At 39.3% G+C, this 144179-nt stretch overlaps 1 protein-coding gene across 1 annotated transcript; it reads left to right on the top strand.

The window, feature by feature from the left end:
- Positions 1-1602: 1602 nt before the first annotated feature.
- On the top strand, positions 1603-78989 carry SENP1 (SUMO specific peptidase 1). The gene is made up of 18 exons (XM_036760435.1): positions 1603-1787; positions 17135-17182; positions 20808-20935; positions 21675-21759; positions 28558-28711; positions 38940-39111; positions 46588-46691; positions 46777-47069; positions 50881-50935; positions 52086-52124; positions 54045-54129; positions 54390-54545; positions 56597-56728; positions 69454-69657; positions 70766-70845; positions 73544-73628; positions 74140-74235; positions 77298-78989. The coding sequence occupies exons 2-18, from the start codon at positions 17179-17181 to the stop codon at positions 77358-77360; spliced, it is 1935 nt and encodes a 644-aa protein (XP_036616330.1). The 5' UTR covers positions 1603-1787; positions 17135-17178; the 3' UTR covers positions 77361-78989.
- The last annotated feature ends 65190 nt before the right edge of the window (positions 78990-144179 follow it).

Raw genomic sequence — 144179 nt, forward strand, 5'->3', positions numbered from 1 at the left:
TAATCTTGTAAGAATTCTGAAGGGCAAAATAAAGTGTGTTATGAATAGAAACTTGAAATAATAAGGCCAATAAAAGGATTTTTTTTAACTTGTTAGGAAAAAGAGGAAGATCAAGGAAGGGGCAGGACCCTTACTTGGGATGATGATAGATGATGGACAGAAGGTAGAACTACTTCCTTTGTTATGCCTATTTTCTCTCAAGAAAAAAGTTCTACAGACTTGTAAGGATGGGTCAAAGATAATAACAAATTCCTTCAAAGCTTACCTCAAGATAATTAGGGTGAGGGGACAGAGGGAAGATAATGCTGGGATTACATATGAATGTGGAAAGCTCTCCTGACTGCCTTCATCAGCTCCATCTAGCACACCAATCCATCCCTCTCGCCTTTCAGTTTCCCTTTTGTGCATTGTCTTCCCCTGCTAGAATGTAGGCTGCTTGAGCTCATAGATTGTCTTTTTGCTTGTATTTGTATATAAGAAAGCCAGGTACAGTGCCCAGCACGTAGTAAGGCTTAATGAATGCTTGCTTGCTTCCTTCCTGTATTTGAGTTTATCTCTGCTCCAGACCACTTGCAAGGCCTTTTCTGGTATGTTCAACGGGTGTTTCTCTTATCACCATGATGAACAATGCTGCAAAATGGTACAAAAACCCTATCTGAAAACTCCTTGGCTTACCCCTATCTCTCCTTGTATGGAATATTGTTTTCATATACTTAAAAACAACTTGTAATCCATCCTAATTGCCATCTGTTCATCTTCATTTTATGCTATATATAAATATGAAATGGCGCCGAAGAAAGCCTATTTAACTCAGAGACTTTTCTGTGAACCAAGTGGTCCTTCTCTGCCATGACTTGTATGACAATGTAGCCTAAAAATACTACCTAATTGTATTATCTCGTTCATATTTCTCTATTATGTCCACAGGATACTTTTGAGAGATTTTGTCTATTTCTTCGCTGGAATCTGGGGATATCATATCTACAGTGTTTCTCTCTGGCCTATCAATTTCAAAAAAAGGGAAACGAATATAATGAAAAAAGAGGGAAGAAAACTACCTGACTTGTTCTTGCCGGGTTAACCTCAAAAAAATCATGATGGCTTAAGGCAGGCCGGTAAGACAGAGCGACTGACAAGTCAAGAAATTTTCATGTAAGTGGGGGGTGGGGGTATGTGTGGAATAAGTCTTTTTTTTTTTTAAGTTGGGAAAATCTTGCTCTACAACTGGGAAGTTTTTATTTGACCCCACTCTTCCTCGACCTCCACCCTCGGCCGTGCGCCCCTGGGCAAGGCAGATCATAGGAAAGAGACCTCGGAGGCCATCGAGGCCAACTCCTCATTTTACAAAAGTGGAAACTGAGGCGCAGGGAGGGAAAGTGAGGTCCTTTGACTCCAGCTTCGGAGACCTCTCGGGCTGAGGGGAGGGAGCACCAATGGAAAAACTCGGTTTCGGAGGCTCCCCAAAAGAAACTAGGAGATCCTAATTCCATTTTTTCTTCAAGCGGCTGCTGCGTCTTTCTGGAGCGGATTTCAATCTAGCCTCCTCTCCCCACGCACGCGCAGACGCTCAGTGCGGCCCCCACCCCGGCTCTTCCCGCTCCGGGATCTGTGTACTCCTCCGCGGCTGCTACCCCGCCGCCGCCACCGCCTCTGCCGCCGCCGCCGCCGCTGCACCGCCAAGGAAAGCTTCCGGTGCGACGGAGGTGGTTCCGGTTCGCAGCGGTTCCCGGGTTCTGTGTTCGGCTCCCGGCCGGAAACCCCCTCGCGTGGCGCCCGGTTCCGGTTCGGTGAGTGGCGGCGGGAAGCGGGAGGGGGAGCCAAGGGAAGCCGGGGCCCAGAGGCCGAGCCAGGCTTGGTCCAGACAAACCTGACCGAGGTGGGGCTGGGCGGAGAAGGCAGCGGCTCGGCACCCTCCTCCCTAGGGACCTGCCTCTTTCTCACCGTCCCCCCTCCCATTCTCAACCCCGCTTCTCCCCCCGGCAGCCGTTAATTCCTAAGGCCTGGGGTGGGGGGAGGCGCATCTCTACCCGCCGCCCTCCCGAGGGAGCACATCCTGCGCCCCGCGGCAGAGGCCGCCCTTTGGACCCGCGCAGCCAGGGGCACACCTCGGGGGGGCTCCGCGGGTCTAGGCCAGCTCAGAGAGGAGAGCTCTGTCTTCCCGGGTGGCGGGAGCGGGGCGGGGGGGGCTAGAATCGAGGTGGGGAGGGGCATCCTCCTTGGAGCCTGGCTGGAGGCCGCTCTGGAGCATCTCCGTGACACCCCCCCCACCCCAGTCCATTGATCCGGCCTCTGCACCCAGATCTCCCTCCTCGTGAGCAGCCCCCGCTGTCACCGGTGTCACCACCTCCAAGGCCACCACTTGTGAAGAAGTCCAGGCTGTTGAAGTCGGGTTTCCTTTAACTCCCCCCTCCCTTTTGTTTGCTCACCTGGTTCATTCCTCCTGGTGATTTTTCCTGGAGCTGTCACACTCACTCCCTTGAAGTCCCCGAACGTGCGCGATACTGGAGAGATGCCCAATTTCCTCTGACTTGAGCAGGAGGATGCCTATTTATCAGTGGCTGTGCAGTGTATTCAGTATCTTCCTTTGCAATAACTTACACCCCCTTTATCACTTCCAAACCAGCCTTATTGAAGACTTTGCATCATATTTAGTGCCGTTTACAAGGACATCAGCTCTGGTGGTCATTTTAAAAGTTAGATACAGAGCCTGGAATTCTGTCCTTTCTCATCTACATCTCCTGGCCTCCTTCCCTTCCTTCAAATTCCAGTTTAAAATCTTGCGTTCTACAAGAAGACCTTACTGATCCCCCTTATTGCTAATGTCTTCCTTCTGTTAATTATCTCCAATTTATCCTGTCTTTATCGTTGGAATATAGTTATTTGTATGTTGTCTTCCCATTAGACTGAGCTTGAGAAGAGGGACTTTTGTCTTTCTTGTATCCCCAGCTTATCACATTGCTTGGCTCATAGCAGGCATTTAATGCTTGTTAACTAACTGGTGAGCCTTTCAAGGCTGTAAACTAGTTAGTTGGTTGAAGGAGCATGATCACTGGTTGAATGGATTCTAGAACTTTTCATCCCTTAAATATTTGTATCACATAAGAACTTTGAAATATAAATTATATCGAATTGAGAAATTTTATTTATAGTGAAAGGTGAAGCATATCTTGAAGCATGCCCTGGGCCTTCTTTTTTTTTTTTTCCTCCTTAATACTTCTTGCTATTCTAACTCTTTGAGATAGGGAGGAATGATGGCAAATTCTATTCTGAAATCCTGAGGCCATCCCTTTCATTGCCTTCAACTAATTGCAAAACAGGTCTTGGTACCACCCATTTGATGAGAGCCAAATCTGGTGGGTGGCAATGGAAATTAAAACATGTTCTACTTCTTCCTATTTTAGGTGATACAACTGCTGGATATAGCTTTAAAGCTTAAAGTCTTCATCTCTTTTCTGCCCTTCCTTCTTTCTCCTGTTCTTTACTTGGAAGTAGCAGTAATGTTGTTATTCTTTTGTTACATGTCTTTTTCTTATACTTTAGGAATCTAAAGACAGTGATAACATCTTTGAAACAGTTTTCCTCCCTTCATCACCTTGATCCCCAATGGAGAGATAAAATGTCATCCCAGATTCCATAGGCAACTTACATTCAACATGTACAAAGCTGAGTATTAGAATTAATTATTTGTGATATGTTTGGTAAAAGTTGCATGTAAATCTATCTGGTCCTGAGATTTTTTTCTCATTTATGGCTTATTCAATTTCTTTTTCTAAGATAGGGTTATTTAAGTATTGTATCTCCTGAACATGCACAAAATGGAACTCATTGCTTTTCTCCTTCAATCTGACCTTTCTCCAGACTATTTCTATTGAGAACTTTATTAACGTTACAATCACACAGATTCATAACTTCAGAAACATCTTTGATTCTTCTCTGTCCCTCATATCCTATATCTAATCAGTTGCCAGATCTTCTTAATTCTTCCTATACAACATCTTTCATTTATTTCTTTCTCTTCACTCATGTAACCACCAGTCTAGTTTAGGCCCTTGTTGTTCAGTCATGTGTGATTCTTCCTGACGGTATGGTCCATAGGGTTTTCCTTGGCAAGGATAATGAAGTGGTTTGTTGTTTCCTTCTCCTGGTTAAATGACATGCACAGGAGTCATAAAACTAGTCATACAACATTCACTGAGCCACTTAGCTGCTTCCTAGACAAACAGAGTTTAAGTGACTTGCCCAGGGTCACACAGCTAGTAACTGTCTTCCTGACTCCCAGCCCCATGTTCTAACCAGGGAGCCATCCAATTGCCCCTAGTTTAGGGCCCTACCCATCACTGATCTGGAGGATTTCAGTAGCCTTCTAATTGATTTCCTTGCTTCCAGATTCTCTTTTATTCAATCCACGTTCTACACAGCTGCTAAAATGTTTTTCCTAAAGTGTAGATGTGACCATGTCATTCCCCTGTGCAAGAAGCTTTGTTGGCCATCTATTGCCTCCATAATAATGTAAAAATATTTTGTCCTGGCATTTAAAGCCCTTCACAGTCTTGCTTCAGCTGATCTTTCCAAACTTACTTCACTTTATCTCAGATTTACTCACCCTACGTTTCAGTCAGGCTGGCTTACTTGTTATTCCCTGAACTTGGCATTCCAACCACTACCCTCTGTCTTTAATTTTGTCCTCTTTGGAGTTCCCTCTTTCTTAGAATTCTTAGTTTCCTTCAAAGTTCCATTTAAGTTTACTTTTTGTGTGAAGCCTTTGTGGGTCTCCTACTTATTAGAACTCTCACCTTCTGCATGTAATATCTCCTAGTAGCATATGAGCTTCTTGAGTGATATTTTTTGTTTTGACTTTTCTAATTTAGAGTGAGTACTTCTGAGTCTTATAGAGCAGGAATATTCACCCCTATCTTTACCATACTCAGCCATTTTAGTTTGTACCTGGTTTAGTCCTGGGGAACCCTGTCCTCTAGTTGGGAGTGTTAGGTTCTTTGTTCTCACATTCTTTGGCTCTGTGATAAACTCCCACCCAGGGGTTGGTTTCCCAGGGACAGTTTTATTTCTGGTTTAGTTTGTAGTTTCCCTAAATTGATGAATAAAGATGTACTCAATATATGGTATGAATCTAATTTGGGACAGGTAGTTTATTCCTATACACAGAGAAAGGCTAAATATGGAACCACAGAAAGCACTGTAAAACAATTTAAACAGAATTCAGTGACATAACTATGGGTTACAGTCTGCCAGGATGCTGATAGTTAATCCTTATTAAAACATGAAAAAGTTTGAAATGCTACTAATCAGCTATTTTACATTTTACCTTGGCTGAGTCCAGTTAACTTTACTGGTAAAACAGGTCAGGTGCTGCCCCATTTCTAGTAGTGGCTGTTCTAAGAACACTAGAGTAATTACTAAGAACTCCTCCCCTGATACCAGCCTGATCCTGCTACAACCACAACCAACCATTCCAGGATATCCAGTTTGAAATGTCCAATAGGCAGTTGGTGATTCAGTTTGAAGTTCAGGGGAGGGTCTGGGGCTGGATATATAAATCATGAGTCATAAGTATAAAGATAATAATGAAATCCATGGGAGCTGATGAGGTCACCAAACGAAAATATAGAGTAGGAACTATGACGGAGCCTTGGGTGCAGTTAAGGTGCATAGTATGATGATAAATCTACAAAGGAGGCTGTTAAAGAGTAGTTAAGCAGGAAGAGAACCAGGAGAGAGCAGAGTCATGAAAGCCCTTCACCGTGAACAGAGGGTCGTCAGCCATGTTAAATGCAACAAATAGGTCAAGAAGCATGAGGATTGAAACAAGGTCATATAATTTGGCAATTGAGAGATTGTTGGTAACTTTAGACAGTAGTTTCAATTGAGTGGTAAAGTCAGAAGTCAGATTGCAGTTGGTTGAGAAGTGAAGGGGTAGAGATAGCTTTTTCTGGAAGTATGGCTGAGAAAGGGAGAGATGTAATTATGAACTCTTGAGAGGATTGTAGGGTATAGTTTTTTGAAAGACTAAGGACACAGACATATGAAGGCAGTATGGAAGGAACTAGCAATTAGATCAAAGATTAGAAAAGGAAGAGATAACTGAGGTTGAGATCTGGAGAACATGAGAAGGGATATAGGATCAAGGGCACATGTAGAAGGGTTGGCCTCACCAAAGAGAACAGCCACCTCAAAGTCAGATACTGGGAGAAAGGAGAGAGTGGGAATAGCTGTCTTATTATTAATACGTTTCCTCATAACTTTCCAGTGTCACCCTCTTGATAACTAACTACTAAATAGCATTCTCCACAACCACCCTTCTTAATATGTGTGTGTGTATATATTGTGCTCCCCCTCCTTTCTGGTTACTTTATATGTATGTGACATACTATTATATGTATGCAGCTTACTGCTTTTTTCCTCTTTCTCTTTATTACAGCAGCATAAACATACAAGAATACTTGTCATACATATTCAAGAAGAAAGTTAAAGGGTTACTTTATATGAGTGAGTTATCAGTCATTCTTCTAACGGGAAAATGCCTCATATTTGTAAAATAAGGAGGAAGAATCACAGAATTAGACTGTCTGAACTAAAAAGGACTTTAGGTGCTACTTTGTTCAATTTCTACATTATATAGATAAGAAAATTGGATTTAGAAGAGGCTAAATGACTTTCTCCAAGTTGCATAGTAGTATGTGGTTGATGTGGCATTTGAATTTAGGTCAATTTAATATGATACATCACTCTTATTTTTGAGGAGACATAGCTTAGTGAATTGGGGGTGGCCTTTCAGGAAAATCCGAGTTAAAGTCCTGCTTCTGACACATACTAGCTATGTCACTGTGAGCAAGTCAGTGTCCAAGGTAATTCCCAGCTAACTCTAAGACTCTTTAAGTTATAGATATATTGCCCATCTGCTTCAATGAAGGGAGTTGTGACACCAGGAATTCCTTATACCAGTGAAATCACAGGTATAACTCCACTGTCTCTTACTCTACAAAATCAAACCAAACCTATTATCTTTGATTATTTTTGTCATTCTCACTGATCCAGTTACTTGCCAGGTTTTGTTTTTCTACTAAGTATCTGGAGTGTGTCCTCTCCATTCATGATGCTATCACCTATCAGACCTTTATCACTTCTTGCATAGATTATCATAATAGGCTTCTAAATGTTCTAGTGTACCTAGTCTCTCTCCTCTCTATGCTTTATGTGACTTCCAGAATAAAGGTTAAAATACAGACATCTTAGTTTGGTATGTAAAGCCCATAACAAACAGGGAAAAGCCAAACTTTCCAGTCTTAGTCCAAGTTATTTTCCTTCTTGCACTCTGTATTTTAGCCAAATTGGCCTCTGTGATGTTCCCTAACCTTGGCCCTCCATCTCCTGCTTTCTTATGCCTTTGAACAGGTGGTTTTCATATACTCTTTCTTCACCTCTTACACCTTAGTTTTTTTTTTATATGTAGCCTCTCCTGATCCTACTTAATCTGTTTATACCTTGTGTAATCTCCTTGAATATGGGAACAGGTCTTTTTTTGGCTTTGTTTTCTCAGAACCTAGCACAGAACTTCGTATGTAGTAGGCATTTAATAAATCCGCTTTCTTTTTTTTACTCATTTTTATTTATTTCATTAAATATTTCCCAATTATATGTACAACTTTTTTTAACAATCCTTTTTAAAAATTTTGAGTTCCAAATTCTCCCTCCTCCCCCTCGTTGAGAAGGTAAGGAATTTGATATTGATTGAAGTCATTCAAAATATTTTTCCATATCAGCCATGTCACTTAAGAAAGCACAAAATAAAACAATAAAAATAAAAGTAAAAAAAGTATGCTTCAATCTGCATTCAGAGTTCATCCGTTTTCTCTCTGGAGGTAGATAGCATTTTTCATCTTGGGTCTTTGGGATTGTCCTGGATCATTGTCTTGATTAGAGTAGCTAAGTCTTTCATAGTTTGTCATCCCTATAATACTGCTTTTAGTATATACAGTACTCTTCTGGTTCTGCTCGTTTCACTTGGCATGAGTTCATATAAATCTTCCCAGGCTTTTCTGAAACCATCTTGTCTTATAGCATGATAGTATTTCATCACAATCATATACCACAATTTGTTTGGCCATTCCCCAATTGATGGGTATCCCCTCAATTTCTAATTCTTTGCCACCACAGACAGACCTCCTGCAAATATTTTTGTAGAAATAATTTCTTTTCCCTTTTCTTTGATATTTTTGGGATACAGATCTAGTAGTGGTGTTGCTGGGTCAAAAGGTATGCACAGTTTTATAGCCCTTTGAACATCGTTCCAAATTGTTCTTCTCCAAAGTGGTTGGACCAGATCATGACTCCACCAGCAGTTCATTAGTGTCCCAATTTTTCCTCCAGCATTTGTCATTTTTCTTTTTCTGTCATGTCAGCCAATCTGATAGATGTGAGGTGGTACCTCAGAGTTGTTTCAGTTTGCATTTCTCTAATCAGTAGTGATTTAGAGCATTTTTTCATATGACTGTAGATAGTTTTTATTTCTTCTTAATAAATGCTTCTTGATGTGAATGCCTTGGACTATTCCTTAATGTTACCATGTCCTGTCTTGCCTCTGCAGTGATTTAGGTCATCATACTCCATGCCTGAGACTCTTCCTTCACACATCTTCTTATCAGCTTTGGCTTCTAAGTCCAGCTGAGGTGTTATCAACCCCTGGAGTTTTTCTCTGCCCTCTCCTACTTTCCAAGTAAAAGTAAGATCTTTCCCTTCAAATTGTCTTATGTTTTTGACTAGATCTCTTCTTTGCGATTTTCATATTCTGCCCTGTAGCATACATGCCTGTTTGATTGTAAACTCCTTGAGGTTGGAGACTATGTTAGGAACTTAGTCTTAGCACATGGAAAATCATAAAATGCTTGCTGAATTAAATCCACCTATCACCTCAGATGAAGTATGTGTAAAACTGAAGTCACCATCATGTCCCATAAGCCTCTCTTTCTCTCTCACTGTCTCTCTCTCCCTCTCATATCTACATTTCCCTTTTCTTCACCTGTACATCCAGTCAATTGCCAACTCCTGTTGATTCTATTTTACATGTATTTTACATTCACTTTCTCCTCTCCATTCCCACTGCAGCTGCCTTAGCTCATGTCCTCATCTCTTCTCACTTAGATTGCAATAGCCTTCTAGCTGTTTTCTTCTGTCTCTAGTTTATTCCTTCTCCAATGCATCCTCTACCCTATTGCTGAAGTAATTTAATGAGTTCTGGTAATCAAGTCATTACTCTCCCCTCCATTGACTCCCCATGCCTACTCAATGAACTATAAACTGATTCTAGAATTTAAGGCTCTGTACAGTGAGACTCGAACCTATTTTTCCAACCTTCTTATTATTGCTTTTTCTAACCAAACTGGACTTCTTCCTACTGTTCAGTTTGCCACTTCTCTCTTTCCTCTCTTCTACACGTCTGCCACATCCATCTTCTTTCATTGAAGCCCTAACTTCAAAGCCACATCTTCTATATGAAGCCTTCATTGACTGCCTGTCCTTGCCACTAATCTTTCCCTATTTCCTTCTTCCCCCCAAATGAAAATGATCTATTCCTTTTTTTTTTCATTTCCAGTCTTTTTTATGGTATTTTATTTTTTTCCCCCAATTACATGTAAAGGTAGTTTTCAGCATTTGTAAAATTCTGAGGTCCTGATTTTTCTCTCTTCCCACCCTTCTCCCCAAGACAGCAAGCAATCTGATATAGGTTATACATGTACAATTATGTTAAACGTATTTCCACATTAGTCATGTTATGAAAGAAGAATCAGAACAAAAGGGGAAAGCATGGGAAAGAAAAAACAAAAGTGAAAATAGTGTGCTTCAATCTGCATTCAGACTCTACAGTTCTTTTTCTGGATAGGGTTAGCATTTTCCATCACAAGTCTTTTAGAATTGTCTTGGATCAGAAAATGATCTCTTCCTAGAGGCATCATGGTATAGTAGAAGGAGACCAGAGTCGGGAGAGACTTAGATTCAAATCCTATTTCTGATACTTACTAGCTTTGTGACCCTGGATGAATAATTGAGGCTATTTGATTTGGTTTCCACAATCCATTAACCTTTCTCCTCTTACTGAGTTTTTCATTTTATACTTTTCCTTTTCTTCACTGTCTTGCCTCTTAATACTCTATGCTAGATGCTTCCAAATAAACCTGACCGTTCTAAGCCTGTTGTAATCTGTCTTCCTTTCCCAATTCTCCATGGAAATCATTCTCATTTCTTTCGTTTGTTTTTTTTTGGGAGCGGGGAGGAGAGAAGGGAAGGTAATTGTGGTTAAGTGACTTGCCCAAGATCACACAGCTAGTAAGCATGTCAAGTGTTTGAGGCTGGATTTGAATTCAGGTCCTCCTGACTCCAGGGCCAGTGTTCTACTTACTGTGCCACTGAGCTGCCCCTGAAATAATTCTCATTTTGCTAATTAAGGGTCCAATGACTCTTCTTCATTTTTCATCCTCTTTCACCTCTTTACAGCATTTGACACTTGTTGACCACTTTAGCATCTTTAAAAGTCTGGTTTTTCTCTCTGACTTCTCTTTTCTCTCTCACTGGTTTCTCCTAACCTGTTAAGTTGGACATTTTCTAAGATTCTTTGGCTTTCCTTCCTCTGATCTTATTTATTCACTCCCATAGCTCCTCTCTGCAAGTGTCTCCCATGTCTATATGTTCAGCTCCAGGTCCTCCCCAGAAACATTTCTACACCAGTGTTCTTGAGATATCTGCATTCACCATATACAGAAAAGATTATATTACTCTACAAAACCATTCGGGCAGTCAGGTGGCCTAGAATCAGTAAGACCTAAGTTTAAATTTGGCCTCAGATGCTTACTGGCTGTGTGACTCTGGGCAAGTCATTTAACCTGTTTGCCTCTGTTTCTTCGTCTATAAAATGAGCTGGAGAAGGAAGTGGCAAATCACTCCAGTATCTCTGCCAAGAAAACCCCAAATGGGGTCATGAAGAATTCGACACAACTCAACAACACCATTCCCTGTTATACTATTTCTGTCAGTTGTACTACGGTTAATCAGTTATCACTTTCACTTATTGTCACTTTCATTTATTGTCACTTTCAATTATTGTCACTTTAGTTTTATTATGTTTTGTTTTTATATTACATGAATTTATTCATAGTTTACTCCAACTTTGTGAGAAGTTTCTTTAACAGAATAAAACAGTTAAGCAATATTAATAATACAGAGACTTCATCTGAGAGTGCATGTAACATTCACATCTGTAGCACCTCCCATCTCTATTTTAAAAAAAAATAGCAGAAATCTATTTTCTCTCCTAACCCCACCCCATTGGAAAAAAAAAGAAAAAAGACAAATTTCTTTTAACATATATGCATAGCCATATGTCTTATTCTGCACTCCAAATCTATCACTTCTCTGTCATGGATAGTATGTTTCAGAAATCCTTTGGAATCATGAATGGTCAATGTAGTGATCATAATTCTTAAGCCTTTCAAAATTTTTCTTTTTACAGTATCATTGTCATTGCATAAATTGTTTTGGTTTTGCTTATTTTAATCAGTTTATAAAAAACCTCAAAACTGATCATTTTAAAAATATTGATATATATTGTTCTGGTTTTTCTCCCTTTACTCTACATCAGTTCATTAGAAGTCTTTCCATGTCCTTTTGAAATCATCTATTTCCTCATTTTTTACAGCACAGTAGGACTCCATCACATTCATATACCACAACATATTCAACCATGCTTCAGTTGTTGAAATTGGTGGGGGAAATGGCATTTGAGCTAGACCTTGGCTAATGAATAGAATATCTTAAGTGATAAGGGGCAAACAGTATTCCATGGTTAAGGAATATATTCTGTGCTCCAGACAGGTGTAACAGAATGATTTAGGAGTAGTGTGAGATAAAACTTGAAAAACAAGGTAATGTAAAATTGTGGAGGACCTTAAATATTAGACAAAATAATCTGAACTTTATTTCATCGTCAATAAGGATCCACTTACTGAAGATTTTTGAACAAAAGAATAACATGACCAAATGTATCTTTGAGGAAGGATGTCCAGCAGCTTTTTGAAGGGAGGCAAGCTAGCCAAGACAGAAGACCTTAGGAGTCTTTTAGATCACCTCCCTGCTTTCACAAATGAGGAAGCTGAGAACCAGAGAGGGTCAGGGACTTGCCCAAGGTCACGTAGGTAGTGTCAGGCCAATACCAGGTCTTCTGACCCCAAATCCAATGCTCTTTCCCTTGCACCACACTATTTCCTTAATTCCCTTCAGTTTGGTTCTACTTTCCTCACCTTAATGAAAGCTGCTCAAAGATAACTAATGACTTCATCCAGCCAAAACTAATGGTCTTCTCTCAGTCCTCATATGCCATCTCTTTTTGGCACTTGTCACTACTGCTCTAACTTAGGTAGTATGTTTTTTAGAGTGTTCTGGGAGATTTTTGCCCCCTGTTAGGTAAGTAGAACTGTTAAGGTGTTATTTCTAATGTTTTAGGACTCCCAGGTTTCTTAAAGTGACTTAAAATTATGACAGAATTGTTAGCCGTTTCAGAATGCAATAATTCACTTGGTAGGACTTGGTCAGTTGAATGCACACAACCATGGGGCCTGGGTATTACCTACCCTGTATGCTATATTCATTATTTCAGTGACAGCAAGAAAAATTGAGATTGTTGCTATTCCAGAGTTCTTTCTAGACAAATTTTTCCCCATTAGAGTTTTCCTTCTCTTTTGATTAACATGATATAGTCAAACATTCAAGAGATGGTTTTAACGTATGTTTTTAGCCAATTAATTATATTGGAATTTCAGAGAATCTCCCATACTATTTAGGTTAGAGCAGCACCAGAGGTCATCATTATTGCTATCAAGGCATTTGCGGACCCTGAGCAAACATTGAAATTTCCATGTTCTACTTTTTCTCCTTTGAAAACTATGTTTGTTCCTTTGGGTCATTCTACCCTGAAGTAAACTTATTTTCAGTTTCTCCCTGCTTTTGGTTTATTTCCCATTGCATACAAACATGCCCACGTCTTCCCTACTATTGTCATGTCTCTTCTGCCCTTTGTAGCTTAACTCCTTGAAAAGGCCATATTACAATAGTTTCTTCATTTTTTCTGCTCTCACTTTTTCCTTAACTCCTTAAGATCCAGCTTCTGACAGAAATTGCTCTCTCCAAAGTTATTAGTGATCTCTTAGTTGTCAGATCCAATGGCCTTTTCTCAGTTCTCATTCTCCTTGACCTCTTTGCAGCCTTTGACACTGTTGATCCCTCTATCTTTGATAACTTTCTTCTTTCTGGATTTTTGGGACACCATTATCTCTTGGTTCTCCTTCCACCTGTCTGATCTCTCTTTCTCAGTCTTCTTTGCTGGATCCTCATCCAGATCACATTCTCCAACCATAGGTGGCCCTCAGAGTTCTGTCCTGGGTCCACTTCGTTAATCTCCTTCTATACTACTTCATTTACTGGTTTTATCAGCTCTCATGCATTTAATCCCCATCTTTATGCTGATGATTCTTAAATCTGCCTATCCTTCACCAGCTTCTCTGCTGACCTCCAATCTTGCATCTCCAGCTGCCTTTCAGACATCTCAAACTGGGTGTCCAGTAGACATCTTAATATGTCCAGACCTGAACTCACCATCTTTCCCCTTAACGCCCCCCCCCCAACCTTCCATATTCTTATAGAGGATAACACCATCCTCCCATCCCTCAGGCTTGCAACATAGCAGTCATCCTTGACTCCTCACTATCTCTCATGCCCCTTTACCCAATCTGTTGTCAGGGCCTGTCGATTTCACCTCTACACTATCTCTTGAATACACATCCTTCTCTCCCCTGATACTACCACTCTAGTGGTACTACTCACATCACATCTGGACTATTACAATAGCCTGTTGATAGCTCTGCCTGCCACTACAGTCCATTTTCCATTCAGTCACTAAACTAATTTTCCTTAACTCACAGGTCTGACTATGTCACCACCTCTTTGCCTCCAGGATCAGATACAAAATGCTCTGTTTGGCATTCAGAGCCCTTTTTATAACCTAGCCCCCACCTATTTATCCAGTCTTCTTATACCTTTCTACCATGTACTCTTTAAACCAGTGACAATGGCCCCCTGACTATTCCTCTAACAAAACACTTCATCTCTTGGCTCTGGGAGTCTTCTCTGTCTGTCCTCCATGCCTAAAACACTCTCCCTCCTTAACTCTGACTACTGACCTCCCTTGCTTCCTTTAAGTCCCAACTGAAATCACACCTACTGGAGGCCTTCCTTAGTTTCAGTGCCTTCCCTCTGCTAATTATTTTCTATTTATCCTATATTTGGCTTGTTTGGTGTATATTTATTTATATGTTGTCTCTCCCTTTAGATTGTAAGCTCCTTGAGAGCCAGTGTCTTTTGCCTCTTTTGTATCCCCAGCATTTAGCATGGTGGTGCCTGGCACATATTAGGTGCTTAATAAATGTTTATTGATTGAAGTCTTTGAACCTAAATTTGTACATGCGACTTATCACAAAGTAAATACACATATTCTGTAGAGGGGGACAAACTCTATCCATTTGTTTTTTGAAAAATGTGTCCGTAATCATCCTTCCCCAAAATCCCCAACCAACCTGCACATTATATTCTAGTGGCTGTGGTTGGGGGAAGGGTTGAGTGTGGGACATGGGTGCTAGAATTTCAAAGAAAGGCTGTTTTCCTTTTTACCGTCATCTCACTAAAATATAAAAAGCCATAGGATGGGGAATTTGAGGTGAAACCCTTCTGTTCTTGAAAAAAGAGCATTCCCTTTTTTCTTTTTTTTTCTTTTTTGGCAGTGAGAGGATGAATGCTTAAACAAACAAATTATGTGCATATGGTCTCTAGGAACAGGCGCTTTGGACCATAAAGTTAGAAAGCTGGTGGTGAATGGGTGCAACTGGGAGTAGGTTGACACATCTTATATAGGAACAATGGGCAGAATTGACTTGGTCATTGTTCCAGAAAGGTGAGTGGTGTTTAAGGAATGAGTACCAGCTCTGTGGAAAAGTGGACTACATAGTGAAGCTAAAGATTGTTATTGTTATCCTGAAAATGGTCCTGAAGAGGCATCCTCTGAGCAGGTTGGGGAAGGGTTAGAGGGCTACTGAAGAAGTTTTTTTTTAATAGGGCTGTTGTTTTTAAGGTGAGTAGAGTAGTGAATAGTGAAAGCTGTTTATTTAATGATTTGTCTGATGGAGTGTACTGAGAAAAAGCTGTGTTAATTCTATGACAGATCTTATTTTCTCCTCTTAACCAAGTGTGTTGGTAAGCAAAATGGCCTTTGTTTTCTTTGAGTAATCCTTACTAGGTGCTAAGCCCCAGGCCCAAACCCCTATTAGGTGTAAAACCTTAGTGGATGTGGATTGGCAGCTAAGGTGAGGCCCAAGGTGGGGCTAACTCCAGGGAGGGCCTAGTTTACATGTCTGGGACAGCAGAGGCTCTTAGACCACGTGGGTTTAAGTCGCCTCTTTGTGACGATTTTAGGTCATGTGGGTGAGTCGCATGTGTGACTCACCCCTGACGCCGAAAAAGATATAAAAACCAGGGGTTGGCTGTCTGTTCCTTGGAGCTCATTCCTGCAGCAGTGGTGGCGCGTGACTCTGGGCCAGCCCTTGTTCTGAGCTCCTGGGCTGAACCTAGATGTTGGTAACTATGAATTGTATTGGGTCTGTCTGTTGATGTTTGTACATTGTTTGTAATTTGCTCTGAAGTTCAGGGTGCTGGCTTTTTCCCCTGAACTAAGTGAATGATATTTGTATGCTGAATTAAAGTAAGCTTGTCAACCCCTTCCCCTTGCTTTCCTTAGTTAAGCAGATCAAAAAAACCTGTGCTGTTGGCAGCTTTCTGGGTGCTGGCTGTGGGTGGATCTTATACCCCCATAGAAGCTGCTAGCCGGATTGTTGAAACACCAAGATATGAAGACATTTTTAAAAGAAAATGTGGTGGCAGGGTGGTTGGGAACAATGTCTTTTGTCTTTTAAGGGGGAAAATCTGGCTCATTAAGCAACTTTAAAACTTAAATTCTAGCTGGGGAAACCTTTTTAACAGATCTAAATGATCAGACACTTTGATCTTTAGCAGTTCTACGAAGAAGTTGTGCAGTATAACATGTAATCTTTCTACTGCATATTATGTATTATTTCATCTTTTGGGAGTGTCTATTAATGTCATCCAGATAAAGGCAGAGAATTGCATACTGCCTGGAACACTGCCAAGGCTTTTATCTGTCTATCAATCTTTCTATCTATGTATAATTTATGATTAGACATATAAGAAAGTCCCTTAGGGTCAATTTTAGATAAATCTGCCTGAATTGCATGGTAGACTTAGTCTGATGTATTGGAGAGAGCACTAGACCATCATAAGTATGAAAGCTTGAGTTCTAATTTTGACCTCTTAGCTTTATGCAGGTTGTGTGACTGCAGATATATTATTTAACTTACTCTCTGGTTCTCAGTTTCCTCATTTGTAAAATGAGGAGGTTGGACTAGTGATCTCTAATGTCCCTTCTAGATTTCACATTTGTAGCATAAAAGATTTTTCACTTTACTTCAGCTTAGTTTTATTACTTTCTAATCATTCGTTTTCCTGTCGTAGAATCGTAGAATTATAGATTTAAAGTTGGAAGGGACTGAAAAGACCATCTACTCCAGGGGTTCTTAACCTGACATCTTTGACCTTTTTTAAAAAATATTTTGATAACTATTTCAATATAATTAGTTTCTTTGTAATTCTATGTATTTTATTTTATTTTATTTTATTTTATAAATTTAGAAACATTTTTCTGAGAAGAGGTCCATAAGCTTCATCAGATTCCCAGAGGGGTTCATGGCACAAAAAATATTAAGAAGTCCTGATCTAGCCCAACACTTCATTTTGCATTTGAGGGAAATGGGGCCCCCTAGTCTTATGATTATTTTGCTTTTTAACTGTTTACAAAGAACACAAAGACTAACTTGTCCTCTCATGGCTTCTTGTGTTACTATTATAAACCATGTGTGTATATATACATATATGTATACACACATGTACATACATATATATGCATACTATATTCAGCATGTAATATTCCTTTGTGTACTGTCTTTTCTAGGACCCTGTATCTTCTCTGAATTATGTGATGTGAGAAGACTTGACATGGGTAAGGACCACCATATGAAGGTAGAAAGTGTTAAAACTGCTGTTTCCAGAGCTACTTCTATTCTCAGGTGGTATGATGCACCACAAACCTCTGCCACACCAGCGCTCCTCCTCCCCCAAGAATCGTCAGCCAGGACCACGACCCAGATCCAAGGAGGGCAAAACAACAGAACAGCACCAGCAAAGTGCTCCATGCACTGCTGCCCTGATCAGCCACTTGATTCCTCCCACTGTGTGTGCTGCTGCTGCTGCTGCCGTGGGGCTGCAGCTGGACTGTACACTTCCCTCACCCAGATCCAGCAGTTTGCCCACTGATCTGCTCAGTTGTCTTTGGCCTTTGTGGGTTGAGAAGTCTGGTAACTGCCACAGTTCAGTGATTCAGGGCCCTAAGGCCTGCTCCACTGGGTCTACTCCGCACCTGGTCTGTCCTGTCACAGTCCATGTTGGACTGCATTCTGCTCCCAGCACGGTGTGATAGACCCTTTCCAGTGACCATCCAGGCAGTCTTGGGCTGGAGACTTGTTTCCCTCTGTTATTTTGTGGGTTCTGTAGCTCTAGAATTTGTTTAGAATCATTTTTTACAGGTGTTTGGAGGGATTTGGAGGAGAGCTTAAGTGAGTCCCTGTTTTTACACAGGCACCTTGGCTCAGCCTCCCACAAACCTCATTTTGATAAAGAGTTTTTAAATAGAGCATTTAAGAGGCATCTTCTAATTTCTCTTACAGAAGAAAGCAAAGTACAGTAAATCATCTGCTTTATGTGAATTTTTGGTTCTGTTTATATGGTCTGGGGAACTGTTGTGGCTATAACATTTCCTGCTATTTAGTTCATAGCATTCTATTTTTTTTTTCTGTAGAAGAGATCAATATAAGAATCCACTGGTAGCCAATTTGAAAGAAATTTAAGATTGGCCATTAAAAGCTATAAGATTATAGCTTACTGTATCCTCTGTGATGTTTATATTCTGTTAGTTCCCTCCTTACTTCTTTTCTTTTTGTTGTTTTGCCCGTTGTCTCCTTTTCCACCTCCTCTTTCCAACATTCCCTCCGTCCTATTTCCCTTCCCTTCCTCTCCACCACATTGTTTATTGTTATTCTCATTGAATTTCCATGGTTCTTACCAATTTAGGCTACATCTATCTGGTTAGTAACAAATAGCACTGAGTCCCAGAACTAATCTCAGAGTTGGAAGGTACCTCCCAGGTTATCTAGGAGAGTAGTTCCTGAATAGGGATTCCTTCCACAATATCCTCAAGAAGTAGGCATTTAGCCTTCACATGCAAGTCTCCAGTGATGGGGGAATCCACTACCTCTAGATAAACAGCTCAGTCCAGTTTGGTCCCTCCTCTAGGGCCAAGCAGACAATCCCTTTTCTGTATAACTGCCCGGAGGTACTTGAAGGCAGCTTGTGTCACTTCTGTGCCTTTTCTTCTCGAGACTACACATTCCCAGTTCTTTCAGTTGAACCTAGTAAGTGTGCTGTTCAGTCTCCTCACCGTTATAGTGACTCTGCTCTTCATGCATTCAGGTTGTCATTTTCCTTCGTAAAATGTGGCCAGAACTGAACAAAGCCCTCAAAACATTTTAAGTAGGACAGAGGACAAGAGGGATCACCCTCTCCCTTACTTTAGGCTTTTATGTCACAGTGATAACCAGTTCAGCTTACAGTTCACTCAAACTCCCAGAACTCTTTTACATGCAGTTTTTGGACCATGCTTCCCTTGTTCTGTCATTGTACAATTTACTTTTGAGTCTAAGGGCAAGATTTGATATTTATCCTTAACCAGTTTTTTCTTCTTTGATTCAGCCCGCCATTCTATTCTGTTACCTTTTTAGAACCCCTGTCTGTTTCCTAACGTGTTAACTTTCCTTCCCAGTTTTCTGTCATCTCCTAGTTGGACAAGTATCCTATTTGTGCTTCCATCCAGTACAATGATAAAAAATACTGGACAGCTCCCAGGACAGGTTCCGGGACGGTCTGCTGTGAACTTCTTTTCAGATTGTTGTAGACTCTTAGTATTTGGATCCAGCTATTCGGACAATTCAGAACCTACATCAGAACCCACATCCCTCTGTTTTGTCCGGTAGGATATTGTAAGAAACTTGAGCAAATGCCTGGGAGGAATCCCAGCATTCACTATCAGTGCTACTCCCCTGACTGAGTAACTAGTAACTCTATCAAAGCAGGGAATGAGATTCATCTTCCATGCCTTATTGATGAAGCAGTGCTAAGTCTTAGAGAGCACCACTTCTCTTTCTAAAATCATGCATTCTAGAATTTTGCCAGGAATTGGTCAGGCCCACCTGCCTATCATATGAAGACTACTATCTATTTTTTTTTAATTTCAAAATCAGTATTGTATTTTCTTGCCTTCAGGTTTGTGGCATCTTTTCCCATCTCTATGATTTTTGAAGGATCACTGCTTGTACCTCCCTAGTCACATGTGCATAAGTTCTTTCATTGCCTTGGGATGTATTTTGTCAGGACCTAAGAACTTGAACTACTTGAGGAGAGCTAGGTGCTTTTTGATCATCTCACCTATTGTGAACCTCATGTGCATTTCCCGTTCCTGCTGATCATTTTGATTCTGTCTTTCATAGTCCACATTTTTTTTTCTTGGTAGAGAAGTTGAAGGCAAAATAAAGGTTGGATACTTATGCCTTTTCTATCATTCTTTGTCATTCCATCCACACTGAACAGTGATCTTGTCCCTTTTTTGATCGTTTCTGTCCCATTATAGCTAGAAAACTTCTTTTTGTTGTCTTTAGTATTTACCACCAACCTCTTAGCTTTAGGATTCTTGATGCCATTTTTACTCTTTTGTATTTGCCCTTAGTTACCTGTCCTTGCTTCTATCTCCTGTATGTGTCTGACTGAATTTATTATTTTGTAGCAGAAATAATGGCCTTACTCTGTACTGGTGATTAGCTGATGTAATTTCTTCTGTTAAGCCCCAGTTATACCCTGTGGGTATACCTATTGTAAAGAAAGTCTTAAAGAAAATCAAAGAAACAGATGGAAGTTATAAAAGAAAACAACAAAAAAAGATCCATCCCATACTTTAAAAAAATTTAATAGCATAGAGTTTAAAAATGTATAAATAACAATTATTTATTTTTTATTTAAATGCAAAAGTGTGGGAGTTTTTGGGGGGTGAAAGTGTGGTTTTTAATAATATATTTAGTTTTTAAGGCTTGAATAAAGCATTTTGTGTTCTTCTGAGGGCTCTATCTGCCACTTTGCCTATGGGATACCCTACTTGTAAATAGGCCAGTTTCTGCACTTAATCCTTTTTCTTGCCCAAATTAAGATGGCTTGCTAGTTAGTGGTTAGAGTAGCTACAGAGAGAAACTCCACTTAATTGTAGAGTTGTTTCATAACATCATCTTTGGAAATCACTCAAATTACGTTGTATGCAAAAATTAGTTTGTTTTTTTTTAAAACTTAGTATGTGTTTGTTTGTTTTGGGGGACAAGGGTATGGGGAGAGGTTCCTGGGTTATGATTGTGAAATAAAAAAACACATCAGTAAAAAAATTTAAAAGTAAATTATAATGGAAGGTTTGATTCAGCAGGAGAGAATTGAACCATACTGTAAAATGGACTAATTTGTATTCTTTTCATCAGATGAGATTTCTGATACTATGAGGATGGAGTCTATAGAAACAACTTTAGTGAACCACAACACCATATTCAAAACACATCTGCCAGAGATAGGTTTTCAAGAGAACCAGCTTTCACATTCTGACCACCAGGTTTGGAATCAATTTTTAATTTATTTTAAATGTTTTCTCTTTTAAATTTTTTTCGAATATATTTATATTTCTCTGTCCAGATGACCATTATACTAATTTTTATGGATAAAGAACATTAATGTGTGAATTTTAGTGTCTGATATTTTGCAGATGAAACATGTATCAAATTACTTATGAGCTCTTTGGGGCAACAACTTTGAGGAAACATGCTTCATTCTGAATAGATACTTAGTGAACATCATAGCATAAACATAAGTGCCCCAATAAATTAGTAAAGTTGCTGAGCAATGATAAAGAAAATGTAGCTGCTCTGAGAACTTCTAATTGAGTTGAAACTGTTGCTAATAGTCTCTTCCCAAAAGCCTCTGTGAAGCTAGTAGTATCCACTAGTGAGCCACATTTGGCTATAGCTTTCTCAGCAAAGGATGTAGAATAGATTTATTATTCAGATAACTGGATGCATTTCATATCATGAGATTGTGTACCTTGCTAATGAGCATGTTTTGAATTAAAATAAAATCTTAAAACAACTTTTGAATTATTCCATTATTCTTCATTTTTTTTTATCCTTAATCACTTTGTCAAACTGCCATTTTTTCCTCAGATTTTTGCTTAATTTCTTGCTTTCTAACATGTTTTAGCCTCACTTGATGAATAAAATTTCTTTTAATGTATGTGTCTTCCTTCACATCTTATTATCTGAAATCTGATTTTAAAAAACATTCTTTGTTTTGTGTAGGGTTTGCCTTCTAGGCCTGAAAATTTGGATCCGCCTTTTACTTGTTCCACAAGGAGTACAGTATATAACTCAAATTATTATTCAGGTATGATGCATTTCTTGGAGTCATAAAATGCACTTGTAATATGCTGTATATTTCTTTCTAGTAGGGTGTTTGTAGTTGCTATCTCTTAAAGTTTAGCACTTGTCAAGAATGATGTGTCATTTCTCTCTTAAAGCATTACTTTAAAGCTCTTCTTTTGGCTGCTGTTTTTCAATTCAAGTCACAACTAAATTCAGGTTTTTATTTAGATGTTTGGTCAATCAGTTGTGACCCCATTGGTAGTTTTCTTGAAAAGATACTGGAATGGTTTTCCATTTCCTTCTCTGGCTCATTTTACAGATGATAAAGCTGAGGCAAACAGGGTTAAGTGATTTGCCCAAGGTTACACAGCTAGTAAGTGTATGAGGCCACAGTGTCTGAAGTCTTATTTGAACTCAGGTCATCCTGATTGCAGGCCCAGCACTCTATCCACTGTGCTACCAAATTATTTGGATACTTTTCTTCTAATCTGTCCTCCTATTTTGCAGTTACATTTTTATGTGGGGAGAACAGCAGTGGCAGTTGAAAAAAAAATTATAGTTGGTTTGTTTTTGGTGATGTACAGAGAACGTGGCATTGTTCTAAAACTCAGTGTTTGGCCTGTTGGAATCTATATAATGCTCTTTGAGAAACTGTAGTTGTGCTTTAAAAGGTTCAACTTTGCAATGGGAATCTCCAAAAAATCCTTTAAAACTCCGGTGAAAGAGGACTGCAAATAAATGGGGATAATTAAACATAAACATTGATACTTTACTTGGATCCAAGCTTGTTCGTTGACACATTAGCCATAAATTCCTTCTAGCACCTGTCATAGCTATTCCTTTTTGTTCATTATACATTCCATGGTTGGCAAGTGCCTACATTCTTCTGAGCTGTCCTTATTTCCTGACCTGTCAGCTTATGTTCTGCCTTCCATCTAACTGCTATAGAGGAGAGGTATACTAAGAATATTGAGAAGTAGCATGATCGAGTGGAGAGTCATTGACCTGTAAATTGGGCTCTATAGAGGTTAGAGCACTGAACTAGAAATCAGGAGCTTCATATTCTAGTTCTGAGCCTGCCATTAATCTGAAATGTGACATTGGGCAAATCATGTAACCTATTTGGTTAATTTAGGCAAAAAGACGAGGTTAAATCAGATGATCTCTAAGGTCTCTTCCAACTCTGAAATTCTAATTTTTCCCTGTCCTACTGACTCCCCAATCAGTAAAGGATTTGTGTGATTGATGTTTCCATTTGAATCCAAGATCTATTTCTTCATAACTTTCTCATACCCACTTGCTTTTTTGTATAATCTTGCTTGTTGACTGTGTATACATTTTAAATTTTCTCCTTCAATCTACCCACGTCCAGTCCATTGTATGTTTTGCTGGATTTTTTGTTTGTTTGTTTTTACAGGTTCTTATTTAAACAATTACTACCCTAGTCACCTTGGCCTTGCATCTTGCCAGTTGATTGGACCAAATGGAGATTCTTGGTTTCTCTGTCCTGTTGTCATGACTACATACTGATACTTGCTTCTTCTCTGATTCTGAGATTCTTTCCTTGCTTTTCATCACATGAAACATTCCATCTCCCAGTTCTCAGCATTTTCACTGGCTCTCTCCCATGTTTAGAATGCTCTCCCTACTCATCTCTGGCTTTTCTCCATCTTCTGGCTTTCCTGGCTTCTTTCAAGTCCAAATTACAATCCCACCTTCTGCTGGAAGCCTTTCCCAATCCCTCTTAATGCTAGTGCTTTTACTCTGCTAATTATCTCCAGTTTATCCTGCAAATATCTTGTTTGTACATGCAGCCGTTTACACGTTACCCTGTTGGACTGTGAACTTCTTGTGAAGAGGCACTGGGTGGTTTTTTTTGTTTATTTATTTTTTCTTGTTTGTTTTTGTTTTTTGTCTTTCTTTGTATCTCCTGCATTTAATATAATGCCTGGCACATAGTAGGTGCTTAATAAATGTTTGTTGACTGGCTGAAATATAAATATAGTTGGGTAAGCTGGGAACCCTGGAGTCATAAGTCTCTTTAGTAAGTCATAGAGAATTTATGCTTGTCTTCTTGAATCAAGTTTTTAAAAATCTTATTCTCTATCAATTTGAGACTAATATTTTAAAAAGAGAAACAATATGGTGCAATGGATAGATAATTGGCCTTGGAGCCAAGAAGACCTAGATTCAAGTTCTTTCTCTGACACGTACTGGCTATCTGACCCTGGGTAATCTCAGTTCTCTAGGTCTCTTCAGACCATAAATGGCAGAAGAAGGTGCCAGACACCTGCTTTGGTAGAGGGGGGAACCTCACTCAGGAATTCCCTATACCAGTGAACTCACAGGTCTAGTCCCTCTTCTATCCTGTTTACCTGCTTCTGAGCTCTTGATGAACAAAACAAAAGGATATTCTTTTATTTATTTATTTATTTTTAGTTTCCCACACACGGTTCTACATAATTTTGAGTTCCAGATTTTCTCCCCTCCCTCCCCCCTCCCTTCCCAAGACGGCACGGAATCTCTCATAACTACCATGTATAACTTCGCATTGAATTAATTTATACACTAGTCAAGTTGCGGAGAAGAATCACGATCAATGGAATGAATCATGAGAAAGAAGAAACAGAACCAAAAAAAAAAAAACAAAGCCAAAAACAAAAACAAAAGAGAAGCAAAAAAGGCGAGCATGTAGTGCGCCTCAACCTGTATTCAAACTTCACAGTTCTTTCTCTGGATGAAGATAGCATTCTCCATCATGAGTCCCCTGGAGTTGTCCTTGCACCTTAGGTTGCTGAGAAGAGTGAAGTATGTCAGGGTTGGTCCTCACGGAATTCATATATCTGTGGCTGTGCACAACGTTCTAATGGCTCTGCTCCGCTCACTCAGCATTATGTCGTGTAGGTTTTTCCAGGTTGTTACAAAGTCTGCATCATCCCCATTTCTTGTGGCACAATAGTATTCCATCACCTTCATATACCACAGCTTGTTCAGCCATTCCCCAATTGATGGGCATCCCTTTGATTTCCAATTCTTGGCTACCACAAAAAGAGCTGCTATAAATATCCTTGTACATATGGGTCCTTTTCCCGCTTGTGTGATTTCTTTGGGATACAACCCTAGAAGTGGTATTGCTGGGTCAAAGGGTATGAACATATCTATAGCCCTTTGGGCATAGTTCCAAACTGCTCTCCAAAATGGCTGGATCAGCTCACAACTCCACCAGCAATGCAACAATGTTCCAATTTCCCCACATCCTTTCCAGCATTTATCATTTTCCTGTTTTGTTATTTTAGCCAATCTGACAGGAGAGATGTGGTATCTAAGAGTTGTTTTGATTTGCATTTCTCTAATCAGTAGTGATCCAGAGCATTTTTTCATATGCCTATAGATAGCTTTAATTTCTTCCTCTGAAAACTGCCTGTTCATATCAAAAGGATATTCTTGATAGCAGGAAAATAATAACATTGTTTCAGTCTTAGGGTCGGCTATGGATGTCTAATTTGGACTCATAAATCACTTTAAGTTTGGTTAAGACCACAAATGAGAAGGAAGACAAAATTTTTTTGTTCTAAACAAAGAAAGATAACTTAGAATGAAAATGATTTAATTTGCACATATGCCTTAGAGCTACAGGATTTTGCTCTGAAGGTATATTAACCTTTTAGGCTCTCAAGGTAACATTTACTAAGATGAGATCATTTGCTTTTAAAGAATAATTCTGAACTTAAATAAAATTAGCATTTCCATAGGTGTGAAACAGAACATAAATTTCATGAAACTATGAATTTCTATTACATGTAGCTTGATTTTCTTTTTTAGGTATATAATAAATTTGACATGTATCTTTCAGCGCTCTCCCCCTTGTCTGTAATTCCTTCTGTTTCTTCTGTTTAAAAAAATGCTTCAATGACCTTTTCTTTATTATTCTTAAGTCTTGCAAAGATTTTGTATAAATTGTTCTCCTGGTTCTGCTCACTTCACTTTGCACTTGTTCATACAAGCCTTCCTGGTTTCTCTGAAAACCATCCCCTTTGTCATTTTCTTGTGATGCAGTATACTACATTCCATTACATTCATATGTCAAAATGTGTTCAGCCATTTTCCCATTTGAAAGGCACCCATTTTGTTATCATTTTTTTTTCCTAGCAAAAAGAACTGCTATATTTTTTCATGTATGGTTCCTTTACCTCTTGTTTTGATCTCTTCGTAGTATATGCCTAGTGGTAGAGTCCCTGGGTCAAAGAGTACACATAGATTAGTGACTACTTGGATACTATTTTGTTGCAGTAGTTTTTAAGTGGCTACTAAACTTAGTGCACCTCCAAAAAAGGGAGCCATTGATGCTCACCTCTTTGGCAAGTTATTGCTTAATGTGTAACCTTAATTATGACATTTACGACTCTTGACTTCTCAGTAATGCCAGAATCCCAGATCAAACCCTTCTAGGCCGAATGTCTGTGATGCTCCCTGGTGGACCTTGTCTGACTTTGCTTGATCGCTTCAACAGCTGAAGAGAATTCTATGATTTCACTGAGACCCTGATAAAACCAGCTAATTCTGGATGTGATGACTCCCTGGTATCATGTTCTTTGAGGCTGAATCTTCTATCACATACCATTGTGAAGGTCACTGTGCATCAGCCCTGGTCTCAAATTTCATGCCTGTCAGGATAATTTGGATTTCTTGACAGACTTATTCCTCAAATAGACATCAGTACTTAGAGACTATTTTTTGGTTAGATTTAAACAGAAGAGTGTCAGGGATGAAGGTCCTTACTTGTACTATGCACTTTAGGATTTGATTTTTACGGCATTGTTTATGAGACTTCTCTTATTTTGGCTTTGTACGAAGATAACACCAACAGATGAATGTAGTTGTTAGGAAAATATATTGGAGATTTCTTTAACACAGAGAGCAAAAATATTATAATCAGATTTTGAAGTCATGTTACAGCAAATTTCTTGTCAAGATTGATTGATAAAATATTTTGTGCTAATCTAAATAGTTTTTAAAAAAGGTTCTGTGAAAGAAAATTTTGGATTTGTGAATAGGTTTAGAAAATGAGTCAATAATAATCATTTTGATATTTCCCTTCTATAAGATCATATAATTTAGAGCTAGTATGGGCCTTAAAGATTATCTCATCTACCGTCCCTGATTTGCAGATGAGGAAACTGAGACCCAGGGCACTTAAATGCCTGACCTAAAGTCACACAGATACTAAATACCCGAGCTGGGATCTGAGTCTAGGTCTTCTGACTCCAAATCCATGCCTCTTTCATAACCAACACAGTGGAGGCCACCATAGTTGAATAGAAGGGAAAATTTTCTATCAGCTAATTTTGTTGGATGAGGATCATAGGTTTATTTAGTCTTATCTCAAAGGACCAAGTGTCAATTGGTACACATTTTAAAAACACTTTTACTATAATTTTTCTTTTCTGTGTAAAGATAAATACAGATAATTTTAAACAGATGTTATAATTTTACTTTGAAAGAATTTTCCATTCCACTATCTCTATTTTCTTTACCTTATGAATAAAAAAATGTGCTCCTCAATTGATGCAGTTTTGTCCTTAGACAATAATAGCTAATAATGTCGTTAAAGTCGTTTTTCAGTCACATCCAACTCTTCATGACCCCATTTGGTATTTTCTTGGCAAGGATACTGGAGTGGTTTGCCATTACCTTCTCCAGCTCATTTTCCAGATGAGGAAACTGAGGCAAACAGGGTGAAGTGACTTGGCCAGGGTCACAGAGCTAGTAAGTGTCTGAGGCCAGATTTGAACTCAGTAAGAGGCATCTTCCTGACTCCAGGCCAAGCACTCTATCCACTGTGCCACCTAGCTGCCCCTATGGCTAACATTAATAGAGTGCTTACTTTGTGCCAAGTACTGTGCTAAATGATTTACAATTGTTATCTCATTTGATCCTCACAACAACCCCAGGAGATAGGTGCTATTATCATCTTGATTTTACAGATGAGGAAACTGAAGCAAACAGATTAAGTGAGGTTAAGTGACTTGCCCATAGTCACATAGCTAGTAAATGTCTGAGGCTGGACTTGAACTTGAGTCTTCCCTATTTCAGGACTGATATTCTCTCTACTGCTTCATCTTGTTGCTCCTAATTCTACTCCTTCTAGGACTAGAGTGGGAAGGGACCGCAGAGGTCATCTAGTCTCAGCCCTTCATTTTGCAGAGAAAAAAAGTGACTTACTTAGTAAATGACTGCAGAGGTGGGATTTCAGAGCCGTTGCTCTTTTCGATTCACAAGTCAGAGAAATTGGTGTCAATGATTAGCAGTCTTCAGAGTGATACAGCTATTAGTCGTGTGCCTCAGCAGGTTGTAGAGGAGCAGTAGTAGGTCTCCAATGCAAGTGATAGGTCATTTCTGTTGTACAATAGCCAGAGTTTAGCTTTGCTTTAGAGAGTGTTTAGCAGACCATCTCTTTATAGAAGGTCCTTGGTTGGAGAAGACAGTGCCTGACAAAAACGGAAATGGCACCAGCTGCTCATTAAGTACCTCATGTTTTTCGTTTTACTTAAAATTCTCCTTAGATCTTTACCTACTTGCAAGGTGTAGTTGGGGTAAATTATTGACTTTGTTTGGACATCCCAGGATTAATCTTTATCAAGTTTTAGGTTAGCAAGACTAAGAATCAGCTGTAGTTTACAGAAGTAAACATTGCTAGCATTTGAGACTCGATTTCTTGAGATACGTGATTTGCCGCATTGCTTGGAACGTTGACATGATTGCAGTTTATACAGAATACCAGGTATGGTTTTTTATGATATACATACTTTTTCTCTTTTAGATAGCCCTTCCTCAGACAGTTTTCTGGTTGGGCCAAGAACATTTGGTCAGAGTGTGAATGGCCACTGGAGAAATTCCACCCCTGTACCAAGTTCAGCTTTACAGAAACCCAGAATCAGCCGAAGTCTTTACCATGACACCCGAAAGGCCTCCAGGTCGGTATGCTATTCACTAAGACTCTACTTTCAGTCCTACCTCAGATTCGGAAGAATGTTCATACAAAGTAGCTATTGTGACTTTTTAGAAGGACAGAATTTTTGGAGTCTAGAGTTGAAACAAATCTATTCTTAAATTTCATATAATTAGAATTACTTTTTATTAAGTTTGGTGAAGGCTAAACCTTATCAGCCTTAGGTATGAAAGGGTTAGGGGAAACCTTATTGATGGCACATAAGTGTATGAGAGTTCTTTTAGGATTAATGTGATTACTTCGGATACTGACCAAAGTTGGTCTCTGTGGTTCTTGTAGTAGAGAAATGTAACAGCAGTGCTACTTGCTGCTACTGTGGCTATGTAAGACCAGTAACACCAGCACACAGGAGGCGGCTAGCGCAGGTTCTTTGGTCTACTTTTCTAAGGAAAGCGACTTTAAGGGGTTTACAATCTCACTTCAATTAAACGTATTTATATCATTCACTTAGTTCAGGGGAAAAAGTCAGCACCTTGAACTTTGGAGAAAACACAAACAGGAATTACAAGCAGAAATTACGTAAACAGCAAAATAACACAAATCAGCAGACAGGCTTCTAGCCATCTGTCCAAGACACTGCATGCATAGTTACTTGAGAGAGAAGCACCAACATCTGGGTTTTTCAAAGCCAGGGGCCTGCAAAGGTTATCCAGAATCTAGTCTAGTCAGATCACATGACACTCTCCCAGTGAGTGAACCCCAAGCAAAATGCTAACCTCAGAGTATATATATACTTCTTTAGGGTCAGAGGGCATTACAACCATGAGGCTCAAACCCATGTGACCTAGGCCGTCCCATGACTTAAGCAGATCATCAAAGACTTTTGTTCCAGTTGAAGACTTTTGATTGAAAAAAGGCAAGACTCAAAGGCACTTGATTCCCTTAGTGCTGAGAAGCACTCCAAAACAAAAGACAATGAAAAGTCCCATTTGCCATTACAAGAAATCAGTACTTTTTGCAAGTTCCTTTCTCGTATGTGTCCAGTTGGTACTTTACTTGATTTAAACAACTTGACCTTGTTTAGAACAGAGGTTCTGATGCTCACCTGATAGTTTATAGGAAGATATCTTTGACAGCTATAGAGAATAGCTTTATCCTAGTTAGCAATTATATTGAAAGTTACCAAAATTTTTTTTAATAATATTTTTTCTCAATTACATGTCAAGACAATTTTTAGCATTCATCTTTACAAGACTTTAAGTTTCAAATTTTTCTCCCTCCCTCCTTCCTTCCCCTCCCCCCTCTTCCAAAAATGGTAAGCAATTTGACATAGGTTATACATGTGCTATCATGTAAAACATTTCCATATTAGTCATAGTTGTGAAAGAAGAAAAACATGAAAAGGGAAAAAACACAAAAAAGAATAAAGTAAGTGAAAAAATATGCTTTGATCTGCATTCAGAGTCCGTCTGTTCTTTATCCGGATGTGGATAGCATTTTCCTTTGTGAGTTCTTTGTATTTTTCTTGGATCATTGTGTTACTCAGACAAGCTGAGTCATTCATAATTTATCATCACACAGTGTTGCTGTTACTGTGTACAGTATTTTCCTGATTCTCCTCATTTCACTTTGCATCAGTTCATACAAGCTTTTCCAAATTTTTCTGAAATCTGCTTACTCATCATTTCTTATTGCACAATAATGTTCTATTACATTCATATACCACAGCCTGTTCAGCCATTCTCCAATTGATGGGCATCTCCTCAATTTCCAATATTTTGCCACCACAAAAAGGGCTGCTGTAAATATTTTTGTACATGTAGGTCCTTTTCCCTTTTTTATGATCTCTTTGGGATACAGACCTAGTAGTGGTGTTATTGGTTCAAACGGTATGCACTGTTTGGTTGCCCTTTGGGCATAGCTCCAAATTTCTCTCCAGAATGGTTGGATCAGTTCACAGCTCCACCAGCAGTGCATCAGTTTCCCAATTTTCCAACATCCTCTCCAACATTTATCATTTTCCTTTTTTGTCATATTAGCCAATCTGATAGGTCTGAGCTGGTAACTCGGAGTTGTTTTAATTTGCTTTTCTCTAATCAATAGCGATTTAGAGCACTTCTTCATGTGCCTATAGATAGCTTTGATTTCTATATCCGGAAACTTCCTGTTCATATCCTTTGACCATTTATCAATTGGAGAATGGCTTGTATTCTTATAAATTTGTCTTAGTTCTCTATACGTTTGAGAAATGAGGGCTTTATTAGGGACACTTGCTGTAAAGGTTGTTTCCCAACTTTCTGCTTTCCTTGTACTCTTGGTTGCACTGGTTTTGTTTAAAAACTTTTAATTTTAATTAATCAAAATTATCTATTTTGTAATGCTCCCTATCTCTTGTTTGGTCAAGAATTCTTCCTTTCCCCATGGATCTGACAGGTAGACTATTCCTTGCTTCTCTCATTTGCTTATGGTATCCCCCTTTGTGTCTGAATCAGGCACCCATTTTGACCTTATCTTGGTATATATTGTGAGACGTTGGTCTATATCTAGTTTGCATCCTATTGTTTTCCCGTTTTTCCAGAAGTTTTTATCAAATAGTAAGTTCTTATCCCAAAGACTGGGGTCTTTGGGTTTATCAAACACTAGGTTACTGTGGTCATTTCCTGCTGTGTCTTGTGTACATAATCTATTCCACTGATCCACCACTCTATTTTTTAGCCAGATAGTTTTGATGATTACTGCTTTATAATATAGTTTGAGATCTGGTATTGCTAGACCACCTTCCTTTGTATTTTTTTTTCATTAATTTCCTTGATATTCTTGATGAATTTTGTTGTTATTTTTTCTAATTCTATCAAATTTTTTTTGATAGTTTGATTAGTATGGCACTGAATAAGTAAACTAGTTTAGGCAGAATTGTCATTTTTATTATATTGACTCAACCTACCCACGAGCAATTGATATTTTTCCAGTTGTTTAGATCTGACTTCATTTGTGGGAAAAGTGTTCTGTAATTGTGTTCATATAGTTTCTGGGTTTATCTTGTCAGGTAGACCCCTGAGTATTTTATATTGTTCACAGTTATTTTAAATAGAATTTCTCTTTCTATCTCTTGTTGCTGGGCTTTGTTGGTCACATAAAGAAATGCTGATGATTTCTGTGGGTTTATCTTATATATTACAACTTTGCTAAAGTTGTTAATTATTTCATTTAGTTTCTTAGTTGACTCTCTAGGGTTCTCCAAGTATACCATTATATCATCTGCAAAGGGTGATTGTTTTGTTTACATTGCCTACTCTGATTCCTTTGATTTCTTTTTCTTATTGCTGTAGCTAACATTTTTAGTACTGTATTGAATAATAGTGGTGATAATGGGCATCCTTGCTTTACTCATCATCTCATTGGAAAGGCTTCTAGCTTATTCCCATTACAGATAATGCTTGCTGATGATTTTGGATAGATACTGCTTAATATTTTAAGAAATGCTCCCTTTTCATATGCTCTCTATTGTTTTTAATAAGGATAAACTTTTTCAGCATCTATTGAGATAAAATCATGATTTCTTTTGGTTTTGTCATTGATATGGTCAGTTATGTTGATAGTTTTCCTAATATTGAACCAACCCTGCATTCCTGGTATAAATCCCACCTGGTCATAATGTATATTCCTTGAGATATATTACTGTAATCACCTTGATGGTATTTTGTTCAAATTTTTTGCATCAATATTCATTGATCTATAATCTTCTTTCTCCCTTGGTTTGGGTATCAGCACCATATTTGTGTCATAAAGGGAGTTTGGTAGTACTCTTTAGCTTGTTTTTCCAAATATTTTATATAATATTGGAATTAATTATTCTTTGGATATTTAGTGGGATTCACTTGTGAACCCATCTGGCCCTAAGGATTTTTTCTTAGGGAGTTCATCAATGGTTTGTTCAATTTCTTTTTCTAAGATGGGGTTATTTAGGCATTCTATTTCCCAATCTGTTAGTCTGAGTAATTTATATTTTCATAAATATTCATTGATTTCACTCACATTGTCAGATTTATTGGCATATAATTGAGCAAGAGATTTTCCAGTGATTGCTTTCATTTCTTCTTCATTGGTGGTGATTTCACCTTATTCAATTTTTTACTTTCAGTATTATTAATCTCACCTTTGAGTTTCACAATTTCCAATTTGGTGCTTAATTGGGGATTTTTAATTTGTTCCTTTTTTGTTTGTTTTTCAGTTGTATGCCCAATTCACTGATCTGTTCTTTTTCTATTTTGTTGATGTAAGAATTTAGAGAAATAAATTTTCCCCTAAGTACTACTTTGACTGCATCCCATAAATTTTGGTATGTTGTCTCATTGTTGTCATTCTCTTTAATGAAATTATTGATTATTTCTATGATGTATTCTTTAACCCACTTATTCTTTAGGATTAGATGATTTAGTTTCCAATTACTTTTTAATCTACCTTTCCACTACCCTTTGTTGAATGTAATTTTCATTGCAGTATGATCCAAAAAGAATATTTAATATTTATACCTTTCTACATTGGATTTTGAGGTCTTTATGCCCTGATACATGGTCAGTTTTTGTGTAGGTGCCATGTGCTGCTGAGAAAAAGGTATATTTCATTCTCTTCCCATTTAGTTTTCTCCAAAGGCCTGTCATATCTAACTTTTCTGATATTCTATTTACTTTCTTAGTTTCTTTCTTGTTGATTTTTAAAAATTTTTTTTTCTTGTTGATTTTTTTGGTTGGATTTATCAAGTTCTGAGAGGGGACAGTTGAGGTCTCTGACTAGTATAGTTTTGCTGTCTATTTCTTCCTATAACTCACTTAATTTCTCCTTTAAGAATTTGGATGGTATATGTTTGGTGCTTGTATGTTTGGTATTGATATTGCTTCGTTGTCTGTGGTACCTTTTAGCAAGATGTAATTTCGTTCCTTATCTTTTTGAAATTAGGTCTATTTTTGCTTTTACTTTTTCTGAGATCAGGATTGCTACCCCTGCTTTTTTTTTTTTTACTTAAGCCAAAGCATAAGAGATTCTGCTCCAACCCTTTACCTTTACTCTTTGTGTGTCTCTCTGCTCCAGGTGTGTTTCTTGTAAACATCGTATTGTAAGATTCTGGTTTTTGATTCGCTCTGCTATCTGCTTCTGTTTTATGGGAGAGTTCATCACATTCACAGTTATGATTACTAACTGTGTATTTCCCTCTATCCTATTTTTCCTCCTAATTGTCCTCTCTTTGCTTTCACACTTTCCCTCCTCACCAGTGTTTTACTTCTACCACCATCAGGGGATGAACTGCTCTCCCTTCTGTCAAACCCCTCCCTCCCCTTCTCCCCTCCCAAATACCTTCCCTCTCCACCCCACCCTTTACTTGCTTTCCTCCCCTCCTACTTCCCTGTTGGGCAAGATAGATTTCTGTATTCTACTGATTGTGTATATGATTCCCTCTTTGAGCCAGTACTGATGAGAGTAAGGTTCAAGCAATGGCCATAGCTCACCTTCCCATCTTCCCTTCCACTGTAATAGGTCTTTTAAGCCTCTTCATGTGAAATAATTTACCCCATTCTACCTCTCCCTTCCTTCTGCACTCAATATACTCCTCTTTTTTATCCCTTAATTATTATTTTATATCATTCTCTCAAATTTACCTTATATCTGTACCCTCTGTCTATATATATTACATTACAAGTATCATCTTCCCATGTAGGCATGTAAACAGTTTTTAGCTCTATTAAATCCCTTATGCTTCCTTTACTCTTTTTACCTTTTATGCTTCTCTTGGGTCTTGATATTGGAGATCAGATTTTTGGTTTCATTCTGATCTTCTCCTTATAAAAGCTTGAAATCCTTCTATTTCATTGAATGACCGTTTTTTCCCTTGATGTATTATGCTTAATTTTGTGGGATAAATGATTCTTGGTTGTAGTCCTAGCTTCTTTGCCTTCCAGAATATCATATTCTATGATCTTTTAATGTTGCAGCTGCTAAGTCCTATATAATCCTGATTGTGGCTTCCGGATATTTGAATTGTTTCTTTCTGGCCACTTGCAGTATTTTTTCCTTGACCTGATGGTTCTGAATTTTGGCCATAATATTCCTTGAAGTTTTTATTTTGAGATCTCTTTCCTGAGGTGATTGGTGAATTCTTTCAGTGCCTGTTCTCCCTCTGGTTTTAGTATATCAGGGCAGTTTTGCTTGATAATTTCTTGAAAGATGCTGTCCAGGTCCTCCTTTTGATTATGGCTTTCAGGTGATCCAATGATTCTGAGATTTTCTCTCCTGGGTCTGTTTTCTAGGTCAAGGGTTTTTCCCATGCGGTATTTTACATTTTCTTCTGTTTTTTCATTCTTTTTAATTTTGTTTGATTGTTCTTGATGTCTCATAGAGTCATTAGCTTCCACTTCCCCAATGCTACTTTCTTTTCTATTTGGCCACTTGTACTTTTTAAGGAGTTGTTTTCTTCAGTGGATTTTGTATCTCCTTTTCCATTTAGCCAATTCTACTTTTTAAGAAGTTGCTTTCTTTTTTCAAGCTGTTGACTCTTTTGTCATAATTCCTTTGCATCCTTCTCGTTTCTTTTCCCAATTTTTCTTCTGCCTCTCTTATATGATTTTTAAGCTCCTTTTTGAGCTCTTCCCTGAGTTCTTTTTAGGCTTGAGACCACTTCCTGCTTTTTTGGGGGATTTTGCCTAAAGGTGTTTTGACATCGTTGTCTTCTGAATTTGTGTCTTGATCTTCCTTGTCACCATAATAGCTTTCTATAGTCAGATTCTTTTTTTGTTCTTTTTTGCTCATCAGTTTTGGCCTTTTTCTTTCTTTAAAGTTTGAGTTCTGCTTCCAGGGTGGAAGGGGCACTGTTTTAGGCTTCTTGTGGCTGCAGGCTCTGGCTATTTACCTGGTGCTGTGCTGATGTTGCCTGGAGGCCCGTGGGGGACTCTTCTGCTATGGTGGGGTGGGGGTGGCTGGTGCTGTTGGAGGCTGTAGGGATCTGGCAGCTTACCTGGTGCTAAGCTGGGATTCCAGTGTTGATATCTGGTGTGTGCTGAGTCTGGTGGGGGTGTTTCTGCATTTCCCCGGGGACACACTAAAGCATATGGTAGTTCTCATAGCTGGTGTCTGCCTGTTCCCTTAGCTGTGCTGAGGTACATGTGGGGTCCTGTTGACCTGCTCTACCATAGTGGGGCTCAGGATCTCTCAGTGGTTTGCTGAGGTGGGGCTTGCTGCTGGCTTGCTGGGACACTTCCTGTCCTGGACTGTGTTCCCCCTTTACCTGATTGAGACCTTTCCTGCCCATTTTCCCAAGTTTCTTGGGCTTAAAGATTGTTTCACCCCATCTTTTTGCTGGTTCTCCTCTTCCAGGATTTGTTTGGGTGAGCTATTTTATGGTTGTTTCGAGGTGAATATGGGAGAGTTACAGCAGTTTACTGCCTAATCTTCCATCTTGCCTCCCAAAAGTCTGTATATCAAAAAAAATTTTTAATAGAAAAATTCATGGACCCCCAATTTAGAACCCTTGCTCTAAAGCTATTAATAAATTTTTGATCTTCTTTATTTTTAATAATTTATTTTTAATTTTTAACATTCATTTTCATGTGAGTTTTGAATTCTCTCCACCCTCTCCTTCCTATCTTTTCAAAAAAAATCATCTCATTTCCCAATGTATCCCTCCCTCACCCAGAGAGCCATCCCTTATAACAGAATAAAAAAGAGGAAAAATTGACAGTGCAGCAAAACTAATCAATACATCAATCAGGTCTGATGGAATGTGTGTGTGTGTGTGTGTGTGTGTGTGTGTGTGTGTGTGTGTGTGTGTGTGTTTTACATAGTTCTCTACCTCTGAAAAGAAGGGAGAAAGGTACATTCTCATACTTCTTCTTCAAGTCATGCTTGATCATTATTAATATACAGTGTTCAGTTTCAAATAGTGTTGTTGTTTCCATTTATATTTCTGTAGTCATTATGTGAATTATTTTCCTGGTTCTGTTTATTTCACTTAATATCAATTCATATGTCTTCCAATGATTCCCTATAGTCTCTCTATAGTTATTGTTTTTTATGGTATGGTAATATGCCGTGACGTTCATGTACCATGTGTAGCAATTCCTCAGTTCATCAGGATGGACTTTGTTTCAAGTTCTTTACAATCATTAGAAATGGCACTATAAATATCTTGGTGTTTATCGAAGTTTTCTTTTTAATCTTTGACCTTCTTTGGAGATAAAGCACTGAGATCTCTGGGTCAAAGGGTATGGACATTTTCATGACATTATTAACATACTTCTACATTCTTTCTAGAATGGTAGGACCAATGCATAGCTCCACCAATAGTTGCTTTAGTGTATGCCTTTTCTTTCCACAATATCTTCAGTGTTAATTCTTCCCATGTTTTCTCATCTTTGCCAGTTTGCTTTGTGTGAGCTAAAATCTCAAAGTTATTTTGTTGTGTTTCTTTTATTTGTGTTTTGGAGCAGTCTTTCATATGATTGTTAGTAGTTTGCAATTCACCTTTTTAGAACTGTCTTCTCAACTTTGACAGTTTATTCAATGGAGAATTGCTTAATTAAAACGATTTTTCCCCCAGGTGTAGTGTGGCATCTTCTGAAATTTTGCTTTGATGATGGACCTTTGTGTGATGACAAAATAATTCTGCCTTCTTGTTGTGCAGGGTTGTACTTGATTAGCCTTGGTGGCCATTCATCTATAAACTACTTTTTCTGTGAAATATTCTTTAACTTTAGAGCAAATAATAAATAACAAATAGAAAAATCTTACAAATTGATATAATTTGAAGACCCTCATATATTCACTAGGGTACACATTTTACCCTAACTTTGCTACCTGTTCCCATTCTGTTCTGGCTTAACAATATCCATATCTCTCTGTGTGGAAATGTTAGTATTTTTCTGAAGCAGCAATACTGGAGTTCTTCTAAGTTCACCTATCCCTTCCCTCCCCTACCTCCCCTCGTTACTCTTCCATACCCTCAACATTGATTACCATGAGGAGTTGACAAAGAAATGAGATAGTGTATTTCAAATTTCTTTACTCTTGTTTCCTGATTTTTTCAGATCCAGCCTGATTTCCCTTAGACCAGGGGAATCAGTGTACTGATTTAAAGAATAAGTTTCATGTTAACTCTGATGCTATGCTAATTGTGATTTAGTCAGATGTGTAGCCTTTTTCTGAGCTCTTAGCTAATGGGCAGGCATCTTACATTTATAGGATGAAAACAGATGAGAAAGAGCACGTAGAAACATTGACTCAGTCTTGTAAATAAGGCTTGATTGATTGTGCCCACAAAGATGTTTTATTTAGTTCAGCTCTCTCTGGGCAGGACAAAGAATATAAACTATTCTTTCTTACTTGACCTTCTTTGGGATTGACAAGTGCTGAATTCTAGTTTGACAAGGATTTTCTTTAGATGGGAGATGGTTGAAAGCATTAAATCTGTGACTTGAGGAACATTGGCTGTATCAGAATAGTTACTTAAATGGAGTGAATAATGAGATGAGAGAGAATGACAGTGATACTAGGAAATACAGCTGTTTGTTTTTGAGGAAGGCTTGGGTGCCCTCTGGTGTTACTTCTCAGGAAATTTTTGCAGTTCTGTTCTCCATCCAAGTTGTAATGCTGGATCAGAAGATTATAAATCTACAGCTGGAAGGGACTCAGAGATCATCTAGACTAATTCCCTCATTGTACAGATGAAAAACCTGAGACCCACGGCAGTTAAATGAATTGCCCAAGATCATGCAGATTGTAAGATCCAGAGATGAGATTTGAAGTCAGGTCATCCTGACTTTATAGTCGGTGCTCCTCAGCCATCTTGTCCAACCTCCTCGTTTTCCAGATGAAGAAACTAAACCTCTGGCACTTATGTTAAACACACAAGGTTTTTGAACAATTTGAACAAGACCACACAAGTAGTAATTGGAAGAGCTGGGATTAGAATCTAGGTCTTTAGATTTTTCCATTTTGTTGCCTTCATCCTTCATTTATCCAAAAAATTTAGGTATAGAGTGGGGTGGTCATGAAGAAATATGTGTATGTACATGTGTGTACGTGTATATGCTTAAGTGCGATCTATCTAGCCACTTCCCAAGCATATGATGGATATGGTTCATTTCTTTCAGGTAGAGAAATCAATACCATTCCATTTAGTTGAAATATGTTCTTTCCAAGAGAAGCCATTAATGTTACTTTTTGTAATTGTCAACTAATTTTTTTGTCACAATTTCTTTTCACAGTGGAATGTCAAACACTTTTGTTGGAAAGTCAAACCATCACTGTCATATGACTGCATATGAAAAAACCTTTCCTATTAAGCCTGTTACAAGTCCATCATGGAGTGGTTCATGTCGTCGTAATCTTTTAAGCCCAAAGAAAACCCAGAGGCGATATATTAGTACAGCAGAAGAGGTAAGAAAAGCTTTTGGTATTCAAAGCTATGATCTCTTCCCTCTCTCAGCTCTCTGATAGCCCATTCTGTCTTTGTTTCTCATCATTTGTGTTTTTCTAATTTTATTCTTATTTTTCATGTCTTTTGTTTTGAAATGACATTCATTTCTGAATCTTCCCTCCCCTCCCTTTCATAGTGAATCCTTTCTTATAGTAAAAATGATGGGAAAATATCAGTTCAGTAAAACCAGCTAATAAATCATCTGTGTCTGACAGTATATATAATATTCTACACCTAGCCCCCCACCTCTTGACCCCCACTGGGTTCAAACTTGGTCATTATAACTACCCTTGTTCAGTTTAGTTTTCTTTTGTTCTTTCCATTTACATCGTTGTTCTCTTATGTATTGTTTTTCTGGTTCTGCTTACTTCATTCTGTATCAGTTCATATAAGTCTTTGTCTTTCTCTGAATTCTTCATATTCGTCATTTCTTACAACGTGGTCATTGTATTATATTCATTTATCTCAATTTATTTGACCAGTCTCCAGTTAAAGGGCATTGACTTTGTTTCCACAAAAGTGCTGCAAGAATAATTTGGCTCATCTGAGACTGTTGTTTCTGTAAGAATATATGCCTAGCAGTAAAATTTCTGGGCCAAAGATTATGGACATTTTAGTGACTTTCTTAGCATCATTCCATTATTTCTTTTCAGAATGGTTAGAACAATTCACAACTCCACCAACAGTGTATCAGTGTGTTTGTGTTCTGCAGCCCTTCCAGTATTGGCCATTTCTCTCTCTTTTTCATCTTTGCCAGTTTGCTGGGTGTAGGTTTTGTTTTATATTTCTCTTACTAGTGATTTAGGTCAATATGATTGTCAGTAGTTTGAAATTCTTCTTTTGAAAACTTTTTGCTTCAGTCTTGGGGAAGTTCAGATAAGTTTATTGTCATTTCCCAAGTCAGTAGTTCTTTTGTAAAGCACTTTGCATACCTAGGTTTTTAATAAACTTGTCTTGAAGAAAGAAAATTTTTTTTCCAGTCATAGTTATGAAAGGTACTTAATCTCATTCCACCTTTCTAGCCTTCCTGTGTTTCTCCTATCTAGTCACCACCTCAGCTGCCATTCACACTTTCTGAAGAAATCAAGGAGGAATTTTGGATGGGTCCTTATCTTCTCTGTTGCCCCCATTTCTTTTGTGTTCTTGGATGACGGATGACTGAATTTTCTCTTATCACTTGAGCAGTGTTCCGTCACTTCCCTTCCCTCATTTAGGATCTTACTTTAACCTTGCTTCCTTTGAAACCTAATAGACTAAGTGAGTTAGATGTCATCTCTGTTAAATGACTTTCACTCTCCATCCATCTCTAAAAAACTCAACATAAAGAATAAGAAAAGTGAAATCCAGTAGTCGTGCTCCCTCAGCCCCTTCTTCCCCGCAAAAGGGGAAGGGATATGTATGTGTTATGTTTGTGTGTCATCATACTTGAGAGTTAGAACCTTTTGTGACCATGGACTGTTAGGCTTCTTTGGATGTTGTAAGTATCCTGTTCAGCATTCAATTCTTTATGAACATTCAGCAAATGTTAAATACCAAAAGCCTGTGATAATGATTTGGTTATCAAATGCATAAAAGGAGTTGACAGATACTTATTGAATACTTACTGTGTGCAAAGCTATGTGTTAGACCTTTATAAAGATATATAAGGTATGAAGATATGTAAAGTATGTTTGTATGTTTTCACATACATTATCTTGTATAATCCTCATGACAACTTCTTGAGGTAGACAGGATAGGTATTATCCTAATTTTTCAGATGAAGAATTGAAATTGAGACCAGTTAAGGGATTTACTCCAGGTCACACAGCGTGGTTTAGTGGAAAGAGTTCTTGACTGTCTTTCTCAAGACCTGAGTTCGAATCTTGCGTCCTGTACTTATTTGGGTAGTAACTTGGTGTATTGGTAATTAAGGTGGGCTTTTAACACTTATTTAATCAAGTGCCCTTGAAGAGTTTGGCTTTGTTTCTTTGATCAAATTAGGAGTCTTCAATGACCTCCTTGCCTCAAAGGAAAGCCTAGTTTACTTGGGTTTGAGTCACATATTTGTGAGATCAGAAGCTTTTAGGTCACGTGGGTGAGTTGCATGTGTGACTCACCGTTGACCCTGAACAAGGTTTATACCCAGAGGTTGGCGATCTCCTTTGGAGCTTTCATCTGCTGGAAGAGTGGCATGTGACTCTGGGCCAGCCGTTGTTTAAGAGCTCTCCAGCTCGTGAACCCAGATGTTGATGCTTTCCTGGTAACTATGAATTGTGATTTGGTCTGTTTATATTGTCTCTGTTTGTAATTTGTTTGTATTTGCTCTGAAGTTCAGGTTGCTGGCTTTTCCTCCTGAACTAAGTGAATGGTATTTGTATGTTGGATTAAGCTAATATTGTTAACCCCTTAACGTTACTTTCCTTAGTGAAGCAGATCAAAAGAACCTGTGTTAGCAGCATTCTTGTTGGGTTTCTGTTGGTCTTTTAGCCCCCACAATAGCTGCTAGCCAAATTGTTGCTACACTTTGAACAAGTCATTTAATAGTAGTTATGTGAGAAAACCACTAGTCTTTTGACTCCTTTCGCTTTGCTACATTGCCTTACATTCTCTGGAGCACGGACCCTGCCCTCAAAGATCTAACTGGAAAGATAAGTCAAAAATAAGGGAAAAGTTAGTGACAAAAGATGTCACAAAACAAAACATGATTAATTTGCCAAATCATTGGTTATAAATGGTGTGATTTCTGTTGGTTCCTCTCTAAAAACAGGAGGAAATCAGGAGAGACAGTATAGAAGGAGTAGAGTGTCAGAACAGTCAATCAATCAGTAAACATTTATTAAGTACCTACTATGTTCTGGGCACTGTGCTAAGCTCTGGGGATATAAAAAATGGAGAAGGTAATATCTGCCCTCAGGGAGATCACAGTCTAATGAGGGGAGGGGTGTGTGATAAATAAATATATACAAAGAAGCTATATACAGGATAAATAGGAAATAATTAGCAGAGGGAAAACACTAGAATTAAGAGAGGTTTGGAAAGGCTTCCTATAGAAGATGGGATTTTGTTCAGTTGTTTCCAGTCACATCTGACTCTTCGTGACCCCATTTGGGGTTTCCTTGGCAAAGATACTGGAATGGTTTGCCATTTCCTTGTCCTATTCATTTTATAGATGAGGAAAACAAGACAAACAGGGTTAGTTAAGTGACTTGCCCAGGGTCATACAGCTATTAAGTGTCTGAGGCCAGCTTTGAACTCAGGAAGATGAGTTTTCCTGACTTCAGGCCCAGTGCTATATCCACTGCACCACCTAGGAAGCCAGTAGGTAGAAATGAAGAGGGAGAGCATTCCAGGACATAGATGACAGTCAGAGAAAATGCCTGGAGCTGAGAAATGGAGTGTCTTGTTTGTGGAACAGTGAGGAGATCAGTATCATTGGATTGAAGAGTCGATAAATACCTGGTGGGGAGGAAAGTGTAAGAAGACTGGAAAGGTAGGGGAGGACTAGGTTATGAAGGGCTTTGAATGATAAACAGAGGAGTTTATAGTTGATGCTGCGGAGAGTAGGGAGCCACTGGAGTTTATTGAATAGTGGGTAACGTGGTTGGACTTGAGCTTTGGGAAACCCAGTTTAGTGGCTGACATGGACTTGAGTAATGAGAGACTTGAAACAGGCAGATCCACCAGCAGGCTATTGTAATAGTTCAAGTGGGAGGTGATGAGGGCCTGCACTAGAGTGGTGGCAGTATCAGAGGAGAGAAGGGACCAAATAGGAAAGATACTGCAGAGGTGAAATCAGCAGGCGTTGGCAGTAGATTGAAGTGGGATGGTTGGGATGAGGAGTCCAGGGTGACTCCTGGGTTGTGAGCCTGGGAGGAAGATGATGCCCTTTACAATAATAGGGAAGATAGGAGGAGAAAAGGTTTAGGGAAAAGATAATGAGTTCTGTTTTGGACATGTTTATTTTAAAATGTCTATTGGACATCCAGTTTGAGATGTCTGAAAGGCCGTTGGAGATGCAAGATTGAAAGTCAGCAGAGAGGTTGGGGCAGAATAAGAGGATTTGAGAATCATCAGTGTAGAGTTGGTAATTAAATCAATGGGAGCTGATAAGATCAGTAAGTGAAGTTGTATAGAGGGAGACAAGAAGAGTGCCCAGGACAAACCCTTCTGCATACTTATGGTTAGCTGGTATGCTCTGCATAATGATCCCACAAAGAAGACTGAGAAGGAGAGATCAGACAGATAGGAGAAGCAGGAGAGAATGGTGTCCTGAAAACCTAGAGAGAAGAGTGTCAAGGAGGAGAGGGTGATCAGCAGTGTTAAAAGAGCTGAGAGATCATTGGTAGCTTTGGAGACAGCAGTTTTGGTGGAATGATAAGGTCAGAAGCCAGATTGTGAGAGTAAGAGCCAGCAATACCACTGCTGGTCTGTATCTTAAGGAAAAGGAAAAGGACCTATATGTACAAAAATATTTATGGCAGCTGTTTTTTGTGGTGATAAAGAATTGAAAACTGAGGGGATGCCTATCAATTGGGGAATGATTGAGCAAGTTGTGGTATATGATTGTGATAGATTACTATTATGCTATAAGAAATGTAGAGCAACTACATCACTATTGATTAGAGAAATACAAATTAAAACAACTCTGAGATACCACCTCACACCTTTCAGATTGGCTAATATGACAAAAAAGGAAAATGACAAATGCTGGAGAAGATGTGGGAAAATTGGAACACTAATGCATCGTGGGTGGAGTTGTGAACTGATTCAACCATTCTGGAGAGCAATTTGGAACATTCCCAAAGGGCAACCAAACTGTGCATACCCTTTGATTCAGCAATACCACTGCTAGGTCTGGTATATCCCATAGAGATCATAAAAAAGAGAAAAAGACCTACATGTGCAAAAATATTTATAGCAGCTCTTTTTGTGGTGGCCAAGAATTGGAAATTGAGGGGATGCCCATCAATTGGTGAGTGGCTGAACAAGTTGTGGTATATGAATGTAATGGAATATTATTGTGCTATAAGAAATGGGGAACAGACGGACTTCATAATAACCTGAAAAGGACTGCATGATCTGATGCTGAGTGAGGGGAGCAGAACGAGGAGAACATTATACATGATTACAGATACACTGTATCTGTGATGACTAATTTTGGTGGACTTGGCTCTTCTCAGCAATACAAGGTTCAAAGACAGCTCCAAAAGACTCATGATGGAAAAAGCTGTGCACATCCAGAGAAAGAATTACGGAGTCTGAATGCAGATGGAGGCAAACTATTTGCTCTCTTTTTTTTCCTTCTTTTTTGGTTTTGTTTCTTCTTTCTCATGATTCATTCCATTGGTTAATTCTTTACAACTTGATTATTGAGTACATAAGTTTAATGCAAAGGTGTATGTAGAACCTATATCGGATTGCATGCCCTCTTGGGGGGAGGGGGAGAAAATTTGGAGCTCAAAAACTTGTGGAACTGAGTGTTGTAAACCAAAACTAAAAAAGAAATTAGGAAAAAAAAAAAGAAATGATGAACAGGCAGATTTCAGAAAAACCTGGAAAGACTTACATGAACTGATGGGAGTGAAGTGAGCAGAATCAGGAGAACATTGTACATAGCAACAGCAACATTGTGTGATGATTAACTATGATAGACTTAGCTCTTCTCAGCAATACTATGATCCAAGACAATTCCAAAAAACTTGTAATGGAAAATGCTAACCATATGCAGAGAAAGAACTATGGAGTGTGAATGCAGATCGAGGCATACTGTTTTCACTTTTTTGTTGTTTTTTCTTTCCTTTTCTGATTCTTCTTTCACAACATGACTAATGTGGAAATGTGTTTAACATGATTGTACATGTATAACCTGTATTAGATTGCTTGCTGTCTTGGGGAGGGGGGAGTGAAGAAAGGGAGGGAGAAAAAAGTTTGCAAAAATGAATGTTGAAAACTATCTTTACATATAATTGGAAAAAAATAAAATACTATTAAGGAAAAAAAAAGAAACGTAGAGCAAGATGGTTTCAGAAAAGTCAGGGAAGACCTAATGAATATGATGCAAAGTGAAGTGATCAGAACCAGGAGAACATTGTATGTGTAACAATAATATTGTACAATGATCATCTGTGAATGACTTAGCCATTCAGATTAATACAATGAGCTAAGACAGTTCTGAAGGACTTATGATGAAAAATGCTGTCTACCTCCAGAGAGAAAACTGATGGAGTCTGAGTATAGATTGAAGCATAATTTTTTAAACTTTATTTTTCTTACTTTTTTGGGTAATATAGCTAATATGAAAATGTTTTTCATGATTTCACTTGTATAATTGATACCACATTTCTTGCCTTCCCCATTGGTGGCAAAAGGGCTGGAGGGAGGGAGAGAATTTGGAACTGAAAATTGTAAAAAACAAATGTTAAAAATAAATAATGGATTTAAAGAAAAATAAGAGAGTGGGAGGAGAAAAAGTGAAGACACTTATTGTAGACAGCTTTGAGGAGTTTAGCCACGAAGAGCAAAAGAGCCCTATAGGGCAATTGTTAACTAGGATGGAAGGATCAAGTGAACGTTTTTTTCAGGATGGGGAAAACATGAACATGTTTCTAGGTAGGAGGGAATGAACAAGTAGACAGGGAGAGATTGAAGATTACTGAAAGACTAGGGATGATGGAGGGGGTCACCCTGTTGGAGGAGACCCAAAGGAATGAGATCACTTCAGCAGCTGGAAGAATTAACCTTGGTAAAGAGTAAGACCACCTCATGTGAAAGAAAGGTAAAAAGGAAGGAGATAGCGGCAGGAAGCATGTGAGTGATGAGTCATTTAATTTCTGGAAAGTGGTTGGTTGTCTTAGAAATTAAATGTAGTAGAAGAATGAACTCTATCTAGGTAAATGTCCTACTCTTTTTTATTTTAATCATTCTCAATTTAGCACGCACTCAAAAAAACCTCATTTCTATATACAAATTAGAACAGAAAAAGAGGATCATGTGTGAAACCACAAATCTCTATTATGTAGAGATTGCTTTTTTTTTTTAAAAAGAGTATAAAGTAAATTAAACGTGCTACACTTTCAAAGCTATCCTACTTGTCTGTGTTTCCTTTTGAATTTCCCTCTGTTCCTCTGTGCCTTTTTTAACCTTGTACTGGGGGAAGTCAATTTGTATACAGATAAATAAGTACCATATAATTTGAAGAGGGATTGATAATTAAAATTGGGGAAACCAGAAAAGGCTTTATGAAGAAGTGACTGTTGAGTTGAGCTTCTAAGGAAGATAGTGATCCTAAGGTGCTGAAGGGAGGAGGGCCTGTATTTTAGAGATGGAGTATACAAAGGCACCACAATTCCTGACTCTTCCCTTTCTCTTCCTTAGGAACCTGCTAGAGTTTTGGCAGAACCTACCAAACACTGCTTTCAGAAGTAAATACTTGACTTTTTTTTTTATTTTCTTCACAGACAGTTCGAGAAGGAGAGAGAGAGATCTACAGACAGTTGCTACAGATGGTTACTGGAAAACAGTTTTCCATAGCCAAACCCACCACGCATTTTCCTTTACACCTGTGAGTCACAGAAACATAAATTTAAGTCTACCTGATGCCACTGTTTAAGTTACTTGATATTGAGACTGTATTCTTCTTTTGTTAGGTCTCGATGCCTCAGTTCCAATAAGAGTGCTTTGGAAGATCCAGTGTTTAAAGAGTCAAACTCCTGTGCAGCTCAGACCATTGGCTCTGACACTCCATCAAGCAACTCAGCCAGCATTTTAAATACCCAGGAACAGCTTTCCCACCCCACTATACAATTTCCCCAGTCTCCCTACCTTCTAGGTGTTGCTACAAATGAAACCAAGAATTCTAATCTCCGCTGTCAACCTCACCAACGCACCTCTCCTCCACATCAGCCAAATCACATACCAGCTCCAAATGTACAGTCTGAAGGTAAACCTATTGTTTTACAAATAGAGTGTAACCAACTACTTGGCTTTTTTTCCCCCTAATGTCTAATTTCTACTCCCAAATCAGAAATACCCTTATGTAGTCTGACTTAACTAGATCTGGGAGACTTACTAGCTGTAGTACACCTTATGATTAAATAGACCTCAAAAAAATAGAATCCCCCAATTTTTAAATAAAACATTTATGAGAGAAAGGCAAACGGCAAGAGGCAAGCTGGTAACAATTTATCGGTGCAACTTAGACTTATAACCTACCCTTGAAGCTATCTTTTTATAATGGGACTTGTCACTCAAAAATATCCATTGACTCTGTGCTCTAGATTGACATGATTGACAGTTGTTCATGGTTATACCGCTGAAGCACTGCAGGATCCTTAGTGTTGAAAAGCAGTCCTGTGTTCTGAGCAGTTAGAAAGAAATGCAAGCGTACTTTCATAAAGCAGGGGAAGACATTGTGCTACAGATAGGGAGATGAGGCCAGTCCTGGAATCAGGAAGGGAGGCAGCAAGCTACATGAAAAAAAGGATTTTGTTGGGAATCAAAATAATCCTGGATCTGTCTTTTACTACCTATGTGACCTTGGGAAAATAACAGAACGTCTCTGGGTTTCAATTTCCCATTTTAAAATGAGGATTGGACTAAATAAACCTCCAATGTCACTTCTATCTCTAATGATCTTATGATGCCCCTATGACACTGGTTCAAGTCCTGCTTCTGACACGTACTAACTTTTTAACTGTGGGTAAGACATTTAACTTTTCAGTGCTCATTTCAACCCTCTAAGACTGTAAGTCATAGGCTGGTTGTCCATCTGCCTTTGTGGAGGATGTTTCTATGCTTGAAATTCCCAATACAAGTGAAATCACAGGTTTGAAAACTCTTCTGTTGCCCACTACCCCCTGAAAAAAAAAGCAGAAAAGCAGTTTCATAGATTATAGAAGGATTTTCAGGAAGTGTTGAAATGATGGGTTCTGTTTAACTTTTTCATTATCATTAACAAGAAGATTAAGTTAACTAGAACACCCTGTTCACTTAAACATTCCATTTTACTACTTTTTGCTGAACCCTAGGGCAATTTGTTTTCTACCCTCAATGCTTATACATTGAATACTTTTGGCAATTAAAGCACATGATTGTTCTTGCCACAGAATATAGGATTTCCCCTCCATGTTTTTATTTCTAATCATTTGTTTCTTATCCACCTAACACTTTAAAAAAATTCTTTGAGATTAAAATTTTTGTGTAGTATCATCTTGAAAGTGCTTATATGGTGTAAGGTTTAAGTTAAATGAATTAGATATTTTTACATTTCATTTATTTCCAACTATATCCCTCTCTCCTTTCCTACCTAACAAGTCATTCCTTGTAACAAAAGTTTTTTTTTTTTTTGAAAAAGAGTCATGTTTCCCACCTCAAGGTGGGCAGTGATAGTCTAGGTGTAGAATTAGATGTACATTTTCAGACAGGGCCAATATGGATTTGTCTTGCTTGATCATATTTATTGTTTACTCGGAGTGATTTTAATTTGTTGTTGTGGGAGAGTTATGAGTGGTAATGATAGTGATTTCTAAAAAAAAAGAAAGAAAGAAAAAAGTATCATTGAAAAATTTTAAAATTCACAGAAGAGAGCAGGAGGACATAAGTAAATAAGATGGTTTTGGAATCACCATTTTAAATTTGTGCTTTAAAAAAATGGAGTTCTGTGTGGTAGAGATACAGAGTTTCATATACATCCTCTTTTTCTGTTTGTATATGGAAGGGGTCATGTTTATTGATGTTTTTCAAATTCACAATACTTTTTTAAAAATTTTAAAAAGAGAAAAAAAATTCAGCAAAACTAGAGCATCAACCGTATCAGACAGTGTATGTAATATTCCACACTCAATAGTCTTCCACTTCTGCAAAGAAGAGTGAATGGGAGGGACATATTCTGGGCCAAGCTTGGTCATTACAATTATACAGCATTCAGATTTTTTTGTTCTTTCTTGTATTTTGGTATTATTGTAGTCATTGCGTAGATTCTTTTCCTGGTTCAGCTTTCTTTACTATACATTGCGTTGGCAATCAAAATGGGCTCTTAGCACTCAGTTCAACCAAGTGCCCTTGAAGAGTTTGGCCTTTGTTTCCTTGATTAGATTGGGAGTCCTTGGTGACCTCCTTGCCTCAGGGGAGGGCCTAGTTTACATGGGTTTGAGTGTCATGTTTGGGACATCAGAGGCTTTTAGACCATGTGGGTTTAAGTCACATCTTTGTGACCATTTTGGGTCATGTGGGTAAGTCGCATGTGTGACTCACCCTTGACCCTGAAAAAGATATAAAACCGGGGATTGGCTTTCTATTTTTTGGAGTTCTTACCCACAGCCGTGGTGGCGCGTATGACTCTGGGCCAGCCCTTGTTATGAGCTCCCTGGCTGAACCTAGATGTTGGTAACTATGAATTGTATTTGGTCTGTCTGTTGATGTTTGTAATTTGTCTGTATTTGCTCTGAAGTTCAGGGTGATGGCTTTTTCCCCAGAACTAAGTGAATGGTATTTTTATGCTGAATTAAAATAAACTTGTTAACCCCCTTAACATTGCTTTCCTTAGTAAAGCAGATCAAAAGAACCTGGGCTTTGGCAGCATTCTTGTTGTTGGGTTTGTGTTGGGCTTTCACCCCCACAACAGCTGCTAGCCAAATTGTTGAAACTTACAAAAATTCATATCTCTTTCTGTGCTTCTCTGAATTCTTCATTGTTTCTTATGGTACAATGATATCCCCTTATATTCCTGTAACCACAGTTTATTTATCCATTCCCCAGTCAGTGAACATGTGCTCTTTCTAGTTTTCTGCTACCACAAAGGCATTGCTTTTTTTGTTGTATGTGCGACTTTTTCTTTCTGTCTTTTTCTTGCAGTATATTCCTAAGAGTAGGATCTTTGGGTTAATGGCATGGATATTTTAGTGCCTTTCTTAGCATAATTTGAAATTGCTTTCCAAAATACTTCAGCCTGTTCACATCTTCAGCCCTTTCAACATTGACTATTTTCATTTTTTTGTCATCTTTACTGATTTACTGGGTGTGAAGTGAAATCACATAGTTGTTTTGATTTCTGACTAGAGATGCTGAGGTTTTATGTGCATTTATTCTTTATCCTGCTATTTTGCTGAACCTTCAATTGTCTCAATTTCTTTGCTAATTCTCTGCGGTTTTTAAAGTAAAACATATCTTCAGCTAGTAGGTATATTCTTGTTTCTTCTTTACCAATGTTTATACTTTTAACTTTTTTCTCTCATTGCTATCACTGTCATTTGTAGAACCATGTCAAATAACAATGGGGAAAAGGGAGCATCCCTGCTTTGCTCCTTTTGTGGGAGAGATGTTCATTTCAGGATTTGCTTCTTAATGTTTCTGTTTCTCTTACTACGTTATGCAGGCCCATGAGAGCTAAGCCTGCTCCTATGCCATATTAGTAGGAAGAGAGAAAAGAAGGGAAAAGCATGAAAGAGCAAACCGATGAACTAATGTTATCGTATTTCATCATGACAATTTATACTGCAGGATTTTTCAGCTGGAAATTTAATATTTTCTGGCACTGGATCTGGTTCTTATCACTTTGTGAACTCATTAGCCCTTCTAACTCATCACAGTTTCATCCAACTGTGTTCTCTTTGTGAAACTAGAATATAGCCAATTATGGGAACTTGCATTGTAGCTAATTAAAAAGTGTAGCAAAAAGCTACATTGATTATTACTAATAATTATACAAGTAATTATTAATTCTTGTTAATTGAGTGCTCTTTGTTTTTGTCTAGGATCAGACTCTGTCATTTTACTCAAGGTGAAAGATTTCAGAGCTCCCACTCACAGGTAAACTTTGGAAAGGTCCATGTTCTTGCTCTTATTAGCACAAGTGTGGATAGCAAGCCAATAGGAATCCCTGTCCAATGAATACTCCCTTGGTTGGAGTGAAGGCATAGGGACTGTGAGGCAGGATTTTCTGTTAACTGTTAGGCTAATAATATTTTGGAAGACTAGGAGATTCATTATTTAACACAATTAGTAAATACACACAGTTCTATACTGAGGCTTTGTTCTCTTAAAATAGCTCTTATGAAAGACGGGGTTATTGGGTTAGGGGTTGGCCTTCACTCCAATAGACATGGAGTTAAATTGCTACCCTTTTTCTGTATTTACTCTGTTATATTGCATATATGTGGAGCCTTGTGATTTTCAGTAAATAGCTGTGACTGGGTTAGGTAAATTTTAATTCAAATGAGATTTTTTTCCTTGTCCTTTTAATTTTACTTAAATTTTGTATTGTTGTATTTTGGTTTTTACATAACCTTCATTCTCAATATATTTGTTTTCCTTCAGATGGGCTTCCAAGAGAAGTGGGGGAAAACTCGTTTACTTTGAACCATGTAGGGAAGAGAGTAATTGTTGCAGTCCAATTTATTTATCTTGGACTGGGAAGCACTTCCTCATATTATGTTGGTCTCTCCTCTGGCCCTGTGGGATAGTACTAACCTTTATTTCTTTGCCAAACTTTGTCCCTTGTCTCTTGATTTTATTAATATGTGTAGTTTATATGACTATTTTCCTTTGATGCCCAATTATATCTTTTTTTTTTAAGACCTATGAATTTCATTGGTGTTGGAGGCCTTACTGTTAAGGAAATTTCTTGATCAATGCAGATTGGTACCTTCTCTGTATCATATGATTTTAGAGAATTGTCTAGAAGCATTAAGAGGTTAGATGACTCACCCAGGATCACAAAGCCAGTGTATATTAGGGCAGGACTTACTGATTCTGAGGCCAGCTCTCTAACCACTGGTCCATGCTGCCTATCACCTTTCTGCCCAATTAGAATTATTTCATTTGATCTAAATATCTTTTACTTTGCTTCCAAGTAGTCATGTTTAGTTCAGTTTTAAATTCTTGGTTACTTAGTGAAACTATTTCTACTTTCCCATAAGCCTACTGTTAATTTGTCACATTTACTTTTCCTCTTCTCTAGTCCTTCCTTCTTCCAGGCAGAGCTGTGGATTAAAGAATTGTAAGTTTTTGGGATGTTTTTCTCTTTTTTCTATCCTTTTCACCCACGTAGAAAGTCAGTCATCTGGTTAGTCAATAAGAATTATTCAATTTCACTGTCAGTTGATTTTTTAAAAATTCTACTGGAATTAAAGCATTTCAAGCACTTAGTTTTGTTAGATATAAAATAATAGTTGAAGCCAAGTTCAATTGGAAAAGTATTTCAGTGTTAGTCATTACTTAGAAATGGAAAATACATATTCTTTTGGTTTTCACATTGGTAAATATAATGTACTAACATTTCAGAGAGCCGGAGTACACTGGCTAGGGTCTTTAGGACTCAGTTTCCAAAACAGATATGCTAAATGGTTTTTTTCAGAATTCTATACCAGGACTGGTTCTTGCCCCAGAAATCCAGGCTTTGGAGACTCCATACATAGTTATTCCTCCAGCCTGCTATCAGCCTTCCCACTTTTGCTAATGTCACTTGCTGTCTTTTCCTACCCTCTTTGGTTCCTTGAGGGAAAAAACCAATATATTTTACCATAGCTTGCATGTTTAGATTTTTTTCCACAAATACAAATTGTGTTGAAAATCAATGAGATTACTAGAAAGGAAAGTATTTTAAACCATCTTCTTGGCTTCTTTTCGGCCCTGAGCACCTAGAATCATAGATGAAGAGCTGGAGAGGATCTCAGAGTTCATCTATTCCAGCCTTCTTTTTACAGTTGAGGAAACTGAGGCCCAGGAAGGGTAAGACCTAAATTGAGGCTGAGGTCACAAAAGTAGTGTTCAGAAGTGGGATTTGAGCTCTGATTGCAGAGCTGTCGTTCTTTCTATTGTACTGTATTGCCTATTGGTGATATGTGTGCAGTCCTATGGAGGAAGTATTCTCACTCTCTTCATTCTTGGACAATTTCTTTGATCTGAAAAGGATATTAGAATAGATAAGAATAAGAAAGGGAAGGGGGGCTGGTACTTTGCACTGAAGACAGTGACTTGTGATTACTGTGGAGCTTTAGATAAGACTTCCAGACCAGTTCTAGTATGCTGATGTTGAGCTCTGATTGTCCTGTTATACTTGGTGTCTTTTTGGAGAAACTGCATTGAATTGGCCATTTACAAAGCTAGTCAGTAGTGTAGGACAATCTTCTTGTAGGGTAGTGGATTTATATATCCTATATGTTCTGTAACTCCTGTGGTGCAGACAGTAAGTAGATATGCTTACAGGGGAATATAAATAGAATAGTTTGAGTATTATGAATATGCACCTTACTGGGACATTACAATGTGGTTAGGGTTTTTCATTTCTGGTGCTCCTTTAGAGTCCCTTCAGGACCAGAAGCGATTGTAGGCAGTGCTCCTGATTCTTCTCCCAGTGCAGTTTGGAGTAACCAAATCCCCCTTCATAGTTAATTTTTAAAGCCAAATTTCTCCTTTTTGTCTACTACTAAAGTAGCAGCTGGAGTCATGATGATACTTTCTTGCTATGTTTCTCTCTCTTTATGTGCTGATTCCCATTCTCATATTTGTTCCCAAATTCCCAGACTATATTTCCAAATGTTTAGTTTCCATCTCAAAATCTCAACTTCAAGGTCCCCAAAAGATTATACTGACAAGGAACTGATTTTTTTCCTCATTTATACCAATATGATTGCCCTCTATCTCCTGATTTCCAGTACTGTGAGGTTACTCTGTCCTGGAATAAGGTGAAAAGACTAATACAGTGGGAAATTAATACAGGTGCTTTGAGATCTAGGCACTTAAGATCATAGACAAGGAGCTGACGAGAATCTCACAGTCCATCTATTCTAGCCTCTTTTTACAGTTGAGAAATTGTATGCAAATTCACGTAATTCGTATTTCATTCTTAATATGCATCTGATATGTGTTCAGTGCTAAAGAGATGTCACTATCTGCATCATCTTTTTCCAATTCCTAGAACCAGCGTTTATGATTCTCGAGCACGGGAGAGATTACGTAAAATTGAAGAACAGAAAGCTCTGGCATTGCAGCTTCAAAACCAGGTAAAGGGGTTAGACAAGCCTATGAACTGCTGTCAGCCCAGCCAAGCTGAGACTTTACAAAAGGGCGTCAGGATTTGGAATGAAGTCTGTTTTAACGGCTTAGATGGTGCATTGTATGTTAAATCTATCAAAAATTCTGCAGGCTGAAAAAAACAAAGTAGAATAGTTTTTCTTTTTCTATCCGGCTTGTGCCCCTCAGAGGTAGCAGACCTAAGTATAGTTATTGCACAACCATCTGATTCTGAAGGTCTCTTTTTCAGAGACTGCAAGAACAAGAGCATTCAGTACATGACTCAGTAGATCTGCATCTTCGAGTGCCTCTTGAAAAGGAGATCCCCATCACAATCACCCAGGAAGAAGAGAAAGAGCCTGGTAAAGTGACTGATAGTGAAGATGAGTTTCCTGAAATCACAGAGGTGAGTTATATCCAAGGGATATTTATGAACAAGCAGATATGTCATGTTTTCTGCTACATTGGAAAGACAGGAGCCTATTTCAGAGAGCAAAAGAATAGAAGAATTTCTAGTATTTCATTTTCACTGCTCTTACTGTGAAACGTTACTATTGAGCTTGATTTTATATTAGAGGACATTGAAGATTAATGATAGAACCCTGATTTCTTTGAGGAACTTCACTGAAACACCCTTTATAAATGTTAGTGTCTATTTTTACTGAGTCACACTTTTGTTTTTATATCACATTAACTTCCAAATAACTTTAACTCAGAATTGACCCAGGAAATCTCTTCTTACTTTCACAGTTGATCGAAATTGACTTTGCCATGTACCTTCAAGTTAGACATTTGAATAAGACCTCAATGGATAGCACTTTGGTCTCAGAAATATGCTTCTTTAAGCAGCATGAGATGATTATTTATTTGCCCTAAGACTGTGTACCATTTGAATGTATCTCCTCCCTTTCCTTACTATATACTACCTTCCCTTCCCAGAGAGCCCTCTCCCTTAAAAAAGAATATAAAAAAAGAAAAAAGAAAGGGAAAAATCAGTTTAGCAAAACTAACCAATACATCAGCTGAGTGCAACAATGTATTTTGTGTTCTACCTTCACAGTGTGAGGAAGGTGCACTCTCTCCTCTCTCCTTCGTGGCCAAACATCATTAAAATTATGTAACATTTAGTTTCTTTTGTTGCTGTTACTTCCATTTATATTGTTGTAGGTATTGATTTCCTGGTTCTTCTTGTTTCACTTTGCATCAGGTCGTCTAATCATCATTCGGTCATCATCAGTTCATGCCTCTCTGAATTCTATTCAGTCATTGTTTCTTATAGCTCAGAAATAGTCCATTACAGTTATATACCAGATTGATGGCCATCTACTTTGTTCCCAATGCTACCAATGAGTTTTTAGTGTTTTATGTATTTAAAGACTTTGGTTTCAAAGAATAAGGTCAAAAATTCTTGCATGTTTTAATGAGCTACTAGTTAATCTATATTATTCTTTACAAATTTTTGTCAGTAGCAAGTAAATATACATCCTACATACATATGATATTTTTTACCAGAAAAAAAATAGCTCTCATAAATAAAATTTTTTTAAAAAGGATACTTTTCCCAGAGAACTTTCTAACTAGTAAGACAAATATATTGTCTTATTGAAAATATTCTGGACTAGAGCATAAAACTGGAAGACTTGATGAGCACTGAATGTTTGAAATTGGACTAGAGAATTGGAATGCTATCTCAGGCTCATATAGTAGTGTGAAACATTAGTCTGGACCTAATAAAAAAGTCTATCAATAAACATTACATGCCTACTTCGTGCCAGGCTCTGTACTAAGCACCGGGGATACAAAGAATGACAAAAGATGGCCTCTGCTCTCTTTGCTCAGAGCACACATGCAAACAATTAATGTACAATTGTACATTATGTACAATTTTTGTACATTACATTGTACATTACATTTGTACAAACATTAATGTACAAACAATTATGTACAAACAAGCTCTATGTAGGATAGATAGGGAATGATCAATAGAGGGAAGCACTAGAATTAAGGGACATCAGAAAAGGCTCCCTGTAAAAGATAGGTTTTTGCTAGGACTTGAAGGAAACCAGGGGGCAGAAATTGAGGAGGGACAGCATTCCAGGAATAGGCGACAGCCAGGGAAAATTCCTGGAGCTGGGAGATGTTGGAACTGTATAGTTTCAAGAACAGTAAAGAGGCCCCTGTCATTTGATCACCGAGTAAAAGAAAAGGATTAAGTGAAGGGAAAAAGAGGAAAAGATGTAATGGTGAACTCTTACATAGTTAGGGGGACCACTGGAAAGGAACAGGAGCCAAAACATAGGTGAGAAGGATGGGGAAATATTCGTTTGCCTCTCAGTGAAGATTATAGCCTAGTGGTAGTGGTGGTGGTGGAGGCACAAGGATCAGTGGAGATTGGCTCCTGACTGCAAAAAAAAAAAATGACATTTATTTGATTGGTAACACTCTTTGGTTCTTTAGGAAATGGAGAAAGAAATAAAGAATGTGTTCCGTACTGGCAACCAGGACGAGGTTCTCAGCGAAGCATTCCGCCTGACTATCACCCGCAAGGACATTCAAACTCTCAACAACCTCAACTGGCTCAATGATGAGGTAATTTCTCATCTGTTTCAGTGTTACAGCCTTTTGGCCAAATGGAATGTTAGTGAATGGGCAATGAACATAAGAAGTGGATTCATAGATTAGCTTTGTTTTTCCCCTATTGGTAGAAATTGGAAGGAGGAACAAACATTTACACTTTACAAATATTTTCTCATTTAGTCCTCACAACTCTGAGAGGTAGGTGCTTATTATTATCCCTATTATATAGAGAAAGAAACTGAGGCAGACAAAAGTTAAGTGACTTGCCCTGAGTCACACAGCTCATAAGTAACTGGGGCCGGATTTGAACTCATCAAGATATTCCTTTCTCCTTCCCTTTCTGCCTGTAGTTGTTCTATTTCCTGATTCTCATCAGTTTTCTAAAACCTCTTCTAGTTTCATCTGTCATCTTTTGAGCAGGCATCATGTGAGTCACTGTGTTTCTTCTATTACCATCGGGTATTTCTACCTTATAAGCAGAAATTCTACTTTACCATATAAATCAGCTTCAATTTTTTTGGTTTTTATTTCCTCCTTTTGTCCCTGAAGGGAGGTAAGTAAAGTGCTAGAAGTTAGTCACAAATCCCTAAGGAAGAGACCCAAGCTTGCCACTTTAACTCAGAATTTTGACCTAGAGAAACTCTTCTCACTTTCACACCAGGTCAGAATTGACTTTGCCATAGTTACTTTCGAATTAAACATTTGAGCATGGCCTTGATAGAAATCAGTTGTTGAGCATTCTAGGTATCAGACATGTGCTCCTTAAAATAGCATAAAAGGATTATTTGTTTGCATTCTTAAACTATGTACCATTTGAACATGCTTCCTACCCTATCCCAAGACCCACTGTGTATCAGCCTTCCTGATGTGGTTACATGACAAGAGTAAACAATTTAACAAATATAACCCAATGGATTTGTTTAGGGATTTGTGGCCAGTTACAATTAGATGTGTCCAGTGATAGGGCTCTCAAGCTGTGTCTGTTACTGCTGAAAAAGTTGATGTCTAACCTAAAGGACATTGTAGAATTCTTTTGAAATTGGTATACTGTTCTATCTCACGTTGTTAACAAGGAAGATTCACATTTCTCTGAGTCTTTTCTCACTAGAGCTCAGAGTTTCAGGTGAATTAGTGTACCTCCAGTCTCATTTTATCTTTCACCTAAGCAGCTAGGGGTTCGTCTGATTTGGAGAAGATTGTTTCAAAGCTGACGAAGAGAGCTGGGTTGGACATCTGTTTCTGATTTTCCAATTCTTAAACTTACTTGGATGATTAGTGTCAGAGAGCTCCCAAGCCTCAGGATCTGGAGTGAGACTCAGTCCCTGTGTGGTATGCCAAATCAGTTGAGTGTTTTTAGCATTTTGTACCACTGAATATTGTAGATATCCAGTTCCTGTCTTTTTAAGAACCCTCAGTAAGTATCAGAGTCTTGAATTTGAATCTTGTCTCAAGTCAGTAGAGTCCTGGGACTTTGATTGGATGGCATGGTGTCCTCTGCCCACCACTTTGAATACCATCTGGACTATATCAGTCAGACTAGTTCTATTTTCTATTTTGCCACAGGCCAGTTTGCAAAATGTGCTTATCAGTGGCACATTGCTCTCTCATTGTGGTATTTTGATTCAGATAAAGGTAAAGAAATCTGAAACTCTCCTACTCCTGGGGGTGCTAGTCTTGTTTATTAGGACTTTGGGCCAAGCAGTGTCAAAAAAAAACCAGCCCAACTTTCCCTTAATTCTTGCAGAGGGTATGGAACATCACAGATAATTTCCAATTTTTTTCTTTTTATTAGTTTTGTTTAACTGCTTTTTTCCCCACTTTTATTCTTTGTTTTAAAGTAGCCTTTCTCAAACCTTTTGGTCACAGGACCTCTTTACCCTCTTTAAAATTATAGAGGAACTGCCCCCCCATAAGACTTTTTGTTTATATAGGTTATATCTGTCAAAGTTTACTGTATTAGAAATTAAAACACATTAGTAGTAATATGAAAATAGTCTTGACTTCATGGACCCTAAAAGTGTCTTAGAGACCCCTAAGAGTCCCCAAACTATACAAACCATATATTAAAAAAGATGGCTCTCTGGGAAGGGAGACACATTGGGAAATGTAGATGATATAAAATCAAAAGATATCAATAATTTATTGTTTAAAATAAGCCTGACCATATCATTGGGAAGATGAGAACCAAAAGACAATCAGCTGCCTCATTAATCTGAAAACTTTGGCTTGAAGACACTGATTTATGATTTTATTTTTATTTTTTGCTCCCTCCTTCTTTACTAATGTTTTAGTAAGCTGGCTAAGAGGACCAAGAATTGTAGTTTTTTTGGTCATACTTAGAAAGAGCCTTCCAGGGGGCAGCAGTGAGTAGCATATGAATACAGTTCTTGCTGTTTGCTTTTTTCAGTGAAAGCCTTTACTGAAGAAGCATTTATCGGAGTTCTTTTTCATTTCCTTGTATTCTTGAGAGGTGAGGTTCTTCACACTCATGGAAAAGGGATCAGGGCAGCTCATGGCAGGGCATTATTTATTGGAAGAGAATGGAAAATTGGTAAACACTTAGAGGGAGAAGGTAAGTTCCCTTGGCTACTTCCCAACTCATCTACCTGGGACAACCCACTGTGCCCCAGAGATATGGAAGAGAGTCTGGAGCTCTTTTGCAATGGAGAGAACGCCTGTCTTCTGAATAGTTTTAAGAGCATTGTCCACTCCAAAGATAGGCACAAATGCCCCAAATGAGTACTCTCTGGCGGCTGCCAGCAGAACCACACATCTCATTCTCATGCAGCAGGCATTGTGGGAAGGAATGAACAATTATCACCTGGCGTTTCTTTACCTGCTTTGAAATACATCGCTTCACTTCTAAATTAATGGTCTCTTTATTTCCTTCTGAAATTTTCCCTTTCTCACTCCCTTAAACAGGTATTTCTATTAACAAAGAATTCATAACCTTTTTAAAAAATGCACCTTTCAGTGATTTATAGGTCTTTCTTCATCAGAAGAAGTGGCTGACAGGTATTATTCTCCCCATTTACAGATGGGAGAACTGAGACCCAGGAAGGAGAAGGGAAGGCTCCCTCTGGTGCTGTGCGGAACTCACAGAAATTCAAACTTTGCACCTGAGAAGCTGTTGTGCCAAAAGTCATTCATTAAATCAGGAGTGGAAATCAGAACTCTCTTTTTTGCTCCATTTGTGCAAAAAGCCATTGGACCACTCCATCTTTGGGTGACTCCCTTAAAAGAGGCGCAGGCCACTGCTAATGATCAAAGAGCAAAGCAAAAATATGAGCAAGTCCCTTGGACTCCTGTGGCCTTTGTGTTGGAGCAGGCTGGACATTCTGCCTTCTCTTTGTGCAGGGTAAATCTGCTTGCCAGAGTACCCGAGTTGGTTTGTGAAACATCATCTATATTAAGAAATTGATAGAAGTAATTCAGGCACTTAAATGGAAGAGCACCACTTGCCCAGAGCAAAAGCAGATAAGCAATGAGTACTTTATTTCTGTCTATAGCCCAGTGTACTAAATGGTGTTTTTATTTCTGCCAGAAAAGCCAGAATGGTTAAAGGATTCTTCTCCCCCATTTAACTTCTGTCATCTTCTACTGGTTTTTTGGTGGGTGGTTTGTTTTGGGTTTTTTCTTTTTTGGTGGCAACTGGGTACCTTTTTTGGTTATGATTTTATGGATCTGAAATAATAACTACCAGTGTTTGCCAAAATGAGTCAGAACAAAAAAGCATTGGGAATTTCGAATACTGCATTTCTTACTTTCCCCAAACAAGGAGAGACTATGGGGAAAGGGCTGTCTCACAAGCAGCACAAGTTGGGAAGATTTCAGCTAGAACACACACAGCAGATGTTAACAATCCTGGAGCCCTAGCTGACTGGACAAACTAAATGTCTGCTTTGCAGATCTCATCTCTTGAAGTCGATGATCACAGCTGTTGATTTCACCAGCTATTGAGCTTCAAAGCATCCCTGTGCTGTAGAGGAAGTGTTCCCATCCTATCACTAATTGGGAAAGCCAAAGGATGATGAACTTTACCAGGGGTCACATGGTCTCTGTGACAGAATCAGTTCTAGAATCCTAAATGCTTGATTTCTCTTTGGTGCCTGGAACTGCTCAGAATTATAGAAGTGGCAGATTGGCGGTGGACATGGACATGGACATGCACATGGGATTATTTCAGTTCCTCAATGGGCAGCAACTCAAACTAAGTGGTGTGGAGGAAATCAAGCAAGGTAATGATAAGAGGAGTACAAATACAAACAACTCTGAGGTTGTGCCTCTCAACCAGCAAAGTAAAAGTTAGAGATAGTCAAAGTTAGAAAGGCTTCAGGAAGACAGGCCAGTTTACCATTATACTATTGATAAAACTGAAACAAGTTTTCTGGAAAGCAATTTGAAATTATGCTGAGAAGTCACTAAGATGTCCCTCTCTTTGAAAGAGATGTGCTAAACAAATACCCCAAAGGTCAAAGAATACTAAAATATTCATAGTATTTTTTGTGGTGTTAAAGAATTGGGAACAATGTAGGTGTCCATTGATTGGGAAATGGAAAAACGAAGTATAGCATATTAATATGGAATAATAACTGCTCAGAAGAAGTGACAAATATGAAGAATTCAGAGCACTGAAAGACATATGAATTGATATAGAGTGAAATAAGCATGGTCAAGAAAAACAGTATACAGGACTACAATAATAGACCTGGAGAGAACAAGGAATCCCAAAATTAATACCACGTAACTATAATGGCCAAGCATGATCCCTGAGGAGAGTTGAGAAAATGCATCTTCCTCCCTTCCTTGTAGAAGTGTGGGGTATTATAGTTGTGGAATGTTGCATATGCCATCAGACATGGTTGATATGTTCAGTTTACTGAACTACTTTTCTAATGTTTGTTTTGTGGGTTGGTTAGCCTGGTAATAGAGGATGGAAGATACATTGAGAAATTATTGTGATGTGACAACCAAAAGCATCAAAAATAATTCTTAAAAATTTTTTGAAACTTCTTACTTAAAAAAATAAAGGAAGTCAAGAAGGGATGTGTAAAGCACTCGGCTTCTTCACTAAGCAAAGGTTTTTCATATAGGATCAAAATTGACTGAAAAATCTTGGAGTTTTCTTTTTTCCTTGTTATGGGAAGTCATTTTCCAAGCACTCATAAGGAGAAAAAAGAAGCCAGACAATTTAAGAGAATTGTCACTCTGGTCCTCGTTGAAGTCTTGCTATGGACTCACCACCGTAATTACATACCAAATAGATATTCACTGTGGTGGTCCTGAGGTAGACCAAAGCTAATCTTCCCTGGACAGTTTCTTAATGGTTCCCAAAGGGAACCCCGGATTAATGAGGTCACCTCAGAAGTAATTAGAGAGCTAATGTTGAAATCCTTTGAAACTATAGCAGAAGGGCAGATGTGACAGTTTTTCACTTGTATTTTCATTAGAGAACAATCTTACAATATCAACTATGCAGGTCAGGGCACTACAGAGCTCTCTCTTGACCCCTCTGTGCAGTATATTCCTGATACTTTGGTATATTTTATTTGATGGAATTGAAGGAGCTGTTTGTGGCTGAAGTGCTAGATGAGAGTCAAGAACACGTGAGGTCATGTCTTCCCCAGGAATGTTGTGGGGGCGGGGGGGAGGGGATAATACATGTAAAGAACTTAGTAAACTTTAAAGTGCTCTATAAATGTTAGCTACTATTACTGTTATTATTATTGGTGAACTAGTAGCTTTTTGCAGAACAAAAGTAGTAGTAAGCATTCTCTGATTTAGAGTTAGACCTTGTTTCACATCCTGGCCCTGCTACTTGCTGCTTCTGTAAACTTGGCCAGGTCCCTTGATTTCTTTGGGTGTCACTCTTCTATTGGGAGGGTGGGCAAGAGTGATGCTTTGACTTTGCAAATGAAAAAAATAAACTGAAGTTGAAAATCAGAAAGGACAAGTGAAAATAAAAATCTATAGATAAGATCTGAAAGATACTTCTTCCTTTTCTGAGGAATAAAATGCTACCCAGGGCTTCAGAACAATCTTTTCCTATACATGTTTCACTTTACTCCCTTTTCTTCTTAAATGGAACAATTTAAATCTTAAATCTGTGCTTAAAGTAGAGGAGCTGTTTCTTCCTTTTCTTGGGAATAAAATGCTACCCAGGGCTTCAGAACAATCTTTTCCTAAACATGCTTCACTTTACCCCCCTGCCATCTTCTTATCAGTCACCTTACTTCTAGAACTTCTAGAACACTGTACTTTAGAAAACTTAAACCTTTTTAGTTCCTGACCCCCCTCTCCCTATCCTGGGGTCTCAGGTTATCATTAGTGAATGCCCCATATGTGGCCCACTATATCAGACTGGCTTTTCCAGCCATATTTTATTGCCCCCCTCCCACCATCTCCCCACTTGCCTTCCCACAAAACTTATGCACCTTCCACATACCCCCATCCTTACCTTTTGTAGTTCTTGAACCATAATTAAATCAATATTGATATTACTACTGGATACTCCCCTATGTGAATTGTTTCCCTCTATTAGAATTTAAGTTTATTGAGGGCAGGACTGTCTTTAAGGACCTTACATTATATTACAGTTACAAAACCAATTGTCTTTGGTTTTGATTTTGTATCCTCAGCATTTAGCTTATAGTTGGTTGGCATATAGTAAAGCATTGAGAAATGCTTTTTCATTCATTCATAGGGAAGGGAGCAGAGAAAATAAAATTGGAAACAATGGGTGAAGCAACCATTTTAATGATATGAAGTATTTTACTTCTAAATAAATGGTTAGGAGAATACAGAATTGCATTCTGCAAGGCAAGGAGGATGCAAATGATAATGGTCATTCATGTCACTATGAGTATATGTCATAGGAAAAATACTGAGTTCTCTTTTAAAGAGTGGTTTTTTGCCAAAATATAGTAGTACTTTTTTGAAGTATAAAGGATTGGTAACAAAGTAAATGCTCATCAATTGGAGAATGTCTAAATAAATTATATTACTTTCATGTATCATGCTAGAAAATATGATCAGCATAAAGAATAGAGAAGCATATACATAATGACTACAACAGTGTAAATGGAAGGAAGAATAACAACTAAAAAGAACCCCATGAAACCGAATGCTCTTAAATTATAATGACCAAGCTTTGCCCCAAAGGCAAGAGAAATGAAAATGTTCACCCCCACTTCTTTGTAAAAGTGGGAGACTATAGATGTAGAACATTGCATATGTCATACTTGGCTGAGGTGTTGATTAGTTTTGCCAAACTTTTTTTTCTTCTTTGTTATTAGGATTTAGATGGAGTAGGGAAAAGAGGAAAGAGTTTAGGAAATGAAAATCATATACTAGTAAAAGATGTCAGAATTTTTGAAAAGATAAAGAGGATTTTTTGGGTTTTAGTTTGACTGCTCTTAGAATAAAATCACAAAGAAACAGGACGCTAAAAGCAAACCCCATTTCTCCTAGACAGAACTGATAGACAAGCAGGTGTTGCCCACCAAGAATATAAAAGTAAGTTGGACATCTTCTAGGGTACCAGTGGCAAAGGCTACAAGGAAATGGAAAAGAACACAAGTCCAGGGAGAGATGGAAAATAGAAGCAAATCCTGCAAGTGACTTTCCAGTTCTTAAAAAGACAAAGCAAACCTGAAGTCATTGGTGCTTAGAAGACTCAAGTATTGAAGAAAGGGGTTTTTTTTTACATCGGCAATTTGGACCCATCTTCCCGAAAGGAGATATAAGAAAACTCTCCTTTCATTCTAGGTTCTTTGTCCCTTTGACTATTTAATTTTTCTTCATTCTCATCTCTTGTCCACGAGGTAGTTTATAGAATTCTTTTCATTTCCTGACTCTACACTTGTTCTTTTGCATAATTGTGTCTCATTTGCATCAAGCAGTGGCCTGAATAAAGGCCACTAAGCTTTCTCCTAGGTGTCTACAAAAGAGGTAGTAAAGTGTTGACATAATCCTAATGGGTGATTAAACCCTGACTTTAGATAAATTCTCTGCCTTCTTGATGGAAAAAACTTGGTAATAGAAAACGTAACTAAATTCATGGACAAGGGCACCTTAAAAGCACCGTAGACAACAATGCATCCTGAGGGAGCTCTATATCCTCTAGCTTTCTCAAACTTTAGCTGTGTTGTCCACTGTCTCAAACTAAGAATAGTCTGTATAGGTCAAACTCCATATTCCTGAGGTGTTTCATTGGAGATATGAAAGGAAAGAAGGGTATGTGTATGTGATGTGTGATATTTGCTTGTTTTATTGCTTGTGCCTCAGACTAACCAAATTGACAGTGATACCTCCTTTTCTGGTAGGTATATCAAGAGTTTCTTTTATTTTTTTAAATTTTGTTTATATTTTTTATTTTTACTTCATCTACATTTCCCAGTATATCCCTACTCCTCTTCCTCTCTAAGGTTCACTTATAACAAAAAATAAAAAAGAGGAAGAAAAACAGTTCAACAAAACTAACTGACACTTTGAGACCAACATTATATTCAGTGTTCTATACCCATAGACCCTCATCTCTTCAAAGAAGGGAGGGAAATACATTCTCATATCTTTTCTTTGAAACTGAGCTTAGTAACTAATTTCACAATATTCAATTTCAATTGTTTTGTTGATGCTCCTTCCAAGTATATTCTAATAATTGTTTATGTCATTTCCTGGTTCTTATATTGTGTGTAAGTTTAACAGGATTTGATCCAATACTGTCCTTTATTTCATTCCGCACCTCTACCCTGACCCTATCAAGCATTAAGTATTTTTAGGATTATTACCCTGAAGAAAACTGCTACCTTCAAGAAAATTACACTGCAATATTGTCTTAACAAAGCTTGTATTTTCAGTTATCTTTTACACTGTCAGGATAACATTGTAATAATTTTGTACATTGTTTCCCAGTTCTCTTCGCTTCACATTCCGTCAGTTCATACAAATTGTCCCATACTTTTCTGTTTCCCTCGTATTCTTAGTTTCTTAATATTCCATTACATTCATTTACCATGATTCTTCAACACTCCTCAATAGATATCTACTTTGTTTCCAGTTTTTAAAATATTTTGGTGTATATGGGACCTTTTATTGGCCTCCTTAGGGTGATTTTCTTAACATAATTCCAAATTATTTTCCAGGGTGCTTTACAGTTCACAACTTCAACAATATTTTATTAGTGAGCCTGTCTTTCTACAACCCTTCCAACACCGACTATTCTTATTTTTTGTCGTCATTGCCAAATTGCTGGTTGTGACATGAAACCTCAGAATTATTTTGGTTTTTATGTCTCTTACTATAAGTGATTTGGATAAATAGTTTTTATTTTTCCTTTTTTAGAAAAACATTGATATATCTTTTGTTTTTATGTCACCTAAATTTCTCCTTATATTTCCTCCATCCCCCTCCTGGAGAGCCATCCTGTATAACAAACAAAAAAAAAAGTTTCTTGAAAAAAAAAAAGGGGAAGAAGAGAAAAAATAAACAAAACTGATCAATAGCATACATTAAAAAACTTCAAAAATAGATGCAATATTCTGTACCTGTGGACCTCCCATCTCTGCAAAAGAGTTGAAAGAAGTGTCTTCTAATACATTTTTGTTGAGGCCATGCTTGTTCTTTGTGATTGTGTAACATTCGCTTTCAGTAAATGTTAGCAGTGTTAACATTCACTTGCATTTCTTTCCATTTGTGTTTTTGTCATCATTGTGTATATTATTTTCTTTGCTTTTCTTACTTTACTCTGCATCAATTCATGTAAATCTTTCCATTCCTTTCTCTGTTCTTGTCATAGTTGTTCTTATCACTGTTCATTTTAGCTATTTTTCAAATGATGGGCATCTACTTTGTTTGCTACCACAAAAATACTACTATAAATGTTTCAGTGTACATGGAAACTTTCACCAACCTCCTTGGGGTATATCCTGGGCCATAGAATCAGGGTCAAAGGATATGGACATTTTATTCACTTTATTTGCATAGGTCCAAATTGCTTTTCAGAATGGCTGAACAAGTTCACAGCTTCACCAAGAACATATTAGTGAGCCTGTTTTTTTGAAACATCTTCAACATAGACTGTTCCTAATCTAATCTGTGTCACTTTGCTGTGTGTTAGGTGAAGTCTCAAGGTTGATTTGGAGCATTCTTTCATATGATCGTTATTAGTTTATAATTCTTTTCTTGAGAACGATGTGTTTATATCCTTTGACCACTTATGAAAGAATGCCTTTGGGTCTTATATATTTGTGTTAGTTGCCTGTATATCTTGGACATCAGATCCTTATTAAGGATATTTGAAATAGATGTTTCCCCCTCACTTGGCTGCTTCCCTTATCTTAGTTAGTTTTTTTCCCTATAAAATCCTCCTTAATGTCCCTGTAATTGAGATGATGTATTTTGTCTTTTGTGATTGCCTTTATCCCTTGTTTGGTTCAAAATTGTCCCAGTAGCTATAATTTGTAAAATTATGGCTTTTTCCACAATTAAAAAAAAATGATGTGACCTTTTCTATCTGAGTTACGTACCTATTGATTTGGAACTTATATCTACTATGATCTTATTTTGTTATATGGTATAAAATATTGGTCTAAACCTAAATTCTGCTCACCTGCTTTTAAATTTTTCCAAATTCTTATCATATAGTTTGCATTATTTATGGTTGTCCCTACCTTTGTCAAGACTGTTGCTCAGAGGAATAATAAACTACAAAAACAGCAAATGAACCACAAAGAATCTTACTGATGTTTCAGCAGGAGGTATTAACTTTACACTATGTGTGGGTTTGCTAGGAGTTGATCCAACATTGGCCTTTATTTTCACAACTCTTCTTCCCCTGCATCCTGCCCCCCCCATCCTAGTTATACATCAAGCATTCAGTATTTTTAGGATTATTACCCTCAAGAAAATTGGTACCTTCAAGAAGAGCTGCCTTGCAGTATTATATCAATAAGGCTTGTATTTTCAGTTACCTTCTACAGTGTCAGGATAACATTGTGGCTTTTGGGGTCCCCTTGTCATTTCCATTCTCAATACCATTTCTTCCATTTCTCTACCATTTTGTAAACAGGCATCCATTATTGATATAATAGTTTATCTTGTCATATTACCTAAGTAGTGTTTACTAATATTTGGTTTCTAGCTACTTCATTAATGTCACTTAAAAAAAACTTGAGTGGAAAGAGGCTAGATATTGAAAATTCAGATTCAATGCAAAGTCTAAGGGAGACTCAGCCCATTTTAATTAATGATTACTAAAAATCTAGTGGGTACTACACAGACTCGTAGCCTTAGGGCCTTCTGGGCCCATCACTATTCGATCTTTCTTAGGTCTATGGGCAGTATGATGTCTTTGCCCAGCCCATTTTCCCTATAGCTCCCACCCACCATTGCGGTTTCCCAGCTACTGCCCAGCCATCTGCATCTGTATTGCTTTTCTCTAGGCTATGTTCCGGTGTGTTCCTGGCAGTGGTCCTTACTGCCTGCCCTAGTATATAGTCACCTACTGTTGGCTTAAAGGGCAGTAGCTCACTGCTTTGGCATCCTGATGTGTAAATATTTGTCAAAGGGTGGGGGTGTTTTCCCATTCCCCAAAAAGCATTCTGAAAAATGTCCCTGTTTTCTTAGTCATATTTCCAGGCTGTGGGTCAGGCAGCCCATTCATTCCTTGGCTGTTGGCAGACACTGGCTTGGCCTCAGCTGGCCATGAGCAGCATGCAGCAGCCTTCCACACTATCACCTTAAAGCTTCTGTACAAGGGAGTTCTGGACTCCCAGGGAATAGTGGGAAATGTGTTCACGGTGAGGGGAACATTGCTTCCTTCATTGAAGGAGTCCTACATCTCTCCCATATAACTTTCCTACCTCTTCCACTCCAGCTTGATATTGGTTACATGAACAGGATGAGAAAAAAAATGGACAAAGCTAACTAAGCAGGCTTATTGGGAACTTTGAGTAGCGCTTAGTTACGTACTAACGTTTTCATTTCAGACAAGGTAGAAATGATTTCTATGCCATGTTGTATCTTTCCTGTATCAAATTGGCATTGATGGTGTCACCATCAGGTGCTTTGAATTGGTTTTTTGCTATTGGTGATAGATTTACACCGGGGCATCCATATTCTCACCTTGTTCTCCTTAGGAACCTTTGCAAAGTGGTTGACTAAATTGAGGTGTGTAGCCATGGAGCAGAATTTGTCTTTGGGCAGAATTGAGCCTTTGATCTTGACCTCATTAGGACCATTCTTTAATAAGCATGAGCTTAAGATATATTGAAGGTTTGTTTTAATTGTTAGCACAGCCCCAGTTGATTAAAGTGACTGTTAATGTGCCTGATTAATTCCCATGCACTTTTCTTTTTGTGCCCCTACCAACTTTCTCTAAGTCTTAACTTCTAAAGCCCTTTTATCCCCTTTCTCCATTCACTCTTCCCAACCCCTACATCCTTTTATGCCTGTCTTCTAGTATAGTCATTTGTCCTTTTTCTCAATCACACACACATGCTTGCATGCACACACACTCTCTTTCCTTTATGTGCCATGTTGCCACTAACCACCTTTCATCTTCTTGGTCAGAAATTGGTAAGGAGTGTAAGAAACCCTTGAATGTCATTGTAGAACAAGGGCATTGTCTTTCAGACTGAATTGACTGGGGAAGCATACTGAAGTTGTTAGTACATCTATATACAGCATAACTGTTTAAAACTAATATAATGTTTATACAAATTTTCTTTCTTCCCTAGATCATCAATTTCTATATGAATATGATAATGGAGCGAAGTAAAGAAAAGGGAATGCCAAGTGTCCATGCATTTAATACCTTTTTTTTTACCAAATTAAAAACGGCTGGGTATCAGGCAGTGAAACGGTGGACAAAGAAAGTGGATGTTTTCTCTGTGGACATTCTTTTGGTACCTATTCACCTGGGAGTACACTGGTGTTTAGCGGTGAGAACCTTTGATGAATTTTAAAAGAAACATGGACGTGAAGAATGAACTGTGGTTCTTCATCTTCACTTGGGACCAGGAAGAAATTAGAATGACCTTTAGGAGAAGGGTTACAGATTGGAGAGAAGGAAGAACTTCCTGTCAGGATTAGGTGACACTAGACAACTTTCAAGAAAAATAGAATTTTCTTTGATGGGGATTAAAAACAAAGGGAAAGAGAGCAGCTGGGTGAGTTGCAGGATAAAGGGAAGACCAAGAAGACTTCTCAGGAGTGCTGTACCAGAGGGTCTGTGACTCTTATTTCCTGACTGTATCTGTGACCATGATTCATCTTGCATGCCTACTGATTTAATGATTTATACAACTAAATATTAGTCATATAATTAGTTCAGCATATTTGTGAAATTGTCCAAATTTTTAAGTTGGAAAGTAAAAGTTCACTTTTGTATTGTTTTTAAAAAAAGTTATTAAACACATACAGTATGCAAAACACTGTAAGTATAGTGCTTAAGAAAATACAAAGATAAATAATGCAGTCCCCGCTCTCATAGAACTTCCAATCTAGTAAGGAAAATAAGACATGTACACACATAACCATAATATAAGATAAAATGTTTTAAGTTCTTTAGAGAGACAAAATGCTATCAGTTCAGAGGACAGAAATATTCTTGATGTAGGGAACATCAGAGAAGGTATGGTGGTGGCAGAAAGAACAGAATCCATTATCAATCATCAGATATTTATTAAGCACCTACTCTGTGTCAGGCACTGTGCTAAGTATCACCATTAGTCATTGGCACAATTAGTCACATTACTATCACTTGACTATCCTATTAGGCACAGTGATCCCATGATGCTTTTGTCAGATTGCTTTTTTTTTCCCTCATTGATCCATGTTTTGTAATTGAAAAAATTAAGGTCCATAGATAATCTTAGATCGGCTTATGAGGCAAACAGATGCTCAGGCTTCACCTTGGGCTCTCAGTGCCTTCTATCATTCAGACAGGAGTATAGTGTCTCCCAACTGGTGACCCTCAAAGTATCTGGGTAGGGAAAGTTCAGGAAGCCTGTTTTGTTCACTTTGTAAACAGTCTTTTCTTACTCCTAGGTAATAGACTTCAGGAAGAAGTATATCACCTATTATGATTCAATGGGTGGAATAAACAGTGAAGCTTGCAGGATCTTGCTGTAAGTAGGGAACTTTCAATAGACATAATTAGATATCAGGTGGCATGTGTGGTGTTTTCCAACTCTTGAATTATTAGAAAATTAGGAAAATGGGTCTGGTAAATCATATCTATTTTTCATCAAAAATTGGGGTATCATGTGAATGCAAAATAAGTGTATGTGTATATATATAAGTGTACGTGTGTGTGTATAAATGTATGTTTACACATACACACACATATATACAAGTATGTGTATATATGCGTGTGTGTATGTATGTGTATATATTCCACATGGTTTAATATGTGTGTATATATACAAACACATACATGTATGTATATATGTGTATGTGTATATGCATACACATAAGTGTGTGTGTGTGTGTGTGTGTGTGTGTGTGATGTGGAGTGGCATGATGGATGACACCTAGATTCAGGGTCAAGAAGACCTGAGTTAAAGTTATATATTGACTCTCTGTTCCTGGGCGAGTCATTTAAACTCTTAAGTATCTCAGGCAACTCCCTAAGCTGAGTCAAAGAACAGATGCCTTATTGTACTAACAGAGTCCTCATTGGGAATTCCCTATACCAGTGAAATCACAGATTCCGTTCCCAAAAAACATGTATGTGTATGTGTGTATGTGTATATATATATATGTGTATATATATATATATATATATGTACATATATATATATATATGTACATATATATATATATATATATGTAAAATCTAATAACAGTAATAACACTAATATTAAAAATTCAGCTGGATGGGGAGAAACCAGGAAATAACTGCCTCAGTGTATCAAATCAGAAACTCTGAAAATTAGAAATGATCTTAGGACTCCTACTTTGTTAGATTAGAAAGATTAAAGTAACATCATCTATGAAGCACCCACTATGTTCCAGACACTGTGGTAGGTGTTAAGGATACAAAGACAAAAGTGAAATAGCTCCTGCCCTCAAGGAGTTTACAGTCTTGTGAGGGGAGGCAGGTTTAAATCTAAGTCTATACAAAATAGGTACAATAATTTGCAGTGCATGGGGACAATCAGGAAGCTCTTCATGTCAAAGGCGGTGCTTAATCAAATTGATTTCGGTTGAGTGAGAAGTTCATAAGGTTGAGAGGTGTAGGTGAGAAAGTGTAAACAGCTTTTTCTAGGAGTTTGGCTGTGAAAGAGGATGATTCAGAGGATACTAGGATCTATTGAGACATTTTTAAGGATGGTGGAGACTTAGGTGTGTCTTCAGGCAGCAGAGAAGAAACAAGTAGATAGGGAGAGATAAAAGACAAAAGGAAGATAGAGCGGAAGACTGTAGGGGCAATTTGCTGAAGAAGACAGGAAGAGATAGGATCATGTAAAGGGTTGGCCTTTATGAGGAGAAAGGCCACCTCTTCATCAGGAGGAAAGAATGGAGGATGATGTCAGAGGCTTTTGAGATGTAGAGAAGAGAAGAGGGAGCTCATGGCAAATGGCCTCAATTTTCTGAGGAAATAGATGACATGAAGCAGTGTCCTCAATTGTGAAGATGGGTAGAGGGGTTGGTGTGGGAGTTTGAGGAGAGTTTGGAAAATTGCTATGGCGAGTAGAATAGAGATCAGTTACAAATTATTATTGAACCTAATCAGCATAGTCATATGACTTCCTGTAGCACCATTCAGCATAGGGAGATTGTGGGAGTGATCTAGGATTAGGGTTTGTAAAGAATAATCAGTGACAGGACAGGGACACAAAAGATTCAAGAGTTGAGGAAAGTATAGTGTTGAACTAGTTAACTAAAGGGTCAAGATTGGGAAGGGAGAAGAGTGAAGCCAGTGCAGGGGTATAGCCAGAGAGGGTTCTGAGGAGTGGAAAGATCAGGCCATAGTGAAAACAAAGAATAAGTTTGATAGGAATGAAGCATCGAGAGATTAGGTTATGATTGGAATGAAGGGATTTCATAGTTCTTGGTCACAGAAGTGGTACAGTTGTGGATGATGACAAGACCAAGAGTGTGACTAAAAGTGGAGTGGAACAATATGGAATATGAGAGTTGGGTAGGTTAAGAATGTGGTGGTTAGAGTGTTTGAGAGAACATCAGCATCTAGGTTCAATGTTCTTTCGTCTTTTGAATCTGAATAACAGTTTAGGGTTCTTTCCTCCATGTTATAATATTTCTCTTGTTGCCCTGTTAGCTGGGGTGAATTTAGAATTCAGGGTTAATTTCTTTCACAAGATAACTAAAACTTAGTAATAGTATACAAAGCTATACTAATCAATGTCATTGACCACCTAGACACTTCTAGAAATGTAGCTCTTACCACATGCCTCCTGAATTCAAAAGGACTAAACTAATTAAAAAGAAATAGCAATTCATTCCTGAGTGCTATTGAGGAGGAGATCATACCTGACTCATCCCTGTCTTTGGTCACATGCAGGATATGAGTTTGGTTCTTAAGCATCTTGTGCAATTTAAAAGGCAAGCAATGCCCCCAAGATTCCCAGAGAAAGCACAGCAATTCTTAGGTTCTACTCAGCCCCCCAAGCCTCAGGTCAGAAAGAGCATCATCTATTTCATCCGAGATGATAGGTTCTTAATGTATAGACAACAGAACTGTTTGGAAAATAGAGAACTATGATTAGACTTCTCTGTAGCATCATTAAATTTTAAAGCTGGAAGGAACTTTGGATTTAGCCAAAATCTCTCATTTTAATCATTCTCTTTCAACTCCTGTAGGCAGTACCTAAAGCAAGAGAGCCTTGACAAGAAAAGAAAAGAATTTGATACCAATGGCTGGCTTCTCCTCAGCAAGAAAAGCCAGGTATGGTGCTTACTGTTCTGTTGTTGCATCCTAGAAGTCCAAATTCTAGGGCCACTAACTTAATTCCACAGCAGATTCTTCTCTGTTCTTGGTGTCAGCCTTAGCAGTTCAGGTACTGGGACCCCAAATTCCCTACCTCCTTTGCTAAGATGATCACCACTGAGGTCAGAGCAATTAGGAGAGTTATTGAGGATTTCATCGCAGGTTAGATTTCAGGGGTCAGGTGGCCTGAACTCTGGTACCAGTTTAAATGCTGGTTAAGGGGGGTTGTGGAAGCACAAGAAATTCAGCTCTGCTACAAGTTAAAAAAAATACAAAGTCATAGCCATGACTGAAATGCCACATTCTGTCTTTAGTTCTTCATTTTTTTCTGAAGGAGAGGTAGTTGGTTCATTTAGGAAAGATGATCTCTCACAACCCAGGAAAATACCTTTAGTGTGTCTACCCCTTGAAGCCCACTCAAATCCAGGAGTAGAGGACTAAGGAGTCAGATGAGTTGTTTTCCTTTCAGGAAATTCCCCAGCAGATGAATGGGAGTGACTGTGGGATGTTTGCCTGTAAATATGCTGATTGCATTACCAAAGACAGACCAATCAATTTCACACAGGTGAGTGGATGAAGTCATGGGGAAGGTCTGTAAAGTCTTTGTATCTTCAGGCTGCCCCAAAACCAGACACACACACACCACACCAAACAGATACACACATACACACACACACACACTCTGGGCATTGACATGATCTTTAACATACTTCAGCCTGTAAGTTATGACATAGTAGTCACTGGTTATTCCACATAATATAAGCTGAAAGAGTCATGAGTGAGACAAAGTAAGACCAAGTTATTCCCTTTAGGGACACAACTCCTGTTATTAACTAGGAACTTTGGACTTAGTCAGAACTGCTTCTCTTTCTCCCCAGCCCCTCCCCCCTCCCCCCCCCCCCCCCCCAAAAATCAAAGAGACAAGACCAGTGGGTTTGGTTTTGAGGTTTTGGCATATGGCTTCAAGCTAGGTTGGAAGAAGCCTTACCTCAATGTCCTTTGGAACCCCAGTTAACTCATGGAACTCTTCCTCTTATATTATATATACATATATATACATACATATATATATATATGTATATATACACATATATATACATATATATATATATATATATATTTTATATGTTATACATAGCATTTTAAAGTGATTTTGCCTCTACCATGGCCTCTGGAAGTCCATGGAGATAAGTGTAACACCTTATTTGAAACATAATCTCACTTTGTTGAGACAGGAAACTTCAAGCAACAAGTTACTCAGGGTGTTATGTAAAGAAAGGGGAGCCCACCAGAAAATTTTGAGTAATATAACCTGGAGAAGACATAGAAAATAAATTAAAAGTCGAATCTAGGCTTGAGAAGAATAAGCAGAAGACCAAGAGCATTTGGGCAGTGACACAGAGTTATATGATGCCCAAGGAGCCTGTGTTTGAGTGTTATAGACTGAAGAAGAGCTCAGGGAAGACTTAATAGAAGAGGTGGTATTTGAGTTGGATTTAAAAGAATACACTTAAGCAGAAGATGAGAGAGAGAAGACATGGGAAGCAGTTTGAACAGTGGCCAGAAAAGCCCAGGGAGTGTTTGGGGGACAGAGAATAGTCCCGTTTGACCAGTGCTTAGGGGACTTGGAGGGGAATGTGAGATAAGCTTGGAGAAGTAGGGTGACCTCCCATTATGGCAGAACTTCACTGCCAGGCAAAATGGTTTGAACTTTACTCAGCTGGTTGTAGGGAATCACTGAAGATTTTTAAGCAAGGGAATAACATTACCAGACCTGTACATAAGAAAGTACATTCTGGCCAGCAGGATTGCAAAAGGATTGGAAGGGGGAGAGATTAGAAGTAGAATAGATTGTAAGTCAAGGTGGGTGGTAATGAACTCTTATACTAGTATGGCAGCAGTAGGAATAGAGAAGAAGAAATGGGTGGGAGGGAGATTTTGGAATGAGATAGGACTTGGTATGTAATTGCGTATAATTAGTAAGGGAATAATAATAAAAAAGGAAATTTTAATTTAAAAACCAAAAAGTAAGGGGTGTGGAAATTTGACTCAAAAGTAACACTCAAATTTTGAAAGACTTGAGTGAATAGTGGTTCTACCAATAGAAATGATGAAATTAGAAGGATTAAGTTTATGGGAAAAGATAATAAACTCGGTTTTGTACATGTTAAGTTTGAGGACATCTAGTAAAGATGTCCTTTTAGCCATTGGAGATGTGACTATGAAGATCAAAAGAGAGGTCAGGGGTAAAGACAAGGATTTGAAAGTCAGCTGCACAGAATTGAAACCAGGAAAATGAATCAGAATGCTAAGGGAAAGGCTGTAAAAATAAAAGAGAAGAGGGCTAAGTATAGAACATTGGGGAAGAGAAGAGAAACTAATGAAGAGGTGGAGGACTGGCTAGAGAGATAAGAGAAACAGGAAAAAAACATGTTTCTTCTGAAACCATAGAAGAGGCCCCAGAATTTTGACTACCCCAAAGGCAATACTCAATAGTATCAACTGCTGCAGAGAGGTTAAGAAGAATGAAGATTTGGCCATTGAAACTTAATTGGTTGAAATTGTAAAGGTGGTTTCAGTAGAAGGGGAAGCCAGATTGCTAGAGGTTAAGGAGAAAGGAAGAGATCAAGACATTGACTATAGACAACTTATTCCAGAGGTTTGACAATGAAAGAAGTTGGGATGATAAGGTGGCTGGACTGATAATCAAACAAGGCTTTGTCTTTAGCATTGGGAACACCTGATGTTTGTAGGCTTGTGGGAAAGACCTAGTGGAGTGAAAAGATTGAGGATACATGTGAGGGGAGGGGATAAATGGCTAGAGCAAGGTCTTGGAGGAGGTAAGAAGGGAGGGCACAGATAACCTTAGCCAGGAATAAAGACTCATCTTACTCTGGAATAGAAAGAAATTCAATTCAGCAAATACTGAGTAGGAAAAAGTATGTATGTAATGCTGGTTTAAATGGTTTAAATGGAATTTAGAGAGCTCCTGTCCAGTGACCATGATCTTAACCGAGTGGAAGGTTGTGTCATCTACTATAAGCATGGAGTGTTTGGGGTATGATTGGGACTTGAAGATACGTGAAGAGATTTATTGAGAGTGAAAATGGAGTCAATAAGAAGAGAGCAGAAGGCTTGGCTAGCAGCTACAAGGGCTTATCTGAGGTGATTGACCTCCATGTAAACTGGGTGGGATCAACTTGATTTGTGACTTACACCATCTGAAGAGTGTAAACATATTGGATATTAGGGGTCACCTAGGATTGAAGGTCAAGTCAGGTATCATAGAAGGCCTAAAGAAGCAGAGTCACATTACCTTTCTGAGTACTTTGCGTAGACTTAGGCCCACATGGTGTCAGTGAGAGAGCTACAGTATCATTTCAGGTAGAAAGTTGGGGGAAAGCTGAAAAGTGAAAAAGCATAAAGTATAATCAAGAATATATAATTTTAAATAAAAGTAGGGACTATTGTATTACTGCTGCAAATCCTTGGAAATCAAGAGGGAAGGAATGAGGAAAGTAGGGCTGGGACAGTTTCTTGAGTGTCATTAATGTCATTAAAGGGCCACGGGGCGAAGTTTGAGGGATCTTCTTCAAAAACCTGAGCATGTTTCTTTGTCTTCCCTAGCAACACATGCCATACTTCCGGAAGCGGATGGTCTGGGAGATCCTCCACCGCAAGCTTCTTTGAGAGCCACCATGGTCAGCAGTCGCTAGCCTCGTGGGGGACCAGCTCTGAGCTGTTTCCAAGGTCTCTGGCCAAGAAGCCTTGGGAACAATTGCTCCCACTTTGTTTTTTTTGTTTTTTTTTTGTTGTTGTTGTTTTTTTAAACCTAAAGAACTTCAGTCCTGGACCAGATCCTGGCACGATACGTTCACAAGCACACCTGCCTTTCCTTTTGTATCTCAGAACCTATTTTTGCAACGTAACTTTGGTGCTGTGAAGAGAGAGGGTAAGGGATTTTCTCAAGCTGAAGAGAGACACTGTTTTCCCCTTCTCCAGTTCTGCCATCTTCTTTTGAAAGGGCTCTAACCACCCCCAGTCCTTGTTAACCAAAATGGGCCCTGCAAGTTTCATTAAGATCTGAACAGGCTTGGAAATTTTCTATTTCAGATCTACTGCTGGTGTTGGGTTGTATTGGGAGGTAAGGGTATGTGCACATGCATGCTTGCCCACACACAACTGTCAAAGTTTGTGGACAGGAATGTGTTTAAACTGGAATTCTGGGTACATGCATGGACCAATGTTCCTTTTTAATCTCTCCCACATGGAAGCTGACTTTATCATCTCCCATCTCCTCCTGTTCCTTTCCCATACTTCATTTGCAGAGTAACATGCAGGTCCTGGAGCCCCCAAAAGCCCTTTCCCTAGATGTGGGGTTTTGCCTAGGATTGGAGTTTTTGGGATAGGGAGACCCACACAGGAAGCAGATTAGAGAAGCAACAAAGTACCATTTTCACTGGCTCCCATTTCTGAGCAAGAGAAAGGACCTCAGTCTTTAACATAAAATTCCAGCATTGAATGAATGTAGGTCCAGTCCAATCTGTGGCAAGTTAGTTTAAATATATTTCTAACCACAGAGAATGTAATATATGTATTTCACAAGGAAATGCTTCTTTTTTAAAAAAGGAAAAAAAGCCGAGTGTGTTCATCAGTCGGCCTGCAGACTTGTTTCCATTTTCCAAATTTAGCTCTAGCACGCACAGAGCTCAAGCCCTGTATGCAGGGTATTCATGGGCTTTCTGACAGAACCTTTTGAAACTTGAATGAATTTTGGCTGAGGAGAGGGTGGAGGGTGCAGCATGCAGTGGATAATGAAGTGTTCAGCTCTAGGACAGACAGGGTTTGAGCTTCCTGAATTGGGATGCAAAAATCTCTGCTCTTTCTGGTACCCTCCTCCCCACAGTCCAAGAACCTCCTTGGGCTTGGGTAGTGAAGATGAACTGTCAGTGTCATTTTGTACTTAAGTTCCAAAAAAGGAACATTTTATACTCTTTTTCTGTATTGTAATAGGTAGTTTTGTATTGAATCCTTTTCTCCTCTTCCCCTTATCCCCATCCTATCTCTTCTCATATCGCACTTTTCCTGGTCTCATTTGAAGATCTTATTGTTTTCTACTGAGCTTGTTTAGTACATTTTTGTATGTTTGCCACGAGTTACAATTTTGAAATGAAAATTATTTTTTTTAATATTCCATTGTTAACTGAATGTTGATGTGTCCATCCCAGCAACCATCCTATCTCTTTAACAGTCTGCCTTCTTGGGAAAGGCCACTTTTTTTTCGTGTTTTGTATAGGAAATAAATGGCTTTCAATATCATGACTGTGGTTACCCTTCAGATTCTCTTTAAAAAGCCATTGGCATGTTAGTTTTCTACAGAACTGTAGCACTTTGTCTGGTTCTCATTATTTGTTGTTATTAAAGAGGCCCTATGGTATAGAAGCTAGAGAACAAAATTTAGGGTCCAGACACTTCATAGTTCAAAGACTTGCACTTGCTTTCTGTGTGATCTTGGACAAGTTACTTCTCCTTTTGGTCTCACCTGCAAATACAATATGGAGTTGACTAGACAACCCTAAGTTTCCTTTAGGGAATATGATAGGATGGAAAATGCACCAGGCTAGGGGTCAGGACAACTGAATTCTCATCTAGGCTCTATCATTAACTAGCTGTAGAACTGGGTTCAAGGTTCTTTATTTCTGTGTCTTCTGTCATTATTTTTCAAAGGAAGATGGAAAAACTAACCGACCTAATTTATAGGATTATTATGAAACTCAAATGAGATAATCTATAAGAGAGTGTTTTGGAATATATGAAGGTTTGCACAAGGGATTGTTGATGTGTGCATCTCATCATCTGTGACCTGATTCCCCCTCTCCCTCTCCTTTAACTTTACTAGATTTTTCAGAAAGCATGAGCTGATGGTCCTGTTTAGGGGTCCACATAGTGGGATAAGGATAGGCCCCTAGGGTGGCACAATCCATCTTATATCCTTCCTATAGATGATGTCCAGGCATACCTGATTGCTGGTGGGTAGAAGCTCATTCTCATCAACCAGCTCCCTGCTTCAACCAACCAGCAAGCATTTATTAAGTACCTACTGTGTGTCAGGCATGGTGCTAGGTGCCAGTGATACAGATGTAATGAATGAAGCAATCCATACTCTCAAGGAGCTGACATTTTAATGGAATGGAGAAGAAAGAAGATGGTCAGAGGAGGCCCATTACTGGTCTGTCTGCAGGGTGTGTTGCTTACCTTAATTTCAAAAAGGAAAAAATCAAGCCTGTCAAATGCATTTACACCACATTTAAAGGTATTACTGCTTGATTGTTTTAACTTCTATATTGTCTTTCTTGTTTTTATTTTCCATACCCTTTACTCTTTCATCACCACTTTTAAAGAGAAATGCTTTTAAGGAGTGACGCATTCTTTTCTCTCTCAGACACTTCACAAGATCCCCTCTATGTCACATCGTCCCCTACCTTTCAAGGCCTCCTCTAGATCGCTTCCCAGGTAGCCTTTCTTAAGTAATTATACTCTTCTCTCTTAGGCTTGAATCTTTACAACTTTCTCTACTATCTGTTTGTTCTCTGTCAAGAAGAGCTGCATATTTTACTGCCTCACATTTCCACTGCCTTGTACCAGTTATTCACAAAACTGAGATGGACCCAAGGAAAGAATGGATCCCTATCTCTTCAGCTCAGCAACAAGGCCATGAACCTGTGCTTGTTTGCATTGCTGGTTGAATGATTCAGGGTGTGTGTGGTGGGGGCGGGGGGTGCGGCATAGAGTGCAGGAAGGAGAAATGGAGTCCTGTGAACAATTCCAAATTAGACCAGATTTATGTTTCTAGGCTTTAGTCACAGGGCCTTCCCCTGATTCACTCCTCATACTAGTATCCATCCTCTTCTGCTACAAAATATGAAATGATGTCCAAACATAGAATTGAGATTTGACTGCTCCCCATCTTTGCCTACATAAGAGATGATGGAATGGAATATCTGTGCTCAGTTGAGGGAAGGGGATGTTACATGGAAAGTGAGGAAGGGATAGGTGAAGGCACATGGTTTCAGTAGAGCTTCTGGATAACCCAAGGTGAAACATCCTGAGCCCAGAGTTCTTAGGAAATGCTTCCTCTTCCCTTGCCTTAAAGGGCATATTGCCATGGTCTCTGAGCCACTTATTTGGACCCCTACAGTTTTGAAAAGAGTAAGGAAGCTTAACAACAGGGCAAAATAGGGAAGCTGGTTATCTTGCCTCTTCACCCAGGATCCTATCTTAGCTTTGGAGGAGTCATGCTGATAATGGAAAGAAAAGGTTTGTAAAACCACTCCCTGACTTTTCTTCTCCCTTCAGTTTTGCTTCTTACAGCTGGGACTTACATTTTAGGTTTACAGTTGTATATATGTCTCTTAAGCTCCTCAGAAGACAAGACCCTAAGTCTGAAGAATTCAAGTAGAGCTAGGATGTTGATATGTCAAGAATTTTATAGAAGATATTTTATGAGAGGTCCATTGGTTATAAGATTTTTTAAGAGTCTGAAAAAAATATAGAGATCATCTTGTCCACTTTCCTCATTTTGTAATGGAGAAACTAAAGCCCAGAGAGGTAGTGTTTTGTTTATGGGCACCTGAAGCAAGTGGCAGAACCAAGATTTGTACCCTCTGACTCCAAATACGGGGTTCTTTCCCTTACACCAGGGCTGTCCAACCTTAGGTTATCTTAGGGCCACATTAAAATAAAATAATTATTCAAGGGTCTTACCCAGAATAAAAATGACAGTACACTAGTAGAAAGTGAGGGAACGTGCATCATCAATACAACAGGCAAAGGTGCAAAACGCAAAAGCAAACACAAAACAACAAAGCCACAACACAACAGTATAAAGGTAGGTGCGTACAGACTAGTCGGCATCGTACAGACAGAACACATCCCACAGATCGATTGAAAATTCCATGCGACATGTTCCATCCGTAATACTGCTTAAAAACACCAAAGAAAATTAACATCAATGAGATTATTGGTGATGGAATTAAAAAATCTAATATGCATTCCATGCAAATTATTATTTTATTTTTTCTCTCGTGAAAATTAAAACTCACAGGTGGGCCACATAAAATTGCACTGCAGGCCACATGTGGCCCACAGGCCCTTTGGACAGCCCTGCCCTACACTATGTTGGTTGAACCAGATAGTCTCAAAGGTTTCTTCCAATGCTATGTGTTTTTGATTCAACATGCATTTATGAAACACCTACCTTGTGCAAATCACTGCTTTCATAAGTGCTGATGGATAAAAAGACTAGAGCCCAAGTCCTGAAAGTGTTTACATCCTACTGGGTAGAATACATATCATACAACATAGGGATAAACAAGCGATCTAGGAATGTTTAAGGAAAGAGAACTATAAGCTGTGCGGATCAGGGAAAGCTTGATCAGGGAGGTGTAACCTTGGTGTCATCCTTGGTCCTTCACTTACACTCAACTCATGTATCCAGTCTGCCAAGTCTTCTCCTTTCTACCTTTACAACATGTCTTGTATGGGAGAGTTATCCTGGGAATGTAATAGGCCCTTTTTTCTCCATTCACAAAGCCACCACCCTCCTCACTTTCCTCATAGATTACTGCAATAACCTTCAGGTTGATCTTCCTACTTGAAGCCTCTCTCCATGTTCCAGTCCATCTTCTACTCAGCTGCCGAAATGACCTTCCTAGAACACAGGTCCAATGATGTCACCACCCCACATCCCTCAGTAAGCTCTAGTAGCTCCCCATTACCTCCAGAATCAAATATAAAATCCTCTATTTGGATCTTAAAATCTTTCACAGCCTGGTTGCTTCTGACCTTCCTTGTCTTTTTATACTTTATTCCACTCCTCGTACTCTATGATCCAGCTACACTGGCCTCCTTGTTATTCCTCACACACAAACTCTGAGCCTCTTCACTGGCTGCCCCCCTCCCCTACCTTGGCTTCCCTGCCTTCAAGACTCAGATTAAATCCTATCTTCTGCAAGAGGCTTTTCCTGGTCTCTCCCTGTAACAACAATGCTACTTGCTGCTACTGTGGCTATGTAAGGCCCATAACACCACCACACAGGAGGGCTGCTACACAGGTTCTTTGATCTGCTTTTCTAAGGAAAGCAACTTTAAGGGTTTACAATCTCACTTTAATTGAATATACACGTATCATTCACTTAGTTCAAGGTAAAAAGTTAACACCCTGAACTTCAGAGCAAATACAAACAGGAATTACAAGCAGAAATAATCAATGGAGCAAAATAACACAAATCAACAGGCAGGCTTCTATCTGTCTGACCATGGCAATATATACACAGTTACCAGAGAGAAAAGCACCAATATCTGGGTTTTTAAAAGTGGGGGTGGGGTGGGGGGTGGGCTCCCATGGCTACCCAGAGTCTCATCTGATCAAATCACATGACACTCTTCCAGTGAGTGAGCCCCCAAAGCAAAACCTCTCCTCCCACAGTTCTGAGAGTTCTAGCTTAATGGCTACCCTCAGAATATATATATATATATATCCTACAAACAAAGGCAAGACTCACTCAAAGGCACTTGATTGCCTTAGTGCTTAGAAGCACTCCAAAAGAAAAAAACAGTAAAAAGTCCTATTTTGCTTGCTCTTACACTTCCCCCACCCCCATTCCCCCCCACACACATACTGCTGTAGGGTCTCCCCACTGAGATTACCTCCCATTTAGGTTGTATATATCTTGTCTGTACATAGTTGTTTGCATCTTCTCTCCCATATTAAAATCTGAGCTCTTGGAGGGCAGGGACCATGTTTCTTGCCTTTCCTTGTATCTTCAGCACTTAGGGTAGTCTGTAGCACATATTAGGTATGAATAAATGCTTATTGACTGACTCAAAGGTACTGATAAAGAGAGATTGCATCCTTGGCATGGCAGTGGCCTGCATAAACCCATAGAGGCACAAGGAAGCACTGCTAATAGTCCAGTTTCATTGAGATGTTTGGTATAGGAAGAGGAATGATATGAAATAAATTTAGAAAGGTATAAACTGGAGCCAGTTTGTGTTCTTCATAGTGCTTAATCCAGTGCTAGGCATGTAAGAAGTGTTCAGTAGACACTGGTTAATTGATATCATAGTTTGCAGAACCTTATGATAGGCATGCTTGGGAGGGATAATAAAAGAAGATTCTATTCCTGCCCTGGAAAAACTCATATTCGTAATGGAAGGGCTGGTAAGACATGCACATGTGAAAGGACCTAAGTGATATAAAGCATCCCATCAGCACAAATTGTATCCCCACCTATAGGAGGTAGGTAGGCATTATCCAGGGAAGACTTCAGCCATGACTCTGCACATCTCTCATAAACATTTATTCACTCATAATATTTCTATAGATTTTGTCCCTTACATTGGGATAATTCCTTTACACTGAGATGGTCCCTGATATTGAGGACTATTTCCTTCTTTAGAATATTGCTACTACGCTCAGGACCAGGCTAAGTCCATAGGGCTTCCACTAATTGAAGCCCAGTGGTGATGATGTGTCTGTCTTTCTCTATCTCTCTGTCTCTGATTGTTTGTTCTGTCTCTGACTCCCTGTCCCTCTCTGTCTCCTGATCCAGTCAGGGATCGGTGATTGGTCCACCAGTCTCGTCTGGATTCCTCTGAGCCTGGCTCTGTACCAAGGGTCTGAATACGGCTCATTCATACATTTAATTTCACATACCTGGAGTTAGGAACTGGAACTCAAATTACATTTAAATGAGTGGAGCACTGGCACTTTTAAAACCAGATTTGTATGTAGACCCTAAATGTGAGGCCTCCTGAAGCCAGATACCAATGACTGATGAGATTTTTCTACCCATCCTCATTAACCACTTCATCATCTATTGTTTCGCTGGATCTTTCTTCCCTTTTCGATTCCTTACCACCCTGCCCTGAAATGCCCCCTAAAACACTGTTTCTAATGTTTTCTTCATAAACCTTTCGTATCAAAAAAGAAAGAAAGCATTAAAAACTAAAGTCATCATTTTTCAAAAAGCATATTTAATGTTTGTAGAATTGATGTGTTGGATCTACTCTTTGCTGACTTTAGCATTCTCTTTCTTGGGCACAGTTAAGATTTTTCAGGCACCTGGGGGTGGGGCAAGGAGTAGGGAAATTTTAAGTAACTTTTTTCACTCTCAGTTGTATGGTGGAAAAGGTATTGGGTTTGGATCAAAGTACTCCATCTCTACCCCTAACTCTCTGTGTTACATTGAGCAAGTCACCACATCTGGGATTCAGACTTCAGCTTTCTCATCTGTAAAATGATAGGGTTAGATTAAATGATCTTTTCACTCATCATCAATTCATATAAGTCTTTCCAGGTTTTTCTGAATTTTGCCTGCTCGTCATTTCTTACAGCACGATCACAACTTGTTCAGCCATTCCCCAATTGAGGGGCATCCCCTCAATTTCCAATTCTTTGCCACCACAAAAAGAGCTACTACAAATATTTTTGTATATGTGAGACCTTTTCCCATTTGTATGATCTCTTTGGGATACAGCCCTAGAAGTGGTATTGCTGGATCAAAGGGTATACACGTTTTTATAGCCCTTTGGACATAGTTTAAATGATCTTTTCTAAAGTCCCTTCCAGCTCTACATCTCTAAGCCCAATTTTAGAAACCATTTCTCTTCCTAGTTTCTTTGGCTCCCTCTCTTCTCCCCAGTTGCTAATGCCATCATCACCTGTCCCTGGCCTTTGCTGTCACTACATCTGGCCTGATGACCTCAAGTCTCCCCTGGATAACAAAGAGAGAAATACTTGTACAGTTGGTCACAGGAGCCATTTAGTTCACCCTATACACATAACAGATGTTCTCTTCTGCAACATGCCTAACAAGTGGTCATCCTCCCCTTATTTGAAAACCTCCAATACACTCATTACCTCCTAAGGCAGCTTGTTCCACTTCTAGAGGAATCCAGGTGTTGGGAAGTCTTTCATTACATAGAACTCAATTTTGCCCCTCTCTGCCACTTTTGCCATTTGCTTCTAGTTCTACCCTTTGGGACTAAGCAGAAATGAGTAATCCATCTTTTACATGACATCCCTTCAAATACTTCACACAACTACCCTGGATCCCAAATTTTTTCCAGGATAAATATTCCAAGTTCCTTCCACTAATTTTCATATGACCTGGTTTTGAGGACTTTTTTCTGGAGCCGTTCCAGTTTGTCAATGTCCTTTCAAAAAATATGATACCCAGAACTGAATAAAATGCACTATATGTTACTGACCAGAACAGAGTATAACAGGACTACATTACTTCCTTTTTTTTTTTCTGGAAACTATGTAGCCTAAGATTATTTGTGCTCTCTCTCTCTCTCTCTCTCTCTCTCTCTCTCTCTCTCTCTCTCTCTCTCTCTCTCTCTCTCTCTCTCTTTTTGGCTGCCATATTGAACTCTTTATCAAATTATAGATTTAGACCTGAGTAGGAACTCTTCCAGTCCAACACTCTCATTTTACAGATGGGAAACTGAAGCCCAGGAGGCAAAGTGATTTGCCCCTTGTCATAGCTGGTAAGTAGTAGAGCCAGGTCCCATGGCTTCAAATCACTTTTCACAGTATCATGTTGCGCCTCATGCCATCCTGTCTCCTATTTTCATAGACCGCACTCCCTCGTACTGAATTTGCATTTCACTGAGATCCTCAGATTTGTTAAAATATGAACTATAATCTAGCCCTACCTACCCTGTCCTGTACCTCTATAATTGATTTTCTAAATTTAAGTGAGAATTTTACGTAGACCCCTATTACATTTCATCTTTTTAGACTCATTTTACCTTTTTAGACTGTAAAAATCCTTTTGGATCTTGGCTTTACCACCAAAAAGTTTATCTAGCCCTCTTAGTTTTGTGTCATCTGTGAATCTGATAAGTGTGTCATTCATCCAAGTCATTGATAAAAATGTTTAAAAGAGCAAGGCGAACTGCAGATCCTTGAGGCACTTCACTAGAAACCTTCCTCCAGGCTGAAATTTACCCCCCTCCTGGTTGAAGTCTTATCTGCCTATCACTATTTCTTGGGACCATTCAATCACTTCTATATTTACCTAACTGTACAATCATCCAGTCCGTATCTCTCCATTTTCTGTACCAGGATATCATGAGTGGCTTTTGCTGAAATATGGAAATATCATTTTCGTGGCATTTCGCTTACAGTTGAGTAACCCTGTCCAAAAAAAGGAGGGTTAGTATAACATGACCCATCCTGAACAAACCTATTCTGATACTTGGTGACCAATCATTGTCTCCCTTTCTAAATGCTCATAACTCATCTTTTTTGGTGATCTATTTTTAAGATCTTGCCAGAAATCAGTCAAGTTCATTTACCTCATGATTAAGAGACTCGATCTTCTTTTTTGAAAAAGTCCTGTGACACATTTCCCATTTGCCATGATTTTCCATAGATCATAAGCACTGGCTCAGCAATAACATTAGCCACTTCTTTCAGGACTCTGGGATATAGTTTAAAGCAATTTTTGTGAAACTTTTTGGTCTCAGCAACCCTTTATACTCTTAAAAATTATTGAGGACCCCACCTCCAAAAAGCTTTTATGTAGGTCAGAGCTAACAATGCTTACCATATTAGAAATTCAAATATCTTAGTATTATTATGAAAATGATTTTGACCTCACAGTCCTCCCCCCTAAGGGGAGGGGGCAGTCTCCCAAAGTTGACTCTCTCTTGACTGAGAGACTACATAGTCATGGTGATTTGAACTGGTTTAGGGCAAGCAGTTAGGTCTTTTTTACCATTTCCTTATAAAAGTTTCAGAGAATATTTAGAGCAAGAAAGGACCTAAGAGGATAACAGGGAGTTCTAACCCCTTCATTTTACAGATTAGGAAGAAATATAAAAGAAGTTAAATGGCTTACACACAAGAATCTGAGCCAAACCCAAATCCTTTGACTAAGTCTAAACAAGCAGAAGGTCTGCTTGATATGTTTGTGGGGTCCGAGGTAGTTCTCAGGCATGCCTATGAGCCTAATAAGAGAAGGGCTGGCCTACCACCCCCTCGGCAGGGGCTATCTGCCCCATACATTGCTTCCTATTTTTTCTGGAGAAAATCTGGCTCTAAAACCAAACTGAGAGACACTCTTAGTGGACATGGTCATTACCTAGTTATCAGTCATTTCCATCTTCAGTCACTCCCTGTATGCCCAGCTCTGTTCTGGACTCTTGAAGAAGATAAAACAAAACAAAAAAGAAAATTTCTGCCCTTGAATAACTCAATGCTGGTCACTCTGCTTTTCTTGAAATCTTGGATGTCTTTGTTGTGACTCCTCCGCACTCCATATCCCCACATCTCTGGCTAATTTTTTCTTCAGCATCTCTTAAATCCCTCTCTGAAATATCTGTTGCCTTTGATAATTAGAGCTTTCATTGTCTGCCCTGAAATGTAGTGAATTCCCTGTTATTGCAGGTCTTCAAGTGGAGGCTGGATGATTACTTATCAGAGATAATGAAGACTGACAGGGCTGGAGTTTGTGGGACCTTTTGCATCTCTGCCATACTTCCCTAGCCACAGGATACCCAGAAGCGCTGCTCCCCTTCTACCCACTTCTTGTATAGCCATTCTGCATCTCTGTAGAGCATGAGCTCATCTATCTACATTAAAAGAATAACTCTAGAGCAAGGGTTCTTAATTTGGGGTCTGTAAACTTATAAAAAATATTTGAATAACTTTCAATATAATTATTTTTCTTTGTCATCCTATTTACTTCATATATTTTAAAGCATTATTCCGAGAAGGGGTTCAGAGTCTTTGATAGACCGTCCAAAGTGCTTCATGATATACAAAAAAGGTCAAGCACCCCTGCTAAGAGTCTGTCTATGTTAAAACCGAGGGAAGAGAGGAGAATGCTGGTGACTTCAGAATGGAAGGGCATCATGGGGTTAAGGAGGGGGATGTAAAGAGACTTACTGAAAAGCCCAGGTTATCCAGCCCCAGAGACCACAAGGGGGTGGCTCTGTAGGGTGACTGGAACCTTATCCCCCATTAGGAAATATTTTTCTGTGGGCTATTTAGCTCTGTGATCTTCCTCTCTCATTATTCTGTCTTCTTTCAAGGTGGAGTTTCCTCCATTGGACTCTGAGGGTTTGGGAATCTCAGGAATGCATGACCCTGCCCCCACTCCAGCACACAGAACACCTCAGTCCTCTGCAAGCACAACTTTCCTCAGTAACGAGGTCAGAGCTTCTATTGAGGACTAGTGGAGGGAAGGAGGCTGTGTAGCTCATGCTACCCCCTCCCCAGCACCAGAGGGACTGTATGACTCCCCGTGTAGAAATAATTCTTTTTTTCTCTTTAGGCTCCACATCCCCACTTTTCAACTTTCTCCTCCTGGTCCCCAATCTTGTTCATTCCCTGCTCTCTGTTATACCCTGCCCTTCCTCATACTCGTTTCCCTCCTCCCCACTACCTCACTTCCCTCCTCTGAGGCCCCTTTTGATGGTAATTACTCCTAATTGTTTTCCGTTGGTTCTCTAGGCCCACCCCTCTTTTCCTGGAAATTGGACTGTTTGCTCCTCTATATCTCAAAGCCAAGATCTTTCCAGATCTAATTGAGACTTCACACACCCACTGGGTGGGGGTGGGGGCAATAGGCAGGGCCCCATCCTGGGAATGGGCTGCTCAGTGATGAGATTTGAGGGAAAGCTAGTGGGGTCCTCTGTTCTCTGACTGCAGAGTCTACAGCGAGAGGAGAAAACAGCAGGCTGCACTGTGGTTAGATGTCAGGAACACCTCCAATCACCAGGGCTGTGTAAAGGACTGAAGGAGCCTCAGCCTCCATAGAGACCCTCATCTGTTTGGCCTGGGAAGCTGAACTGTCTCTGAGCTCTTGCTTCTTTCCAAACAGAGCCAGCCGCTCAATTTACATTCAGCCATCTCCCTGCTTTCTCTCAAAAAATTTCCCTTTCCCTCTCAGTCTACCTCAGGACCCATGATACTTTCTCCCCATGCCCAACACTCACAACCACTGCCTTTAGCCTGGGCACCATGCAAGCCTTGGGACCTGTTGGGGGTGTGGGTAAGGAGGAGAATCAGGTGAGGAGGGGCCTCTTTCCCTAGGCCCCAGCCTTTCACAGGCCCCACCCCTCACAGCACACACAGAGTGGTTTTGTTCAGCTCCCTCCTGGGGTGGCCTCAGTCCTGGAGGCTTTCCATCGCCAAACAGTTCCTCTGAGCACAGTGGGGGCTGGAGCTGTGGCTGACCAGAATTGGAGCTTTGGAGGTGGACAGGGTTCCTTGTGGCTCAACTTGTCCCTCAGTCACTTGGGACAACTGCCACCTCCAAAACCACTCTCCAATAACCAGGTCTCCAGGACCCTGACCATGACCTAACTAGTTATGAACTAATCTGAATCCCCCTCCTTGGATCCCTTTCTCCAGACTTGGGGGCCTTAGGTGGCATTTACTTCTAATACTGGGAAGACACATCTTGGAAGTGTGAGTGTAGGGGGAGAAGGGAGGGTGAAGAAACAGTTTGTCCTTATTCAAATTCAACCCCCTCTCACCTTATGACTCTTGAAATCTTTGGTACCCAGAACATCTAGTTTCCCAACCCCCAACCCTGAGTACCCTCCTCTGGTTCTCCTACCCAGTACTACATCTCCTAAACCTAGAAAAATGTCATTGTCAGGAACCAAAGCAGCCTCCATAAAAGGGGCCCTGAGAACCCAAGGCAGTGAATATAGGAATGGAAAAGAAATAAATTTTCATAACCTGCAGAAGGGCTGGCCTGAAAGAGGCTTCTACAGGTTTGGACTGGGTCTTTTGCTTTTAATTTTGTTCTAAAATAAGTTGATATCTGATTGTTTAAACATCCTTTAATCTTGACTTTTCCTTAATAAGTTTTTAAAATGAAATTAGGAAATAAATCAAATTTACTTTATTCTTTCTTCTCACCTCTCTTCTTTGGAGTCAGGGAATCTTCAAAAGCAGTGTTAACATGGAGCTTAAAAGTCAGAATTTCTGCCTCGATCTATGGAACTTCATATCCCCTTTTAATTTCCCCACCTCAACCACTCTGGCCTTAGACCCCTGCCATAACATTATAGGATTGTGAATTTAGAATTGAAAGACACCCAAAGGGGTTATCTTGTTCAACTCCCTCATTTTATAGTTGGGAAAACTGAGTACCGGAGAGGTTGTAACTTGTCCAAGTTCACACAGGTGATAACAGAGCTGGGATTTGAGCATCTAATTCCCAACCCAGTGCTCTTTCTATTAAGTCACATTCAAGGAACAATCCACACTCCACACAGGAGACCCCCACCCTTAGCAGGTGACTAGAAATTCCAACCATATGTCCATTGAGAATCTATGGGAAAGGGAAAGTCTGTATGTGTATGACTGGAAATGGAAGGAAGGGGAATGTAGCCAGGCCAATGGGCCCATCGCTGTGGGTTTGGCTCCTTCGGTGAAAAAACAGCAAGTAAGGACAAGTGTCTCCTGTACTCTGAGCTCCCAACCTCCCAGACAGGAGCCACTCAGTTAAACAAGCCCCAGCCAAGGGCAACAGGGGCACAGACCCAGGCAAGACAGGAAGGTAGTGGAGGGGTGGGGGGACATATAGCCTTGGGTCGGGCCCATGGCCAGGTCCATCCATCACAAGAAACATGCAGCCTGCCAGCCTGTCAGCTAGGGATGTGATGGGGAAGAGTAGAGGGAGGCAACATGGGGTGAGGAGATGTCTCTCAGGCTAAAAGGAACATACCCATAAGACACATACACAAAAAATTGCTGACACAGATGAGGACAGTCAACCTCCAATTATCCATTTCAGGAATTATCTAGCCTCTTTTCTGCTTAGCAGGAGCCTAGACTGCTTGACAATAGAGTTGGGACAGGACAAGGGCCAGCATGTGTGTGTGTGTGTGTGTTTAAAATATGTATTTGAATAACAGCTCTCACTTCATTCCAAAGTCAGATCAGAAAGAGGTGGGTTTTGGATCATCCATACCGCTATTCATTCATGCCTCCATACCTCCACACAGCCCTAGAACGTGAACATCTACATGTAGGCTCAGACGATTTTAACCCCTTCATTGCCATGAGTTCCTCAGTTTGAGGTCTTGGTGCTTTTCCTCAACTCCTCTTGCCCCTTCTATCCCGAGCCATGGGCTGCTCTACGTACATCTTCAGAGGGAAGTAAACAAGCATTTATTAAACACCTACTATGTACCAGGCACTGTGTGTTAAGTGCTTTACAAATATCTCATTTGATCCTCTTGATAATCCTGGGAGGTAGGTACCATTTTAGTATTGAGGAAACTGAGCCAAACAGAAGTTGTCACTTACACAGGGTGACACAAAACATTTCTGAGACTGGATTTGTACTCATGTCTTCCTAACATGAGTCAGCAGCACTCTATCCATTACATCACCTAGCTACCCATTCAGGCAGTCAATCCACCTTCTGGCTCATTGAACAACCCAGAAAGGAGAGTGAATAGAGCCTCTGGCGGGCCAAAAAGGAGTCAGTATAACAATGGAACTATGATCTCATTAATCAGTGAACAAGTATTTATTAAACACTTTCTAAGTGCTAGGAATACAAATACAAGCAAAAAGAAAGACAGTTCTTGCCCTCAGGGAGCTTAGATTCTAATGGGGAACACAACACATAAAGGAAGCCAAAAGGGTGGAGGAAAAGGCAAGGTACCCTGTGCAGTTACAGGCTGGAGAAGTCCAAAGGACGGCAGCCCAGTGGAGTCGTGGGTACTCTTTTCAATGGAATAGATCCCATTTCTTCTGATCCCATGTGATGCTTATCTACATCCTCCCATAAACCTTACCCAAGCTATCCACCTAATGTGCTGGGGCCACCTTCTTGATCTTTTGACATTGTGTGGGTGCCAGTGGAGCACATGGACTGTCCATTGGTTATCCTTTTGCAAAGATGAACTGATCCATCCCTTCTCCACACAGGACTCTAGTAATATAATTTATGTCATTTCCTATGTGAAATTCTTCATTAGTACTCTACTGCCTTCTGGGTGACCCAAAACCATATAACATCACTAAAAGACTATTTAGGATATTACTTCAAATTAAATTAGTGCTTTGGAAGTGACAGAAATTGTGTGACAGAAGTGACAGAAAATCAATTGGCCAGTCAATAAGTATTCTGTGTTGAGCAACTGAACTGTAGCGTATCAGTACTATTCTGGGAGCGTTAGAGAGATACAGAAATATCTAGTACAATTCCCACAGTCAAGGATATTACCATCTAATTGAGGTAACATAACTGAAATGAGAAAACAGGGGGAAAAGACTATAAGAACCAAATCTGGCGTAGAAGGGAGAATAGTTTTGATAAATTTTGTTGAAGTTACAGATTTCATGGAGAAGGTCCAGGGGTGTTCTGGTAAATGTTTCACAAGTGACTCTCCAAAAAAAAAATGCATATAACACACTTTTAAGTTTAATCTACATACGAACATTTTTTCCATTATTTTCTCTGGTCTAGACAATCAACAAAAGAAACTGAGTTCTCATTTGTAGTATTTGCTGATTTCTGAGATGTAAATGCTCACGCTGAAAATTTAATAATTGGCTCTCTTGAGCCAATCCTAACTGGCTCTAGCACATCACTGGGAGGGTCTGACTTAAAACTGAACACTTCCTTAACACATTCATTTCTCCCTAACTGTATATAGCAGATACTATCCCAGAGCAAGGCTTGATACATCTTCCCCTTCAGGATTTTAGCAATAAGGCACTGGGAGGATCTTCTCTAATGCTGTTGGCTTAAGCCCCTATTCTGATGTTTCCCCCTCTACTGTTAGCTTCCTATGATTAGCACCCCAGCTTCACATAAGCAATTAAAATCATTTAGCTTTTACAAAAGGATATTTACTTTGCAGATAAAACAAGAAGAGAAGTACAAACATCTCTGCCCTTTAACACCTACAGGGCACACTCTCCCCTATTCTTCCTCAATCTCTGGGATCAAACTTAACACCATTTCTATATAGCACATCTAAATGACACATATCTACTAGATAAGCTTGTCTCAGCCAACTTGGGTCAGGGTCCTAAAGGTCCTTTAGAAAGGTCAAAGTCATCTCCAATAGCCTTCCTAAGAGCAGGAAGGAACAGACATAGAGATATAATCAACAACAGAACTATACGTTCTTGGCTTCATATTGGCACCAGACAAGAGAGACCCTGGACATTATCCCTCCCTGCCCCACCTTCTCCTCCAGTGATAGTATGTCCAGAAAAGATCCTGGGCCAAGAGCATGACTCCATACTTGAAGAGCAGTTACATAACGTGTAGACTCCAAATCTCTCTAAGGCACATCCGTTACGTGTAATCATATCTTTCCAGCTTTGTCCACATGGGAGATCTCATCAGCTGAGTGAGCCTGCTCACCGGCTCCCTATTACACCTACTTCACTTCCTTCCCTATAACAGTCCTGCTATCTCTACCCCTTCTTCCCCCACGATATACACTGTTACTACAGCCCCCTAACAGTTCTGGAAATGACTTCTGGAGACAGTTATCTCACTTTGAATTTGTCTTTTGACTGCCCAAAGGTCTAGCACAGCACCCACTGTGGGGTGGAGGAAGAATCTTGAGGCCCAGCCTGGGCATAGCCCAGGGCTGGATATGCTTGTGTAATGGAGGTGATCAGGGGAATGCCTCTAATATGCTGGACTAGAGCCTGTAAGAGCCATCTCTTGTATGTAACATGCATACATATGGATGGCCCTGGGCCAGCTTAGGAGAGACACTGAAATGGTTCAGTGCTGAAGGATTTGCTCTCTGGGGTGGCACAGAAACCTCCTACTGGTCTCTGTGGATATGCACTGGGGGAAGACAGCATTCTCATGTTGGTCCTTTGGTCCCCGTGACAAGGGAAATTTCAGAGTATGTGCTCTGACCACTTACCATAACTCATGCTTTGTCCTCTTGCTCAAAGGCATGCACAAGCAAAGGCTCCTAGCTGATCTTTTGATCCCTATGTTGGTGGGAGGTAGGCAGAGGACAGGGTATAGGGGGCTGTCCCAAAGAGAATTGAACTACCTGAGGGAAGAGACCACCTTCTCTCCCTTTTTCTTTCTCTTCAGTGTCACTTGGGACCCAGGCAGCCTCTCTCTCTGACTTTCCATTGAAGTGGGGAAGGGGTGGAATTGCTCTTCCTTCTCTGTCCTTTCCCCCTCCTCCACACATGTACTTGCCTTGACAAACCTAGGACTGGCTTTTAAGTCCCTGGCTACCCCTTTTGCTTGGTGTTTCTTTCCCCTGAGCACTGTTGACTGAACAGTGACCTTGAGATAGATGTTTCTGGCCTTGTTGACTCCCTCTGAAATCAAGAGGTCAGGAATTCCCAGGTACTGATTAGCAACAAGAGGTGCTTCCTGCAACTGTAATCGTTTTCTAATGGGAGCATGAGCCATGCCTTGGCAGACCAAAAGACAACCTCAAATGAGTTACTTGGACAGTGCAGAGCCAAGGTGAAAGTGATATGCCTGTTTAATAGTCCCACAAACCTCTTGATAGGCTTTATTCCTGAGAGAATATAAAAATATTGATGAGTTAACTCTTTTGTGCCTATGAATTATTTGTGTTTTAAGTATTTCTTTGTTTTGGAGGAAATAGATAGTTGTCCTATGCTTAAAAGAGACCCTGATAGTATCCTTTTCAGAAACCATCTGACATAAGCCAAACTTGAGGTTGGGGCATAATGAACAAAAGAGTTTGAGAGGAACTTTGGAATCCAGGTTTTCCCAGGACCAGAACCTGGTTCATGTAATTCCAGGGCTAGAGTTCCTTGGTTGGAAAAGGAATATGCTTCGCCCCTGCTGCCATGGGTCTTACATTTTGGGAGCCTGTACAAAATCAGTGGGCAATCCTCTTTGTTGTAGCCTTCACATACCACCCTATTGCAGGGATCAAGGGACCAGAAGCTCCTGGTCAAGCATGACCTTCAGCAAGAAGCCAGAGTACGTATGTCACTGGAAATAGCCAGAGCATATGCTCAGCCCTATCTACCTATCCCCACATCAAGAGGAGCCAGGGGCCAATAAATAGCTATGGCATCACAAGGAGCGAGTCCTTCAGTGCTGAGCCAGAGCAGATGCCTCTCCAGAAGTGGCAAGGAACAGGTCTATCCTTATGCATACTCCAAGGGATCGCCTCCAAGGGCAGTCCCCCCCCCCATCTTGATTACACCCATTACACTTGTTTTGCCATTACAGTTTCAGTGGTTAGATTGGGCAAATTTCTCTAACTTCTCTCTCTGTATTCTCGTGATGGTGGTGGGTAGGGTGGGAGGTAGGGGAGGAGAATGAAAAAGCCCAGGTGGGTGTTAGGAGGGCTCTGTCAGAAAGTGTCCCCTCTTCAGGGCTCCTTGTTCTCACTACTACCACCTCAGTTATAGCTCAGAGTAACATCAAGCCTCCTTACCGAGTTCTTCAGTAGAAATCCTAACTAAGATGGTAAGGACCATAACTGTCAGGAACAAAGGAAAACAGCTCCAGGCACAGCATTTCTTTCCTGACCCCAGACATTCAGCTTTAACCCTTTTCTAGGCAGCCGCTGTATTAGTAGCTCCTTCCTTCACCTATTTGCACTCTGCCTTCATCCTCAAACCCTAGGCTAGTATCTGGGGTGAGAACATACTCCCACACTGCAGCTTCGGGAACCCTGCATCTCTTTCTGCCCCTTCCACATGACCCCAGGCTCACTCCTGCTGAAATTCCTGTCCTATTTGGAGGAGGTCAGACAGCGGGATTGGGTCAGAAAGGGAGAGAACATGGAGTGGTTAAAGAGGAGGCCAGGGCAGCATGAAGAGAGAGTTATAGGGCACCAGGGCCAGAGCTGCCTGTCTGGTGATCTTTTCCCTGACTGCTGGAATTTCAGACAGAACAGAGCACTTCAATTCCTTGGTTCAGAGGTCATCTGAGGAGGCCCCTTTGGTGAGAGGAGCCAGAGCCTCAGAGGGAGGGGGAAAGTGCATTGTGGGAGTCCTGAACAGTGTGGTTGGGGGGTGGGGAGGAGAGTGTGGAGGCTGTGCCGAGGAACTGGCCCCCTCCCAGGCACTAGCCTCAATGTCCTCTTTGTTCATTACTGCGGCTCCTACAAGAGACTCCTTTCCACTCCTTGGCTCCTCAGGTACGTCAGGCAGCTGCACTGGAGGAGAGGGATACTTGGCCCCTTCCAGCCAGCAGCCAGGGAACAGCTAGCCCCAGGAAGAGACTATCACCCCATAGGGTCCCAGAAGGGATGGGGCTCATTTAGGTGGAAATGAGTGAGGGCAACTGGGGACAGACGGGGTCCTGGAAATCATAATGACTCAAATCAGGGTGCCTTCACTGTCTCTATCATCACTTCTCACTTTGAGGGAGAGACTGAAGGACTCATATTTATTCACATATGGCTTAGCACATTTTTGCATGTTTTATAATTTTTAAAAATTATTTTTAAAGTGCTTAGAAATCCCCCAAGCTACTGTTCCCACTTCAGCCCAGGAACCTTTTCTCTTGCCTCAGGACCCCGAGTTGCTAACCCCTCATCGTCCTTTCTGTACTCTGCCAATCTATGTTTTGTCTAATTAAAATGGTATAGGCTAAGAACTCTCATTTGATTTTGTTTTGTACCCACATTCGACTTTGTCAAATTACTGGAATTGGGAGGAGGAGAGTATGTGAGTATGTACAAGTGTGTTTGTGTGTGTGGAGAGGGAGGGCATTCCTATCCCACAAGGGGTTTTCAGGTCTGTCTAACTCTTCCAAAGAGATTAAGAGTCAGGGTTCCTTCATTCTTAGTTTCCTTGCCTTCTTCTCTAGCCTTGTCTAAGACCCTCTCATTGATCATGCTAGGCTCGCAGACCCCTTCACAACCTTAACCGCTCCTAGATGTTGTTCTAATCCCACTTTAGTCCTTTCTCTGGGGCCTTCCAAAGCTGGGCTGTTAAATGTCATGTGCCCAAAAAAACAATTAATCTTTTCCCATCCCCTAATAATCCCAAGGAAATTCTGAATCTACTCACAACTATATATCACAAGCCCTCATCTATAATGTGTTTATCTTTTTTAGTTGCAGGAGGACACAATTATTTCAAAGCAAAGATGTGTAATGAAATAGCATAGGAAGAATGGTAGCAATAAAATACTTCTCCCATAAACCTGGGGCGTAGTCTCCCACAGATACACCATCAGTGAAAAGTATGGATACGTGTGGAGACATACACATGTGGAAATATACACTCCCCTTCTTTCCTCAATGAGTTCAGTGTCTGGCTTCCCAACTCCTGCCCTAATACTAGGGGAATTCAAACTACATATTGGTATTCTCTCAAATACCCTAGTCTTTCAATTCTTCAACTTTTTAATTTCCCATTGCTTACTTATTCACCTCACCTCAGCTATACATCATTTGTTGTTGTTCAGTTGTTTTCAGTTAGTGACCCCATTTGGGGTGACTGCCATTTTCTTGGCAGAGATACTGGAGTGGTTTGCCATTTCCTTCTCCAGCTCATTTTACAGATGAGGAAACTGAGGCAGAGTTAAGCAACTTGCTCAGAGTCACATAGCTAGTAAGCTAGTAAGCCAGTTTTGAACTCAGAAACATGCGTTTTCCTACTATAGGCGCATGGAGATAATCAATAACCTTGATCTTGGATCCCCCCAAATGATCTACTTGGAAGTACATGAACTCTGAGATTTCCTTAATCTGATCACAATTTTTTGTCATTCCACCTCTCCTGTACCCTTGTAACCCCAAATCCTGTCCCTTCTAAGAAAAAAAAATCTTTCTGGCTTTTTTCTTCAAGGAATCTCTGTCTGGTTCTTTCAGTTTTAGCTTAAAAGGCTTTTCATCTTTAGTGGGGAATTCTTTACCCCAAAGTGTCAAGTTCTTTAGAACATAGAGTAGAACTACGGGTAGGTAAATAGTACCCTCAGCCTTAATCTACTTTTTGAACCAAATTTCCTCTTTGCTTCTTGTCAGACACACTCCAGCTTAGAGTGTGCATTCTTTATGCCTCCCCATTTTAATCTTCAATGGCTAGATGAAAACTAATCACTATTTATCTTCAAAACTACCCTCTAAACAAATTGCTAGGGTTCTTGTAGTCTATAGTCCCTATGTATTTTAATATTCAAACTCCTTCCTCTCTACTTTTGTGATCAGTAATGCGCCCCCACCCCCAACCCCGCCTCCACCCTCTCCAACCTCCCCCTCCCCAGACACCAGGACAAAACAAAGCGTCAGGGGTCAAGTTTTACCTTCTTTAGACCTAGCCATTTTCCATCTTCTATTATGTATTTATGGCCAACAAGACTGACCTGTCCTGGTGCCATGGTGGGGAAGAGCCCTGGACTTGGAGTCAAGGAGACCCGAGTACGAATGTGACTTTACATAGTTATGATCTGGGCCACACAGACTATTCCCTTAACTTCTCTTAGCCTCAGTTTCCTCATCTGCAAAATGGGCATCATCATTGCACCTATCTCACAGGGTTGTTGTGAGGAAGCACTTTATAAATGCTAGCTATTATTATTTCCCATGGACCTGTAACAGCTTTGTGCTTCTCCTTTTAGTGGGACTTAAACTAGACTTTGAATTATAAGTAGAAATTATGGCATAGACTGAAGAAGGGTATTTCAGAAAAGGAAATGGCTTTCCTTCTCTCTCTGCAAAAGCTTTAGAGTTGGAATATGCATGATATATTTGAGAGTCCTAAATAAACAAGCAAGGCTAAGGAAAAGATAAGACCAGGAAGAAGAACTGGATCTAGAGTTTTGAGGACCTTGAATGTTGTGTTAGAAGTTTGACTTTTCCTTTAGTCAAGAGGATTAAGAGATTAAAGTCAAAACCGTTTAGTGTTCTGAAGCAGGCCCATTACTACAGGTGAGACCAAAGGAGAACCTGTCCTGTTATGATGAGTTAAGTTACATTAAACATAAGTGCCTCTCCTTTTTTTCTACTCAAATGCCGTTTCACAGACTCATTGATCTGTGAACTCTTCTCAAACATCCTTCATTACAGCTCTAAATATATAATCCACTCCCACCCCCAACTTCCAAGTAAAGAAACATGAATTCTCAGTGTCTAGAACAGTGCCTGACAGAGTTGGTTGTTGTTTGTTCTTCATTCTCGAAGAGGATCATGACATCAGGGAAGTGATGCCATGACATGCAAGTGAATTGGAATTAAGTGAGGAGAACTATACAAAGTCACCAGCCTCACTTTCTCCTCTGGAGCCATCTGGGTCCAGTGGCAAGACATAGATCAAGATGATCAGAGGTGCCCCCCACCCCTGACAAAGAGTAGGTTCTTAATAAATGCTTTCTTTTGAGCCTATTAGGTATATAACAAGTTCTTTAGGTGTTTATATGCCCTCCCTTTTCCCTGTTATTTTCCAAGTAGTTTCTAGATTAAGTATTCCAGATTCAGCCTACTCTGCGTTGGTGTAACCCCCTTCCAACTAGAAACTTCCTTTTCTTAGATTCATCCATGAATATTCACTTGGCCCTCATATCATAGTAAATTAAAACAGGTTAATTGGAACAGGAAAAGCATAGGGATATCAATAGGCATTAGGCAAAGGGAGCACTGAATTAAGCAAATAAAGTTAGAGTCAAGGTTTTCTTCTTCCCCTACTTTGATACTCAAAGGGATAGTCCTCCCATTCATCTATCTTAGAATAACTCTGTTTTTTCACCATTAGCCTGTCTTATTTTTTAATGGTATTTTATTTTTTTCCCCAGTTACATGTCAAGAACATTTTTAGCATTCATTTTTGCAAGATTTTGAGTTCCAAATTTTTTTCCCTCCCTCTTCTGGCCCTCTTATGAAAATGGTAGGCAGTTTGGTATAGTTTATACATGTGCAATCATGTAAAACTATTTCCATATTAGTTACAGTTGTGAAAGAAGAAACAGATCAGAAGGGGAAAAAAAAACCATGAAAAAGAATAAAGTAAGCAGAAAAAAATATGCTTCAATCTGAATTCAGAATCCATTAGTTCCTTATCTGGATATGGATAGCATTTTCCTTTGTTAAGTCCTTTGTACTTGTCTTGGATCATTGTATTGCTGAAAAGAGCTGAGTCATTCATGGTCATCACACAATGTTGCTGATACTGTGTACAACGTTTTCCTGGTTCTGCTCATTTCACTTTGCATCAGTTTGTACAAGTCTTTCCAGGCTTTTCTGAAATCTAACTGTTCATCATTTCTTATTGCATAGTAGTATTCCATTACATTCACACATCACAGCTTGTTCAGCATTCCCCAATTGATGAGCCTCCCCTCAAGTTCCAGTATTTTGCCACCATGAACCCTTTGCTTATGATGTCTTTGGGATACAGAACCTACTAGTGTATTGCTGGATCAAAGGGTATGCATAGTTTGGTTGCCCTTTGGACATAGTTCCAAAGTGCTCTCCAGAATGGTTGGGTCAGAATGGTTGCACTCCCAGCAGTGCATTAGTGTTCCAATTTTCCCACTTCGTCTCCAACATTTATCATTTTCCTTTTTTGTCATATTAGCTAATCTGATAGGTGTGGGTGGTACCTCAAAGTTGTTTTAATTTGCATTTCTCTAATCAAAAGTGATTTAGAGCACTTTTTCATATGCCTACAGATAGCTTTGATTTCTTCGTCTGAAAACTGCCTATTCATATCCTTTCACCATCTATCATTGGGAAATGGCTTGTGTTCTTGTAAATTTGACTTTTTTCTCTATATATTTGAGAAATAAGACCTTTATCAGAGACATTTGTGGTAAAGAGTGTTTCCTAGCTTTCTGCTTTCCTTCTAGTTTTGATTGCTTTGTTTTGTTTGTACAAAAGCTTTTTAATTTAACATAATAAAAATATATATTTTATATTTTGTAATGCTCGCTATCTCTTGTTTGGTCATGAATTCTTCCCTTCCCCATAGATCTGACAGGCAGACTAATACTTGCTCTTCTCATTTGCTTATGGGATCACTCTTTATGTCTAAATCATGCCAAAGGTCTGTCATATCTAACTTTTCTAATATTCTATTTACCTCCTTAGTTTCTTTCCTGTTGATTTTTTGGTTGGATTTATCAAGTTCTGAGAGGGGAAAGTTGAGGTCCCCCACTAGTACAGTTTTGCTGTCTATTTCTTCCTATAACTCACTTAACTTCTCCTTTAAGAATTTAGATTTTATACCACTTGGTACATAAATGTTTAGTATTGATATTGCTTCATTGTCTATGCTACTTTTTTAGCAAGATGTAGTTTTCTTCCTTATCTCTTTAATTAGATCTATTTTTTGCTTTTACTTTGTCTCAGATCAGGATTGCTACTCCTGCTTTTTTTTTTTACTTCAGCTGATGCATAACAGATTCTGCTCCAGCCCCTTACCTTTACTCTTTGTGTCTCTCTCTACTTCGAGTGTGTTTCTTGTAAACAATATGGTTTTTGATCCACTCTGCTGTCTGCTTCTGTTTTATTGGAGAGTTCATCCCATTCATATTCACAGTTATCCTCTATCTTATTCTTTCTCCTATTTGTCCTTTCTCCTTTCACCCTTTCCCTCCTCACCAACCTCCCCTGATCTGCCCTCCTTTCTGTCAGTCCCTCCCACCTTTTACTTGTTCTCCTCCCCTCCTACTTCCTGTAGTAGCAATTAGATTTGAAGATTTTCCCACCCATTAATAGGCTATGTGACCTGCTTATGTCACAAGAAGACATATGTGGTGGGAGGAGCTTCCTGACAGGAAAAGGATGTTGTGTCTCGGAAAATGCTGAGAGAGAGAAAGAGAGAGAGAGAGAGAGAGAGAGAGAGAGAGAGACAGAGACAGAGACAGAGAGACAGAGAGAAATGTTATGCCTGCTGGTGGCTGCTAATGGCTGCCCTCGTGATTGTTAGAACTAAACAGACTGATTTAGCTATATTGTGAGTATATTTTGGGGAAGACCCCAGCAGGGGGTCAGAGAGTTTTTGGGATGGTGAGACTCCGAGTTGTAATATTCTGCATTGAATGTTTTGGGTTCCTTGCTATTATTATGAAGTGGGCTGACTGGTTGTGGGAGCCGAACATTTGGTTATGGGATATGGTTCTCTGGTGTCTGAATAAATGTTATACTTCTTTTACCTTCTTTATGGAGAGTCTCTCATACTTTGCGATACAAACTACATAGACATATTCACAATTATTGTTGATGTTGTGCTTATTGCCTTACTGTTTCACTTCCCTGTCAGGTAAGATAGATTTCTATATTCCACTGATTGTGTGTATGATTCCATCTTGAGACAATACTGATGAGAGTAAGGTTCAAGCAATGCCCATAGCTCACCCTCCCATCTTCCCCTCCACTGTAATAGGTCTTTTGAGCCTTTTCATGTGAAATAATTTACCCCATTTTTCCTCTCCCTTCCTTCTGCACCCAGTGTACTCCTCTTTTTCATTCCTTAATTTTTTATATCATTTCCTCAAATTCACTTTATACCCATACCTTCTGTCATATGTATTCCTTCTAGATGATTAGTGATACACTTTTTAAGAATTACAAATATCATCTTCCCATGTAGGGATGTAAATAGTTTTACTCTGTTGAATCCATTATGTTTTCTTTTCCCTTATTACTTCTTTATGCTTCTCTTGGGTCTTGATACCAGAGGTCAAATTTTTGTTTTAGTTGTGGTCTTCTTATGAAAGCTTGAAATACTTCTATTTCATTGAACGACCATTTTTCCCCTTGATGTATTATGCTTAATTTTGTGGGATAAGTGATTCTTGGTTGTAGTCCTAGCTCCTTTGCCTTCCAGAATTTCGTGTTCCATGACCTCTGATCCTTTAGTGTTGCAGCTGCTAAGTCCCTGTGTAATCTCGATTGTGACTTGCTGATATTTTGAATTGTTTCTTTCTGGCCACTTGTAGTATGTTTTCCTTGACCTAATAGTTCTGAAATTTGGCTATAATATTCCTTGAAGGTTTTATTTTGGGATCTCTTTCCTGAGGTGACTGATGGATTCTTTCAATGACTATTTTGCCTTCTGGTTTTAGGATATCAGGGCAGTTTTCCTTGATAATTTCTTGAAAGATATTGTCCAGGTCCTCCTTTTGATTATGTCTTTCAGGTAGTCCGGTGATTCTGATGTTGTCTCTCCTGGATCCATTTTCCAGGTCAGTTGTTTTTCCCATGAGGTATTTTATAATTTCTTCTATTTTTTTCATTCTTTTTAATTTGTTTGATTGATTCTTGATGTCTCATAGAGTCATTAGCTTTCACTTGCCCAATTCTAACTTTTAGGAGTTGTTTTTCTCAATTAGTTTTTGTACTTTTTTTTCCATTTGGATAATTGTACTCTTTAAGAAGCTGTTTTCTTCTCAGTATCTCCCACTGATTTCCTGAGGTAGGGCTTGCTGCTGGCTAGTTTGGATGCTTCCTGTCCTGGAATGTGCTCCCCTTTTACCCTAATGAGATGGAGCTTTCTTTTTTTTTTTTTTTTTTTAATGCAAATTTATTTAACATATTTGGTTTTCAGCATTGATTTTCACAACAGTTTGAATTACAAATTTTCTCCCCATTTCTGCCCTCCCCCCCCACTCCAAGATGGTGTATATTCTGGTTGCCCTGTTCCCCAGTCAGCCCTCCCCTCTATCACCCCCCTCCCCTCTCATCCCCTTTTCCCTTCCTTTCTTGTAGGGCAAGATAAATTTCTACACCCCATTGCCTGTGTATCTTATTTTTTAGTTGCATACAAAAAGTTTTTTTGTTTTTGAACATCTGATTTTAAAACTTTGAGTTCCAAATTCCCTTCCCTCTTCCCTTCCCACCCACCCTCCCTAAGACGTTGAGCAATTCAACCTAGGCCACACATGTATTATTATGTATAACCCTTCCACAATATTCATGTTGTGAAAGGCTAACTACATTTTGCTCCTTCCCAACCCATCCCGCTTTATTGAATTTTCTTCCTTGACCCTGTCCCCTTTCCAAAGTGTTTGTTTTGATTACCTCCACCCCCATCTGCCCTCCACTCCATCATCCCCCTGCCTTTTATTTTTTTTTTTTATCTTCCTCCCTCTTCTTTCCTGTGGGGTAAGATACCCAACTGAGTATGTATGGTATTCCCCCTCAGGCCAAATCTGATGAGAGCAAGGTTCACTCATTCCCCCCTCACCTGCCCACTCCCCTCCTCTCCTAGAACTGCTTCCTCTTGCCACCTTTATGGGAGATAATCCACCCCATTCTATCTCTCCCTATCTCCCTCTCTCAGTAAGTTACTCTCTCATCCCTTAATTTCATTTTATTTCTTTTAGCTATCTTCCCTTCATCCTCAACTCACCCTGTGTCTGCTCTCTTTCTTTTACATATATATATATACACATACATACACATACATACATATACACATAGATACATGCATACATACACATTCACTTATATATATACATAAACATATATATATGCATATATATATATATGCATATTCCCTTCAACTACCCTAATACTGAGGTCTCATGAATCATACTCATCATCTTTCCATGTAGGAATGTAAATAAAACAGTTCAACTTTAGTAAGTCCCTTGCAATTTCCGTTTCTTGATTACCTTTTCATGCTTCTCTTGATTCTTGTGTTTGAAAGTCAAATTTTCTATTCAGTTCTGGTCTTTTCACTGAGAAAGCTTGAAAGTCCTCCATTTTATTGAAAGTCCATATTTTGCCTTGGAACATGATACTCAGTTTTGCTGGGTAGGTGATTCTAGGTTTTAATCCTAGCTCCATTGACCTCCGGAATATCGCATTCCAAGCCCTTCGATCTCTTAATGTAGAAGCTGCCAGGTCTTGGGTTATTCTGATTGGGTTTCCACAATATTCAAATTGTTTCTTTCTGGCTGCTTGCAGTATTTTCTCCTTGATCTGGGAGCTCTGGAATTTGGCAACAATATTCCTAGGAGATTTCTTTTTGGGATCTATTTGCGGAGGCGATCGATGGATTCTTTCAATTTCTATTTTGCCCTGTGGCTCTAGAATATCAGGGCAGTTCTCCTTGATAATTTCCTGAAAGATGGTATCTAGGCTCTTTTTTTGATCATGGCTTTCAGGTAGTCCAATAATTTTTAAATTATCTCTCCTGGATCTATTTTCCAGGTCAGTGGTTTTTCCAAGGAGATATTTCACATTGTCTTCCATTTTTTCATTCCTCTGGTTCTGTTTTATAATATCCTGATTTCTCATAAAGTCACTAGCTTCCACTTGCTCCAATCTAATTTTTAAAGTAGTATTTTCTTCAGTGGTCTTTTGGACCTCCTTTTCCATTTGGCTAATTCTGCCTTTCAAGGAATTCTTCTCCTCATTGGCTTTTTGGAGCTCTTTTGCCATTTGAGTTAGTCTATTTTGTAAGGTGTTGTTTTCTTCAGTGTATTTTTCAGTATTTTTTTGGGTCTCCTTTAGCAAGTCATTGACTTGTTTTTCATGGCTTTCTCGCATCCTTCTTATTTCTCTTCCCAATTTTTCCTCTACTTCTCTAACTTGCTTTTCCAAATCCTTTTTGAGTTCTTCTATGGTCTGGGGCCAGTTCATGTTTTTCTTGGAGGCTTTGGTTGTAGGCTCTATGACTTTGCTGTCTTCTTTAGGCTGTATGTTTTGGTCTTCTTTGTCACCAAAGAAAGAATCCAAAGTCTGAGACTGAATCTGGGCGCGTTTTCGAGTCCTGGCCATATTCCCAACCAACTAACTTGACCCTTGAGTTTTTCAGTGGGGTATGACTGCTTGTAGATTACAGAGTTCTATGTTCTACGTTTGGGGGGGAGGTGCCAGCTCTGTCAGAGCCGCACTCCTCCTTCCCCAAGGACCCCCAGTCCAGACTTGGCTCAGATCTTCGGCAGGCTGTGCACCCCTGCTGTGATCCGCCACTTAATTCCCCCCACCAGGTGGGCCTGGAGCCGGAAGTAACAACAGCTGTAGCTGCCCCACCTCCGCTGCCCCCGGGGCTGGAAGCCGAACCGCGAACTCCTTCCACTCCCGCAGCTTTTCCCACTAACCTTCTCCGCAGTCTTTGGTGTTTGTGGGTCGAGGGGTCTGGTAACTGCTCACGTATTCAGGGCGCTAGGGCCCCCTCCGCCCGGCCTCTCGTCTGGATCGTCCACACCGCTCAGGCTGGGCTCTGCTCCACTCCGTTCCCAGCTCCCAGCTCCCAGCTCCCAGCTCCGTGTGGAATAGAGCTCACCCAGAGACCATCCGGGCTGTCCTGGGCTGGAGCCCTGCTTCCCTCTGCTGTTCTGTGGGTTCTGCCGTTCTAGAATTGGTTCAGAGCCATTTTTATAGGTTTTTGGAGGGACTCGGGTACGGAGCTCACTCTAGTCCGTGCTTACCAGCCGCCATCTTGGCTCCGCCCACGAGATGGAGCTTTCTTGCCAATCTTTCAAGTCTGTTAGGCTCAAAGATTGTTTCATCCGATCTTCTTGCTGGTTCTGCTATTACAGCATTTGTTTTGGGTTGCCATTTTATAGTTGTTTGGAGGTGAATATGGGACAGTTGTGGCGATTTGCCATTTACTGTACCATCTTGGCTCCTAGAAGTCCAGAACAACTCTTAATCTAGGGGAAAAGGACATGAAAATAGGACTTTGCCTGTCATTACAAAAACACTGGCATCTCTGCCACCTGTAAGCTGTTGCTTTACTACATCAAAATCTGTTTTCTTTGTAGAAGATGAACTTTGCCTAGGATCTGGAAAGGCACAAATCACATAGAAATACACAAGCCAAGAATCAGCAAGAGTGTTGAAATTCCCCAACATTGCTTCAGTAGAGGTCCATCTTTATTTAATATTCAACATTAGCTGTAGGGGAACAGAAATTTCAAAGTTGCCAAAACACCAAGGGGTCATGGCCACAACATTTTTCTTCCTTTCCTCTTTTTTATTTGTCCCAGGGTTCCTTTAGAAAAGTCTCATCCCCAAATCTATGGATAGGGATAGAATTTGTGACCAAACAAGGGATAGAAAGGATCACAAAAGAAAAAATGAACCATTTGATTATATACAAATAAAAAGTTTTGCATAAACAATGTAGTAAAAATTAGAAAGGAAATAGGAAATGGGGGGAAATCTTTGCAGATATATAGGTCTTACCATATATATATATATATATATATATATATATATATATATATTCACACATATATATGACCGATTAAAGTTTATTAACAAGAGCCATTTCCCAATAGAATATAAAAAGGCAGCATTCAAAGGAAAGCTGTCAACAACCATATGAAAAAATGCTCCAAACCATTAATAATTAGAGAAATGCAAATTAAAGGAACTTAGAGACTTTACTTCATGACTTTCATATTGTAAAAGTTCAAAAAAAGGAAAATGACAGATGTTGCAGAGGCTGTGGGAAAACAGGTGCACTAATACAATTTTAGTGGAGCTGTGAATTGGTCCATTAATTACTATATCCCAAAGAGATAAAATAAAAAAGAAAACGACACAAATCTCGAGCCAAGATGGCAGCTGAAAAGCAGGGACTAGCATGAGCTCCCCACCGAGTCCCTCCAAAAACCTATAAAAAATGGCTCTAAACCAATTCTAGAACTGCAGAACCCACAAAAGAGCAGAGGGAAGCAGGGCTCCAGCCCAGGATAGCCTGGATGGTCTCTGGGTGAGGTCTATCCCACACAGAGCTGGGAGCAGAGCAGAGCAGAGCCCAGCATGAGCAGCGGGGACCAACAAGACCAGGAGCCGGGTGGAGCATGCCCTAGTGCCCTGAATCAGTGAGCTGTAGCAGTTACCAGACTTCTCAACCCACAAACACCAAAGACGACAGAGAAGGTTAGTGGGAAAAGCTGTGGGAGTGGAAGGAGTTCGCAGTTTGGCTACCGCCCCGGGGGCAGCGGAGGTGGAGCAGCTACAGAAGTACAGCTGCGTTTGCTTCTGACCCCAGGCCCACCTGCTGGGAAGAGTTAAGTGGCACATCAGAGCAGGAGTGCACAGCCTGTTGAAGATTTAAGCCCAGTCCGGTTTGGGGGTTCTTGGGGAAGGAGGAGTGTTGGTGTGGCAGAGCTGGTGCATCCCCCCAAGCATGGAACATAGAACTCTTTAGTCTACAAGCAGTCATACCCCACTGAAAAACTCAAGGGTCAAGTTAGTTGGTTGGGAATATGGCCAGGCAGCGAAAACGCACCCAGATTCAGTCTCAGACTTTGGATTCTTTCTTTGGTGACAAAGAAGACCAAAACATACAGCCAGAAGAAGTCAACAAAGTCATAGAGCCTACAACAAAAGCCTCCAAGAAAAGCATGAACTGGTCTCAGGCCATGGAAGAGCTCAAAAAGGATTTGGAAAAGCAAGTTAGAGAAGTAGAGGAAAAATTGGGAAGAGAAATGAGAAGGATGTGAGAAAACCATGAAAAACAAGTCAATGACTTGCTAAAGGAGACCCAAAAATGCTGAAAAAAATAACACCTTTAAAAATAGACTGACTCAAATGGCAAAAGAGCTCCAAAAACCCAATGAGGAGAAGAATGCCTTGAAAGGCAGAATTAGCCAAATGGAAAAGGAGGTCCAAAAGACCACTGAGGAAAATACTACCTTAAAAATTAGATTGCAGCAAGTTGAAGCTAGTGACTTTATGAGAAATCAAGATATTACAAAACAGAACCAAAGGAATGAAAAATTGGAAGACAATGTGAAATATCTCATTGGAAAAAGCACTGACCTGGAAAATAGATCCAGGAGAGATAATTTAAAAATTATTGGACTACCTGAAAGCCATGATCAAAAAAAAGAGCCTAGATATCATCTTTCAAGAAATTATCAAGGAGAACTGTCTTGGTATTCTAGAGCCACAGGGCAAAATAGAAATTGAAAGAATCCACCGATCGCCTCCTCAAATAGATTCCAAAAAGAAATCTCCTTGGAATATTGTCGCCAAATTCCAGATCTCCCAGATCAAGGAGAAAATATTGCAAGCAGCCAGAAAGAAACAATTTGAGTATTGTGGAAACATAATCAGAATAACCCAAGATCTGGCAGCTTCTACATTAAGAGATCAAAGGGCTTGGAATACAATATTCCGGAGGTCAATGGAGCTAGGATTAAAACAAGGAATCACCTACCCAGCAAAACTGAGTATCATGCTCCAAGGCAAAATATGGATTTTCAATAAAATAGAGGACTTTCAAGCTTTCTCAGTGAAAAGACCAGAGCTGAATAGAAAATTTGACTTTCAAACACAAGAATCAAGAGAAGCATGAAAAGGTAATCAAGAAAAAGAAATTGCAAGGGACTTACTAAAGTTGAACTGTTTTGTTTATATTCCTACATGGAAAGATGATGTATGATTCATGAGACCTCAGTATTAGGGTAGCTGAAGGGAATATTCATATATATATATATATATGTTTATGTATATATATGTATATGTGAGTGTGTATGTATGTATGTAAGTATGTGTATATATATATATATATATATATATATATATATATATATATATATATACACACATATACAGAGAGAGAGAGAGAGGGCACATGGTGAGGTGAAGATATCTAAAAGAAATAAAATGAAATTAAGGGATGAGAGAAGAATATATTGAGAGAGGGAGATAGGGAGAGATAAAATGGGGTAAATTATCTCGCATAAAAGTGGCAAGAAAAAGCAGTTCTGTAGGAAGGGAAGAGAAGTCAGGTTAGGGGGAATGAGTGAATCTTGCTCTCATCAGATTTGACCTGAGGAGGGAATACCATACATACTCAATTGGGTTACTTGCCCCACAGGAGAAAAGGAGGAAGGAGAACATAAAAAAGGGGGAATGATAGAAGGGAGGGAAGATGGGGGTGGAGGTAATCAAAAACAAACACTTTCAAAAGGGGACAGGGTCAAGGGAGAAAATTCGGTAAAGGGGGATAGGTTAGGAAGGAGCAAAATATAGTTAGTCTTTCACAACATGAGTATTGTGGAAGGGTTATACATACATATATATTTTTGTATATACACATGTGGTCAGCCACCACCCTGGGGGAAGTGGAGGTGGTGCAGCTCTGAGGCTGCTTCCAGAGGTAGGGCTGCAGTTGCTTCCAGCCCCAGGCCCACCTCGTGACAGGAATTAAGTGGCAGATTAGAGCAGGAGTGCAAAGCCTGCTTTGCCCTGCCTGGATCTGGGCCACAATCCTGGTTGGCGGTTCTTGGGGAAGAAGGAGCGCTGGTGTGTCAGAGCTTGCTGTGTAGAAGTAGCTCTGAAAACAGCAGCGCAGCCCCTCAAGCTTAGGACAAAGTACTCTCTACTCTACAAGCAGTCGTACCCTGACAAAAAGCTCAAGGGTCAAGTAATTGGCTAGAAACACGAACAGGCAGCGAAGACAATCTCAGATTCAGACTCAGACTTTGGAATCTTTCTTTGGTGACAAAGAAGAGCAAAGCATAAAGCCAGAAAAAGTCAACAAAGTCATAGAGCCTACATCAAAAGCCTCCAAGAAAAATATGATTTGGTCTCAGGCCATGGAAGAGCTCGAAAAGGATTTGGAAAAGCAAGTAAGAGAAGTAGAGAAAAAATTAGGAAGAGAAATGAGAGTGATGCGAGAAAACCATGAAAAACAAGTCAATGACTTGCTAAAGGAGACCCAAAAAATACTGGAAAAGAATAACACCTTTAAAAATAGACTAACTCAAATGGCAAAAGAGCTCCAAAAAGCCAATGAGGAGAAGAATGCCTTGAAAGGCAAAATTAGCCAAATGGAAAAGGAGGTCCAAAAGACCACTGAAGAAAATGCTACCTTAAAAATTAGATTGCAGCAAGTTGAAGCTAGTGACTTTATGAGAAATCAAGATATAAAACAGAACCAAAGGAATGAAAAAATGGAAGACAATATGAAATATCTCATTTGAAAAAGCACTGGCCTGGAAAATAGATCCAAGAGAGATAATTTAAAAATTATGGGACTACCTGAAAGCCATGATCAAAAAAGAGCTTAGACATCCTCTTTCAAGAAATTATCAAGGAGAACTGCCCTGATATTCTAGAGCCAGTGGGTAAAATAGAAATTGAAAGAATCCACCAATTGCCTCCTGAAAAAGATCCCAAAAAGAAAACTCCTCGGAAAATTGTCGCCAAATTCCAGATCTTCCAGATCAAGGAGAAAATACTGCAAGCATCCAGAGAAACAATTTGAGTATTGTGGAAACACAATCAGGATAACACAAGTTCTAGCAGCTTCTACATTAAGGAATTGAAGGGCTTGGAAACATGATATTCTGGAGGTCAATAGAGCTAGGATTAAAACAAAGAATCACCTACCCAGCAAAACTGAGTATAATGCTCCAAGGCAAAATACAGACTTTCAATAAAATAGAGGACTTTCAATCTTTCTCAGTGAAAAGACCAGAACTGAATAGAAAATTTGACTTTCAAACACAAGAATCAAGAGTAGCATGAAAAGGTAAACAAGAAAGAGAAATCGTAAGGGACTTGCTAAAGTTGAACTGTTTTGTTTACATTCCTACATGGAAAGATGATGTGTGTAATTCATAAAACCTCAGTATTAGGGTAGCTAAAGGGAATATACATACCTACATACATACATACATACACATATATGTGTATATATGTATATATACATATACATACATACATACATACATATATATATATAGACAGAGGGCACAGGGTGAGTTGAATATGAAGGGATGATATCTAAAAAAATAAAATCCAATTAAAGAATGAGAGAGAGAGAAAGGGAGAGATAGAATGGGGTAAATTATCTCATATAAAAGTGGCAAGAAAAAGCAGTTCTGTTGGAAGGGAAGAGAGGGCAGGTGAGGGGGAATGAGTGAATCTTGCTCTCATTGGATTTGACTATAGGAGGGAATAACATACATACTCAGTTGGGTATCTTACCCCACAGGAAAGGAGGAGAAAGGGGATAAAAAAGGGGGGATGATAGAAAGGAGGGCAGATGGAGGGAAGAGGTAATCAAAGGCAAACACTTTCGAAAAGGGACAGGGTCAAGGCAAAAACTGAATAAAGGGGGACAGGATAAGAGGGAGCAAAATATAATTAGTCTTTCACAACATGAGTATTGTGGAAGGGTTTTGCATAATGATACATGTGTGACCTATGTTGAATTGTTTGCCTTCTTAGGGATGGTGGGGGGGGGGGGGAAGAGGGAAGAGAATTTGGAACTCAAAATTTTAAAAGCAGATGTTCAAAAAAACTTTGCATGCAACTGGGAAATAAGATATATAGGCAATGGGGCATAGAAATCTATCTTGCCCTATAAGAAAGTAAGGGAAAAGGGGATGGTGGAGTGGTGTGACAAAAGAGAGGGCTGACTGGGGAACTAAGCAAACAGAATACATGTTGTCTTGGAGTGTTGGGGAGGGTAGAAATGGGGAGAAAATTTGTAATTCAAAATCTTGTGGAAATCAATGCTGCAAACTAAAAATATTAAATAATAAAATAGAAAAAAAACAACAATAGAATATGCAGCACATAAGGGTTGTTCTATATCACAGAATTCCATTTTAGTCTTGATATATTTTTTAACACCATAGTATTCCATTTTAGCCCTAATATATTAGGTGAGAATACGTTTCAATCTATAATAAACCTTATACTAAATGAAAAAAAAAGAAATGCTGAAATGGACAGTTTCAGTGGAAATCAGGAGTATCTCTATGATGAAATGAGCAGAACTAGGAAAACAGTTTACACGATGACATAAAGAAAAATGACTTTGAAAGACCATAGAACTCTGATCAATGCACAAGTCTAGAGGACTAAAGATGAAACATTCTCCGTACTTCCTGCCAGAGTGATGATGGATAGACATAAAATACAAAATAAAGCATACATTTCTGGACATGGCTAATATAGAAATTTGTTTTTGCTGGACTACGTGTATTTTTTATGAGCGTTTTCTCTATCTCTTATTTTTCAGTTGGGGGAGGCACTAGGAAGGAGAGATAGTAAATAATTGTAAAATTATTTATTTTTAAAAAAGAAAACTTCAAATGCTCTGGACTACAGATGCAAATGCAATAATACCGTATCTCCTTTCTTTTGGAACACTCATCACAAACTGAAGCCTCTTTTCCTTTATTTTAAACATTTATTTTGAATTTATAAACAGCACTAAACACACACATTTGCTACTCTGGATATACTTATTTGAAATGCATTGGGAAGAAACAGTTTAGGGAGAGCATCATGGGAGAGGGGAGCAAGAGGGGTAAGAGAGAGAGAGAGAGAGAGAGAGAGAGAGAGAGAGAGAGAGAGATTTAACATTAAAGTGTTTTGCTGGTGGGCTTTCTCTGGCTTAGGAGTTTAGAGATAAAAAATTGAATTATAGGTCTTTTTGTTACAACTTCCCAGATAGGGAAGATGGCAGAGTAGGTTAGAAAATTCCAAACTCTCTAGATTTCTTCCACAAACAACACAAAATACCACTTCAAGCCAAATGTAGAGCAGTAAAAATAAACATGAATTGGGGCAGGACAGTGGGCCTCCTGGGATGACAGAGAAGGACCAAGATTTGGTCTGACGAGAAAGCAAGTAGCGAGCCCTGGGGCTAGCTAGTTGGGAGGTAGCCTCAGCCCCAGCCACAGGAATTTTTACTTCTGGACAGTGCGGAGAGTTGGGCATCTGAGTGGCGGAAGATTGAGGGAACTTCTGTTGATAAGGGATGCCAGGTCCAGTTGTGGTGCTGAGATACAGCCTTGGTTGAGAAAGAATCACACATGTCCAGTGAGTGCAGAAGCGGTGGGGCAGGAATGCCGCTGACTGTAGGCATTTACAGGAGGGTGGAGTCTGGTTTCAGTTTCTAGGCCAGAGGAGAGAACTGAAGGAGGATCTGAGGCCAGAGGGACCATCCCCCATACCTCAGGACTAGAGGTGATTGCAATAATAATTTTTTTTAAATGAGCAAGCAAAAGAAAAAGAACTCAACTATAGAAGGTGGAACTAGAGAAGACTGGGGTTTGTCTTCAGAGGAGGATACTGAAGCAAAAAAAAACCTTTCCTACACAAAGAGCACATCAACTGATCACCTGACCAAAAAGAATTCATAGAAGAACTTAAAAAAGACTTTAAAAAGAAAATGAGAGAGGTGGAAGAAAATTTTTTAAAAATAAGAACAATTCAAGAAAAACAAGAAGATTATGAAAAGAAAGTCAACCAACTAGAAATGGAGATCCAGAATCTCAAGGAAGAAAACAACTCCTTGAAAATTAGAATTGGGCCAGAGGAAGCCAGCAAAGTTATGAGACCAAAATATAAGATATAAAGAATGATATAAAGATATAAAGAATGAAAAAATATAAGAGAATGTAAAACATCTCATAAGAAAAACAACTGATCTGGAGAACAGATCAAGAAGAGAAAACATAAGAATAATTGGACTACCTGAAAGCTATGACCAAAACAAAAGAATCTTGATACAATAATACAAGAAAAAAAAACCAAGAGGGGAAAATAGAAATAGAAAAAAAAATCCACTGATCACCACCTGAAAGTGATCCTACAAGGAAATATCATTCATCCTACAGGAATATCATAGCTAAATTCCAAAACCCCCAGCTCGAGGAGAAAATATTATGAGAAACAAGAAAAAAAAACAATTCAAATATCACAGAGTCACAATTAGAATGACACAAGACCTAGCAGTGGCTACATGAAAAGACCACAGATCTTGGAACACTACATATCAAAGAGCAAAAGAACTGGGGTTGCAGCTGAAAATATCACACTGAGCAAAGTTAAGCATAATCATGAATGAAAAAAATGGACATTCACCAAATTGCCAGACTTTCAGGATTTTATTGCAAAAAGATCTGAACTCAATAGAAAATTTGACATACAAGATCCAAGAGAAATATAAGGTAAACATCAAAGACTAATTACAAGGGAATCAATAAGGACAGAATGTTTACTTTTATGTGAGAAATGTAACCTGTATGTCTAAGATTATAATTAGTAATTGGATAGTTTGAAAGAAAGATTGGTGTAGAGCTGAGTATGATGTGATCCTAAAAAGTAATACTGCCTAGGAAAAGTTAAAAAGAGTAATTATCTTACACAATTGAGGTACGAGAGGAAGAACTGAGACAGAGAAATTAGATGGGGGTGGATAGTTCTGGAACCCTATTCTCATCTGGAATGGGTTAAAGAATGAATGATACATATATATCTGTAAGGTCATAAAAATCTTCTAAATTCAGAAAGAAATAAAAGCCTAAGGGGATATGGAGGGGGAAGAAAATCAGGGAGGGAAAGAGGATAAGGGAATAGCATAAGGTGGGGGGTATATAGAAGGATGTTTTGATGAATGGAAATGGGAAAAAGAGGGAATAACATCTATTTGGAAAGCCATAAAAATCTTTTAAATTCAGATAGAAACAAGAGGATAAGGGGAAAGGGGAAGGGAGAGGATAAGGGAGGGATCTCTGGAGGGGGCTGGGTTAAGTAATAGGAGGGCAAGGTAGTGGCAGAAATAAAGTAGAGGAGTCAGGAAGGATAGGAAATAAGATATACACACAAACATAAAATAAAGATCAGGAGTAGAATTTATTAGGAAAAAAAAGCAGGGATAGTAATCATGATCTCAGACAAAGTTAAAGCTAAAATAAATTTAATCAAAAGAGAAAAATAGGAAAACTACTCTATGTGTCAGCCATATTAATCAATATTGTTTTAGATTATTTAAAATAACTAGACAATATAAAGTTGGAATATTGCTGTGGTGTAGGAAATGATGAGTGTGTGGACTTAGAAGAATATGGAAAGACTTTAACTTAACAATGGAAGATGTTATCCACTCAGAGAAACAGAGGACAAACAAGTATAGTACAGTCTTACATAGATGCATATGAATATATCTCTATGTGTGAGTATGATCATAGATATCTAAGTATATGTATGTGTACATAAGTGCATGTAGGTAGGTACATATGTATGTATACATGTGTATATATCTGTACATATACATATACATATACATATATATATATACATATATATATATACACATACACTTAATTGTAGCCTTTTGGAGGGGCATAGGGGGAAAACAAAGTAAAACATGCAGAGAACAAAAAAAAAACCTTACAAGGAAGCAAAGAAAAGAAGGACAGCTTAGAACACAGTGTATAGTAGTATTTATTATAAAGCCTTTCTTGAAATGTAAATTTATTGCTGTATATTTTGAATGCTCTCTTATGTTCTGCTGTGCATATGGCAATGCTTATTTTTTCTTTTCTTATTGTGTATTTAAAATAAAATTTTTAAAAAATATGTCTATATATGAGTATGATTATAGACATCTAAGTATGTATATTTAAGTATATGTATGTATGTGTATATGTATGTATATATAAATTTGAGTGTATACGTGTATGTATATATATGTATTGTGTATGTGTGTATATACATATACACATCTACACTTAATTGTTGCCTTCTTGGGATGGAGAGAAGAAGGGGGAAAAAGAACAAAGTAAAAAGTGCATAGCAGAGAACAAAAAGAAACTTACAAGAAAGGATGGACAACTTGGAACACAACATATAGTATTTATTATACAGGCTTTCTTGAAATGGAAATTTTTTCCTGTATATTTTGAATCCTTTCTTATATTCTGCTCTGCACATGGCAATGCTTTTTTTTTTCTCATTTTGTATTTAAGTTTATGTTTCTTTTTTTATTGTATATTTAACTTTTAGTATTTAAGTTTAAAATAAATTAATAAAAAACTTTCCAGGTAGGAGAGTGAACATTTATATATAGAAATGTATATATACAAATATGTAATTATATATATTTATATAAGTCCATCTAAGAATAGTATTGGGTGGGCAGCAAACAGGAGTGGTTGAACAGACCTGCTCACCATATCATACCATCACTGCTATGCTTATATATAACTTGTAACCATAATCCCAATCACAGCATTAACCAACACCTAAACCAGGGGGTGGGGAAACCTGTGGCCTCAAGGCCACATGTGGCCTTCTAGGTCCTTGGGTGTGGCCTTTTCACTGAGTCCAAGTTTTACAGAACAGAGCCTTTCATTAATTTCTATGATGTTTGGGTTCCCCACCCCTGAAAACCCTTGACCCAGCTTTTATTCTAATCTCAGACATTGACCCTAATGAGATCTCTAAACCCAGACCTAACCCCAATTTTATCTCTGATCCTAACCCTAAAGCTGTGCTATATTGACCATAACTGCACCCCGAACTCTAACATTCCTCTTGAACCTAACCTAAAATTTAAGCCTCAAACCTAAATTTAACCTTAACTTTCATGAGATTCTGAGCCTAATCCTAAAACTGGCTGGGAAAACTTAATGAAACTGTATCCCTCCTATTGACTCTTAAATGAGACCTCAGAGGACACGGAATTTTGTCCCTCATTCTGTGTTCCTTCCTGCCCTCTGAGTGAGAGCTTCTCGTGTCCTCCATGCTCATTTCCAAACAGCCTCAGAGGATTCTATAAGGAGAAAGGGGAAAGAGATGAAGAACTTTGCAGCAGGCACCAATTTGGGGGCCCAAGTTATTGCTTTGCAAGAGTCTTACACCCTCTAACTACTTTGCTTTTCCTTTGGAGCATCTTTCTCCACAGATACCTCTGGTCCTTTCCACTGGTCATTTCCTGTCCCTGGATCAGATCTCTATTAATATCTGTTAAAAAGTTGAATTCAATGTCAGAATCAATTTTAAAGCCATTTTCTCCTGAAGCAGAGGGAGGGAGGGGGAATAAGCATTTATGCAGTGCCTACTGTGCTAAGTGCTTTACAATATCCCATTTGATCCTGTCTTCTCCCTCCCACTCCTTTTCACCAAAATCCACCCTTTCCGTACTGCTGTAGTTGTATTGAAATTACCACTGTCTTCCTAGTTGCTCAGGTTCATAACCTTACAGCCATTCTTTACACTTCCCTCTCCCTCTCCCCATCCCAGTGTATGGGTTGATCAGGGAGGACTAGCACCTTTGGTGTGAGGGCTTGGTGAGCCCTGTTCAGGGTTGTTTATCCGCCTTTGGTGTCCACCTGTCACCCAACACTCACTTGTGGCTCCAAGAAGCTGTAGTATGTGCAGCAGCCACACCCTGGTAAAACTGTCTCAGCAGACGGGCTAAACCAGGTTGAAGGTCACTGACAGGCCTCAAACCCATCAGCCTGTCTGTGAGTTAGGGGGATGTCTACCCCAAGCATATGAAGACTCCCCCCACCCCGCATTGGAATGGGCAGATGAGAACAATTTGTTCTAATGATCATGAAAGTGGATGAAGCAGGTGTTCTGGAGCTTTTAGAGCTTGGTCAGACAGACCATTGCCAGTGATTCTTTTGTCTTGGCACGAGACCCAGGAAGAGTGGGTCTGATGACATTGTGCAACTCTGCCTCAAGACATCAACTGTCATGTCATTGGTCCTTTTTGAACATAAAGGATGAACAAATTTTTTTGCACTTAATTTTTTCCAATTACGTGTAAAGATAGTTTTCAACATTCATTTTTATAAAAGTTTGAGTTCCAAAGTTTTCTCCCTCCCTCCCTTCACTCCCCTCCCTAAGACAGCAAGCAAACTGATACAGGTTATATATGTACAATCATGTTAAACATATTTCCACATTAGTCATGTTGTGAAAGAAGAATCAGAATGAAAAGGAAAAACTACGAGAAAGAAAAAACAAAAAAACCCAATGAAAATAGTATGCTCTGATCTGCATTCAGATTCCGTAGTTCTTTCTCTGGATGTGGATAGCATATTCCATCATGAGTCTTTTGGAATTGTCTTGGATCATTGTATTGCTGAGAAGGACTAAGTCAATCATAGTTGATCATCACACAGAGTTGCTGTTATTGTGTACAATGTTCTCCTGGTTCTGCTCACTTCACTCAGCATCAGTTCATGCAAGTCTTTCCAGGTTTTTCTGAAATCTGCCTGCTCATCATTTCTTATACCACAACAGTATTCCATTACATTCATATAACACAACTTGTTCAGCCATTCCCCAATTGGTGGACATCCCCTCAATTTCCAATTCTTTGCCACCACAAAAAGGCTGCTATAAATATTTTTGTATACGTGGGTCCTTTTCCCTTTTTTATGTTATCTTTGGATACACACCTAGTAGTGGTATTGCTGAATCAAAGGATAGCCCTTTGGGCACAATAAGGATGGATAATTTGATTCTCACAAATCAAATGTGAGGTAGGTCCTGTTATTATCCCCATTTTACAACTGAAAAAACTTAGGCAAACAGAGGTTAAGTGACTTGCCCAGGATTACACAACTAGCGTCTGGGCCCAGATTTGAGCCCAACACCAAGTCCAGCACCTGAAATCCATTGTACCATCTAACTTCATAGACTTATATCCCATGGAAACAATAATAGTGAGCTCATAGGTGTGTGTACAGGGTGTACTTGGGCACATCCTAATGTGTTAGCAGCCCTTTTGCCTGCATCTAGAGCACATCAGAGGTGAGAGAGTCTTTCTCAATCTTTTGAGACCCCCATTTGCTACAACCACCTGTTATTCTGTTTCCTTCTTTTCCCACTTGCATCAATCACCCCATTTTTTTCTTTTTTAAAATTAATTAATTATTTTAGTTTACAATTCTCAGTTCTACAAGTTTTTGAGTTCCAAATATTCTCCCCCTTCCTCTCCTCCCCTCCCCCCCTAAGATGGCATGTAATCTGATATAGGTTCTACATATACCTTTACATTAAATTTATTTTCCCAATAATTAAGTTGTAAAGAAGAACTATAACCAATGAAATAAACCGTGAGAAAGATGCAACAAAACCAAAAATAAAATAAAATAACAAAGAGAAAAAAAGAAAGAGAGAGCAAATAGTTTGCTTCAATATGCATTCAGATTCCATAATTCTTTCTCTGGATGTGTATAGCCACCCCATTGTTTCCTGAGGTCCATCTAGTGCAAGGGTTCTTACTCTGGGACTCATGGACTTGTTTTTTTTTAATATTTCAATAATTATATTTCCACATAATGGGTTTCCTTTGTAATCCAATGTATTTTATTTTGTGAATTTTAAAACATTCTGAGAAGGGCTTCACCAGACTGCCAACAGCACAAAGAAGGTTAAGAACCCTTGATATAGTATCCTGTAGTTCTGTGACCCTCTGTGATCCTCTGTGGTGCCACCTCATTGGTTCATTGGCATTTCTAAGTGGAATCTAGCTCCTATTGGGGTCTGGGGTGTGGGTTCTTCTTTCCCTGTTTCTGGCCCAGAGGATCTCTGTTGTGCTTTGGGACTCCAGCTGGCTGCTGCAGCCAGGTCAGGAAAAATCAACTAGACATTTTTCTTCCTTCAGGCCACTTTATTTTCCCTGGCTCATTCTGTATTATGTGGCCTTAAGGTTTTGGTTGGTACAGGTGAGAAAGGCAAAATATTTAAAATTTTAAAGGGATGCACACTGTTCACCAGTCCTTAAATTCTACCATTGGTCCTTCATCACAGAGTGTAGGGCTAAGGAAACAGTCTAACTGGAAAAAAATTGTTTTAGCCTAGAAAATAAAGATGAAAAGATTGTTCTGTATTAGGAGAAGGAGAAAGGGAAGGGTTTGATTAAAAGAACCTCTTCAGAAAGTAAAGTTCAATTTTTAATTTCTAAAATTTAAGTTCTAGTTTCACGAATTAAAAAATGTTCTTTATTAATGAATACCAAATATTTGCCTTAAAAATTAAAAATAAATTTCCATGGGTGCACACCCTAATACAATGTGCAAAAGTAGGTTTCCTCCCTGACCCTAGGCTCTTTCTTCTAGCCTTGGCAAGGGATGGAGAGTGCTGAGAAGGATGCTGGTGTAAGACCAGAGCAGAGGATTGAATGAGACCCCTAGAACATCTCTAGTCCTTGACTCCCACCCAACCTAGGCAAACAGAGATCACCCCTGTTCTAAAAAATTTACTGGATCACAGATGGAAGGAATGTGAAAGGTTTTCTTTCCTAAAACCCTCATTTAGCAGATGATTAAACTGAGGTACAGAGGGATGAAGTCATGGGATCATGGTCATGAGATCAAGAGATAAAAGGAATCTCATAGGCCATATCATCTGGCTTATTTTTATAGATGAAGAAAGTGAGTTCCAGAGAGGTTAAATAACCTGCCTAAAGTCACACAGGTAGTGTAAAATGTCAGAGGTGGAATTTTAAGCCACTTCAAGGTAATTGGACCACACTGTCTCCATGACTTGTCCAAAGTCATAAAGCTAGCTAGGATTTAGACAAAGACCCTTTGACTCTAAAATCCAGCACTGTGTTCACTGTACCTCGAGATTTTCAAACATCTCTCAGTCTAATTGATTTAAGTACCTTGTAGTCATACAGTTATCATCTAGTGTTAAGAGAAAAATCCCCTAGTTATGGGGCATAAAGTAAATTCAAATGCCATTTTCAGAAAAAGGTTTCCTTTCAATTTCCTAACTACAAAATAAATAGGTCTTCACTGGAGAAAACTTCTTTGAGTAAAGATTTCTCCTTGTGCCTTGCCACAACCCCCCAGCTTATTCAGAGTTGCTTGGTCAGTACTTACACCAGTGGGGATAGCTATTCACAAATCTGCCTGCTGAATTGAGGCCAGAATGGGGGTATAATGAAACCCCAGTTCCTTGAGATGTTTAACTACTATGTGTGGTACCACCACAGTCTCTGAGATGATGATTGGTTTTCCTTGGAAGGGCCTCAATCTCCACAGGTTTGTTTTTTTGTTCTTGTTTTTTTCATCTCTTCTGCCAGACTCGCACATGGATTTATCTTCTCTTTGTGTGCTATTCAGATGTTTCTGTTTCAGGGAACAACCAGATTGATATACTCCAGTGTCTTACTCGGTTTGTCAAACAGCCTCAGAATATCTGTTTTGTTGGTTAGACTTTGTGGTCCTATCATCCCTCTTCCATCTCAAGACATGCTATAGCAGATGTTTGCCCACCCTCAGCATATAGTCTAAATCTATTTTTTTGAAGATCCATGAGTACTTGATGCTAGGGTTTATAGCAGCAGTATTATTGGGTCTATTGCTAGAGTGGAGAACACTGTAGAAGACCTGAGTGCAAATCCAGCCTTTGCCACTTAATTACCTTATGTAGCTTTAGGTAAAACTTTTCTGGGCCTTCATTTCTTCATCTATAAAATTAAGGGATTGAACTAGACAATCTCTTTGACTTAGTACTTCTGGAATTTGGCTATAAGATAATATAATTATGCTATACTGCACTATACTATACCATACTATACTATGCACTATAAAATGATATACCTTGACGTTTCATCTTGGTATCTCTTTCTGGAGGTGATCAGCGGATTCTTCCATTATCTATTTTGCCCTCTGGTTCCAGGATATCAGGGCAATTTTCTTTAAAAATTTCTTAGACCATGATGTCCAGGTCCTCCTTTGGATTATGGCTTTCAAGTAGTCCAAAGATTCTTAAATTATTTCTCCTGGATCTATGAGCTAGATGATCTCTTCCAATATTATGCTTCTCTAGTCATGGTGGCCATGTTACTGCAGTAGCCACTTACATGGTCTTTTATCAGTTCATTTCAACAAGTAGCTGCTAAAAGCCCACTGTGGTCAAAGCAGCATGGGAGAGTGGACAAAGGCAAGCCTTGGAGTAAGGAAGCTTCAGACCCAGTCCTGGCATGATACATGCTCGTTGAATGGCTGTGAGTCACCTCAGCTCTCCAGGTCTTCTAACCCTATTATTTACAGAAAAAAATGCTGATCCGTGTTGATGGAATTTTCACATTGGAGTTATTGATACAGATGAAATCCAATTTGGACTGAAAAAGTTGTCCTAGGCCTAGGCACTGGGGATGCAAAGAGTAATCATGGGGCTTAAAGAGTTATGCTTTATAATGACACAGCAATCCCTTAGTGGTGCCATGATTGTGGGGTTATGTCAAAAATGAGTGGCCACTGAGGCAGGAAGAGCCCTTACACAGAAGGCTATGAAAAGAGAGGACAAAGGCTCCTCATGCCCATCTCTTTCCCTTCTCTTCTTTTTGAGTGTGCCACTTGGGACTCAGGCATCCCCTCTCTTGGACTTCAATGAGAGAGGAAGGGAGAATCTTCTCTTCTTCCCCCTCCTCCCTCTTACTTCTGTAATAGCCATTGCAGCTATGAGCAAAAAGCAGCAAGACTATGCACTTGCCTAGGGAAACCCTAGATTGGACTTCAAGTCACTGGCTATCTCTTCTACTTTGTGTTTCTTTCCTTGAGACCAAATCAGCAAATCATGATCCGGAGAGATGGACATTTCTATTCTTGGTGGTTATGTTGTGAGTTCAAGAAATCAAGAGTTCCTGAGTCACTGCTAGCTACTCAGTGCAAAGTGCATTCTGCAATTACACCATTTTTTCAGAGAAGAAGCAGGACAAACTGCCAAAAAGATGCTGCAGCTGAAAGGAAATAAGAAAGCCCAAACCAAGCCTTGGATTAACAGGAGATCCAGTTTTATGAGCTAGTCAGAGATACTGTTCAGTCCAAACAAAGTGCCTTTATCTTTCGGGAGAGTATAAGAGGTATGTATTACTTGGTAATCCCATTAGGGTTCATGGATTGAATTATCATCTCTATACAGATAATTTCCAGATATACAGATATGTGTGTATACTGTATATATACAATGTGTATATGTGCATATATATACAAATATGTTGAGTTTGAGATATCTACCACACATCCAGATCAAGATGTAAAGAAAATAATAACGTGACTGTAGCTCAGGAGAGAGACTAGGGCTGGATATGCACACACACACACATACACACACACCACCCTATGTGTATATACACACATATGTGTATATAAAGGTAGGTATATGTGTTTATTTATGCATATGTACGTATATGTATATATACAAACATACATGCCCTGTGTATATATACATCTACAACTACATCTACATCTACATCTACACATACACATACATATACACATACACATACACATATACATATATATATGCACACACAAAGGACTGGATGTGTGTGTATGTGTGTGTTCTAGCCCTAGCCTCTCTTCTCAGCTACAGTCACATTATTATTATTTTTGGACATCTTGATCTGGATGTGCTGTAGATATCTCAAACTCAACATTTAAAAAAAATAAATATTATTGATTCTCTTTCCCTTCAATCCCATTCCCCTTTCCAAATTCCTCATTACACTCTAAGGAATCCAAGGTATCATCTGAGACCCCTCAATCTCACTTAGCCCACAAGTGCAATCCAGTGCCAAATCTTATTTTTACCTCCATAATATTTCATTTGCATCCCCTTTCTCTCTGCTCACATAACCACCACCCTAGTTTGAGCCCTTATCACCCTTCCCTTGCTATATTGAAGTAGCTTTCCAATCAGTCTACCAGTCTCAGATCACTCTCCACTTTAATCCAGTCTTTATTCCCATGCCAAAGTGATTTGTCTAAAAGGTAGGTCTTGCTTTATATTCACTAGGAGTATTGATCTACAGTTTTCTTTTTCTGTTTTGGCTCTTTCTGAAGACTATATTAGTATCACAGAAGGAATTTGGTAGGATTGCTTCATTTCTTACTTTTGCAAATTGTGTGATATTGAAATAAATTTTTCTTTGAATAGTTGATAGAATTCATTTGCAAATATATGGTCCCAAGATTTTTTTCCTTTGTAAGTTCATTTATGATTTGTTCAATTTATTTATTTTTTTCATTTAGGTTATTTAAATTCTATATTTTTATTCAGTGTATTTGGGCATTTTATATTTTAAAAATATAAATCTATTTTATTTAAGTTGTTGGTTTTACTGATGCATATGGTTTCTAGTAATTTCTTTTTTTTACTTCCTTTTGATATGAATTTCCTTTTTATTTTATATAATTTAGTTTTCATCTTTCTTTTTAACAATTAAATTAACTAATAGTTTATCTGTTTTATTTTTCTCAAAAAAGTCTAGTTTTATTTATTAATTCAATAGTTTTTTGCTTTCAATTTTGTTAAGGCTTATGATTTTCAGAATTTTGATTTTGGTCTTTGATTGAGGTATTTTAATTTGTTTAAATTGCGTGCCCAATTCATTAAGCTGTTCTTTCTCTTTTGTTTAGAGATAGATATAAAATATTCTCTAAGAACTGCTTTGACTACATCCCCCAAAATTTGGTATGTTGTCTCATTGTTGTCATCAACTTTAATTAAATTATCTATTGCTTCTATGATTTGTTCTTTGACTTACTAGTTCCTTAAGATAAAGTTATTTTGCCTTTAATTGCTTTTAAGCCTTGCTTCAATGACCTTGTATTAAAGATAATTTTTATTATATTGTGGTGTGCTTAATATATAGTTTTTTATTTGTTTTGATGTTTTGTGTCCTAATATCTGGTCAATTTTTGTAAAGACACCAGACTTTTCTGAGCAATATATGTTCTTATATATTTTCATCCACTAATCACCAGAGAGTTATCATATCTAATAACTTTTCTAAAATTTTATTCTTGTTTATTTTTTTTTAGTTTTATCTAGATTTGAAAAGGGTACACTGAGGCTCCTCACTATTAAAATTTGATTGTCCATTTCTCCCTGTAATTCATTTAGCTTTTTGTTTAAGTATTAGATGCTTTGCCATTTAGTGCTTATATGTTAAATATTAATATTAAGTTGTCTATGGTGCCTTTTAGCAAAATGTAGTTGACCTATTTATCTCTTTAATCAAGTCAATTTTTTCTTTTCCTTTTTCTGACATGATTTCTATCCCTGTTTTTTTTTCAGTTCACCTGAAGCATAATAGATTTTTCTTCAGTCTCTTATTTTAATTCTGTCAATTCTTGTGTCAAGTGTGTTTCTTGTAAACAACATATTATTGGATGGTATTATCTTCCACTTTGTGAGTTCATCCCATTCACATTTAGTTATGATTGTTAATTGTGTTTTTTCTTTTGTCCTACTGTCTTCTACCTTTTCTTCTCTTTATTCCCCATGCCCTCTTTTCAGAGAAAAAGGTGGTGAAAGAGGAGTGTGCTTAAAAACACTTGATTCAATCTGCTTCTGACCTTTACCTCTTTTCCCCTTTCCCAGAGCTCAACCACTAGTTCTATCCCTTCTTTATTTCCTTTTCAACTTTCTTCATGATCCACCCTTCAAGGTTAATTTGTTTTGCTTATGATTAATCCTCTCATTCCCCATTTTCCCCTCTCCCCATTACCTCCTTTTTCTTTGTTCAGTTGAATGTATTTTTACACCAGATTCTGTCTATGTTCTATCTTCCTTTAACCATGTCGTAGAAAAGTGAGATTACAATGTCGCCTACTCACTTCACCCCTTCTTCGTTGTTTGTGTAGTCTTGCGACTGAATTTTTTGAGATAATAAGTTCCTCTTTCCTTCCTTCCTCCTTCTTCCCCAATGAATTCTCTTTTTCTTCTTTCAAAAATCATCAAAATGTAACAAAATCACTCTGTAATGGCTCTGTTTCGTTTAACTTCCTTTATGGCCCCTTATGACATTAAGGTTTGGAGGAAATATTTGTATCATCTTCACCTATTAGAATATAGACATTTCATGCTTGTATAGTTTCTTCAATTTCTCACTAATATTTACCTATTTATATTTCTCTTGACACCTGTGTTTGTATTTTAAACTTTTTGTTCAGCTCTGTCTTTTCATCAGTAATGTTTGTAAGTCATTTCAATAAAGGTTAATTTTATCCCCTGTAGAATTTTACTCAATTTTCCTGGCTAAGGTCTTGGTGGCAAGTCTATAACTTTTGCCTTTTGAAATATTATATTCCAAGTTCTCTGTACCTATAGAGTAGTAGCTACTAAATCTTGTGTGGTCCTCATTGTGGCTCATTGGTGTTGAAACTTTCTGTCTTCTTGGAGTACTTTTTTTTTCCTTGATCTAGAAACTCTAGATTTTGGGTACAATGTTCCTGGGAGTTTCCATTTTGGAGTTTCATTTGGTGGATTTTTTTAACTTTCCTCTCTGAATATAGACACTTTTCTTTAGCAATTTCTTGAAATATGATTTTCAGGCTTTTTGATAGTCCTGGCTTTCAGGTGCTTCTTCAGTGATTTCATCTTGATCACGTGTTCCAGGTATTTTGTTTTTGGTACTAGAGATACCTTATATTTCTTTCTCTCTCCCTCCCTCTCTCTCTCTCTCTCTCTCTCTCTCTCTCTCTCTCTCTCTCTCTCTCTCTCTCTCGTTTTAGTTTTGCTTTAATTTTTTATTGTCTCATGGTTTCATTAACTTCTATTTGGTTCATCTTAATTTTTAGCGCATCTATTACTTTGGTAAGGTTTTGTACGTCTTGTACTGAGCTATTCATTTTCTTTTTAACTTTTTTCCTCCAATCTTCTCATTTATTCTCCAAATATTTCCTCTAGCATTGTTATTTCACTTATAATACCATTTTTAAATTCTCTTAAAAATTATTGCTTTATTTATAGTTGACCTCAAAGCCAAGTTGAGTTTTTCTTTGAGGCTTTGATTGTTTGGGTTTGTGTCTTGGGAATTTTTGACACCATAACATATTTTTATCACAGGGAGTCTTTTTTTGTTTGCTTATTCTTCTAGCCATAATTCCTGAATGGGACTTCATGTTAGTGCCAGGCTCTCTGCATTTTTGGAGAGAATATCAGGACTTTGGCCCTGATTTGTATTAGGAAGCAGCTAGGTGGCACAGTGGATAGAATGCTGATTCTGGAATCAGGGAGAAGTGAGTTCAAATCTGACCTTAGGGTCACAAAGCTAATAAGTGTCTGATATGCTCTCTGAAAATGTGGTCTGATCTAGGTGAAAATCTTATTGCTGCCTTCCTTATCTGAACTTTGAAAGTGCATAAGCCTGGTTGCATCTGGGCAATACAACTGCAGGCTTATATTTGGTTGGAGCTTCAGTAAACTATTTCTGCCTCAGCCCCTGTCAGTTGTCTGAAAGGTTTTACAAGTTCAGAGTGATGGAACTTTGGCCTCCACCCTTGGTCTAAGTTCCTTGCCCTGGTTACTTAGTTGCAGTGCTAAGCCTGGGTCTATAGGACTAATCTCCAACCCAGCTCTAGGAGCAGTGCCCCATAGCTGCTGCTCATGTCTGTTAATTCTCCTGTCTCAGTACATGGCAGGGTCTTAACTATATCAGCACTATAGCTTCAGGCCAGATGCATGACTAGCCCTGGTTCTCTTCCCATGCTGTATTTGGGGTTAGAGAAGCCCAGATACTGGCTGACTTCTGCTTCTGTTCTCTACACTGTATACAGCATCACTTCCAATCCTAGCTGGACCCACAACCAGTTCTTGCCCTGGTACACATCCTAGGCCTCAGTTCAATCTCAGTGCTACAATGGGCCTTCTTGACCTGACTCCTTCCCCAGAGATAATTTTTTCCCTATAATGATATGGGTTGGAAAAATGCCTTGCTGTTGATTCCTTTGGATTTCCCAATCACCACTCAATTGGATTTTCTTCCTAGATCTTTGTTGGAGGAGTTGCAAGGGAGAGCTGAACTATACAGTTTCTTCCTACTCTGTTATCTTTGCCAGTCTCACCTTCGAAGATCTGAAGTCTTTCCTCTTGTGCTCTTATGATCCTGTGAAGCTTATGTTCCTGGAGTTCTCTGTTCATAAGAACCAGACCAAGCAGAGTCTTTGACATATCCCAAGGCAAGGTTAAGTGACAATTGGGCTTCTGGAGCCATAAATTCCATAAAACAACCACTTATTATACTAGGCTCAAAAACTGACTGCTTTTATGGTTTTTTTGAGCTTCTTGAGAGCAGGAAATATTTTGGTTTTGACTTTATTTACCTAGTAACTACCATAGTGCTTATAACATATTGACTTCATAATAAAAAGCTTTGTTGAATGGATAAATAGATTTTTTTGAAAAAGGTTTACTTTTATAGAGCCATACTTTGGTCACAATCTATTCTAATCAAATTTACTTATTAGCTATTACCCTCACATGACATTGCAAATATGTCTTTGGACAAGCTGTCCACCATGTCTAGTTTCACTTGGGTGGTATAAGATAGAAGCTCTGAAAGGATGGGTAGGCCATAAGAGGACTTAATTATCAAATGGAAATAGTACCTCCAAAATTACATTCTCCCTAGTCCCTCAGGAGTTAGTGCTCTTCATGAAAAAGTTGTAAAGACTTCCCATTCCAACCCCAATGCTTTACCCCCTCTGCTAGCCCAATAGGCTAGCTCTTGAAGAATTTTGTTTTGCATAGTGTATTGATGATTCTGCCTGTTATGGGAAAGGTATATGCATTTGGACTTCAGTGCTATTGACCTAATGATTGAGGATACCTTGAGAGATGAAGGTCCTGGAAATTCTTTCTAGTGGGAGGAGCTATGAGCTAGATGGCTTGCCTGTGAGAGTATAAAAGGATGGAGATAGAATTTTTATTTATACTGATTCCTGGGTGGTAGCTATGGGTTTAACTGAGTGGTTTGCAGAAGAGAATTGGACATTTGGGTCAGGATCAATGGAAGAATTTTGCTGATGTTTCTTGCAATATACAGTTGTTTGTGGGGAATGTTAACATCCATAAGATATGTCATATGTGCTCTAATTAATGGAATAATCTGGCGGATGTCCCCACAGAAAAAGCATATACTGGGCATTGGGTTCAATAGTCAGTCTGACTATGGAGGTTGTGATGAGCATGATACCATATGATTCCCTTACCCAAGGACTGCGGAGCTACTTCTGCTTAATGATACCTCACATGCCAGTCAGAGCATCTACCATTAAGGGATCTGTATAGTATGATCTCACATGTATCTTAACCTGCCTCTGATCTAAGTACATAATTTTATTGCTCATCATCATACTCTAGGATTTTCTTTTCCTACGTCATCCCCAGGCAGCTGGTAACATGGAAAGGTGGAATGGACTTTTGAAACAACAGTTTCATCATCGCACTCCTTCTTGTAAGATTTGGTGATATATCTTCCAGAGGCTGCGTCTCTGATAAATCATTACTACCCATGAAGGAAGGGGGTGGGGAACACTCTTCACTCCAGGGATTTCTTAATTCCCCCTTCAGAAGGACTTGCTTCACCAGAATGAGCTACTTGAATATACAATTTTGGTTGATCCTCTCCAGCCTTTTCTTATTCCATCCTCTTTGCAGGATCATCTAGGCCTTGAGTTTTTTGCCCCTCGGAAGGATAAATGTAACTTGGAAAATGGTTCAGATATCACTTAATTGTCGGGACTTTTCCCCAAGAAAGTTTCACAACTCTTCTCAGAGAGAGAGAGAGAGAGAGAGAGAGAGAGAGAGAGAGAGAGAGTTTAGGGGTCAACTGATACATCAGTAAGGCAGAATTCATGACTTCAAAGATAACCATGAATATGCCTGAATGGTCCAGAATTGCAGGATATAAGGAATTCTCTAAGTAGAAGGCAGAGGAGTTAAAGCATTTATTGAAACTCAAAAGTAGCAGACCCATGGACCAGTGCCCCCAGTTCAACATCCTGGCAAGAACCTTCCAAGACCAGTATGCCCATCTCACAGTAGTGACCGGGCGGCCACAGAAAAACATTATGGCAGCAAGCCAAGCCATACTGGTACTTCCCCCCCAATTCCCGGGCCCTCCAGCAAGAAGACCACCCACCGGCCTCAAGCCCCTGCTCGGCACTCTCCGGTCTCCACGAGGGTCAGTCCTGCTTTTTGTAGTGCCTGCCGCCGCCGCCGCTGCTTCCACCACAGTCTCCAAACTGTGTTCCAGCTAGCTAACTGTTTCCTCTCTCCTTCAGCTCTTAACTGCCCTCACCAACTGCCTCACCAACTGCCTCACCAACTGCCTCTGAGTTCTGCTCCAACCATTCAGCAAGCTCCTCCCACCACAGGGTTCCATTGGCTCCAGTCCTAGCCACTCTCCCCGGGACCCTGAGAGCCCCTCCCCTGAAGCCCACTCAAATGGGTGGGGAAGATCTTCCCATGCACTGTGATTGCCTTTACAACTGATATCAGAGTATCTCCAAGGCATTTGTTCTCCTTTCATTTTAGGTGTACAATATATGCCTTAGTGAACTTGTGTCAATTTATTCTGCTCCAATTGGATCCATAAAATAAACATAATATTGATCTCTTCTCCACCCACTTGATTTGTATGTCTATTTAGGTATCTCTTTCTGATTCTTATTCCACTCATCACCTTCCCTGTCATAAATGACCTCTTTAAACCTCTTTAAGTGTTTCTAATGCGTGTATCATGCAATTGTGTAGTTATTTTTGTTTGTTCCTTATCACCTTATAGACTTTAGGTTCTATCTGGATAGGGATGGCATCTTAATCTAAACCAGGGTTGGGGAACCTGTGGTCTTGAGGCCACATGTGGTCCTCTAGATCCACAAATGCGACCCTTTCACTGAATCAAAACTTCACAGAACAAATCCCCTTAATAAAAGGATTTGTTCTATAAAACATGGACTCAGTCAAAAGGCTGTACTTTTAGAACCTTAGGACCTCAGAAGGCCGCATGTGGCCTGGAGGCTGCAGGTTCCCCACCCCGATCTAAACTTTAGGATCTAGTGGAGCTGCTTCTGCCCAATGATGCCTCACATGCCAGTCACAGCATCTACCATTGAGGGATCTACATAGTTTGATCTCACATGTATCTCACATGTACCTGCCTCTGATCTAAGCACACAATCTACTTGATCTACTTGAGGATCTGGCTAAGTGCTTTGGATACAGCAGATAGTCTGATAAATGTGAATGCACGCACGAGTGAACGAATGGATAGATGAGTCTTTCCTTGAGTTTTCCTTTTAATGTGCGTCTCTTGCCTACATCCCTTCTGGTCTTTGAGTTGCTATCTGCTTTCCTATCTATTTTTAATTTCTTTTTCTATGTGATTCTAGAAAGCAATTTTAGTGTCTGGGTAATTCAGTTGAGGGGGCTACAGTGGAAAACCCTCCTGGGACGCCGTAAGGCCGCATAGATTCTCATCTGGGGTGCAGCTGCCAGGTAAGAGCTGTGCCGTAAGGGAGCTTCCCGTTGTGATAATTCTTACTAACTCAGTTCAGTCGTTCCTGTTCTGTTGATGGAATGAAAATTATGTCAGAACCTTCTAAGTGTGGGCACTTTGGGGAAAAGATCCGTTTGCCCAGCTCTAGTTACGGCTCAACCCTAAAGGCTGCTTGGCTAGCCCCCACCCTGGATGGGGGCTCCCTATTGCAGAATGAGGGTCAGAACTATCCCCTTTAGGGTCAAATTGACTCTATAGAATAGCACCAGTCCCTGTGCCTCTCTCCCTTCAGTTCTAGCCTTTAATTGCCTTTGCAAGCACCTCCTTGATGCATGTGGGACTCAGGCAGAGGGGTGGAGAATCCGTTAGAACCACTTTCCTGGATACAAAAGCTTCTTTCTCCCCTTTCAAGATGAGGTTTCCAGGCAGGTTATTTTTATAGCCAGGCTCCAGCAGGATCCTTTAGAGAAAATAAACAAAGCTATATACAACAGTTCTTCACACACACACCCCATCCTTCCCTGGAGAGGGGCCCAGCCTGGCTGAGCCGACATAGGGGCGCCCACAGCCCCGGAGGGTCTGTGAAGTCCTGAAGAAGCTTATGTGGGCCCCACAGCCTCCCAAAATGGCAAGGGAGGAAAAAGTGGCTGAAGAAAATGAATTCCTGATAATTCAAGCTTGAGTCTGACTGCACCTGCATGGTGGGATCCTTGGGGCTTTGGAGACTCAAGGATTTGGGTGACCCCAGATCCAAATTAGGGACTGAGGTTCAAATTCTTGGAATTAGGAATAAAGTGTGATTGGGGAGACAAGAAGGAAGGCAGAGAAAGTGTAAAAGGAAATAAAGAGGATCAATGGTTAGGATGTGAAGACTACCCACCTTCCTGCTTTAAAAAAAAGTACATGGAATATTCAAGTGGTCCCCTATGTAAAGGCTGGGCTATTCCAAACCTAGAAGAAGAGATGATGTTAGCACAGCAATACCTTGATGAATAGATTTGTATAGTGATACACTGATGAATAAGCCCTCTGGAAACAAAGGTCCTTTATAATTAAATGTACCCTTAAATTTTACTTTACAAGAAAGACTAACCCCACCCCTTAATAAATCACCTTTAAAAAGCAAAACTAAAAAATATCTTTATAAATTGTATATATTTATAGTTGGTCATGATTTTTTAAAAAACCCAACTTCTGGCTATTGCTGTACAGTTAGAGCTTATAGTAATAATCCACATCAACAGAGCACTTTTAAAATTATCAAAATGCTTTCTTCAGCATGAAGCAAAATACTATTACACCCACCATATATGACGAAACTGAAGCAAGATTAATGACTTTTTCCATCACACAACTAAAAGTTGGAGACACCATGGTCTCCTGACTCTCTCTCTCTGTCTCTCTCTCTCTCTGTCTCTCTCCCTCCCTCTCTCTCTCTCTTTCTCTCTCTTTCTCTCTCTCTCCCTCCATTCCAGGGACCCAGGGCCCTTCTGCTCTCTTAAAGACCTCTCAAAACAGGAAATGATTTGATAGCAGATCCTTACACTTACTGATTAGCTGGTCTCTCTTGATTACAAATGAATTCCAGTCAATTTATTTATTCTACCAGCCCTCAAGTTTTTAAGTTGTTTACTTCTAATCATGGAACTAAAAACTTTTTCCCCTGTTGAAGGAATCTTTTTTAGTCCTTTATTATATTTATTTTTATTTTACAACATTCAGTTCCACAGGTTTTTGGGTTCCAAATTTTCTCTCCCTCCCTCTCCTCCCCCCCGCCAAAGAGGGCATATTTACCTTCACATTGAACTTATTTACATAATAGTCCAGTTGTAAAGAAGAATTATATAACCAATGGAATGAATCATGAGAATGGAGAAACAAAAGGGGAAAAAAAAGAGAGCAAATAGTTTGCCTCCATCTGCATTCAGACTCCATAATTCTTTCTCTGGATGTGCATAGCTTTTTTCCATCATGAGTCTTTTGAGACTGTCTTTGAACCTTGCATTGATGAGAGGAGTCAAGTTTATTAAAGTTAGTTCTTACAGATACCGTGTGTCTGTAATCATGTATACTGATCTCCTGGTTCTGCTCCCCTCACTCAGCATTAGTTCATAGAGATCATTCCAGGTTGTAATGAAGTCTGTCTGCTCCTCATGTCTTATAGCACAATAGTATTCTATTACATTCATATACCACAATTTGTTTAGGCATTCCCCAATTAATGGGCATTCCCTTGATTTCCAATTCTTTGCCACCACAAAAGAGCTGCTATAAATATTTTTGTATATTCGGGTCCCTTTCCTACTTGTCTGGTCTCTTTGGGATATAGCCCTAGAAGTGGTATTGTTGGGTCAAGGGGTATGCACATTTTTATAGCCCTTTGGGCATAGTTCCAAATTGCTCTCTAGAATGGCTGGATCAGTTCACAACTCCACCAACAATGTAGCAATGTTCCAATTTTCCCACATCCTCTCCAGCTTTTATCATTTTCCTGTTTTGTCATGTTAGCCAACCTGACAGACTTGCACTTTAAAAAGATTGCTTTGACAGCTGAGTGGAGGATGGACTGGGGTGAGGAGAGACTTGTGGAAGGGAGTCCAACCAGAATATTATTGCAATAACCCAGACATGAGATGATGAGGGCCTGTACCAGGATGATGTCAGTATAAATGGAAAGAAGATAGAATATTCAAGAGATATAATGAAGCTAAAATCAACAGACCTTTTCAACAGACTGGATATAGGGGTTGAGAAAGAATGAAGAGTTGAGGATGATACCTATGTTGGGAGCCCAAGTGACTGAGAGGATGGTGGTATCCTCAGCAGTAATAGACAAGTTAGGAGGAAGGGAGGATTTGGGGGAAAAGATAATGAGATTAGTTTTAGACACGGTGAGTTTACGATGTCTACGGGACATCCAGTTCAAGATATCCAATAGGTAGTTGGAGATGTAAGACTGCAGGTCAGTCGATGAATGTGCTTTAAGCACCTACTATGTGCCAGACCATGTGCTAGGCTCTGGGAACATAAATATGAATAAAAACAAATACAGGCCATACCCTCAAAGAGATTACAATCTAAAAGGAAAAGATGGCATGCAAAAGGAAGCTGTGATGAGTGGGGAGAGGAGGAAGAGAGAAGGTACTTGGTGTGGAGATTTCCAAAGGAGTCCAAAAACAGTGTAGCTAGTGTGAAATAGGGAGAAAAATTTTGCTCAGGTCAGCAGAGAGGTTAGGGCTAGATAAGTAGATAGGAGAATCACCAACATAGACATAATAACTGAATCTATGGGAGCTGGTGAGATCACCAAGTGAAACACTCACAGTTAGCAGGGCTGAGCTGGAAGCAAAGAGGTCCTAAAGTGTAGTAGTACACTGGAAGGACACATTGGGGTCCTATTTTAGGGGTTTTCTGAGGACCGTGGGGAAGCTAGGTAGCAAAGTGGAAAGAGCGCTGGGCCTTGAGTCAGGAAGACTTCTCTTCCTGAGAGCAAACCTGGCCTCAGTAACTTACTAGCTGTGTGACCCTGGACAAGTCACTTGACTGTTTGCCTCAGTTTCCTCATCTGTAAAATGAATTGGAGAAGGAAATGGCAAACCACTCCAGTATCTTTGCCAAGGAAACCCCAGATGGAGTCAGGAAGTTGGACAAAGAAATAAGCGACAAATAGATGTGTGTGTGTGTGTGTGTGTGTGTGTGTGTGTGTGTGTGTGAGTACGTATGAAAGGTCAGGAATATGATTAGATTGACTGAAGAGAAAGAGATTGCCTTCTGGACTCAGCTTTTCTCTGTAGTTTTCTCCCCAACTGCTTATGTACATAAAAGAACACAAAGGTCTTATTACATGAAAGGAAAGAAACGTCTTAGAGTTGAAAAAACTGGGGAGTCCTTGAATCTTATGGCAGCTTGGTGGTTATTGGGTGAATTACCTATTTATGGATAGTATACTCTAACTTTCAGAGGTTAAAATCAGGAAGCTAATCACAAGTGATGGTGATGCCAAATAAATGACAAGCTTGAGCCTGAGTTCACTAGCTCCTTAGCTAGAAATGCCCTCTGCTCTTCTCTCTAAAAGATGTAGGCTCCCAGGACGGACCTGAGAATCTCCTGCTGGATATGAGAGGCCTCAGAGACAAGAGACTGGGCAAATTAACTAGGACATTTGATGGTCCATGCCTTTGGTAGCTGCTTTTCTCCAAGAACTATTACAAAGTACAAAACAAAACCCCTCTGACTTTTAACTAAAAGAGCACAGCAGAACTCTTTTTCTTATGAGAAACTTATAATAAAAGACCTTAGTTGGTGGCAGAGGCTAGAAATGGAGAGAATCTCAACAACCACGTGCTCAGTGGGGCTTGACTAGGCAGCCTCCTGATAGATCAGGGGCCAGTCAAGACCATGTGTTCAGCAGACAGGAATCAGTAGAAACTTCATGTCTTACACAAATCACTAGGGTACAACTTGGTAAGGAGCAGGCAACAACAGGTATCAGTGGAAGCCATCAAAGATGTGAGTTACCCCTCTACACCCGTGCCCTGGCCATATACATTCTTGAGGCATGTACCCCTCCTTGCATGTGCTCCAACTGTCTGTGTGTGCTTCAATCCATATATTTCTTCTGTATGTCCTCTCTTCCCATTTGTTGCGTGTATTTGTGAAAAAGTATGCCCCAGGTTTATAGGAGATGTGTTTTGTTCCCACCCTTCTTCCTCTGCATTTTCATTAAGTGCTTTTGCTTTTTAGTCAGTTCTCTGACTGACTCAAAAGGTGAATACATTGTTGCGATGGTTTTAGAGGATGAAGAAATACTAGGGGAGTTTTGTCTGGGAGACCCGCCTACAAGTTGAAGCAATATATTATCCTTAACAGTTTCTCCTAATGTATCTATCCTTCATCTCTTCATTAATGTGCCACCTTCTACCCTCTCAGCCATTTCCTTTCCTCAATCAGATGTCTCTCCTCAAAGTCAGCCTCTTCCATGAAGCCTACCTAAATTAGCCAGGTCTCAACCCCTTTGTTGAACTCTCCCTTTGCAAAGTAACCTTCCTCCAGACTGGTCAATCTGCACATTGGCATCTCCCTTCTATAAATGGCCTAATTCATCTAATGCTGAGAATCCTTTGGAGCCATTGAAAGCCATTAGGATGATTGACTCTAACTTCAGATAAGCAGGATAAATAAACTCCTTGTCCAAGGGGGAGCTAGTCGTGTTCTTTTTGCCTGCTTGTCATACTCATCAGAGTCACATTTTCAGCCAACATAAAACACCTTTCTCAGAAGCACCTTTTAATGGGTTTCCTTACTTTATTTATTGGACTTATCCAAAAAAAGCAGATAACTTGTTAGCTATCCAGCTAAAAGATTGCTTTTCAATTGTGCTGAGTTTTTCAGTTTGAATGGTTCTTAATATCTGGACAGAACTAACTCATTCACAGATTACAGGTTATTAGTTTAATAACCTATAATAATTAATTAAAAATTGATATAGGAAAGTTTAGGGTATCGTCAGAGGCCAAAGGTTGTGATTTTTGAGTCTCTACTGTGTCCCCCTTCCCATTCCTCACCCCCATCCTACCGTTTCTTATTCATCTTTTAAGGCCCAGCTCAGATGCACTATGGTATGATGAAATAGTGATGGATTTGGAGAGAGAAGACCCAGGTTTGAATCGCAGCTCTGCAACTTAATACCTATGTGACCCTTGGGCAAGTAATTTATTCTTTCTAGATCTCAGTTTCTTCATTTGTAAAACAATGGTAGCTAGATGAGATGATATCTGAGGTTCTAGCTCTAATCTGTGATCATGTATCAAGGAAAACCTCATGTGTGACTTGCAGGGAGGCAAGAATAGATACCTCCAGCATTTTCTGTCTCCCTATCTCACCCCTTTTTTTCCTTCTTTTCTCCCCCCCTTCCCCGCCCCCCCCCCCACGACAGCCTTCTCGAAGGAAGACTGATTCCTGCCAAGAGGGGAAGCGGGAGATTGGGACAAGAGGCTGGCCACTCTGCCCTCCTTAGAGAGCGGGATTACCAGGCAAGCATTATATCTATTGGCTCCCTTACATAGTGTTAGTTTAGGGGATTTAATCTTTATGTGCAAGCTAAACTACTGATCACTATTCATAAATAGGGAAAAGGAGGGGCTCATCCAAGGCTTGACTTCCTTCCCACCAAATACCAGTTCCACAATGAACACATATGTAGCAAACAGCAAAGAAACTGAGTTATTTCAGCTTAACCAAGAGTGTAATAACATTTTGAGAAAGGCTCAGAGATTACCCAAAGGGGAAGTTCCCCAAAGTCTCTAGTGTAGCAAGCTGAGAATAAGGGCATGATTGAAGCTCTACACCTTGGCTTCTTCCCAGAGTCTTTCTCCCTTCATCCCATGTATCTTCTCTCTTGACAATAGAATCTAGAAGCACTAGAAGAGGCTAAGGAGACTGGATCTCTCTTCTCTTTGGTTCTCCTCAACTCCACCCCATTCCTCACATAGGCTTAAAGCATTCATCTCCACCAGTGAGGAGAGACTCCTCTATAAGTAGGCTTTGGGGCTTGGGTTACAATTAACATCTAATTACAAACAATAATTGTTTCAATCTAGTTCAGCAAACATTTGTTAAATGTCTGCATGTGATTCATGGTATAAGCTATAATTATGATATGGTTTCACTTTGTGGTAGCAATAGTCCTATGTATGTTTCTAACGACATTAGGCTGACTCAGAATGTCTGACCTTGGCCAGAAGAAATTAGATTGAGTCCATTTTCCCCACCTTTAGGTAATCCTCAATTAGTTAAGGGCTAGATTTCATGCCATAAACATTTGTTTCATTACACACTTTTGTTCTGTTTTTAATTCTGTGGTTTTTAAAAATAGTTATTACTCCAAGGAAATATGCAAAGGTGTGGCTTTTAAAGTACTTCAATGACTGTCACAGATGTCACAATGGCCCTTGGTGTGGGGAAGTCAAATGTTTCAAGTGTAATAGGGTTTTAAGAACGGATTGGCATTCTGGAATTTGTAGTTCAGTTCCATCTCAGCCTTTAGAAAAGATTTGGCCTATCATAGTCTTTGAACCAGGTAAGTCATGCCCTGGAGTTTTGAGAACATATATAATTTGCAGAAAAGCAGAGGGTGAAGATGGTGCTGAGACTGCTTGAACTGAACAGCAGTAGCAATAGGGGAGGCATTGTTCTCAGCCCTGCATCCCTGCATGATGGAGTGATGGACAACAAGAGACAGAAAGACAAACACACAGAGATGAGAGAGAGGCAGACGGAGACAGAGAGAGACACACAGAGGGATGGGGGAAGAGAGAGGAGAGGAGGGATTGGAACAGGAAGAGGGGAGAGGAGAAACAATGAACGCAGGACAGAGATATAGAGTACACCCTTCAGAGGAGACTGGGAGAAATCATCCTGACAGCAGAGGAGAAGACCAGGATTCATTAGATCACCCCCTCACCAATAACCCTCAGGGAGAAGACAGCATCTAAAAAGAGAAGGCAGACAACAGCATCATACGCTGCAGGGAGTTCAAGGAAGATAAGGACTGAGAAAAGACCACTGGATTTTCAAATGAAGAAAACATTAGTGACCTTGGAGAAAGCAGCTTCAGCTGAGTGTAGAGGACGGAAACCAGATTGCAAGAAGTTGAGAGGTAAGTAGGAGGTGAGAAAGTGGGAGTCAGGGAAAGTAGACAGCTTTTTTTCCCTAGAGGTTTGGTTTTGAAAGGGAGTAGAGATTGAGAGTAGTAGTAAGATTTCTTTTAAGGATGGTGGAAATATGGGCATATTTGAAGGCAACAGAAAAGGAACCAATGGATAAGGAGAGTCTGAAAATTAAGGCAAGATAATTGGAGGGTCAAGGTGCTGGGGGACAAGGGGAGGAGATGATGGGATCAAGGATATAAGTAGAGATGTTGGGGTGGGCAAGAATAAGCAGCCATCTCATCCTGGGAGACTGGAGCAAAGGAGGAGAGAGAACTTCGGAACCATGCTTCACCCTCCCTGGCATGAAGAAAGATGGACTGATGGAAGATAACTGAATTTTAGCTAAAATCTTTGTATAACTAATAGTTGAAGATGAGTATCATGATTTAATGAGTACAATCAAAGATGCATTTCTTTTGTTTAGGTCTACATGTCTTTGTGAGATTCTCTCTGTCAGTCACGAGAGCCATGAAAATCAAATATTGAAATACACTGAACTTAGAACTAGACTTTTAAATGGCTGTATAATAAAATGTTAGATCAGGATTTTCAAATATAATAAAGCATATTCAATCATGTTGCTTTCTTTAAGAATCAGTATGGTATATTTTGGTGAAAATAAAAAGTTTGTGTACAATTAATAAATTAAATAAACTTTTAAAATAGTTTATCCTGATTTCCTTTTTAATCTTTCATGTGTAATTTAAATATATATATATATATATACATATATGTATATAGTTTTATATATATATGTATATATAAATATAAAATACGGGGTGTTCCAAAAGTCTTGGTGCCATTTTAGGCTTGAGTAGCTTAAAGCTTCATGAAGACTTTTGAGAACAGTATATATTCATACAGTAGCACTTTGGAGGCACTGGCACAAGGACCACCCAGCAGGGCGTGCCTGCAGCAAAGAAGGTGCTCTATATACCCTAGCAGCAAAGCAGAATTGCAATAGCTCAAAAGAAACGTGAGATGTACAGATTTAGAGACATCTCTGCTTCAAATGTTCATATGGATTATACATGCCCAACCCGTGGTAGAGCCTTCTGAGCTCATATTGGTTTGGTCAGCCACAGTCAGATATATTCTACCTTGGCCCTAACATAGTGATGTCACATTGGTCCTCTTTGAGGTTGAAGGACAACAACCATATGTATATAATCTCATAAATAGATATACATATAATATATCTAGTATGTATATATATCTATATATATTGATATATATATACTATATATACTATAATGTATTGAGTATATGATGAATTAATTTTATTTTTTACTGATAGATGTCCATAGTAAAAACAAAAACTTTTTTAGAAAGCTAGAGACTATATTACATGAGGACCAATTGAAGGAACTTGAGATGTTTTGATTGGAGAAGACCAGAGAAAACTTGGTAGGGACATGATAACTATCAAAATATTTGAAGGACTGTGATATAGAAGAGGGATTAGACATGGTCCCAACAGACAGAACTGGGAACAATGGGCAGAAGTAAGGAAAAGCTTTCCCTAGCAATTAGAGATTTCCCAAAACAGAATATGCCACCTCCAGAAATAGTGGGTTCCATATCACTGAAGGTCTTCAGGTAGAGATGGTATGATCTCCTTGTCGGAGACGTTGTCAAAGAGGTGCCTGTTAAGGTATGGATTAGAACAGAAACTTCCAAGATCCCTTAGAACTCTTAGATTCCAAATGCCAAAGAGGATGTAATAAAAAAGGAGCTCTTGCAGAGCAGAAAGTTCTGTTCAAAATTTAAGAGCTGTTGAGAACTGCTCAAGGTTCCATATGGTACATATAGCAAAGAGAAGTTGCTGCCCTGCCCCCAAGTTCACAAGGCCAAGTATGGCCAAGAAAGTAAAGTCACTAGATTTGCAGTCAAATGATCTGGATTTGAATCCTAGCTCTGTTGCTTGCTGCCTTGGTGGCCTTGGACAAGTCATTCCAATTTCTCTGATTCTTCTTTTTGCTCATCTGGAAAATGAGGGCAACAGACTGGCTAATCTCTAAGGTCCTTTCCAGCTCTAAATCTATGACCCTATTTCACAGAGTTGTTGTGAGGATCCATTGAGACAATGCATAAAAAAGGTTTTGCAAACTTTAAAGCTGTTATTGTATAAGTAAAACCATGCTTTAATTAATATTTAATTAAGCATTTCTGAGGCTAACCAGGGAAAGGCAAAGGGAAAGGAGAGCAAAAGGAGACAAAGTCCATGGCCTCCTGTCCTCTCATATGCTGAAGGGCTGGTTAGGGAGAAATGAGCCATGGTGCCTTTGCCCTCCTCCTACCGCTTGCAGCTGGCTGCCCCAGTTTGGTTTAAAAGGAAGTTACCCAGCCTTCAGACAGATGTCTGCTAGTAATGAGATCCACTGCTCATAAAAGTAATTGACAGTTGCTGGCTCTCTGTCATCTCCTATATGTGTAGTCTCCTTGTTTACAATGTGAGCTACTTGAGGGCAGGGACTCTGATTTTTCTGTTGGTGTCTTTAGTGCTTAAGCACATAGTAAGCACCTCATAAATGCTTATTGATTAATTAATAAAAAGAAATAAATATGTGATTCTATATGCTTATAATAAACAGAGAGTCAAGTCTGGAGGATAGATATAGAGCCATGATACATATGTATATGTATGTATGCATGTATTATGGAGACAAGGACACTGATGGAAGTCAGGTCTGACAATCAGGCCTCCTTTTGCCTAATCAGAGAAAGCTTCCCAGAAGAGGGGAGCTTGAAGCTGAGCTCTGAATGATGCATTGATAGATGGGGAAACTTGGTTGTAAGTTCCTTTGGTCTGAAATCGCACATTGGGTTTCAGATCCCAAACCATTTTTCTTCTTTCTTTATTTACATTTCCTGTGGAAAGTCTAGAGAAAAAAATCCATGGAGCATCTTTTGAGTTGTTTTCATTTGGAAAGGGAAAAATGCTCCTTCTCTGCTTGGAAAACTTTTTTTTTGGTACTTTCACAACTCAAACACAACTTGGGTTTTCAAAGCCTCTGGCTTGGCATATTTGGCCTATCCTCATCCTGGAGGAGGAGGTCTCAGACACCTGGGCTAAGGAGAAGTTTGCTTTGGGCATAAAGTTTGGAATTTTTGCACTTTCTGTCTTTAGCACATCCAACCAATCAAGTCCCTTCTCCCTAGGCTTACTCTCAGATAGTTAGCATGATTCCCATCTGTCTCTGTGGCTCCAGTGAACCCCTCCAGGGCACAGCGCTCTCTCCTGTCTTAGTCCCTGGAGCGGGAAGTAGATATTAGCGGGAGGTAGATAGAGGAGCAATCGTCTTTAATAGAGGCATCTGCTTTGGTCTAAGTGACCATACAGATGGCACAGAATGAGCTGGGTGGGCAGTTTATCCAGCTTTTTCAGGTCTACCTAACTTCCTCCAGAGAGAAAATGTATCGGAATAGAAACAGTCCCTTTAGGAACTCTCTAATGGGGAGATACATCCTGTGGGCCACCTGGCTCTTTATATTCACCCAATAGTAAAACTGGGAAAGATTAAACCTAAAGAAAATTTAAATGAAATTTGAAAAATTAAATGAAAAATGAAAAAGCCTAAAGAAAATTTAAGGGGGACATGATGACTGTCTTCAAGTCATGTAGAAGGGCTGTCATGTAGAAGGATATGACTTATTCTTTGATGTTTTGAGGATAAAATGAAGAACAATTGGTAAAAGCTACAGAGAGGCAAATTTTAATATAAAGAAAAACATTTTAAAGGAGCTGTCTTAAAATGTAATGGGTTGCCTTGTGAGATACTGAGTTCCCTGCACTAGAGAAAAAAAGTTGTTTGGCTACTTAGTGGTGATGGTTTTTGGGGA

The sequence above is a fragment of the Trichosurus vulpecula genome, chromosome 5 (genome assembly GCF_011100635.1).
Source record: "Trichosurus vulpecula isolate mTriVul1 chromosome 5, mTriVul1.pri, whole genome shotgun sequence".
In the NCBI taxonomy this organism is placed as follows: Eukaryota; Metazoa; Chordata; class Mammalia; order Diprotodontia; family Phalangeridae; genus Trichosurus; species Trichosurus vulpecula.

Excerpts from the sequence above, each read along its gene's own strand:
- SENP1 (XM_036760435.1), top strand. Across the intron at positions 46,692-46,776 it reads ACGCATTTTCCTTTACACCT|GTCTCGATGCCTCAGTTCCA; the intron begins GTGAGTCACAGA and ends TTCTTTTGTTAG. Across the intron at positions 56,729-69,453 it reads TCAACTGGCTCAATGATGAG|ATCATCAATTTCTATATGAA; the intron begins GTAATTTCTCAT and ends TTTCTTCCCTAG.